Source organism: Anomaloglossus baeobatrachus, chromosome 7 (assembly GCF_048569485.1).
Source record: "Anomaloglossus baeobatrachus isolate aAnoBae1 chromosome 7, aAnoBae1.hap1, whole genome shotgun sequence".
In the NCBI taxonomy this organism is placed as follows: Eukaryota; Metazoa; Chordata; class Amphibia; order Anura; family Aromobatidae; genus Anomaloglossus; species Anomaloglossus baeobatrachus.
Window position 1 is genome coordinate 259,504,439 of NC_134359.1, and position 134,435 is coordinate 259,638,873.

The 134,435-nt window shown below is 45.3% G+C and overlaps 2 protein-coding genes across 2 annotated transcripts; both read left to right on the forward strand.

The window, feature by feature from the left end:
* The first annotated feature begins 54,590 nt into the window (after positions 1-54,590).
* On the forward strand, positions 54,591-75,072 carry LOC142246157 (cytochrome P450 2W1-like). The gene is made up of 9 exons (XM_075319184.1): positions 54,591-54,770; positions 60,740-60,902; positions 65,215-65,364; positions 65,707-65,864; positions 68,706-68,879; positions 71,447-71,594; positions 71,705-71,889; positions 72,944-73,085; positions 74,885-75,072. Exons 1-9 carry the CDS (start codon positions 54,591-54,593, stop codon positions 75,070-75,072), a joined length of 1,488 nt encoding a protein of 495 aa, XP_075175299.1.
* Positions 75,073-89,466: 14,394 nt separating this feature from the next.
* LOC142245402 (cytochrome P450 2W1-like) lies at positions 89,467-113,058 on the forward strand. Its single transcript, XM_075318074.1, has 9 exons — positions 89,467-89,653; positions 99,996-100,158; positions 100,234-100,383; positions 100,701-100,858; positions 104,880-105,053; positions 106,534-106,681; positions 106,784-106,968; positions 107,739-107,880; positions 108,054-113,058. The coding sequence occupies exons 1-9, from the start codon at positions 89,474-89,476 to the stop codon at positions 108,239-108,241; spliced, it is 1,488 nt and encodes a 495-aa protein (XP_075174189.1). The 5' UTR covers positions 89,467-89,473; the 3' UTR covers positions 108,242-113,058.
* The last annotated feature ends 21,377 nt before the right edge of the window (positions 113,059-134,435 follow it).

A 134,435-nucleotide genomic window follows, 5' to 3' on the forward strand; every position in this document is an offset into this window, starting at 1 on the left:
GTAAGCAAAAAGGAGCTGCTGCAAGTTTTTCTCCCAGTCCCCCCCCTCGGACTCCACATATCGGCTAATGAGCTGTTTGAGCGTTTTGTTGAAGTGCTCACACAATCCATTTGTTTCAGGATGGTAGGGGGTTGTGCGCATGGGGCGGACTCCATGTTTTTCCCACAGGGTGTGAATCAGTTCACTTTGGAACTGTGCCCCCTGGTCAGTCAATACTTCCTGTGGAAACCCTACCCGGCTAAAGATGTCCAGTAGAGCTTGAGCCACGTGCTCTGCATCTATGGAGGTTAAGGCAACGGCTTCTGGGTAACGGGTGGCAAAGTCTACCAGGGTGAGGATGAATCTTTTTCCACTGCGGCTGGGGATGGCTAAGGGGCCTACTATATCACTGGCAACTCTCTGGAACGGTTCTCCTATCAAGGGCATGGGTTGAAGTGGGGCACGGCATGGGGCTCCCAACATACGCTGACACACTGGGCAAGAGGTTCTGTATTTTTGCACTTCTTGAGTGACCCTTGGCCAGAAAAAACTATGCAGCAGGCGGGCCCGAGTCTTTTTGGTCCCCATGTGCCCAGCCGCAGGAACATCATGAGCTAAACGCAATAGTTGGGGTCGGTATTGCTGGGGTACCACAAGATGATGTACACGGGTCCAGGGTTTTTCTGGGCAGGATGCGGGCTTCTCCCGATATAAGAGGCCTTTTTCCCATCTATATACCTCCCCCTGATTTCCTCCCCCAGGTTGGGCGGCCGCACTACGGATAAGCTCTAGGGTGGGGTCTGACAGTTGAGCTTCCCTGAACTCCTTACAATCTATCTCCCCCCAATCAATGACCACAGTTGGGTCTGATGTACTCACATTTGTTGGCTCTGATGAAGAGGCTGAAGATTGAGGAGGAGGGTTCTCCTCTGATGGGCTGGAAGAAAGACCTGCACCAGGATGGTGTTTGGCTTGGCTGCGGGTGATGACGGTGACAAACTGGCTGGATAGTCCTTGTCCTAGGTCATTTCCCAAAATTACAGGGGTGGGGAGGCCGTCCATGAGCCCCACTTCAACCTCTCCTTGGTCAGTTCTCCAGTCCAACTGCACTCGTGCCAGAGGGATGTTCGAGCGCTGGCCCCCAGCAAGGGTGATGGTCACTTGGCGGCCAGGTAAATGATGTTCTGTGGGAACAATATCTGGGCTGACCAGGGTGATGGAAGATCCCGAGTCTCGAAGTCCCTGAGCCTGTATATCACCGACCTTGACCGTCTGGATGTGGGGATGGAGGTTGGCTGGTGTACGGTGTCCGGCCTGCCGTAGGGTGTGGACTGGATAAACCACTTCCTCAGCTATTGGTGTTTCTCGGGAGTAGCATTCCTCAGGTCTCGTTGGTTCATCTCGGCATATGTTGACTGGTAGACGGGCTCCAGGCATGGGGCCCCGGTTTTGTAGACACTCTTTGGCCATGTGTCCAAGGCGCCCACACGTATAACAGCGCCGTGGGTTAGACAAGTCACCCACCCTGTTGGTAAATCTTTGTCTTGTTGGGGCTTCTGTGGGGTAATGAGTTAGTCCAGCACATGAGTCTGGGGGTTGCTTGGATCCATGGTTGAGGGACCTCCTCAGATCGGTGGGCCTATTGGGCTTCCAGCTGGGTCGGTTGGCTGTAAATTCGTCAGCCAATCGCGCTGCTTCCTCTGAGGTGTCGGGCTTCCTGTCAGCTACCCATTCTCGGATTTCCGGGTCCATCTGCTCCAGCAGCTGTTCAAGCACTATCACATCCCGGAGGGCAGCAGCGGAGTGGGCAGCCCGACCATCGAACCAGCGATTACAGTGTCGTCGGAGTTGACTGCCAAATTCGACGTACGAGACACCCTGGCGAGACATAGTCCGGAACTTAGTGCGATGTCTCTTGGGTGTTATGGTAAAAAGGGCCAACAAAGTGTCCTTAATAATTCCGTAGTCCAAGCAGTCCTGAGGCCCAAGTGATCGGACAGCCTCCTGGGCCCGGACCGGCAAGCTTGTCCACAGGTATTTGGACCACTCATCTGTGGGCACCTGGTGCATACGCATTAGCATCTCAAAGTTTTGCAAGTGTTCATCTATCTCAGTGCTGGAATCATTAAACACTGGCACATCCCTGTAGCGAAGATGACTTCCTTGGTGGTGGACGTGGTCTATCCTGGAGGTAGGTGCTGATGGTGAGGAAATTGGAAATCCAAACACAAATTGCAGAACACCAGCCCTCTCTTCCCTTGAAGCTTCAGGCCCCAATGCAGTAAACAATTCCTTGACTCGGTCTGCTTGGGTTTGGTTTGTTTCCAGACTGTCACTGGATCTAGGATGAGATACAGGGTTTACCTCCTCTGATACCACAACGGCAGTGTCCTCATCATCCTCTGCATCATTCTGGGCATCCCAACAGACTAATTTCCGGATCAAGTCTGACCGAGTGTCAGTGATCCTGTAGTCAATCTTTCGCATCTGGCACAGATCCTGCAGCATCCATTTACTGCTGCGGTCGTAACTCCTCTCTGGTCCTTGTCCCATGGCTGAGCTGGTGGGGTTGGACATGGCAGCGTCCGAAACCTGAATGCCTCCCCTATGGCCTGCTGAGTATGCTTATGTGCCTCCCTGGTTGTTGAGCCCTGGACGGTGTCCGAAAACACCAGTCCGCTGCAGCTCCCCTGGGTAAACCAGGCTGAGTAGTACCCCACTGCTGCCACCAATTGTGGAGAAACGGGGCTCAGTGGGTGCTCTCGTCCACTAAAACCCGCCGCCTTTAGAAAGACAGCATGGCTCAGGGCTCATCCCAATTGAACGCCGACCTCCTTAACCGTGGGCGTAACACTACTCAGACAACACAGGGTGAGGGAACCACAATAATTAGACTTTATTGGATCCCCAAAATATTAACGGCACATAACACATAACCAGCAAAACACATAAATGTAACAGGCAACAGAGTCTCACCCTTCCGCTGGCTCACCAGGGATTTAGAATGTCCTTGCCTCAGAGCTTCCAAGGGCCGCTTACTCCAATCCAGCAGCACCCCGCTTTCGGCGGGCACCCACCGAGATGGAAATAGCGCCAGATTTAGGAAGCTGGCTGAGGTCTGCAAAGTCTGTACCAGGTGACCGATTTGTCCCAACCTGAGTGTCCTCCTTAGGTAGTCCTGGTATGATGTTACAATCCTGGCAGCCTGAGTCGAAATCCCTAGGCTGTGGATATGGTCTCCAACCGGAACCGGAGTCCCTAGATTGAAGCCATAAGATATCCTGATCCTCTAGTCAGCTCCAAAGAGCTTAGACTGGATCCATCAGCATCCATCAATAACCACTGGTGGCTTAAAGAAATCCCTTTTATAGCCACAGCCTTCCACTTGGATACACTGCGTCCTCATCGATTGGTTGGACAAGATCGCCTCTCCCATTGGATGAATCTCAAGCTGCATGGACAATGTTCATTTAAATGATGTGCATAGAAAGACTGAAGATATCTACATGAAGTCTGCAAGTCACAGACTCGACAATGGCTACTAAGGTAATCACATTAGCAATACACAACTACGTTACAATGGTTACTGAAAGAGTCTGGAGAAACAATGCGTCTGGCTTTCAGTGGCCAATACAATTACATGAGTCAACAAGAGTCTTGTAGAAACAATGAGGGACTTATCCCCCGTCTATAAACAATCTATCATCCTGTCTGGCTGAATTTTAAGAAACTTTAACCCATGAGACTCCATGTCGTCACAATCCTCCTTCCCCCTTACTTTGTGCTGGTGACACGTCTAATACCCTTAACAAGTCTTCAGTTCAAGCAGTCAGCTTGTATTCATAGTTACATAATTACTTAGGTTGAAAAAAGACCTAAGTCCATGTAGTTCAACCTCCCTCCACCAATTCTACATTTTGTCCCTAAGTCACTTATAACCAACAATGTTGTGTGTACTGAGGAAATCATCCAGCCCTTTTTTAAAAGCTGTTATACTGTCTGCCATTACTACCTCTTGTGGTAGGGCATTCCACAGTCTGACTGCTCTAACTGTAAAGAACCCTTTCCTATTTAGCTGCCGGAATCGCTTTTCTTCCACTCGCAGTGAGTGCTCCCTGGTCCTTAGTATTGTGTTTGGAAGAAATAAGTCATGTGCCAGTCCTTTTATATTGACCACACATGTATTTATACGTATAAATGAGATCTCCTCTGAAACGTCTTTTTTCTAAGCTAAGCATATCTAACTTTTTCAACCTGTCATCATACGGGCGGCCTCCATTCCTTGTAGTAGTCTAGTTAGCTGCCTTTGAACTGACTCTAACTTCTGAATGTCCTTTTTAAAATGTGGAGCCCAAAACTGGATCCCATATTCCAGATGTGGCCTTACAAGTGATTTATAGAGGGGTAACAATATGTTGGGATCACAGGATCTAATCTCTCTTTTTATACACCCTAAAATCTTGTTTGCTTTAGTAGCTGCTGCCTGACATTGAGTGCTGCTGCTCAGCTTATTTGTAATAAGAATCCCCAAGTCCTCCTCCTGTTCTGTAGTCCCGAGTTTACTTCCATTTAATGTATACACAGCTATAGGATTACTCCGTCCTAGGTGCATTACTTTACATTTATCAACATTTCCTTTGCCAAGTATCTGCCCATTGTATTCATCTGGAGAATCTTTGTTGTTGTTGCAGATCCTCTCCCTGAGTCATCTGGAGATAAGTTATTTGTATGCTTTAAGCGGGCTTTACACGCTACGATTTCGCTACAGCGATCTTGTTGGGGTTACGGATTTTGTGACGCACATCCGGCCGCTGTAGTGATGTCGTAGCGTGTGACTCCTAGGAGCGATTTTGGATCGTTGCAAAAACGGCCAAAATCGCTCCTTGTTGACATGGGGGTCCGCTCCCAATTATCGCTGCTGTCGCTGAGGTGAAGTTGATCTTCGTCCCTGCGGCAGCACACATCGCTACGTGTGATGCCGCAGGAACGAGGATCATCTCCTTATTTGCCTCCCGCCCGCAATGTGGAAGGAAGGAGGTGGGCGGGATGTTACGTCCCGCTCATCTCCGCCCCTCCGCTATCAATGGGCGGCCGCTTAGTGACGTTGCTGTGACGCCAAACGGACCGCCCCCTTAGAAAGGAGGCGGTACGCCGGTCACAGCGACGTCGAAGGTCATGTAAGTACGTGTGACGGGGGTGCGCGATTTTGTGCGCGACGGACAGCGTTATGCCCGTCGCGCACAAATGATGGGGGCGGGTGTCATGCTAGCGATATCGGGCCGGATATCGCAGTATGTAAAGCCACCCTTACTCTGTGTGTATTCCCTAGGTGTTAGTGCTCATCCCATCTGTTCCCTACCTAGGGCCTATTCCAGGGTCAGGTATCCGGTTTGGTGCATAGGTGTGGAGTCTATCTAGGGTGAAGAGGGAAGCCAGGGTCCAGTGGTAGGTTTGGTCAGGGGTCACCATCTCCCCTTCCCTAGTCACAGGGTTCACCTTCCCGTTCGCTTGGTACTTTCCTGTACATAGCCTGACATGCACTTAGTAGTCCAATTCATTAGGACTCCCATTTTGCACACCACTGTTAATGAGGCAACAACTGGAGTAAGCTGCACCTAATTCATTATGAGGTGCACACCAGGATTCTCAACATAATATGACGAACCCGCAGTTCTCTTCACGCACAGAGTATAATGTTCCCATAGTTTTCCCTCCACACATTATGAAGCCACCACAGTTCCCTGCTCAGACTTCTCCCTTACAGTATGATGTCCCACGTTTCCCCCAATTAGTATGATGCCCAACAGTTCTGTGGCGCCCTGGACAAGCCAGGTCATCACAGAACAACACCAACACACCCCACACCCCGGTTAGGCACATCAAAGTCAAACAAAAACCCTTGTTGCCTCCCTCCAGGGGCTGAGGTCCACACCAGGGGGTGGGCCAGGCGGTTGGTCCCGCCCACCGAGGAGTTCACAGTCCTGGAGGCGGGAAAAGAGAGCAGATTAGTTGTGGAGTTGAGTGAAGTGAGAAGTGAAGTAGTAGAGGAGGAACTGACTGACGGCGTCCGGGTGTGTGGCCCGGACGGTACAGCAAGGTTGGCAGACGGTGGTGACCGTCTGCAGGAGAGGCCGATTGGAGCAGACCGTAAGGACCGTGGACGGGTGGTGGCCCGGCGGTACCGGACCAGCGAGCAAAGAGAAGCCAGCACCATCCGCAGGGTTTACGGACCCCGACAAGGCTAGGAGTCGCCGTCCAATTTGTCAAATCCGTTAGTGAAGGGAACCTCCGGGGTTTCCCAGCAGTCAAGTCCCGATTGAAGGCGACCGCTCAATCCGTGAAGGGAAACAGTCACCGCCAAGGCTACAGTTCCCAGGGCCAGAGCCTGCGGGCAAAAGGGGCTCCCTCAGCATCCATCCAAGCTGGGGAGCGGGTTACCGGTGGGAAGCCATCGGAACCGTAACACAACACAGGTGCAGTGAAAGGCAGTCACCATCAACCTACCGGGAGAAGAAACCACCGCAGCCGCCAGTGGGCCCCGTCCATCCAGCCGTGTGTTTTACCAATGACTTTGTCTTCGTTATTGGCTGAGTGAGTACCACCGTGCCGTGCGGCACAGCGCTGCCCCTGCGACCCTGCACCTCGCCAGGCCCCGTAACCCGCCTGCCATCCCTAACCCTCACCGGGCCCCGGGACAACCAACCCCCTACCCACGGAGGGGAGAACCAACATCCAAGCTGCTCCCAGTCATCGCTCCCGGGATCCCCGTCCAGAGCAGCGGTGGTGTCACAACCTCACCACAACCGTGGGTGGCGTCACGGACAATATAAACCCCAAAACCAATTCCCCTTTTCACTCACGGGCGAGGAACGCCGCTCGAGGCCCCGGGATCCGGCCCACCGCTCGAGCCACCACCGAGCAGCAGTAGCAGCAGCTGCCGGACCCGAGCAGTTGGTGAGCGCAGCGCGTCCTCCTCCGCCCACGACAGTTCCCCTGACACATTGAGGCCACACTGTGTCCTCCATAGGTACTGATTAACAAAATAAAAAAAAAAACCTACTACCCTAGCCCCATTTTCCCAATATGCTGCTACTGTCTGTACCATGTGTGAACTAAGGCTCGATGCGGCAGGTACGATCTAGTGATGCCATTGCTCCTGCCTTGCTGAGACTCAGCCACAGGCCTAAGCCACACGGCGAGAAAATCGGTTCGAGTGGAGTGCGATAAAACATCGCATTCCACTCGGACCAATTCTAGCCTGTGTGTCAGCACACATGAGCGATTATTTTCTCAGCCCTAATCGGACCGAGAAAACAATCGCAGCATGCTGCGATTGTAATTCGAGACTCATTTCTCTCGCACCCATTCAAGTGAATGGGGTGAGAGAAAAATCGCACTGCACTCACGGTACTCCGGTGTACTGTGCGTGCAGAGCGAGAATCGCAATAGCCGGCTATGGAGGCAAGAGGGAGAGAAATCCCTCCCTCTCCTCTTCCGTGCCAGCCCGCCCCTCCGCAGCGCTGGCATACCCTTCCTGAGAGCCGGGCCGCCCCGCAGTTGAGGTCCGCTTGCACGGTCGGACCGCAGTCGCAGGGATACTAGCATGACACTCGGCTCCTGCTGTGCTGCCAGCGCGAGCCGAGTGTCATGCGAGCATCGCACTAGTGCCCCATGTGGCCCCAGCCACACAGGCTGAATGGTGGAGCAGAGAGCCAGTGACTCCCTGTTCCACCATTGTATTCCACTGTATCTGCATCCATAGGCATGCAGATACATTGAAATCCAGACGCCGGGGAGGCTACGACGATAGCAGTCAAGGCTCTCAACACACAAGCCACATAATGGGTTTATCTATCTACATTATTTGGAGAAATGTGTGACGCCCCAGAGTAGTCTGGTCGTCCCAGGTAGTCACACACACAACACCACACCCCCTCCTGGCTAAGTGACACCAGCCAACCTAAAAACCTTGTCACCACCCTCCAGGTTTGATGTCCACACCAGGGGGTAAAGCCAGGCGGTTGGCTCCGCCCACCGAGGAGTTCACAGGCCTGGAGGCGGGAAAACAGTGAGTCGAGTCAAGTTCAGTTACTGGGAGAGTCGAGTTCAAGTGCGAGGAGAGCGCAGTCAAGGTCACGGGCAGTCCTGTGTCCGTGCCCTGATAAGAGACTACCAGGTGGCTGGGTCGGAGCCCAGTCGCCATTGGCAAGGAGGCAGACGGTGGTGGCTGCCTGCAGGAGACCGGGAAGACGACCGGTGGAACCGTAAGGGACCGGGACAGAGTAGTGGCCCGCCGGAACCGAACCGGGGAGCCAACTGGATACCGGAGCACCAGGCAGGGTACTCAGACCCAGTACAAAGCCCTGAACCGACAGGGCCGAGTCGAATCAACTGATTGCGGACTGGGCTTAAGGACCTATCCCACACAAGTCCCTTTAGAAGACAACAGCCCAACCATACAGGGTAAAGCCACCGACAAGGCATAGAGACCCAAAGGGCCAGTGTCTGCGGGCAAACGGGCTCCTACGGCATATACAAGTCGGGGAGCGGACTACCAGTGTCTAGGCATAGGAGTCAAACATTTACACACAGAGGTGCAGGAGAAAGGCGAAAACCACCAACCTATTCTGGAAGAAGCTGCAGCCAACTGCGGGCCCCGTTCATCACTCCGTTTGGTTTACCAGAGCCTCCAGTGTCTTGTGTCAGAGTGAGTACACCAGTGCCATCAGGCACCGCACCGCGCTGCACCGCAACACTTCACCCTGCACCCCGGCCCTCACCTACTGGGCCCCGGGACCAACACCCCCTAGCCACGGAGGGGTTAACACCTAGCTGCGCCATTACACCGCTCCCGGGAGCCCCCCATACCTTCACTGCAGCGGTGGTGTCTACAATCACCACAACCCGTGGGTGGCGTCACGAACTAACATCCAAAACCAAACCACCACGGCCGGTACTCAACACCCAAATCCCCACGTGTAGCGCCAACTCCCTTGCAGAGCGACGTGACCTCCGGGTCCGTGAGGGCTCGAGCCACCACCCACAGTACGAGTACGGATCCGAGCGGCTCGGTGGTCGCAGCCGAGCCCGCGGGGTGGTACAAATTTATTGACACACCTACATATTACACCTACAGTAGCTTTTATGACATCCTATTAGAAATCTAAAAATTGATTACCCCTTTGCAGTTATACCAGCTTTTACTCTTTTGGGAAGGCTATTTACAAATTTTGGGAATATTTCTATGGGAATTTTTTCACATTCATCCAGAAGAACATTTGTGAGGTTAGACACTGATGTTGCTTCAGAAAGCTTGACTTGCAATATTTATTTTAGTTCATGCCCAAAGGTGTTGGATGAGACTGAAGTCAGAGCTCTGTGCATCCGGTCATGTTCTTCCACACCAACCTCTCTGTCATGTCTTAATGGACTTGGCTTTGTGGACTATGCACAGTGATGCTGGAACAGGCGTGGGTTCAAATCCCACTGCTGCCACCAATTGTGGAGACACGGGGCTCAGTGGGTGCTCTCGTCCACTAAAACCCGCCGCCTTTAGAAAGACAGCGTGGCTCAGGGCTCATCCCAACTGAATGCCGGCCTCCTTAACCGTGGGCGTAACACTACTCAGACAACACAGGGTGAGGGAACCACAATAATTAGACTTTATTGGATCCCCAAACAATTAACGGCACATAACACATAACCAGCAAAACACAAATGTAACAGGCAACAGAGTCTCACCCTTCCGCTGGCTCACCAGGGATTTAGAATGTCCATGCCTCAGAGCTTCCAGGACCACTTACTCCAATCCAGCAGCACCCCGCTTTTGGCGGGCACCCACCGAGAAAGGAATAGCGCCAGATTTAGGAAGCTGTGTGAGGTCTGCAAAGTCTGTACCAGGTGACTGAACTGTCCCTACCTGAGTGTCCTCCTTAGGTATTCCTGGTATGATGTTACAATCCTGGCAGCCGGAGTCGAAATCCCTAGGCTGTGGATATGGTCTCCAACCGGAACCGGAGTCCCTAGATTGAAGCCATAAGATATCCTGATCCTCTAGTCAGCTCCTGAGAGCTTAGACTGGATCCATCAGCATCCAACAACCACCTGGTGGCTTAAAGAAGTCCCTTTTATAGCCACAGCCTTCCACTTAGATACACTGCGTCCTCATCGATTGGTTGGACAAGAGCGCCTCTCCCATTGGATGAATCTCAAGCTGCATGGACAATGTTCATCCAAATGATGTCTACAGAAAGACTGAGGGTATACATGTAGTCTGGGAGTCACCGACTAGACAATGGCTACTAAGTTAATCACATTAGCAATACACTACTACAATACAATGATTACTGGAAAAGTCTGGATAAACAATACGGCTTCCAGTGGCCAACACAATTACATGAGTCCAAAAGAGTCTTGTAAAAACAATGAGGGACTTATCCCCCTTCTATAAACAATCTATCATCTTGTCTGGCTGAATGTTAAGAAACTTTAACCCATGAGAGTCCATGTCGTCACAGCCTTCACCAACCTGTTCCCATGAAATTGGAAGCTACAGTTGTGTAAAATGTCTTGTTACACTTTAAGTATTAAAATTTCCCATCAGTGAAACTAAGGGGCTGGGGCCGACCCATGAAAAAAATCCATATTATCCCTCCTCCACTAAAGTTTACAGCTGGCACTGTGGTGGAAGGCACAGGGCAGGCAGTGGTAGTCGTGCGAGCAGGGGTTAACAGGCCGCAGCGCAGACGCTTGTTAACCCTATACCTCCCCGTTGCCACGCCACACACAGGAGAACTCCATAACCGTTCAAGTGACACCATTTTCTCACTTTCAGAAAATAAAGTCCAGACAAGGTTCTTCTCTAAGGCCAGTGTCACACGCTATGATATATCGGGCGATATGTCGTCGGGGTCACAGATTCCGTGACGCACATCCGGCATCGTTAGAGGTATCGTAGCATGTGACAGCTACGAAAGACTGTGAGTGAGCAAAAGTACTCACCTTATCGTTGCTTGTTGACACATCATTCATTTTCATAAAGTCGTCCCTCCTGCGCGCCGGTAGTTCGTCGTTCCCGAGGCAGCACACATCGTTCCGTGTGACACCCCGGGAACGACGAACACAGCTTATCTGCGTCCTGCCGGCAATGAGGAAGGAAGGAGGTGGGCGGGATGTTCCGGCCGCTCATCTCCACCCCTTCGCTTCTATTGGGCGGCCGCCGTGTGACGTCGCTGTGACGCAGAACGTCCCTCCCCCATCAGGAAGAGGATGTTCGCCGCCCACATCGAGGTCGTTCGGGCGGTAAGTACGTATGATGGGGGTAAATGAGTTTGTGCACCACAAGCAACAAATTGCCCATGACGCACAAACGACGGGGGCGGGTGCGATCGCTCATGCGGTCGCACGATATATCGTCCCGTGTGACGTCGGCCTTAAACTTGCAAAGTTTATTTTTCCTCAACTTCTGCCTCACTTAGATCTGCACTTTGCTGGTACTGGTACACTTCCCATAGGGATTCCTACCACTTTTTCTTCTCACACACAATTTAGCAGCAGTCCGTATTACAGGCACCTGGGTTCTGTCTGACACCTCTAGGCCTTTCATTCCTTCACTATACTTCACACTGGCACCAACCGGTTCATTAAGTCCGTTGAGCTACTTCACCCCACGCACAGGGCTCGCTAACACGTATGAAGGACCGCAAGTGACAGGGCTCTCAAATCCACGCCCAGGCCATCCAGGCATACCCTTCTCTTAGAGGGCGCACTGACCTTCAGTTAGTGAGGATGTGGTTGAGTAACGCGAGCCAGGTAATACGGACACCAGACCCTCGACTGTTAGACTAAAACCCTCTTCTTAGGGACGCAGATCAACAATCTAGATGGATCCCACGTGTCACGGCCACAGGGGTGACCCTTAGGGTCAGCCCACAAGGCGAGTAATACAGAGCAAGTGGAATGCAATAAAAAATCGCACTCCACTCGGACCAATATTACTCTATGGGGCAGCTCCAATAAGCAATTGTTTTCTTAACCCTAATTGGAATGAGAAAACAGTCGCAGCATGCTGCGGGTGGAATGCAATCTTGTTCCACTCGCACCAATTCAAGTCTATGGGGCAAGAGAAACATCGCACTGCTCTCGCGTTATACGAGTGTAACAAGAGAGCAGTGTGATTCTCGCATCAGTCGGCAACAGAGGAGATAGGGAGATAAATTCCTCCCTCTCCTCCGCAGCGCTGGCCCTTCTCTCCACAACTGTGGTCTGATCGCATGATCGAACCACAGTCGCATGACACTCGCATGACACTTGGCTCCCACTGTGCTGCGAGCGAGAGGCGAGTGTCATGCGAGCACTTGCAGTAATCCCCATGTGGCCTCAGCCTTAGGGTCAGAATCTACAAATTTGGGTTCTTCTCAGTAAATCTCCTCAGGGACTCCTGTTTCCTTCCTTCTATCACGTCCTTTTATATAACTTATTCTCCTCCCATTCCTCTCTCCCTGCCCACCCAGGTGCCAGGACAGCCGTGCTACAACACTGCCACCTGGTTACTTTTTATACAATTCACATGCACATTATACATTACACTTACATGTTACACATTATACATAGACCATCAGTGTGTCGGCTACTTCTGCAGGGGTGGGCTTAAATCTACCCCCCCCACAGCACAATAAAGTAAGGCAGGTAACGTACTCCTGACATTCACCAAACCCAGAATCGTCCATCGGCTGCCAGATAGGGATGTGTGATCTGTCACTCCACACAACACATTTCCACTGCTCTAGAGTCTAGATGTGGCAGCTTTACTCCACTTCATTCAATGCTTGGCATTGTGCTTGGTGATCTCAGACTAGAATGCTCATCAGTGGAAATCAATGCAATGAAATTCCGAGTCAAGGACACAGTTTTTAGTTTGAAGTTAATACCAGAGGAGGTCTGGACTCTGCAGTTATGGGGTCAGCAGATCGTTGAGGACTTTCCGGCACTCGCCCCCCCCCCCCTCTCTGTAACGTTACGTGGTCTCCACTTCGTGGCTGAGTTAATGTGGTTCCATCACTTATCAATAATATCACTCACAGGTGATTGAGGAATAGTTAAGAGGGAAGAAATGTCATGAATGTATCGGTGAGCTCTTTACTAAAATGTGACAATAACTGGTAGTAAAGACAAATGGCATGGCGAGGGGTTGGATGTTATACATACGGGGAATTAATTAAATATATAAATTTAATGATTAAGACGTGTGTCCTAATACTTTTCCCTATGTAGTGTATCTACACAACTTTATATCTACTTACTGTATGTATGTAAACAAGCTAACTGCAGATATAGCTTCTGTGACTGTGCATACTTGCTCCATCTGTTTACTATTTAGTTTTATCCTCTTTATAAGTATATAAGTATTTTTCCATTTATTTAGGTATGAAATTGCATTTCATAATCATAGATATCATATCACTATAGTAACACTGAAAAAATTGACGGCTAAGTAAAGTTTGCATAACTTCTCTTTCCTGGTGGTTGTCCGATGAGTGATTATTTGGCTGAACTGTTAACAAATTGCAGCTGTATACAGTTAGGTCCAGAAATATTTGGACAGTGACACAAGTTTTGTTATTTTAGCTGTTTACAAAAACATGTTAGAAATACAATTATATATATAATATGGGCTGAAAGTGCACACTCCCAGCTGCAATATGAGAGTTTTCACATCCAAATCGGAGAAAGGGTTTAGGAATCATAGCTCTGTAATGCATAGCCTCCTCTTTTTCAAGGGACCAAAAGTAATTGGACACGGGACTCTAAGGGCTGCAATTAACTCTGAAGGCGTCTCCCTCGTTAACCTGTAATCAATGAAGTAGTTAAAAGGTCTGGGGTTGATTATAGGTGTGTGGTTTTGCATTTGGAAGCTGTTGCTGTGACCAGACAACATGCGGTCTAAGGAACTCTCAATTGAGGTGAAGCAGAACATCCTGAGGCTGAAAAAAAAGAAAAAATCCATCAGAGAGATAGCAGACATGCTTGGAGTAGCAAAATCAACAGTCGGGTACATTCTGAGAAAAAAGGAATTGACTGGTGAGCTTGGGAACTCAAAAAGGCCTGGGCGTCCACGGATGACAACAGTGGTGGATGATCGCCGCATACTTTCTTTGGTGAAGAAGAACCCGTTCACAACATCAACTGAAGTCCAGAACACTCTCAGTGAAGTAGGTGTATCTGTCTCTAAGTCAACAGTAAAGAGAAGACTTCATGAAAGTAAATACAAAGGGTTCACATCTAGATGCAAACCATTCATCAATTCCAAAAATAGACAGGCCAGAGTTAAATTTGCTGAAAAACACCTCATGAAGCCAGCTCAGTTCTGGAAAAGTATTCAATGGACAGATGAGACCAAGATCAACCTGTACCAGAATGATGGGAAGAAAAAAGTTTGGAGAAGAAAGGGAACGGCACATGATCCAAGGCACACCACATCCTCTGTAAAACATGGTGGAGGCAACGTAATGGCATGGGCATGCATGGCTTTCAATGGCACTGGGTCACTTGTGTTTATTGATGACATAACAGCAGACAAGAGTAGCCGGATGAATTCTGAAGTGTACCGGGATATACTTTCAACCCAGATTCAGCCAAATGCCGCAAAGTTGATCGGACGGCGCTTCATAGTACAGATGGACAATGACCCCAAGCATACAGCCAAAGCTACCCAGGAGTTCATGAGTGCAAAAAAGTGGAACATTCTGCAATGGCCAAGTCAATCACCAGATCTTAACCCAATTGAGCATGCATTTCACTTGCTCAAATCCAGACTTAAGACGGAAAGACTCACAAACAAGCAAGACCTGAAGGCTGCGGCTGTAAAGGCCTGGCAAAGCATTAAGAAGGAGGAAACCCAGCGTTTGGTGATGTCCATGGGTTCCAGACTTAAGGCAGTGATTGCCTCCAAAGGATTCGCAACAAAATATTGAAACTAAAAATTTTTTTTTGGGTTTGGTTTATTTGTCCAATTACTTTTGACCTCCTAAAATGTGGAGTGTTTGTAAAGAAATGTGTACAATTCCTACAATTTCTATCAGATATTTTTGTTCAAACCTTCAAATTAAACGTTACAATCTGCACTTGAATTCTATTGTAGAGGTTTCATTTCAAATCCAATGTGGTGGCATGCAGAGCCCAACTCGCGAAAATTGTGTCACTGTCCAAATATTTCTGGACCTAACTGTACTTGTGTGATGCCCTGGACTAGCCAGGTATTCACAGACAGGCCCTTGCAGAAACACCCATCCCCCTAATAAGGTAACAGCAGCCAACCTAAATACCTTGGTCACCCCTCTTGGGTCTTGACGTTCACACCAGGGAATGGAGCCAGGCAGTTTGCCATGCCCACCGAGGAGTTCGGATAGCCTGAGGCGGCAAAAACAGGAGATTAGTTTTGGATGTGAAAGAGAGAGCAGTTGAGAGGAGTAAACGTCTGACAGGGGTCTGGGTCGTAGCCTGGACACCCTTTGGCCAGGAGGCAGATGGTGGTCGCCGCCTGCAGGAGCCGGGAAGACGGCCTGGTGGAACCGTAAGGGACCGGGACAGGGTAGTGGCCCGCCGGTACCGAACCGGGGAACCGACTGGAAACCAGAGCACAGAGGGGGGTACTCAGACCATGAAACGAGGTCCCGAATCTACCGGACTAAGTTAATTCACTGATTGAGGTCTGGACTTTAGGTCCTTTCCAAACCAAGTCCCAACTGACGACAACAGCCCAACTTGGGGGATAGAAAGCCACCGCTCAGGCAGAGAGATCCCACGGGCCAACGTCTGAGGGCAAACGGGCTCTCCCGACACACACACACAGCCGGGGAGAGGACTCCCGTCGCTGAAGCACAGGCAGTCCACAGCTACAAAACAAGGTGCAGGATAAAGGCGGGGACCACCAAACCGGGTGGGGGACCAGACGCAGCCGGCTGCGGGCACCGACCACCATCTTTTTGCTTTACCAGAGACTCCGGTGTATCTGTCAGAGTAAGTACAACTGTGCCCTCGGGCCGTGCACCATCCCGCACCACACCAATCCGTCCGCACCCTCACAACCGGGCCTCGGGACCATCAACCCCCTACCCACGGAGGGGTAAACACCTGGCTGCGCAACACCGTCCCCGGGGGCCTAGTAAACAGCAGCGGTGGTGTCTACATTCACCACAACCCGTGGGTGGCGTCACGAACTTAACCCAAGCCACGGCCCCGGCCATAAACCTACCTACCAACCTCCTACGTAGCGCCAGCTTCCTTTCAGCCCGGATCCGAGCGGCTTGGCTGCAGCTGAGCGTGGGGCGGTACACTTGCCCATAAGTAATTAAACCCCTCAGTGAAAATCACTGATGTCAGTGGTGTAACTAGAGGCTGATGGGCCCCAGTGCAAAATTTGTGCAGGGCCCCAACTGCATGTTGGTCAGATGTATGGGCTCTTGTAGCATTGTAAATCTTATAAAGACATACTTGTTACCCCCCTACATTGTAATAATGACCCTAATGCCCCTTCCTGGTAAAATTCCTCAATCCTTGGTCCCTTCCAGTAATAATGTTCCGCTTCCTGTGCCTCTTGCAGTAATTATGTCCAACATCCTGTGCCCCTTCCAGAAATAATGCTCCCCATCCTGGGCTTTTCAAGTACTAATGTACAACATCCTGTACCCATCCAGTAATAATGTACTTCATCCTGTGCCCCTTCCAGTAATAATGTTCCCTATCCTGGGCCCTTCCATTAATAATGTACAACATTCATTGCCACTTCCAGTAATAATGTTCCCCATTCTGGGCAATCCCAGTAATAATGTACAACATTCTGTGTCCCTTCCAGTAATAATGGTCCCCATCCTGGGTCTTGCCAGTAATAATGTACAACATCCTATGCCCCTTTCAGTAATAATATTCAACAACCTGGGCCACGTTCTGATATAATGTTCTCCAACCTGGCTCCTTCCTGTAATAATGTCCCTATCCTGGCCCCTTCCTAGTATAATGTTCTTCATCCTGGACCCCTTCCACTAATAATATCTCTCATCCTGGTGTAATGTCTCCACCGTGATCCCTTCCAGTACAGTAGGTGAAACCGAACTGGATTTCAACATGTCCCATATTTAATAGCTTAGAACACAAGCTGTGTGAGAGGTCCCTGGAGGTAAATGGTATGCATACAAAATGACATAGAAGTAAGTCATTGTGATCACATGGGCATAGTAGCTCTACCATAACAATTATGGCAGGACCCTTGGCTTTAACTAACAGCTCCAGTGCAGGGATGAACAATATTTCCAATTCTCCCACTCTAAAGGCCGCTTTACACGCGATCTTGCTAGCGAGATCGCTAGCGAGCGTACCCGCCCCCATCGGTTAAGTGTCACGGGCCAATCGCTGCCCGTGGCGCACAACATCGCTCGGACCCGTCACACTTCTTACCTGCCTAGCGACGTCGCTGTGGCCGGCGGGGACGGTTCGTTCAGTGTCACAGCGACGTCAGTAAGCGGCCGCCCAATCGAAGCAGAGGGGCGGAGATGAGCGGGACGAACATCTCCTTCCTTCCTCATTGCGGGTGGCCGCAGGTAAGGTCAGGTTCCTCGTTCCTGCGGTGTCACACATAGCGGTGTGTGTTGCCGCAGGAACGACAAACAACATCGTACCTGCAGCAGCAACGATATTTGGGAATAGGGGAGCGTGTCAACAAGCAACGATAAGGTGAGTATTTTTGCTCGTACGTTTCACACGCAACGATATTGCTAACGAGGCTGGATGTGTGTCACGAATTCCATGACCCCAATGACATCACTTTAGCGATGTCGCTGCGTGTAAAGCGGCCTTAAGACTTTAGATGCCACAGTCAATAGCAACTGTGGCATCTAGGTGGTTAGACAGGAGAGGTGGCCTTCTTCTGTCAATCATTGCTCTTTCCCTCACGGTGAGATTATAGGCTTTTAAAGGGTTGCAATTGGAGATGATTGAATATTTTTAATTCAAATTTGCCAGATTCCACATAGAATTTGCTCGAAAATTTGATTTGCTGCAATTTGCAATATTGCAATGCATCTAATTGCCCCCAAGAGATGTGCCTAACACTCTAAGTTCTCTTAAAAACTGTTTCTAACCGTCATAAGCTTTTTAGCACAAACTACACAACCTAAGTAATGTCAGTGAGACCTCATCCTGGAAATGGATGGTAACCTGAAAGTAACCAACAGATCATTTAATAATACAGTGCACTTAGAGATTTTTTATCCACACCCACTGAACTCACCCCTAAACCATATAATTTAATTTTCTTCTGGCCATGTTGAGAAAAATGTTAGAAAGTGGCAACCTCTTTAAAGCTCTATTCACAATACTGCTAAACCTTTCTATTGTTATGTTCTATTCTAAAAACAGAGCAAAAAAGGTACCTGAGGACACATTCATCAATGTACGTGTAGTACCCCTGAAGTCATCAGGGAGTTACAAGGTTCTGTTGTAAGGGGTGGGCAGACCCCTTACAAGGAAGCACAGGTTTTCTCTGAAGTGGTTAATGCTGTCCCCATAGAAACTGTAGAGGAGGGAGGAGGAGCCGGCAGCTTAGGGGGAAAGGAAGTGTGTGCTGAAGGGAGTGAATTAGAGAACTCCCAGAAACTCACCATCTACCGGTCACTGCGGAGGGACTACACTCTGGCCCCATATCTGGAAAGGCTACGCCACCCCAAAGACAGGCAGACCCTGAGCCTGTACAGACTGAGTGCCCACAGCCTAGAGGTGGAAACAGGGCGGCACCGACAGACATACAAGCCGCGGGAGAACAGACTGTGCCACCACTGCCAGCAGGGGGCTCTGGAGGACGAGACGCATTTCCTACTGCACTGTGACAAATACTCAGCAGTGAGGGCCTCCCACTTCCAGAAATTTACCACCCATAGCCCGGGCTTTCCATCCATGGATGAGGACATGAAACTCCGCAACCTACTGGGGGAAGAGGAATCAATGGTGGAGATCGCCGCCCAATATGTCACCACATGTCATAAGCTGAGGGGAACCTAAGACCCCTAAATGGACTGTCAGAGCCCAAATTGTGCCTCCCAACTCCCCATAACCCTGATCCCCTCCCACCTTACTTACTGTATTACTCTTGCTTTGGCAACACTAACTGCATTTTGGTCCTGCCAATAAAGCATATTTGAATTTGAATTTGAGTTGTGTCCGGGACGGGAGAGAAGAAACAGCCAGGGGCAGAGTGTGGAGCTGAGTGGGCAGAAAGGAAGAAAGAAAGAAGGGAGCTGGAAGAACAGGGAAGCCGGAGAGAAAAGGAGCGGGCGGAACCTCGTAGGGTGAAGCAGTCCGGTGTGGGTCCGGGCTGTGGGTAGCCAGAAGTGGGAGCCGGGCGAAGAGGAGTAGTCAGGCAAGTCACCCACTTGAGGGGACGCTAGGGCAGGCTTTCCCTCAGCTAAAGGAAGCGCCACAGCACTGTGTTTTGTTACTGCCACGTGTGGAGACTTGCGAAGAATAAAACATGTTTGTTATTTGCATTGAACCATGCCTGAAGAGTATTTGTGCGCCGGACGACATCTGCACCACCACACTCTGCCCCACCAAGACATCTCCCATCCTGATAGTGACGGCGGAGCCAGGGGTAAGCCTGACAGAAGGGGCCACGACTACAAGCCCAGAGGCGCCCCTGGCACCCCGTTACACTGTATCCTCACCAGGATGCAGGGTCTACCCCCTAGGGCCCCGGAAGACCAGTATCGGTCACACACAAAAACTCCAGGTAATCCCAGTTCTTCCCCAACAATCCCCCATAAAATGGTGCAAAGCTAGGGTCGGACCAATGGATGGCCGCCTAGAGGTGGAGCCAGTCCAGTCCACTAGTTGACCAGGTGGGAGGGGCAGACAGTGGAAACGCAGACAGTCGGTCAGAGGAGTGTGGAGAGTGAAGGTAGACGTGACTTGGAGACGCACTGACAAGGAGTTGACAGGAACATGGTTCCCAGGAGGGTAGTTGCTGGTGGAGTATAGTGGAGTATTCCCGGAACTACGCACCAATAGGGTACAGAACCCTAGGTCAGGCATATTGCTCCAGGCAGGCCTGATAACACCTGCGCAGCAAGGGGACCATCAAGGACCTCGCTGACCCTAAAAATCCGAGACTCAGTAGCAAAGGGAGAACCGGGAACAGGACCAGAGACTCCAACCCCACAGGGTTCATGCTACCATCAGCAGTGGAAAACCACCGGACAGGGACCCCCAGTTGCTCTACACCACGGGGACCCACTAACCAGAAACGGATGCAGGGGATGCAGGGAAAGAAGGCAGCAGATTACTACACTGGCAGTGGGACAAAGGGGACCTGAAGGTGAAACCAGCCGGCCTTGGATAACCAGTTACCACCAGAAAGTGAGTAAAGAACCAGTTGCACTAAACCTCTTGTGTGGACTTTCTTCTTCAGACACCCGCCATTACACCTACCCTTTCGGGCCCGGCCCTGCTAGAGGAGGGTCTAACATCCAGGTTGCCATTAACACCAGCCCCAGTAGTGGACATTGTGCAGCGGCGGCTCCATCCACATAGCCGCAACTCCGCAAGTGGCGTCATGTGTGAATACCATTCTAATCCACTGTAAATATATCCCCTTTACAAAAAGGGCCCAGGGCATGGAACCGGGCAACGGCCACCAAAGTGACATTCCCCAGATATACACTGCCCGAGACCGAGTACCCCATTTCCCTGGGCAAAACATATGCACAACAGCTCGACTGATCCCTGTGGCTACAATGAGGTCTGTCAACCTTCTCGTCTGCTATCAACTATATTTGAAATCTAAATTCTTGTGCTTTTAACTCAATATTGAAGCTGCTGACTCCTCAAAATCTTCTCTGCTTTCAGGCCAAGGCACGTCGCCACTGTAAACATTGCAATGTGTACTGGGCCAAGGACAGAGAGGAGTATCTTCAATGAGGCTGTCCTCACAATTCAATCTTTTCTCCTTTCAATCCTTTAGACACCATTATTTTGAGTTTTTTTCCTCTCTGCATTTCAGTAGCGATAACATTTTCTTTCATTTTTTTAGCTAACATGGCTACATGGCTGATGTTTTGATTTATGTAAGAGACATTTCTTTTTTTATATAATTTACTTTGCAATTTGTATAATGTTTTTAAGGTGTTACAGATATAGAAGAGAAGCATTTTTTTCCTACTGTTTATGCTTCAAACCGAAATAACCAATAGAATAAATTCTTCAAGTTATGATCTTCTGGCTTTTAGGTCTTTTGCTATTTATATTTAACTAGATGTAGTACCCGTGCCCTGGATAGTAACTGTCTCTCTGTCTCTCTCCCAGTCTCTGTCTGTCTGTCTGTCTCTGTCTGTCTCTGTGTGTCTGTCTCTTTCTGTCTGTGTGTCTGTCTCTGTGTCTGTCTCTGTGTGTCTGTCTCTGTGTCTGTCTCTGTCTGTTTGTCTGTCTGTCTCTGTGTGTTTATCTCTGTCTGTCTCTTTCCCTGTCTGTCTCTATGTGTCTGTCTCTCTGTCTGTCCCTTTCTCTGTCTGTCTCTGTCTGTGTGTCTGTCTCTATCCATGTGTGTCTCTGTTTCTATCCATGTCTGTCTGTCTGTGTCTATCTCTCTGTCTGTCTGTGTATATCTCTATGTCTATCTCTATCTCTCTGTCTGTCTCTGTATCAGTCTCCCTATCTGACTCTGTATCAGTCTCTCTGTCTGTCTCTCTCTATTTGTCTCTCTGTCTGTCTCTCTCTATCTCTGTGTCTGTCTGTCTCTATCTCTGTCTTTCTGTGTCTATCTGTCTGTCAGTATCTTTTCCTGTCTGTCTATTTCCCCCTCTGTCTCTTTCCCCGTCTGTCTCTTTCCCCGTCTGTCTCTTTCCCCGTCTGTCTCTCTCCCCCTCTGTCTCTCTCCCCCTCTGTCTCTCTCCCCATCTGTTTTGTTCCATGTCTGTCTCTTTCCCCATCTGTCTCTTTCCCCGTCTGTCTCTTTCCCCGTCTGTCTTTTTTCCCATCTGTCTCTTTCCCCATATGTCTCTGTCTCTTTCCCCATCTGTCTCTTTACCCATCTGTCTCTTTTCCCGTTTGTCTCTTTCCCTGTCTGTCTCTTTCCCCATCTGTCTCTTTCCCTGTATGTCTCTGTCTCTTTCCCCATCTGTCTCTTTCCCTGTCGGTCTGTGTCTGTCTGTCTGTCTGCCTGCCTCTGTCTGTCTCTTTGACTGTCTGTCTCTCTCTGTCTATTTCCCTGTCTGTCTCTGTATGTCTGTCTCTTTCCCTGTCTTCCTCTAACTCTGTCTCTCTCTCTCTGTCTGTCTCTTTCCCTGTCTTCCTCTAACTCTGTCTGTCTCTCTCTGTCTGTTCCTTTCCCTGTCTCTGTCTGTCTCTTTCCCTGTCAGCATCTTTTTGACTCCCTCTATCCGTATTCCCCACCGACATATTACCTCACACATAAGCTTCTTATACTAACAATTTATTTTTTGTTCCTATAGCAACCAAACACAGCTCCTATGAATAACCTGTAGCTCAGAGCTCCATTCACTTTAATGGAGGCAGGTTTTTTTGGAGAGTAACTGTAAAGCGCGGGGTTACATTTTTCAGTCAAAACATAGTCTATGAAATTCCCTGAGTCACATGAAGCGTCTGTGCAAAATTTCTTGATTGTAAATGTGACGGTGCTGATTCCTTTAGTGGACATACACACACACACACACACACACATACATACACTCAGCTTTATATATTAGATATATGATAAGATGTATATCAAATACAAATAGAAATATATGAGCAATGTAATGGCTAAGTGGTTACCACTGTAGTCTTGCAGCACCAAATATCTGTGTCGGTTTTTTTAAGGAATGTAGATTGTGAGCCCCAGTGGGGATACTGTTGATGATGGCTGTTAAACACTGTGGAAATTAATGGTTCTATATAGGTGAGTAAAATGAAAATGCAAAAACTCAGCACAGTCCCTTGTGATTATCAAGCACACTGACTCTCTCTGACACATTTCAGTTTTTTTTCTTTGGCTTGCTGCTGCTTTCTAGTGAATTATGAATGAAGAAAAAAAAAGTGTGTGACTGTAGTTCATATGCAGCAGGACAAATGCCAACTACACCACTTCACTGATTGTTCACACTAAAGGGTGTTTTACACGCTGCGACATCGCTAACGATATATCGTTGGGGTCACGGTGTTTGTGACGCACATCCGGCGTCGTTGGCAACGTCGCAGCGTATGACAGGCTGGAGCGAACTAAAACGATCGCAAAAAACACCAAAATCATTTGTTTTGGAGAGATCGTTTAATTACAAATAATCGTTGTCAGGTAAGTAGCGATGTTGTTCCAGCGGCACCACACACTGCTATGTGTGACACCGCAGGAGCGACGAACATCTCCTTACCTGGCTCCACCAGCAATGCGGAAGGAAGGTGGTGGGCGGGATGTTCCGCCCGTTCATCTCCGCCCTTTCGCTTCTATTGGCCGGCTGCTTAGTGACGTAGCAGTGACGTCGCTATGACGCCGAACGCACCTCCCCCTTGAGGGAGGGATTGTTCGGCGGTCACAGCGACGTCGCTGACAAGGTATGTGCGTGTGACGCTGCCATAGCGATAATGTTTGCTACGACAGCGATCACCAAATATCACACGGATGACAGGGCCGGGTGCTATCGCGCTCGACATCGCTAGCAAACGCTAGCGATGTCGCAGCGTGTAAAGTGGCTTTTAATCTGGCACTGCTGCTAGCACTTCTCCTATCTCTCCCCCACTATCAATTGAATATCTGTATTATTCACATACTACCTGTCACATAGAATTTTGTGCAAACTTCGCCTACTGTCATGGCAGCATTGGGCTCTGTTCAGATTGCAGATTCTGACACTTTCTCTGGTGTCTAGTATCAACACAGACAGACTTGGGTTTCGACCTGCTGTGTGCTGATGAGTTAATCTCTTCTAGTCTGCTTGCTCCTTTAATCATATAGTGTTGGGAGACCTATCTGTAGCCCTCCTATTTATGCTGGTTGAATCCTTCTTCCCATGCTTGCTATAGTTTATTCTATGTTGGTCTGTGAGGTGTGGTGCCCCAGACTATTTGGTGATAGTTGTGCTTTAGTGGTGCCAATTGTGGAGTTTTCTCCTGTTTTTTTGTACTCCCTTCCTGCTGTTGTGTTTCCTCCTGAATCTCTTATTGTCTTTACCTTTTGTGTGTGCGTGCTGTGTGACAGAGTTTTGGATTTCCCTTGTCTGTCTTTATCTGTAGTTTTCATCACAAATGAGGACTGGCCAGGACCAGGGCCAGGAAGGAGACTCAGGCCTCTCCACCATCAGCTTGAGGGTCATCTTAGGAACGCCGATTCCCCGCTATCCCATAGTCCTCATGACCCTAATACACTCATCCTGTTTACTGCTGCTGACGCGCCCACTTGGTCTTGGGGGTTACTCGTCACCGAGCCGGTGTTGGTTTGGGATGTCAGAGTGGCCAGGCCCGGTTCCGTGACCCCGGCAGTGTCAATAATACGGGGGGAAGGGGTGTGGAGTTTGTATTCGTGATGCCACCTGTGGTGTGCGGCCAAGAATTAGCCGCCGCTGCGGGAGGTCTTCTCTGGGGCGGAAGATAACGCAGCTCAGATGGTACAGCTCTCCACAGGCAGAGCTTAGGTCCCAAGGAGCATGTGAAACGCCCACGCCGGGGCTTGCAGGGCTCACACGGTTACCGGGCCGGTGGTATTCGGGGTCAGGCTGTGAGTGGCCCGACCCGGCTTCCGTGACCCCCGGCGAGTTTCAATAAAAGGAAAGTCCGACCGTCAGTCCGGTGTTACAAGGGGGACGGAAGGAGGGTAACGGGGTCCCTGGGGGGGGGGGGCTTGCCATCGCTCTTCCCCAGGAAATGGTACGGGACGGGTGTTAAGCCGCCGCTGCGCGGTCTCTCTCCGGGGCAGGTGTTACGGGCAGCCGGATGGAATCGCTCCCCACGGGTGGAGCGGGGAAGCCCCGGGAGGTTAATGAGACCCAGGGCAACAGTCCTCAGGGACACCGGGGGCACAGTGCGGCGGCATTACTCACAGCAGTCACGGTGTGCGGTTCCAGTTGTTCTTTATTTAAAGTCCGTTTCACATCGCACCCGGGTGCTGGTCCTCGCCGCCTGTAGCCTTTGGTCAGTCCCGGGCAGGTAGGAGGAAGGGGTGTCCGGTGAGGTGTTCTGGGGGTCTCTCCCTTTCAGTGCGTTAGTGCCGTCCCCGTGGCATAGAGCATCTTGGGAACTCGCCGCCTCTCTGTCTCTCTCATCCCCGGTAGCGTACAACACCAACCGCCACCGGGTACAACTTTCTCCAGGGAAACCCAGTCCTCAGCTCCATTCCCCTCCTCTAGGTGTTATCAGCCCTGGTCTCGTGGCATCTCCTCAACAGGAGCGGTTCTCTGGACGTCTGCACTTTCTTGCAGCCTCAGACGTTCTGCCCAAAACTTCTGTGTGCTCTGCACTAAACTCACTCCTTCAGGCCCCCCTCCCCTTGGTTGTCATGGGGACCTGCCTGTGTCCAGCCACCTGCTCATTAAGGAGACAGGATGAGTCATGGACTCAGAACAAACTTCATGCTGCAAATGCTGTTAACTCCTTCCTGCCAGTGTGATGTTAGTGTGTGTTGTGGGGACTCTTCTTCCTCCTGCCCGGGAAAAATGGGGTAACATTTAATACCCTGTAACGACCCATTTACAGGGGCGTTACACATGTTGGGAGTAATATTCGCTTATGGCACAGGGGCGTGATGATGGGAGCGCCGACAGTGATGGGACGATACAGAGGGTGCAGTTAAAGTTCTTTACTCCCTGAGGTTACACCGCCTTTGGAGTGCTCTGCTCCGCTGCTATCGGCTCCAGCCGATCCCGGATAGCTCGGAGGTCAGTGCCGGTGTTTCCTTCTGTGTGTCCTTTCTAGTGGTTGTCTCTCCACCCTAGCTCCTGGGCAGTGGAATGGGTCATGGGTGCCTGCTGCACTCCCCGCGTATCCTGGGATCCACCTTCTTCCTAAGAACCCGGGTCGAGCCTCCAGCTCTGGACCATGGGCCCCTTTCTTTCCTGTGTCTTCTTACTAACGTCTGTTCCTGAGTCCGACCTGGCGTGGACTCCGCCTGGTGCTAGATGAGTTACTGTGTGAGATGGCTCCTAACTTCCCCTGAAGATGGCCCACCTCCCGGGTTGCTGAACTAGTGTTCAAGAGGTCCCATTCCTCATGATGGACACCCCCTGGCACCTACCCTAGCCCCGTCCCAGTGAAAGAGCTCCCATGTTATGTGTTGAATATGTGATGGTGGTTTACCGGTGATGACCTCCTCCGTATCCGAGATGAATACTGCACCCCAGGTGAGGTGCAGTACCCTGTGGTGCCTGAAGCCGCAGGGACGCCACACTGCAGATGTGCAACACAATGGAGTCTGCAGTATTTGTCCGATGTATTAGGGCTTTCTCTTCTTAACTCTAATGCTGAGCTATGAGCGCTGACATCCTCTCACTATCTTGAATCACAGTAAAATGACTGCATTTGTGGATGCATATCCTGCCTCGGCTTTTATACAGTCTATGATAGCCTGTCTTGATTGTTGCAAGGCATTCATGAGGAAGCCCGCCTAGTTGCACCTAAAGTCATGATAACCTTCTCTGTGTGATGCAATCTTCTGCATTGTGGAAAATAAAATAAGGCATTTTTTGGGGGGAATTTCACACAAATTAATTTGCAAATTGTTCTAATTTTCGGGGTTCAGCAAATTGAGGGCAGCAGTTATAACCTGGCCAGGCCAAGGAACTAATGCACTAGGAGGATGCAACAACACCCCCAAGGAAGTGGAGGCATCACAGGTGCAGGAAACAAATCACTCACACACTTCCAATTCATGGAGGAGGCGATTGCTGGAAGATAAAATTGCACACAGATGGCTTGTATAGGGCGCCATTCACACATGTAGGCGCATAGTATCTGGCTAGCAGCCTATTAGTTATGCCCACACTATTCGACTAGGCGGGCTGCCCAGTACTATCTAAGTGCACCATACAGGGACGGGGACTCCAATATACAAAGCCTACATAAGATGCCTGGCTGCATCCTGTCTAAAATGTTATGTGCAAAAAAAAAAAGATATCTATATATATAATTGCCTTATTCTGTCTGTCTGTCTGTCTGTCTGTCTGTCTGTCTGTCTGTCATGCTCCGAAATTGTGTCCTTACGGTGACACAAAGCTGATTGGCCGCTGGGCTCGCCATGGCCCCGCCCCCCCACACGGATTGGCCTCTCGCCCCGGCTCTCTGCAGGCCCCGCCCCCCTCACGCAATGCACGCTCGCTGTGGCCCAACTGACACGGGGCTCCGATTCCCAGGTGAGTACACACACACATCAGATCACACTCACTCTCACACACACCTCACACATCACATCCACACATCACAACATGCTGGGATATCGCTTGCTTCTACACCGGCTCCGTCACGATCCCAGCAGCGCCAGACATAACCTTGCGATGCTGGGATCTTCACGGAGGCCGTGAAAGCTGGTAACCATTATACACATCGGGTAACTAAGGTCCCTTAGTTACCCGATGTGTATCATAGTTACCAGTGTACACCGGCTCACACTCACTCTCACACACATCACATCGCATCCACACATCAAGGTCCTGCAGCTGCGGAACATACATAACATAACAGCACACACACACACACACACATAACAGCACACACACATAACAGCACACACACATCACATCGCATCCACACATCAAGGTCCTGCAGCTGCGGAACATACATAACATAACAGCACACACACATAACAGCACACACATAACAGCACACACACACACACAAATCAGATCACACTCACACACACACATCACATCGCATCCACATACTCACAACATCCTGGGATATCGCTTGCTTCTCGGCGGCGATATTGTGCTGTGAGCTTCCAGGACCTGACGGAGGATCACATGGCCAGAAGCATGTGATATCCCCGGATGTTGTGAGTATCAGCGCGTATGTGCAATATCGTCAGTGTCTGTGTGTGTGAGTGTATGCGATCGGTTGTGTGGGTGAGTGGATGCGATCGGTTGTGTGGGTGAGTGGATGCGATCGGTTGTGTGGGTGAGTGGATGCGATCGGGTGTGGGTGAGTGTCGGCAGAGGAGCACGGCGTGCTGGAGGAGGCTGGGAGCAGAGAGGCTGATCTTGGGGAAGGCTGGGAGGGGGAGGCTGATGCTGAGGGAGGCTGGAAGGAGAGAGGCTGAGCAAACGTGCTCCATCCGCCATACTGCGCACTCCCCATCGTGCTGCATCCCCCATGCTGCGCACTCCCAAACGTGGTCCATCCGCCATGCTGCGCACTCCCAAACATGGTCCATCCGCCATGCTGCGCACTCCCAAACGTGGTCCATCCGCCATGCTGCGCACTCCCAAACGTGCTCCATCCGCCATACTGCGCACTCCCAAACGTGCTCCATCCGCCATACTGCGCACTCCCCATCGTGCACCATCCGGCATGCTGCACACTCCCAAGCGGATGGAGCATGATGGGGGGTGCGCAGCATGGCGGATGGAGCACGTTTGGGAGTGCGCAGCATGGCGGATGGAGCACGTTTGGGAGTGCGCAGCATTACGGATGGAGCACGTTTGGGAGTGCGCAGCATGACGGATGGAGCACGTTTGGGAGTGCGCAGCATGCCGGATGGTGCACGATGGGGAGTGCGCAGTATGGCGGATGGAGCACGTTTGGGAGTGCGCAGTATGGCGGATGGAGCACGTTTGGGAGTGCGCAGCATGGCGGATGGAGCACGTTTGGGAGTGCGCAGCATGGCGGATGGAGCACGTTTGGGAGTGCGCAGCATGGCGGATGGAGCACGTTTGGGAGTGCGCAGCATGGCGGATGGAGCACGTTTGGGAGTGCGCAGCATGGCGGATGGAGCACGTTTGGGAGTGCGCAGCATGGCGGATGGAGCACGTTTGGGAGTGCGCAGCATGCCGGATGGTGCACGATGGGGAGTGCGCAGTATGGCGGATGGAGCACGTTTGGGAGTGCGCAGCATGGCGGATGGAGCACGTTTGGGAGTGCGCAGCATGGCGGATGGACCACGTTTGGGAGTGCGCAGCATGGCGGATGGAGCACGTTTGGGAGTGCGCAGCATGGCGGATGGAGCACGTTTGGGAGTGCGCAGCATGGCGGGTGGAGCACGTTTGGGAGTGCGCAGCATGGCGGATGGAGCATGATAGGGGGTGCGCAGCATGGCGGATGGAGCACGTTTGGGAGTGCGCAGCATGGCGGATGGAGCACGTTTGGGAGTGTGCAGCATGGCGGATAGAGCACGATGGGGAGTGCGCAGCATGGCGGATGGAGCACGTTTGGGAGTGCGCAGCATGGGGGATGCAGCACGATGGGGAGTGCGCAGTATGGCGGATGGAGCACGTTTGGGAGTGCGCAGCATGGCGGATGGAGCACGTTTGGGAGTGCGCAGCATGGGGGATGCAGCACGATGGGGGGTGCGCAGCATGGGGGATGGAGCACGATGGGAGGTGCACACCTCCCCCCAACACACACACACACGCGCACTGCACAACACACACACACTAGGAATCACAAACAACGCCCTACACAGACACCCACACACACAGACAACGCTGCACACACAAATATACGCACATACTGCACAACACACACATTGCTCAAAACATACCTCCCCCCAAAACACACCACACCCACACAAACCGCACAACACACACACACACACAACGCTACAGACACACAGCGCTCCACAAACAACGCAACACACGCAACACACATACAACACCGCTCTCACCCTCCGCGACACTCAGAACATGTACAGCGCCCTACACAAACACTTGGTAACTACACACAACAACATATATATATATATATATATATATATATATAAACAAAAATCATACATGAACTACACAATACATAAATTCTAGAAACCCGATGCGTAGAATCGGGCCACCTTCTAGTAAAATATATATGAGGTATTAGATGGTATTATGACCAGGTGCAAGAGAAGCAAATCACTCACACACTTCCAATCGATGTAGGCCTTGTATACTGGAGTCCCTGTCCCTCTATGGTGCACTTAGATATTACTGGGCAGCCCGCCTAGTCGAATAGTATGGGCGTGACTAATAGGCTACTAGCCAGATACTGTGCACCTACATGTGTGAAAGGCGCCCTATACACACACCTATATGTGTGCAATGTTATCATCCAGCAATTGCCCCCTCCATCGATTGGAAATGTGTGAGTGATTTGCTTCTCTTGCACCTGTGATGCCTCCACCTTATTGGAGGTCTTGCTGCATCCTGCTAGTGCATTAGTTCCTTGGCCTGGGGAGGGGGTTACCGTGGCTCGAGGGTCTCTGGACTTGGGGGCTCGTGGCCACTTCAAATGAAAAGGGGGAATTTACAGGGGATAAGACTTCGTGATGCCACCCATGGTTCACGGTAAGGGGAGTACCGCCGCTGCTGATGGGAGTACCCGGGGGAGATGGGGTGGGGCAGCTAGATGACGTTCCCTCCACGGGTAGGGAAGGCCCCGGAACTCGGGATAATGATGTGCAGGGGAGCGTGGTGCAGATTGGAAGCAGGGAAGGACAGCGTACTCACTCAGGCCGTGTGGGTATGGATGCGACCAGAAAGCAGACTCTGACACAGTAGTAAACCAAGTCACTGGGTGCCGCTGCCGCTTCAGGGGAGCCCGTCCGGGAGTCCGCTCCCATTGGTATCGCTGATGGTCTGTACCTTGCCTCCATGCACTGTATTTTAGATGTTCTGAGTGACCCCTCTGCTTGAAGCTGTTGGGGTCTCGCTCCCCACTGTTAAGTAGGGAAGCTGTGCTCTCGATGGCTGACACTTGGGATTTCAGTGGGCCGCATAAGCTGGAAAGCCCTATCCCCCTCTTTATGTTGATGCCTTCGATCTCTGAGTTCTTGGGGAAAGTTCATAAAGAGACTATCCTCCACAGGTTAATTATCAGGTTGCGTGAAGCTACTCCCTGACCTAGGGTCCAGTACCCTGCCATGTTCGCTCCCGGTTCGGTTACTAGGTATTCCGGTGCCGACCGTTCTCCTGAACTAAGCCGGGCACCCTTCTCCAATACCCTGCGACCGGGTCTCCGACTCCTTCGGTCCCAGACCACCACCTTCGACCTAGCCAAAAGTCCCCAGGGAGCTCCAACTCCCAGCTCCTCACTCTTTGGGAGCTACTACTTCACTGACTCAGCTCTGTTCTCCACTTCCTCTCTCTGACTTCCTCCCTGCCACCAGCCTGCCTGACCCCTACGCGAGTGGCCCTTTTCCAGCTTGACCACCCACTGGTGTGCCTGACAGGGTGTGGTGTGAGGAGTGACTAGGATTTGAATGCTGGTCGTGCAATACCAACGTTTGGGATCCGAGAAGCATGTGGGATTGAGTCCTGTGTGGCGCCCCTGACCTGGTCAGGCACCACTGAGTACTGCACCCATGCTAGGGGCAGTACAATACAGGTAATCCAGAAGGCTGACCGAGGTGTGGTTACACAGGCGCATAGTAATCGGGTCTCACACATGTACCTTTGGGAGGACTCCTGAGAGCTTCCAGGAGGAGGCGTGCCTCCATGTCCACTCAAGGGGTGTGGTAGAGAGCCTGGTTGCTAAGTGGCATAGGCAGGCACAGTGGGGAAAGAGGAAGAGAAGGAGGAACAAACAGTCTGAAGCAGAGGGTTGAGGAGTGAGAAGTCTGGAGCAGGGAGTTGAAGAGAGAGGAGTGTGGAAGTGGAGCTCAGACAGGGCAGACGTGCAGAACCCACAAGTGAGCCAGATTAGTGTGGAGCTCAGGGAGAGCAGACGGAGGGCCCTGGAGCTGCTGCAAGCTAACAGCGTCCGCGCAGTGACTACTGACAGGGGAGATCGGTCACCCAGTAGTGCCACCCGAAATCCACCCACGGCTAAAGAGAGAGCAAACGGGTGGCAGGTCCCAGGTAAGGAGACTGCTGGGGAGGTACCAGGCCCGCAAACGGGTGACAGGTCCCAGTGCAGAAATAGATTCACCTTTCTTCTGCCAAACCTGCCTGAGGGGGCACTTCAAACCCCCAAGACAACACCACAGAGTCCGCAGCCACGTAGCAAAGTGAGGGCCCATAGTTCACAGGAGGCAAGCAGCCGGAGTGACCTGGTCCAGGCTACAAGCAAACGGGCCGAAACGAGGGGAGCAGCAACTTCCCTGGGTGACCCCCGTAGGGACTGCAAGTCGGGGTCATCACAAACAACAGAAGGGCTAGAGAAGGCGAGTCAGTAGCCACCCTCACAAGTCAGCCTGAAGGACGCCTGGTTCCAGCCTGGTTCATCCCAGCTACGCCTGGGTTACTCACCCTGCCACCATCAGTGAGTAAAACCCCTGAAATACATTCTGCTTGTGCGTGTGAGTCATTCTGCGACTTGTGGTTCCACACTTCTACACATTGCTCTGGGGCTTGCCTCACTCTCAGGAGGCTATTACAACTGACTGCACCCACCATCAGCCCCAGGCATCCCTTAATCTGCAGTGGCGGTCCCCAATGACCGCAATACCGAGAGTGGCGTCACGACAATCCCAAGAAGGTTCCCTACTTGTGACCAGAACCGTCCCATCACGTGGAGTCCCTAAAGGTAATGCACCACTACACCACACCTGTGGGGCTTCACACCTGCACCAGAAGAAGAAAGAGGGTGCAGTACCCTGTGACACCTTAACTAGTTCAGGGGCGTCACAATTATAACTGCTGCCCTCTATTTGCTGTAATTGCTGAATTTTTGTAAGAGATTTTTATGCCTCTTTTTGTTGCCTTTTTTAATAATTTTCTGGGTTCGGTGAATTTCATAAAGTTCTAAACCAATTCAATTCATATTGAACTCAATGTCAGCCAGGGGCCTAGCAAAATATTAGGCCTGTCAGCCTTCTGCTGAATGTGAGCCTTTTCCCAGTTTTTCCTGTTCTACTCCCACTCCATATCTATTCTCCTTTCCCTCCCTTAATGCCTCAGTCCTCACCGCTCAAAGGACGTTGGGATATAAGATTTGGAGAAGGTCCTGTTGGGTGGAACCTGGGCCATTTGCTGACTCTATAAGTTCATGAGTTTGACGTATAAATTAAATGATACTATAAAGTGAGACATTAAATTGTGAAAATGCACAAAATTACTTGTCTTTGTGCCCAATATTCAAGACCATAATGCATTGCAAAGGATTACCATTTAATATGAACTACTGAGCTACACCGGTAGGAAAAAAAGAAGCAAAGTCAGAGCCATCTGCATCCGCTCAATCAATATTGTTTCCCTATTAGTATTACAAACATCACCCCATTTGGAGCTATCTTTGGATCCAATCACTTGCCATTGGGTTCTATTTCTTAACAAATAACTAGAGTTGAGCAAATTGATTTTCAGGATACTAGTCCTGCGATCACATCAGTAGTTCTTGACCGCCGGACAGGAGACCGCACCTCCTCCTACCTGCGTGAGTTCCCGACATCACTTCTTAGTTTTGGGCCCTGCGCATCATTATCGTTTTGCCGTGACACAGATATGATGTCGCTTGAGGCCTACTAATCAGAAAAGGTTCACGGGATGCCAGTAAGTAGGAGGACGTTTGCAGGATTCCATTCCAGCGGCCACTGACCCCTGACATTACCACTGTGATAACAGTATTGAAGAAAGAGGTATAAAATGTTACTTTTATTATTAAATATTCAAAATAGCCACAATCTATGTAAAAAGATGGATTTTAGTCCACAAATAATCAACACCTTAACCCCCAATGAGTATGATCAAACATCATCCACATGAATGTATCCACAAACATATCAATGTTAGGCTGTCATAAAAGACTGTAAGGCATAGAAACAGCTTTAATACTTAACACTGGTCATAGTGTGTCGCCCAGGGCTATAGGGTACTCGGTCCCGGGCGGTGTATTTGTGACGCCCTGGACTAGCCAGGTAGTCACAGACACAACACCACACACACCCCTTCCCCGGATAGGTGACAACAGTCACATTAAAAACCCTTGTTGCCACCCTCCAGGGTCTGATGTCCACACCAGGTGGGGCGGAGCCAGGCGGTTGACTCCGCCCACCGTGGAGTTCACAGGCCTGGAGGCGGGAAAAACAGTTCAGAAGTCAGTCAGACAGTGAGTGGTGAGGAGTTGACAGTGGAGGAGTGAGGAGAGAAGTCAAGGGCAGACCTGGGACCAGGCTTGCCACGGACTGTCTAGGTGTCTGGGTCGGAGCCCAGGCACCTCCAGCAAGGTCGGCAGACGGTGGTGGCCGTCTGCAGGAGTTGGCGAATGGTTGGTGGAACCGTAGTACCGGGGCCGGGCGGTGGCCCACCGGTACCGAACCGGGGAGCCGATTGGAGCCAAGCACCAGGCAGGGTACTCAGACCCCGACTAGGCTAGAAGCCGCCCTGATAGTCGAATTTACTGATTGCGGTCTGGACCTCAGGGGTTCATTCCCACCCAAGTTCCGATTGACGGCAACAGCCCAACCATCCCAGATAAGTGCCACTGCCAAAGGCAAGAGATCCAAAGGGCCAGCGCCTGCGGGCAAACGGGCTCCTATGACATTTACACGCTGGGGAGCGGACTACCAGTGTCCAGGCACAGGAGTCACTCACAACACAACACAGGTGCAGGGAAACGACAGCCATCACCAACCTGTCCAGGGAGAACACCGCAGCCGGCTGTGGGCCTCGTCCATTCTACTGCTTGGTTTACCAGAGACTCCGTTATCTTGTGACAGAGTGAGTACACTAGTGCCATCAGGCACCGCACCGCGCTGCACCGCGACCCTGCACCCTGCACTCCGGCCTTCATCCTCCCCGCGGGCCCCCGGGACCATCGCCCCTGCCCACGGAGGGGTTAACACCAAGCTGCATAACACCGTCACCGGGAGGCCTAGTCAACGGCAGCAGTGGTGTGCATCCTACGATCACCATAACCCGTGGGTGGCGTCACGAACTTTACCAAACAACCACCCCAAACCCCTGCGTGCACCGCCACTACATCCTTCCAGAGCGACGTGACCCCCGGGTCCGGAGGTGCTCGAGCCACCGACACACGAGCCCGGACCCGAGCGGCTCGGCGGCCGCAGCCAAGGCCGCGGGGCGGTACACATTGCTAGGGAGATCTCACTGTGTGGCCGTTGCCCGGTTCCGTGACCTTGGGGATGCTTTTTAAGAGGGGTGTGTTTACAGGGGAGATTAGGTAAATGTTTATATCGTGATGCCACTTGCGGGTTGCAACTATATAGTGGAGCCGCCCCTGCACAGTTCTCCCTTCTGGGGCTGGTGTTAGTGGCAGCCTGGATGTTGGGCCCTCCGCAAGTAGGGCCAGGCCCCAGAGGATAGATGATGTTGATGGGCGCAGAAAGAAGGTAGGCTACACAATGGACTGCAGTGTAACTGGTTCCTTTACTCACAGTAAGATGGAAACTGGTAACCCGAGGAGGGATGGTCTTGACTGCTGGTCCCCTTAGTCCCAGTGCCGGTTTAGTGACCTGGTGGTTTCTTTCCCCCGCACCTGTCTCTGGTTGGTGGGTCCCCGTGGCTTGGAGCGTTTGGGGGTCCCCTCCTGGTAGTCTCTCAACTTTAATCCATATGATGGTAGTGTGAACCCTGTGGAGTCGGTTTCTCTGGTCTGGTTCTCTGGTTCTCCCGTTGCTATGGTGTCCCGAACATCAAGGTCAGTAAGGTCCTGGATGGTCCTCTCACTGTGCAGATTTTATCAGGTCTGCCTGGAGCGTTTGCCTGACCTAGGATTCTGTACCCCGTTGGAGCTATGGTTCCAGGAGTACTCCACCGTACTCCACAGGCAACCACACGCCTGGGCCCTCTGGTCACCGTCACACTCCAGTCAGTGCTTCCACTCACTCTCCCTGTCACTTACCAACTCACTGTTTCCTCTCTACTCTCTGTTCCACTCCCACCTGGTCGTCTAGTGGACTGGATCGGCTCCACCCCTAGGTGGCCATCCACTGGGTCCAACCCTAGTCTGTCACCAGTCTTTGGGGAAATAGGGGAAAAACAGGGATTAACTGGAATGTTTTGTTGTTACCGGCACTAGTCTTCTGGGTCTCTGGGGGTAGGCCCTGCATCCTGGTGGGGATGCCGTACCTTGTAGCTCCCTGATGGCTTCAGGGGCACTACAATAGTATCACCTAATGCAATAAGCGGTCTATAAAAGAATCCCTTCAGTTGAATATCAAACTAGGTAAAGAAAAAATAGCATTATCTCACCCATTAATTAGATCCTCCTGGCAGGGTGTGTGGACACATGTGGTATCCAGGGAAGACAATGGTGGCAACATCTCATGCCGAAAGGTCCCTCACATTACAAGAAGTCTCACCTTAGTGTCTCGAAAATTCCCACCCTAACAAGGGTTGGCCACAGTTGACCCTATAGCCATGACCCTAAGTCAATGCTATATGCCTTCCTGATGTATTTCTTCCTCTTCAGGGTTCATCAGGGCATAGCATCATAAAAAAATATCCAGGCTAAGAGTCTGATCTCGTGTGACGAATCTGACCAACATCCCAGGGGTCAACTAAGGGATTTATCCATAGCATCAATGCCATTTAAATAAGGAAAAATGAAAGCACACCTGAGTATCATATGATGCATCAATCTAATCATTAAATACTTATACCATCAGAGGGTTAGTCTTAACCAATGTGAGGTCCCACCACCATTAATGAAAACAAACATGAGAGCATCCCACATGTAGCATACTGTGTATAATGACACAATCTTACCAGCTTCTGCCAGCATCTTCACAAGATCTTTTGCTTTTGTTCTTGGGTTGATATGCACGTGTCTGACCACAGCACGTTCATCTCTAGTACACAGAACCCATCTTCTTCCTGAGCGGTATAATGGCTGGACATTCCCATCTTGTTTGCACTTGCATATAATTGTTTGTACAGATGAATGAGGCACCTTCAGGTATTTGGCAATTGCATCTAAGGATGAAGCAGACTTGTGCAAGTCCACAATTCTCTTAATGAGATCTTGGCTGATTTCTTTTGACTTTCCCATGATGCTGCACAAAGAAGCAATGTGTTTCAGGTGTGCATTAAAATACATCCACAGGTGTGTTTCTAATTAACTCAGATGTTGCCAATAAACCAATTAGAAGCTTCCAAAGACATGACATCATCATATCGGCTATCCCTAATTGTTGAAAGGCATAGTACTCTTAGCGTAATGTAGAATTTATAGTGAAAGAGAAAATAATTGCTTGTGAGACAATATCTCGGAAGTCTGAGGATGAATTCATTATGTATATTAAGCTGACCTCTTGTACTGAGGAAGTATTTTATTGCTGACATTCCCTTGTCATTGGATATCGAGGAATACAGTGCTTCAACTTCAATGCTGGATAATAGGGATCCAGTATTAACCGGTGAGCCAATTTGAGCAAAAGATCAGATGTGTCTCTTGTATAAGATTTCATTAGATGGATTACTCTTTAATATTTCGTAAGTATTCTCATCCTGAAGTAACCCCTGGCACATCACCTGATGTGCCTGGGTTTTAGTTGCATCCAGGATCACAGTATTGCCACCTTTATCAGAAAGCTTAAAGGGGTTTTCCACTACTTTTATACCCTCTTGCCATATATCATAGCTCTTCAAAACAATACCTTTTGTAATATACTTGTATTGGATGTATAGCTTCTATGAGCGAATCTCAGTAAGGATAAAATAGTACTGGATTGTTATGCAGATTCTTCTTCCTTTTCTAATACTTCCTTTTCCAGCACAGAAATCTGCTAAAGGAAAAGTAGTGGTCATTGGACTCTTGATGGCGGGTGTAGACGTTTTGAGTGGATTGCAATTAATGTGCCTCACTGCCTCACAAGCTGAGCTGACAGTTTAATTCAGCAGTAACAGTAGGGGCCGACACCTTAGCTTTTGAAATGCAGATCACAGCACTTCAGTAGCAAAGGGTTTAGGTAATCCAATCACTGATGTGAACAGCTGGAAAGCACAGAGATTTACAAACACAGTGACATGGCTGTACTGGCCAGAGAAAAAAGTTTGCAATACCAATGGTAAAAAAAACCCTGCTTGTGTATAAAAATACAATTCAAGAAAAATAGGGACGCACATCCAATATCAAGGGATCCACTTGAAGTAAATGTACCATAAATCAAAGGATGACAGCGCTGTCATCCTTTAGGCCGCTTTACACGCAATGACATCACTAACGAGATGTCATTGGGGTCACGGAATTCCTGACGCACATCCGGAGTCATTGCATGTGAAACATATGAACGACCGCTAACGATCAAAATTACTTACCTTATCGTTGATCGTTGACACGTCGTTCTAATCCCAAATATCGTTGCTGGTGCTGGATGCAGGTTGTTTGTCGTTCCTGAGGCAGCACACATCGCTACGTGTGACACCTCAGGGACGACGAACAACACCTTACCTGCGTCCTCCGGCAACGAGGTGGGTGTCACTTTCTTTCGGCTGCTCTCCGCCTCTCCGCTTCTATTAGACGGCTGCCGTGTGACGTCGCTGTGATGCCGCACGAACCGCCCCCTTAGAAAGGAGGCGGTTCGCCGGCCACAGCGACGCCGCAGGGAAGGTAAGGCCGTGTAACGGGGCCTAGGAATATTGTGCGCCACAGGCAGCGATTTGCCCGCGACGCACAACTGATGGGGGCTGGTGCTTTCACCAGCGACATCGCTAGTGGCCTTTAGATTTATAGCTGTTCTGGGTATCTGTAAATTGGCAGATGGGCTGGTACCTACCCTGGACTGCTCTGACACTTGGTATCTCCCAATATCTTCCACAGCACAGGGTGTAGAAGTGAGGGTGCAAGATAAGTACTGGATCACAGGCTACTGCATTGGATTATGGAACTTGTGCTAACAGAGTAAGTAAGTCTGGGGAGAGGAAGGGATGCATATAGACATTAGAGTTGCTGCTGGCAGACATCAAGTGATGCAATCTGCATGATAAAAGGTTTATATTACTATAAGAGAATGGATGCATTTAGTGGCACATAATAACACGATTGTTGAATAAAAAATGAAAAGAGGATAACTTGTTTAATGACAACACTGTGATCTTCCTCAAGAGCCATCAGTGCCAAGTGCCATCCTCCCTACTACAATTGTGTTCACACCAATATTTTCTTTCAGTAGGGTCTTAAGATCTCTAGAACTAAACTAACGAAAACATGAGCCACAGAGAGTTCCCCCTGAATCAATGGCATATTTTTGCTTTGTTTCCTAAGTTTAACAACACCAATAACCCACAATCCCACAATCAATGAAAGTGGGAAGAGAGGCCACTTAGCATAAGACACCAACAACATATGCAATAGCATAAAACAATTACATTTTTATTGGAAAGGTAACAATGTAAAAATACAAAAAATACAAAAGGATGTCTTCAAAAAACAGATCCCCTCAAAGGGTAGATATTATATTGGGTATAAATTATGACTAAAGCCGGACCAGCCAATAATAACCGTGTAATCATATATACATAAAATGCATGAAACAACATATTTAGCAAAGTCACGAGGTAGAAACACAAGTGTGTTGATAGATGTCAAACAGAAGTCACATTATAAACACATAGCTGTACAAAAAAAGGTCCTATGGTAATCCGCAATATACCTATAAGAGAGACAGCAGGAGAAAGGTAATAGCGCCCCACACACCCAACGCATGTTTCGCATTAGCGATGCTTCTTCCAGGAGTGGTGTAAACCCAATTCAGGTCCCTCTTTAGAGTGCCATGATCCAATAAGAATTGTCTATATGGTTTTGCCTTCGGAACAAATCCACATCAGAATCCGCCCTCAGACGTGACGTAAAAAATGTCACATACGGTCATTCCATACAGCGATAAGTGTTGTTAAGGACTCGTTACCAGGAGAAAAGAGGTACGTCATATCCAGACATCCTAGCCTTTGCTAGTATAGTTGATTCACTATTGTAATCGTTGGCGTCACATCCGGAAATGCGCTTCCCGTAAGTGTCTCCATAGAAACATGTATAAACAACATGCTCCAGCACTAGATAGCCCGGAAATCCCTCCTATAAGCACTTGTATAACCAGGGAAACATATTGCCCTGTATCGTCACATCCAGGGAAACCCTGCACGTCAGTGTCTCCCTGGATACATAGATAAATAAAACACATTGATACTATGATACCCAGAGGAAATAATCAGCGCTGCTTACAGAATTATGCTAGTGGGCATGTTATAATGTGATAAAGATCATTATCATCATTACGATCATTAACTTCTTTATCTCATTATAAAGTATAGCTGAGAAACTTCAGCAGGCAATTAACAGGCGAACCACCAGGGGGCAATAGAGTAGTCAAACAGTCAGGGTCTAGCTAGGAAAGTCAAGTCACTGGAAAGGGAGGATCAATATCAAAGTCAGAAAACAGAACCGAGTCGGAAGCCGGGAGACCAGGTATGCAGAGGGAAACACAAACAACAGACAGGAGTGGGAAGTCAGGGACCGGGACAGGCAGACGAACGGGGGAGGGTCAAGGTCAGGACACAGTAGCAGGGAGGCAGGACAGATCGGGAACACTCACCAGAGCCAGTATACACGCTGCAAGCCAGAAATATCTCTGGCACTGAGCCATAGGTAGAGAGGCAATATATAGCGTCCTGGGATCCGGAACGAGGCAAGGGAAGTTAACCTCTGACATGACCAGGCCAGAGCTGGGTGTAACCATAGCAGGGAAAAGCCGGCCTGGATCATGACAGGAATTTTTTCCAAAATTTATGCGATCTTTGAGTGTTCTAGAAAATGGTTGCTCTGTGAATGAATCTGTCTATCACCAGGTCCAAGACCTCCACAGTTCCAACCTCTACCTTTTGCTGTCCCCATTGGGTTGTATTCTGACTTTCAATATCTGATATCCTTGTATCAGCACCAGAGTATTGTGAATTAATGCACACAACAATAAAAATATCCTATTAGATTTTATGAATGATTTTGCCAATGATAAGTATCTTGGCATCATGTCATATAGGGGAGAACCATGCTTTTCGATCCTTTTACTCTGAAATTAATTTATTTGCTCCCATAATGAAAGCAATTATTCATTCAATCCATGAAATATAATTAATTTGTTTGGACTATGGAACACACTTTTTAGGAAGAAATAATCTTGCTAAAAAGTGGCTGCGTTCAATAGTCCGAGGTCAGAGGAGAACTCACAAAAGGAATGAGCTATGCTCAGTTGTGGATGACATGAGACCCACAACTGAGCTTTCTGACTGGCCCTCTTAGGCTATGTGCGCACTGGGAAATGGAATTTTCTTGAGAAAATTCCGCATGCTCTCAAAGATTACCGCACCCGCGGTAAAAAAACGCGGGAAACCGCACCCGAAAACCGCATGCGGTTTGCCGCGGTTTGCTGCGGTTTTACCGCGGTATTATTCGCGGTATTGCCGCGGTTTTGCCGCGTGCGGGTTGGGATGTGCTTTATTGCATTCAATGCAATAAAGCACATTGAAAAAAAAAAAAAAAGTCATTTAATTCTGAGAGTAGATAGACAGAAGAATAGATAGAGGGATAGACAGAGAGATAGAGGATAGATAGATAGAGGACAGATCGCTGCATTTCCCACGGTCGGCAGCGAGTTCACATTACCGGCCGTGGGAAATGACCGGTAATTACCTCTGCTGTCTGCTGCTTTCATTCAGCGCTGTGTCTGTGACAGTCGCGGCTGGATGGAAGCAGCGCAGGACCTGTGGATTATGCCGGAGCGGTGGATTACGCAGGAGCTTTGTTGGGGGGGGTTAATAAAATGGTGAACGAGGCTTGTTTGTTTTATTTAAAATAAAGGATTTTTCTGTGTGTGTGTTTTTTTCACTTTACTTACGGGTTGATCATGTCAGCTGTCACATAGACGCTGCCATGATCAAGCCTGGAGTTAATGGCGTTGGTCCCCCACCATCATTAACCCCTTGTATTACCTTGCTACCACTGCTACACGGTGGCAAGAAGAGCCGGGGACACGCCGGTATTGCCGCATAATGCATGCGACAGTGCCGGGGCAGCTGCGGCTGATATTCTCGGCTGCGGGAGGGGGAGTGAGGCGGGGGACATTATCCCTGCCCCTCTCCCTCCCCAGCCTGAGAATACCGGGCTGCCGCTGTGTGCTTACCTCGGCTGGACGGTGAATATGCAGCGGAGCCCACGTTCTTTTTTTTCTATATTTCCGTTTTCTTTCTATGTGTGTTCTATGTGTCTATGTCTGTGTTCTGTGTCTGTGATGTCTGTGATGTGTCTGTGATGTGTGTGTTTACTCTCTGCACGGCTTCCTCTTCCTGTAATGACATCACTTCCCTGCAAAACCGCAGACAAGCGATGCACATTACCGGAGGTAAACCGCGAAATACCGCAGGGAATAACGCAGGAAAACGCAGTGAACCGCACAGAATTTGCTGCCTGCGTTATTCCCTGCGGGATTTCATGATTAACATTGGAGTCAATGGAGTGAAATCCCTCAGCGATGTGCGGAAAAGAAGTGACATGCACTTGTTTTTGCTGCGGGATTCCCGCAGCAAAACATGCAGCTGTCAAATTCCGCCCAGTGCGCACAGGATTTTTTTTCTCCATAGGTTTTGCTGGTGATTCACTGCAGAGATGTTATGAACATTTTCTGCAGCGAAACATGCAGCAAATCCGCGGAAAATCCGCGGCAAAATCCGGTAAGTGCGCACATAGCCTAATACTTAGTTTGCTGATGGGAAAACCTAAGAAAGTGCTGTCCTCCAGCGTTGTGCTATCCTTTCAGTACCCTTACAGCTGGATTTTCCTCCTTGCCTCTGCCTTCGATGCTTTCTGATAGTAGTCCTGCATTGAAAGCTGGGGAGGCTGGAGGATGAGTCCAGGTCTTGACAGTCAGGGATGTTCATGTGAATGTTCAGCAAAAGTTGAAAATGGGTAAATTTAATAAATGTAATATTTTTCTTTTTTTATATGTTTATTGTTTTTATTCATCAGTCTCAATTATATTGCAAGTGATCATCTTCTTACTTGCATTTTTCTTCCGTGGTATGTGATCAAGTCCCTACAGTGCTTATTCCTCACCTTATGTGATCCATGTGTATAAAGACTCAGTGCTACGCATGCAATAAATTAATACATATAGTATCGTACTGTTTGACCATTGGTAATTATAGATTATAGCAAACAAACAACAGGTATTTCTAAGGAACCAGGTAACAGTATGAAATTATATTATTATTATAGAACCATTTATTCCATGGCATTTTACAAGTGAAAAGGGAATACATAGAAAACAAGTGCAATAGTCATGAACAATACAAGGCACAGACTGGTACATGAGGAGAGAGGACCCTGCCCACGATGGCTCACAGTCTACAGGGCATGGCCGAGGGTATAGTAGAGGAGGACAGAGTTGGTTGCGCAGTGGTGTACTGAACTGAGGGTTATTGTAGGTTGTAGGCTTGTCGGAAGAGGAGGGTCTTCAGGTTCCTTTAGAAGCTTCTCATGGTAGGTGAGAGTCTGATGTGTTGGGGTAGAGAGTTCCAGAGTATGAGGGAGGCACAAGAGAAATCTTGTATGTGACTATGGGAAGAGGAGATAAGAGGGGAATAGAGAAGGAGGTCTCTCAAGGATCTGACGTCGCGTTCTGTTAAGTACCGGGAGACTAGGTCACAGATGTAAGGAGGAGACAGGTTGTGCATGGCTTTGTAAGTCATGGTTAGTGTTTTGAACTGGAATCTTTGGGCAATGGGAAGCCAGTGAAGGGATTGGCAGAGTGGTGAGGCTGGGGAATAGCGAGGGGAGGAGTGGGTTAATTGGAACGCAGAGTTTAGGATAGATTGGAGGGGTGCAAGATAGTTGGAACGGAGGACACAGAGGAGGAGGTTGCAGTAGTCAAGGTGGGAGATGATGAGGGCATGCACTACTGTTTTTGCTGATTCTTGGTTAAAGAATGCATGAATTCAGGAGATATTTTTGAGTTGTAGTCGGCAGGAGGTGAAAAGGGCTTGGATTTGTGGCTTGAAGGATTGATACATACAGTACAGACCAAAAGTTTGGACACACCTTCTCATCTCTAGAACAACTGTTAAGAGGAGACTTTGTGCAGCAGGACTTAATGGTAAAATAGCTGCTAGGAAACCACTGCTAAGGACAGGCAACAAGCAGAAGAGACTTGTTTGGGCTAAAGAACACAAGGAATGGACATTAGACCAGTGGAAATCTGTGCTTTGGTCTGATGAGTCAAAATTTGAGATCTTTGGATCCAACCACCGTGTCTTTGTAGAAAAGGTGAATGGATGGACTCTACATGCCTTTTATAACAAGAGAGAAAAGAAGTGTGCATGTAAGAGGGATACACCAAGTTATGTGAAAAAGTTACTTTATTACAAAAATAGAACACAGGATCACACACTTTTAAAAACATTTAAAAAGCATAAAGCCATATATCAAAAGATGTCCCGACCTCTGTTAAGGTTGGACTATCCTCTGCTACCCAAAGGGGAGCTATGGGGTATGATTTATACAGGTAGGGGAGTATATAGGGAATTTGCCAACAATCCAAAATAGTACAATATACAAGGTTATATCTAAGTACATGCAAATACAACACCACAATATGCAGTTACAATAGATTGTATCACTACAATTTTCAGGAGAAATTATCCCCCAGTAGAGGTAAAGTTCCCCAAGATGTAAACCTGCAGGTATAATATAAGCCCTAATTGCTGGCCAAAGTGAGGCACTAAAGAGTATAATTCATATAGATGGAGAATATACAGTGGAAATACCATATATAAAATAGTACTCAAATACATATAAATAGAGCCCAAGATTTAAACATGCGATAGACTATACCACTATAATGCCGCAGGGAGAAGATAGCCCCCAGCAGAAATAGAATTCCCCACAATATAGGACAATCTGCAGGTATGTTATATGCCCCAATTACCAGCCATAGCAAACCCAAAATCAGGTGACAGAGGGTACAAGTCCCCACGCGTATCGTCACCAACTAGGGTGACTTCATCAGGGGTGGGTTTCCCTGTGCCCTAAACAGCAGGTTTAAATACCTGTAGGTCCTAGATGTCAGCCATAATGGCGTTTCAAAAAGCGCGCTCCGGAGATACCCGGCATCCCGGAAGTACCTACTGCGCCTGCGCTGAATCATTTGAGGAGGAAGTAAAGAGGAACGGAGTACCGCGCATGCGCGGGACTCCGAAAACATGGCGGCCGCCATAAGGAGAGACATGTTTTCTTTTACGGTCCGTAGTTTTAGAGGTGTTCGGTATATGGGCTAGTATAGCAAAGAACCTTACAGTAGAGGGGAGGCAAGGGTCAGTAATAGGAGGGACATTTTGTTCATTATACATAGAACCATACAAGTTCCATATAGGAACAAATAAACATATAGTCCCCAACTGAAACCCATATATAATATGCATATGATTGGTATTGACAAATAAGTGACTATACCTATATTTTAGGAAGGCCCCCCATGAACTAGAAAAAGAGCACATTATTCATTATATGCCCCTATAAAGAGCCGTACAAAACCCTTCCACAGATAGAAATTTACAGGTATAAGGTGCATGGACTAATATAAAGAGGAGCCCTATAATAAAGAAAGGGTGGAATCCATAATAGGAAAAGTGAATTATCCATTATACAGATAGCCATGCACCGTAGAGAGATATATAGTATACGCACACGTAATCCCCTAAAAAGGACACGCTACACATTATATATAAAACCCTGCATAAATCAAGGAACTCCACATTGTACTTGTACCCTCTGTCACCCGATTTTGGGTTTGCTATGGCTGGTAATTGGGGCATATAACATACCTGCAGATTGTCCTATATTGTGGGGAATTCTATTTCTGCTGGGGGCTATCTTCTCCCTGCGGCATTATAGTGGTATAGTCTATCGCATGTTTAAATCTTGGGCTCTATTTATATGTATTTGAGTACTATTTTATATATGGTATTTCCACTGTATATTCTCCATCTATATGAATTATACTCTTTAGTGCCTCACTTTGGCCAGCAATTAGGGCTTATATTATACCTGCAGGTTTACATCTTGGGGAACTTTACCTCTACTGGGGGATAATTTCTCCTGAAAATTGTAGTGATACAATCTATTGTAACTGCATATTGTGGTGTTGTATTTGCATGTACTTAGATATAACCTTGTATATTGTACTATTTTGGATTGTTGGTAAATTCCCTATATACTCCCCTACCTGTATAAATCATACCCCATAGCTCCCCTTTGGGTAGCAGAGGATAGTCCAACCTTAACAGAGGTCGGGACATCTTTTGATATATGGCTTTATGCTTTTTAAATGTTTTTAAAAGTGTGTGATCCTGTGTTCTATTTTTGTAATAAAGTAACTTTTCACATAACTTGGTGTATCCCTCTTACATGCACACTTCTTTTCTCTCTTGTTATAAATTGCATATAAGTGTGCTGAGGTGAACCCATTGACTGTTATAGGGTAAAAATATTCCCTGTAGGTGGTGTCCTCCCCATCTTCTTTGCTATCCATTGTCTATAGTGTCCCCCTTATGGGATATTTTTCTGGAGCTGTGGCACACCTTCTTACATAATAGGCACTTAGCTTGTTGTCAGTGAATTGGTTTACTTTGATTACTTTATACATATGGTCCTTCTTTATTAATTAGGATGAATCTAGAGGAAAGGGAGAATGCCTGGTCTAACCAGGTGGCGGATGTTTTTGATCTTCCCATAACTGCTCAATTGGTTGAAACCACAGAGGAAAATACTGGTTTTGAAAAAATTGGTACAGACTTAATTAAATTGCATAAAAATTTGACTAAAGTTTGGTATAACATAAAAAGTTTAGAGCACTATAAAAAACTGGGCATTGTACCGAGGGGACTGAGGGTCCAAATCTTCCCTGCATGGGAGGCGGATCCAATCTTTAAGAAAACCTGGGAATCCGGTCTTTTGAAATGCTCATCCATTATTCTAGATATGTTGTTAATACATGATCAAGAATTACCGTATTTTTCGGACTATAAGACGCACCGGACTATAAGACGCACCCTAGTTTTAGAGGAGGAAAATGGGAAAATAAAACTTTAAGCAAAAAATGTGGTCATGACACACTGTTATGGGGCGAGGATCTGCTGCCTACACTGTTATGGGGGTAATGTCCCCAAATTCTCTACTAAGGTACCCCATCCTGGTAATGATCCTCCTGCCTTGTATATGATCCTGCTATAAACCCCCATCCAGCCTGTTCAAATACCCCCCCATCCAGCCTGTTCACATACCCCCCCCATCCAGCCTGTTCACATACCCCCCCATCCAGCCTGTTCACATACCCCCCCATCCAGCCTGTTCACATACCCCCCCATCCAGCCTGTTCACATACCCCCCCATCCAGCCTGTTCACATACCCCCCCATCCAGCCTGTTCACATACCCCCCCATCCAGCCTGTTCACATACCCCCCCATCCAGCCTGTTCACATACCCCCCCATCCAGCCTGTTCACATTCCCCCCATCCAGCCTGTTCACATACCCCCCCATCCAGCCTGTTCACATACCCCCCCCATCCAGCCTGTTCACATACCCCCCCATCCAGCCTGTTCACATACCCCCCCATCCAGCCTGTTCACATACCCCCCCATCCAGCCTGTTCACATACCCCCCCATCCAGCCTGTTCACATACCCCCCCATCCAGCCTGTTCCCATACCCCCCCATCCAGCCTGTTCACATACCCCCCCATCCAGCCTGTTCACATACCCCCCCCATCCAGCCTGTTCCCATACCCCCCCAACCAGCCTGTTCCCATACCCCCCCCCATCCAGCCTGTTCACATACCCCCCCATCCAGCCTGTTCACATACCCCCCATCCAGCCTGTTCCCATACCCCCCCCCATCCCTCCTGCTCATATACGGTACTCCCATCCTGCTATATGCCCCCATCGTGCTCATATACCATCCTGGTATATGGCCTGTATCCTATAGCACAGAGAAAAAAATAAACGTTTATACTCACCTTTTCCTCACTCCCTGCAGCACCGATCACATCTTCCTCTCTGGCACGCTGATCTGTGTGTGTGGAGCCGTTCCCCTGCAGCACGCGATGTCTTCCTGTCTGTGCCGATCAGCTGACCGGCTCAGCACAGATCAGCTGACCGACACAGACAGGAAGACGCGATGCTGCAGGGGGCGGCTCCACACACGGGGACGGGTGAGTGCACTGATTCACTGCACCCCGCGCTGGTAATGACGCGCGGGGGGCAGTGAATACAGCCGCACATGATCACTCCAGGCTGTAATTGCCAGGGGTGATCATGCGGCCGGCTCTTTACTATCCGCGCGTCCCCGCTCGTCCTCCCGCCCACCTGTCAGCGCCGGCTTCAGCGCTGAGAGATGGGCGGGAGGATGGGCGTGCATATGTAATGAGCGGGCACACGTGGTCACGAGCAGGCGCTGCTGCTGCCTGCTCGTGCCCCCGATGACCTGCAGCACCCTCATTCCCAGCCGCAGCCCTATAGTCAGACCATAAGACACACCCCCAACTTTCCCCCAACATTTGGGGGGAAAAAAGTGCGTCTTATGGTCCGAAAAATACGGTACTTACCACCATTAGAGATGAAATAAGGGACAGGGAATCCAAACTAAAGAATTTTGACCAAACCTCAGTGGTGGCGCCTTTTCAGATTAAACTGAAGGGAATTATCGACCTCTTTGAGAAGGAGGTGATTAAACGAAAACGTAACAAATTGATTAGAGATAAAAAAGACTTCCAGACTGGTGAAATTTTTAAATGGAACCATAAAGGCAATGTAAGACCAAAACAGAATTTGAAAAATAGACCCCAGGTGTCCTCACCAACTAAATTTAATAGGGAAAATCAGGCATCTACCAGTGATGATTTTTTATCATCGGATCCAAGCGATCAGGAAAGCGATGCAGGAGGGGTAGAAGGAAACGGCCGTTACCTGAGAAGTGGACTAAGGAAAACGGGATGGTCCCCCCACCACAAGGGAGGCAACCGCAGGAGGAAATAGTTGGAAGCCGTGAGGTTGGAGGTAATTTGAGTATCATTAATCTTGCTGACTATGAGCTTAATGAGGTGGAGAGGAGGGTCCTCTCCAGGGGTTTGTCATTTTCCCCTATGAACACACTGAATAAATTTACCTTTATTAAGGATGTTTGTTTTGTAGACAAATTACCTTCAAGCTTCTATACCATAAACCTCAATTGATTGATACCCTCCCCCAGGATGAAAGATTGGCCTTTCAAACTCTATTGGATTTGATGGATGAACAGACGGCCCCTCTTGGTAAGCAGAAATTTCCGGGCAGACTACCTTCACAGGCCACCCCCAATCTCTCTTTATTTCCAGTGGTTCAGGTATTTTTTGATGCTGTATGCAGGGATATCCAATCTTTAAAACTGGATAATAATAAACAGGATAATATCTCAACTGAGGAAAGGAGGGCATTACAGTATTTGAGGGAGAATGGCGATCTGGTAATTAAAGAAGCAGATAAGGGGGGGAATATTGTTCTATGGCCCGTAAAACTATATTTAGAGGAGGCACAACGTCAGTTATCCAACAGGAATGTTTACCAACCTCTCCCCTCCGATCCAACTAATGTTTTTAAAACTAAGGTGGATCGCTTACTGTTGGATGCGCATCAGAAGGGGATTATTTCCAAGAAAGAACTGGATTTCCTTTCGGTGCGAAGCCCTGTAGTACCTACATTCTATATGCTTCCGAAGGTACACAAGTCCCTCCTAAAACCACCTGGGAGACCGATTGTAGCTGGGATCGGGAGTATATTTGAACAGCTGTGTGCTTATATTGATTTTTATCTACAGCCCTTTGCTCTCCGCCTTGAATCATATGTCAGAGACTCGGCTGATCTAATTTCACAATTGGAAGAATTGAACATCCCCGAAGGTACCATTCTTGTCACTATGGACGTAGAATCGCTTTACACGAACATATCACATGATCTGGGTATGGGGGCGGTCTCTTACTATTTGTCCGGACGGAGTACGGGTACCAGGGAACACGATGAATTCCTTTTGAATATGCTGTCACTTATCCTCAACCTGAATTATTTCATATTTGATAGAATTTTTTATAAACAGGTTTCAGGAACTGCGATGGGGGCACGCTGTGCCCCATCGTATGCCAACATATATCTAGGATGGTGGGAGGAGACTGTAGTGAGGAATATGGCTACCTATGATAAACATGTCTTTCGTTGGTTTCGCTATCTGGACGATGTCCTAATGTTATGGACCGGGCCGTGGGAAGAGTGTGAGGAGTTAATCTCCGAATTAAATAATAATATGTTCAACATCTATTTAACGTCACACATGTCTCTTACTCCGGTAGACTTCCTGGATCTAAAACTTTCCCTGGAGAAATCGAGGATCGTCACGGATCTATTCAGAAAACCAACCTCAACAAACAGTTTCCTGCACTACAGCAGTTTCCACCCGGAGCACCTTCGAAATGGGATCCCGAAAGGCCAATTTCTGCGCCTTCGCAGGAATTGTAGTCATGATGTGGATTTTCGGACACAATCAAGAGAATTGACGAGACGTTTTCAAGCAAGAGGATACCCTAAGAAGGTAATTTCACGGGCCTTCCAATCCTCAATGACGAAGGGGAGAAGGGAGATCCTGGCCAAAAAAAGAGATGAGAGAACCCCATATGGTGACATTGGGGTTGTTACTACCTTCAATAATCAATGGTCTGACCTACGAGGGATCTTGAAGAAAAACTGGGGGATCCTGCGAAGTGAAGTGGCTCTTTTGCCACACATTGCAGAAACCCCACGGATAATTGCTAGACGGGACAGAAATCTTAGAGATGTGCTTTCCTCTAGTCATTTTTGTAGACCATCTAGAAAGATGGGGGGGGCCTCCCCTCTGGAGGGATCCTTTCCTTGCGGTAACTGCAATGTTTGCCCTTTGATGTTGGCAAGGGACCCTATTTTTGACAACATGTTTTCTTCTCGACAGAAACCCAAAGGATATTTCAATTGCCGGACAAGGAACTTAATATATGGCCTTATTTGCAGTTGTCCCAAGATATATGTAGGACAGTCCGGGCAGGAATTGAGAAGACGAACCCAACAGCACATCTCTACCATCAATACGGCCAAAACGGATCTTGAAAAAGGCAGGACCCTCTCCTCAGTGGCAGCACATTTCTTACAGCAGCATAATGGAAGAACATCTGGCATAAGGATTCTTGGACTGGAGAGCATTAAAACTAATATTAGAGGGGGGAACCTTACATTGGATCTACTTAGACGAGAATCTACTTGGATTTACAACTTGAATAGTTTGGCACCAGGGGGGTTGAACGAGGAATTGTTGTTCACAGGTTTCTATAAACAGAGGTAGGGTTGGTGTATATATGGTTAGGCCTTTGCCTGGCCATATATACTTGGGCCCTCCTCAATACCATATAGCTTCTTTCACTTTATGGTATACGTAGGGAGGAATTGTATATCAGCTCTAATCAACAGCTAATAGAGCATATCTTTACTCATATACTCATATAGGTTTATATGGACTCGTCTTTTATGTGGAGTTCCTTGATTTATGCAGGGTTTTATATATAATGTGTAGCGTGTCCTTTTTAGGGGATTACGTGTGCGTATACTATATATCTCTCTACGGTGCATGGCTATCTGTATAATGGATAATTCACTTTTCCTATTATGGATTCCACCCTTTCTTTATTATAGGGCTCCTCTTTATATTAGTCCATGCACCTTATACCTGTAAATTTCTATCTGTTAAAAATTTCTATCTGTGGAAGGGTTTTGTACGGCTCTTTATAGGGGCATATAATGAATAATGTGCTCTTTTTCTAGTTCATGGGGGGCCTTCCTAAAATATAGGTATAGTCACTTATTTGTCAATACCAATCATATGCATATTATATATGGGTTTCAGTTGGGGACTATATGTTTATGTGTTCCTATATGGAACTTGTATGGTTCTATGTATAATGAACAACATGTCCCTCCTATTACTGACCCTTGCCTCCCCTCTACTGTAAGGTTCTTTGCTATACTAGCCCATATACCGAACACCTCTAAAACTACGGACCGTAAAAGAAAACATGTCTCTCCTTATGGCGGCCGCCATGTTTTCGGAGTCCCGCGCATGCGCGGTACTCCGTTACTCTTTACTTCCTCCTCAAATGATTCAGCGCAGGCGCAGTAGGTACTTCCGGGACGCCGGGTATCTCCGGAGCGCGCTTTTTGAAACGCCATTATGGCTGACATCTAGGACCTACAGGTATTTAAACCTGCTGTTTAGGGCACAGGGAAACCCACCCCTGATGAAGTCACCCTAGTTGGTGACGATACGCGTGGGGACTTGTACCCTCTGTCACCCGATTTTGGGTTTGCTATGGCTGGTAATTGGGGCATATAACATACCTGCAGATTGTCCTATATTGTGGGGAATTCTATTTCTGCTGGGGGCTATCTTCTCCCTGCGGCATTATAGTGGTATAGTCTATCGCATGTTTAAATCTTGGGCTCTATTTATATGTATTTGAGTACTATTTTATATATGGTATTTCCACTGTATATTCTCCATCTATATGAATTATACTCTTTAGTGCCTCACTTTGGCCAGCAATTAGGGCTTATATTATACCTGCAGGTTTACATCTTGGGGAACTTTACCTCTACTGGGGGATAATTTCTCCTGAAAATTGTAGTGATACAATCTATTGTAACTGCATATTGTGGTGTTGTATTTGCATGAACTTAGATATAACCTTGTATATTGTACTATTTTGGATTGTTGGTAAATTCCCTATATACTCCCCTACCTGTATAAATCATACCCCATAGCTCCCCTTTGGGTAGCAGAGGATAGTCCAACCTTAACAGAGGTCGGGACATCTTTTGATATATGGCTTTATGCTTTTTAAATGTTTTTAAAAGTGTGTGATCCTGTGTTCTATTTTTGTAATAAAGTAACTTTTTCACATAACTTGGTGTATCCCTCTTACATGCACACTTCTTTTCTCTCTTGTTATAAATTGCATATAAGTGTGCTGAGGTGAACCCATTGACTGTTATAAGGTAAAAATATTCCCTGTAGGTGGTGCCCTCCCCATCTTCTTTGACTCTACATGCCTTGTTCCCACCGTGAAGCATGGAGGAGGAAGTGTGATGGTGTGGGGGTGCTTTGCTGGTGACACTCTTGGGGATTTATTCAAAATTGAAGGCATATAGAAACAGCATGGCTACCACAGCATCTTGCAGCGGCGTGCTATTCCATCCGGTTTGTGTTTAGTTGGACCATCATTTATTTTTCAATGGGACAATAACCCCAAACACACTTCCAGGAGGCGTAAGGGCTATTTGACTAAGAAGGAGAGTGATGGGGTGCTACGCAGGATGACCTGGTCTCCAGTCACCAGACCTGAACCCAATCGAGATGGTTTGGGGTGAGCTGGACCGCAAAAGGGCTAACAAGTGCTAAGCATCTCTGGGAACTTCTTCAAGACTGTTTCCGGTGACTACCTCTTGAAGCCCATCAAGAGAATGCCAAGAGTGTGCAAAGCAGTAATCAAAGAAAAAGGTGGCTACTGTGAAGAACCTAGAACATAAGACATATTTTCAGTTGTTTCACACTTTTTTAAGTATTTCATTCCACATGTTTTAATTCATAGTATTGATGCCTTCAATGTGAATCTACAATTTTCAGAGTCCTGAAAATAAAGAAAACTCTTTGAATGAGAAGGTGTGTCCAAACTTTTGGTCTCTACTGTATATATGGCAAAAACAGGATAAGTAAGCAAATATCTTATTATAACATATTCACTCACTTACAGTGAGTGTAGCTACTGTGTATGCATAGCTAAAAGAAACCAAAGGACCGCACTCCTAAACTGACTCATGATACAGTCACAGTTTGAACCCAATGTAAAGATCTTCATATACAATAAATACATGTAGAGCAAAATGTGCCAACAAATTACATTACATACAAAGTATACCTGACCAGCCGTAAATAAAACTCTCAATAAAAGGTATAAGGCATATGATAAGGCATAAAATCGAGTGAAAAAAGCTGATGGTATAGAAAATTCTATTGGGGGAAATAATAGGTTAAAGGCATGGGCTCCAAAAGCCCCACAAGTTACGCCAGTAATGTGGCTTCCTCGGGGGTATGAGGAAGGTACCCAGTGCCTTAGATATACCTGCTGTTTTTTTGCTAATAATCTGCTCTTTTGGTATATGGCACGGGTTCATCAGGTTGTACTGGCTGTCCTTGGCAATTATAGGCCAGGTTTTCATGTTGAGAAATATTGTTTATTTACTAAGTTTGTGAAACTTTGCCAACCAACTGAGTCTTTTTTAACGTTTTATCTATTAAAATAATATATCAAATCCAGAAATGCTGTTTGCACAGGGCAGAGTTCAGCTCTGGAGGTACACTATATAAGTCTGGGGTACTTTCCTAAAGACCTTATTCTAGAACCAGAAGGTCCACCATGGCTTCAGGAGCAGTGACGCTTTTTCTTCTCTTCACCATCGTCATGATGGTTGTGAAGATCCTGATGAGCTTTTCTAAAAGAAAGATTTATAAATTCCCACCGGGACCAACCCCGCTCCCCTTTATTGGTAACATGCACATACTGGATGTCAGAAGACAAGACCTCACCTTTATCGAGGTAAGACGATCATTTTAGATTTGATCACTAATCCCAAAATCTCTCCTAATTCTGTCCCAATGCATGAAACCTTTATGGAGAATGGAAGCAAAATTCGAGGACCAGAGAGGGTCCTCCAGTCAGTCATGGCTATGAGATCCAGCCAAAACAATATCCACGTGTGGTGCGATTTTATTGGGGGCATTTATTTATATGTAGCTACCAGGGTAATGGGCAATGCAGCTGATATGGGGTCGCCCTCTACTTAGAAATAACATACTCATGTCTACTGTTGCTGCTTAAAGTGTACCTGTAATTTCAGGAGAACTTGCAGCAGAATGTCTGTGTTGGCCTCTAGTTCCTCCATTCTCCAAAGAATCTTATAAGCACCAACTGTCGTTTCCTATCTCTGGAATGGGAAAATCTGTCTTCACTGAATTCAGATTTCACTCTTAAAGGGGTGTTCCTATCTACAAGAACTATCCCAATATGTAGTAGGTATTATTATAATAATAATAATAATAGCTAAGTAGTATAGTTCTCCTGATATAGCCATGTCTCTTACCTCATGTGCAGGGCATTGCAGCTTAGGTATCTATGGTTATGTCCACTCATATAATGACAGTTAACTTTCAGATGAATCATGGTAAGTTCAAATATTAAAGGGATATTCCCATCTCCCAATATGTACTAGGTGTAATTATACTAATATTAGCAAATACCTCCAATTAGAAATATAAATCCTTTAAGTTGGTAATTTATAAATTGGGGCCGCATTCAACTTTTGATGTAGGACCCACCGGACAGCTGCTGAGACAATTTGGGTTTTGACCAGGCAAAGATATAAAGATCGGTTCTTATTGGCTAAATTATAATAAATTACAATTATGAAACTTACTAAAAGGAAAACTTTTATTTTGTATTCTGTTTTCTTAAAAATTGAATTCTGTGCAGTGATTGGTCAATATGGACAACAATGACAGTTCTCTTTTTAGACACATTTTATTTAAGATCATTTTTATAAATCTTTTTATAAATCTGATATGTGCTCATTTTCTGTCTTCAGGAGCGCAGTGCCCCCCAGCCTCCTGATTATCGGGAAACAGTGTACTCCTGAAAATGGACAGTTTTTACAATTCCTTCCTTTATTTAAAGGGAACCTGTCAGCAGAAATTTCGCCCAAAACCTAAAAGCTTCCCTCTCTGCAGCTCCTGGGCTGCATTCTAGAAAGGTCCCTGTTATTATTGTGCCCCATGTGAGACCAAAATAAAGCCTTTATAAAGTGGTACCTTTTTGTATTCAGATACTGTAAATGTGACACAGGGGTGGGCTTTCTGGCGTCCGTTATTCTGCCTCCTGGTCCTGTATGCCGCCCCCCATTGCTCCTTTCCATAGCTGATGCACCGCCCACTGCTCCAGCCATCCCCACACATGCCCAGTGCCAGTCTCACGGGACTGAGCAGTGTGACCGCTGGTGACGTGTGCGCAGGCAAGTGATTATGGGTGGGGCTGTGATTGTTATCAGCAAGTACCCGCCCATAATCTCGTGAGCGCGCAAACCTCACCAGCGGTCACACTGTGCTCAGGGTAGATGCTAGACTGTATGGGCTGCTTCCAGGGATGACGTCCCTTTTGTCACGTGATAGTGGCGTGTTCAAAATACTATCACGTGACAAAAGGGACGTCATCCCTGGAAGCAGCCCATACAGTCTAGCATCTACCCTGAGCACAGTGTGACCGCTGGTGAGGTTTGCGCGCTCACGAGATTATGGGCGGGTACTTGCTGATAACAATCACAGCCCCGCCCATAATTACTTGCCTGCGCACACGTCACCAGCGGTCACACTGCTCAGTCCCGTGAGACTGGCACTGGGCATGCGTGGGGATGGCTGGAGCAGTGGGCGGTGCATCAGCTATGGAAAGGAGCGATGGGGGCGGCATACAGGACCAGGAGGCAGAATAACGGACGCCAGAAAGCCCGCCCCTGTGTCACATTTACACTATCTGAATACAAAAAGGTACCACTTTATAAAGTCTTTATTTTGGTCTCACATGGGGCACAATAATAACAGGGACCTTTCTAGAATGCAGCCCAGGAGCTGCAGAGGGGGAAGCTTTTAGGTTTTGGGCGAAATTTCTGCTGACAGGTTCCCTTTAATGAAACCCAATTAAAACTAAAAATACCAATAGAAGAAAAGTGAAAATAAAATAAAAATAAAATAAAAATAGAAATAAGATTATTATTAATATTATTTATTATTATAGCACCATTAATTCCATGGCGCTTTACAAGTGAAAAGGGTATACATAAAAACTTGTACAACAATCATTAACAGTACAAAACAGACTGGTACAGGAGGAGAAAGGACCCTGCCAATGAGGGCTCACAGTCTACAGGGAATGGGTGGTGGTACAATAGGTGAGGTATAATATAGAAGAAACTCCAGCTTACCATATAGCTCTGTGCAGCAGGACAAAGGACTGCTTTTAAATTTCACCATCCAAAACACGTAAGTTGTTTCATGCACCCTGTTCCATTCCTTCGCTAAGATATACGTGTTTTGTATATTTTTATACTTATTTTTCAATAAAGTGGAATTTTTTAATCATGGAATTTGATGCTGGATCCAACCCTTTCTCTAATCATGACAATAGGAGAGGACAGAGTTGGTTGCGCAGTGGTGTACTGGACTGAGGATTATTGTAGGTTGTAGGCTTATCGGAAGAGGTGGGTCTTCAGGTTCCTCTTGAAGCTTTTCACGGTAGGAGAGAGTCTTATATGCTGGGGTAGAGCGTTCCAGAATATGGGGGAGGCACGGGAGAAATCTTGTATGCGATTGTGGGAAGAGGGGATAAGAGAGGAGTAGAGAAGGAGATCTTGTGAGGATCTAAGGTTGCATGCAGGTTGGTACCGGGAGACTAGGTCACAGATGTAAGGAGGAGACAGGCTGTGGATGGCTTTGTAGGTCATGGTTAATGTTTTGAACTGGAGTCTTTGGGCAATGGGAAGCCAGTGAAGGGACTGGCAGAGTGGCGAGGCTGGGGAATAGCGAGGTGAGAGGTGGATTAATCGGTTCGCAGAGTTCAGGATAGATTGGAGGGGTGCAGGAGTGTTGGAAGGGAGGCCACAGAGCAGGAGGTTGCAGTAGTTGAGGCGGGAGATGATGAGGGCATGTACTAATGTTTTTGCAGATTCTTGGTTAAGGAAAGCACGGATCTTGGAGATATTTTTGAGTTGTAGTCGGCATGAGGTGAAGAAGGCTTAGATATGCGACTTGAAGGATAGAGCAGAGTCGAGGGTTACTCCAAGGCAACAAGATAAGAAAGATAAAATAATAAAAGAATTGAAGAGATTTTTTTTTTATTATCATGGAAAAGGGGAAGAGCAATAGAGAAGATGGCCAGACAATGGAAAAGGGGGAGAAATAAGGAATGTACACATCAGATGAGAAGGGACATAGGAAGAGAGAGCGCTATAGATCATAATAGACAGTATAAAGGTAAGATAAATGGGAGGCTCTATGTGAGTTGGATAATGTTGTTCCTATGGGAGAGTGCTATGGCTCATATGCTGTGTGGAGGGATTCCTGATGAAACAGCCTATTATTTGTATTTCTGATTTATTATACAGTGTGGTCCATAAGTCGGTGGACAGTATGTGTAATAGGGTTATCAAACATGGTGTAAAGTGAAACTGACTCAGTTGCCCTTAGCAACCAATCAGATTCCACCTTTCATTTTCCAAAGAGTCTGTGAAGAATAAAAAGTGGAATCTGATTGGCTGCTAAGGGCAACTGAGACAGTTTCACTTTAGACCATGCTTGATAACCCTATTACACATACTATCTATCTACTTTTGGACCACCCTGTATATTATTTATTTTGTGTTTTATTGACAGTTATGTTCTGATGAAGGCTATGTTGCAATAGCCGAAACATCAACTATTTGTGATTGCAAAAAATAAAATCATTTTTCTAAATCTGCAAATTGAGTGCCGAGTTCACTTCATAAATTACACTGGGGAACAATTTGAAAAAAAAATTCTGTTGAGTTAGGTTTTTGAACTGATTTATACTAAAATTGGCATGCTGATTCCAAAAATCTAGTCAGTTTTTTTTCTATCACGTCAGGTTTTTCCTCCTCAACTTACCTGCCATAGAAGCACAATTGCACTGATTTCTGTAATAGGACTTGTTATCTGAGTACAATTCGACTCATATAGAGCTACGTGGCAACTTGTAAGAGTAGTCACAACTGAGACAGTGTGGTTTCTTATATATTTCATTTTTTGTTCATATTTGTACTATTTTAAAAAAAAACAAAAAAAAACACCTGTTAGGTACAGTAGTTTACATATTTTTGAGAAGACAAAAATCCTATAGTTCAAAAACTTGACATGATAGAGAAAAACTGAGATCATTTCTGGATTCAGCATCCAAAAATTAATTAAGAACAGTTGTCTGACCTAACTCCTAAAAAATTGCGTTCCCCAGTGTTATCTGTGGACCGGACCCCTAATCGAGCACCTCCTGCAGTTTAATAGCAGAGTGATGTGTATATTTCCACAATTATTTTAAAGGGAACCTGTCAGGTCCAATATGCACTCAGAACCACGAGCAGTTCTGGGTGTATATTGCTAATCCCTGCCTAACTGTCCCAGGATCTAGTAGCATAGATAAAGAGTTCCTTAGAAAAAGTATTTCTATAGATATTTCATGATATGCTAATGAGGCCAGGGACTAGTCATAAGGGCAGTAGGTCCTGCGTTCATTCCGCCTTCTTAGCATGTTAGTACACCCCACAGAGATTGTTCTAACATGCTATTCAATGGCCACTGCCCAGAGTCATCATCGGCAGTGACACGCGTACCTGACCGTTGCAATAGCCTCAGACACCAGGCAGTGAGCATGATTAGAAGTCCCCGGCACATCCGGTGATGCGCACTAGACTTCTCTGAAGCCGGGACATGTACACCCAACTTCATAGTGCGCAGTGCCCAGTGCCCAGCAGCTAAGGCTGTAGCAAAAGACAGATACGCGCGTCACCACTGGTGATGATGCTGGCAGTGGGTATTGAATTGCATTTTAGCACGCCCATGTGGGTGTGCTAACATGATAAGATGGCGGGATGAGTGCAGGAACTAACGCCCTTGTGTCTAGTCCCTGCGCTCATTAGCATATCATAAAGGATCTTTACAAATACTTTTTCTAAAGATCTCTTTATCTATGCTTGTGTATACAGGGACAGTTAGGCAGGGATTAGCAATATATACCCAGAACTGCTCATGGTTCTGGGTACATTTTGCACCTGACTAAGCATGGGCTTGTTTGTTCGGTGGGGATCTCACTTTTAGGGACATTTTTTTGTAAGACATTTTTCATTCACATATATTGAATGTATTTCAGATTTCCATGTAAAATATATTTTTTTTCCATCATGGAATGTCTTCAAAGAACAAAACAACCCTTCATTATTAGGGCTTTATATAAATATTAGTGGGAGTCAATAAGGTAGCCACATGGGGTGCCTTATAGTACCCTGAAGCAGATGGTGACATCTGGGGGCAAAAGGTGGTAAGTTTTTGAAATAACAGTGGGTGCCAGGTTTATATAGTTCCAATGACAGATGCATTAGCTTTTTTTTAATATGTATATAGATATTTTTATTAATTGGTTAAAAATATATATATCTCTTAAGGTCTTTTGTATTTTGCCTGCTGACACTTTTATCCAGCCACGAATCATGAGTATTCTTTAAGGGAAATTTTAACCTTTTTGGCCCAGCAAAGGTTAACAGGGGAATATGATAGTCGTAGGGTTCAGGGGCATCCACACCGGAAGATATACACCAAGTAGTATGGACTTTTGAGTAAAATGTGCTCATCTGCAGCTTTATGAACGGAACAAAAAATTTTCTTTGGGTATATTTAGATGCGTTTCAATGACTCATGTAATAACTGAGATTAAAAAAAAACATTCTTGTTTTCCAGCTGTCAAAGAAATATGGTCCATTCTTCACCTTCCATTTCGGCAGTGCAAAATCTGTGGTTCTGGTTGGGTACGAAGCCAATAAAGAAGCTCTGGTCAAAGCCAACTACGATTTTGGAAATCGTGGTCCAATGCCTATTGCTGACAACTTTCAGATGAATCATGGTAAGTCAAAACAATAAAGGGGTATTTCCATCTCCAAGATCCTATCCTAATATGTAGTAGGTGTAATAATAATAATATCAGCAAATGCCTCCAATTAGAAATGAGTATAGGTCTCCTGATTAACAAGGTCTCCTACCTCATGTGCAGGGCATTGCAGCCTCGTTATCCATAGTTGCAACCACAAGCAATTAACTAACTGTCACTATATAAGTGAAATTAACCATAGATACCTAAGGCTAAGTTCACACTTCAGTTGTTTTCAATCCGTCAGGTCCGTCAGCAACGGATCAGTTGTTTTTTAGATGTCAACTGATGCAACTGATGTGTTTTTCACAGGATTCCTTTCACAGGAATCCTGTGAAAAAACTGATCAGTTGCGTCCATTACATCCGCTGTGCGTCCGTTTTTTGACGGATCAGTCATGATCCGTCTGTGTTTGGGACAGCCCAGTGGGCGTGCCAAACATGCTGGGCATGCTCAGTAGAGCATGATGGAATCCTGCGCTGGATTCCGTTGTAAGACGGATTACAACGGAATCCAGCACCATAGACATACATTACAAGCTTGACGGATGGCGACGGATTCCTGTGCGGCGCGTTAATTTTGACGGCCCGAAAAACGTTACATTCTGCGTTGCTCCCCGCTCGGCGGTCAGTCAAAAACGACGGACCGCGACGCAGCGGATGCAACGCAGGGTCATCAGTCGCAATCCGTCACTAATAGAAGTCTATGGGGAAATACTGGATTCCTGCAAAATATTTTGCAGGATTCCGTAATTCCTCAAGGCTACGGATTGTGACTGATGCAAAACAACTGAAGTGTGAACTTAGCCTAAGCTGCAATGCCCTGCACATGAGGTAAGAGAAATTACTCTATAAGGAGAACTGTACTACATTTCTAATTGGAGCTATTTGCTAATATTATTATTACAACACCTAATACCTTATAAATCAAAATAATGTATATATATATATATTATATAAAGCTGAATGTGTGTATGTATGTGTGATGTGTGTATGTCCGGGATTGGCATCTGCACCGTCGCAGCTGCAGCCACAAAATTTTGGACACTCACACGTCTGGACCCCGAGAGCGTCATAGGCTATGTTTTGAGGGGAAGTTTTACAGTTATTCGCCAAAAAACCTGCCTCCATTAAAGTGAATGGAGCTGGGAGCCACAGTGCAGCCAGAACTTCAGAAGAATGCGCAGCCACGCCCTTATATGGAATGTTGGCATGTCACAATGCAGCCAGGGAAAGAGACAGACACAGACAGGGAAAGAGGCAGACAGACAAGGTAAGAAACAGACACAAAGAGACAGACACAGACAAAGAGACAGACTGACAGGGAAAGAGAGACAGGGAAAGAGAGGGAAAGAGACAGACAGGGAAAGAGACAGACAGGGAAAGTGACAAAGATAGATAGACAGACAGGGAAAGAGATAGATAGACAGACAGGGAAGGAGATTGAGACAGACGGAGAAAAAGACAGAGAGAGTCAGAGACAGACAGGGAAAGAGACAGACAGACAAAGAGATAGAGAAAGAGACAGAGAGATATATACAGAGGGGGAGACAGACGTTATAATTACATTTATATCTATTTGTTTTGTGTTTTTTGTGTGCAGAATACATTTTTAATGCATTCTATTTTGTTAACAGCAGTTATTAACCCGGGCGAAGCCGGGTAGTACAGCTAGTATATATTATAAAACTGGAACATGGACTCCCCCGGACACAAAGCTAAATAAATATTTTTTTTTATTAACAACTTATTTTTTTAAAAACATTAAAATAAAAAGAATATCTCCAGTGTGGGATAGGTTGCACAGTATAAAAATATATGGAAAAATACTTTTGTGCCAGAATAACGAATCTTAATAGATACAACACCTAATAAATAAGGATAAAATATGTGGAAAAAAAATAATAAAAATTGATATGTTCAATAGATAATAAATATAATAAATATAATTTAATGCATAGTACAAAAAAGTGATGTGTGTTAGCAAAATTAATATACAGCACAAACGTAATGTCCTCCTTATTAGACCTCAACATACTAAAGATGGTTCTATAACCCAAATCTGCTGAATGCTAAAACCAACCAATGGTGAAGATATATAATCCTATTAGGTCCTAATAGTGGTATACAGGTCCTATAAAAAATGTATTATATCCCCACCTCTGTTTCACACTGCTGATAGTCCTGCACAAATTTCCTAGTGATACATTCACAGAGGTGAAAAAGAATTAACCATATTGTCCATACCTGCTACCTGGATCACTGGCTACTGTATAGCCCTCCTGCCACCGACGCGCATTTCGTCTCCTTCATCAAGAGGCGTCTAATACCTGTTGGGATAGGATCTTGGGGGTGGGAAAAACCCTTTAAGTCATTTTAGCCAAGAATTACTTATTTCTGAGATTCGAGTTAATGCGTGTAATCTCCAGCATTAGCAAACATATCTGTGGAGGCTTTGTGCTATGATTGTGCTCCTTGAAGTCTGGTCCTGTGCTTAATAAAATGTGATTTGTTGTGAATGTCAGTTATGCTTTTGTTGCTGTGAGGCTCCCTCTTGTGGCCAGGAATGGTTTGGTCAGAGACCAGGTGTGTTGAGCAATGGGCGTTTCCATTGCTAACTCTCTGCCTATTTAAACCCTGGTCTGATAGCAGGCTATGCCGGATGTCAGTTGTTCTTTGTTCACCAGCCTGCTTCATCCTGCTCCAGACCACATCTACCCCAGATAAGTGCTTGGTTCTTGCTTATGTTGTTTTGTTCTTTTTGCTCTTATCTGAGTTTGTCATTTACTGTGGTTGTTTTCAGTTTATTTGCATGCAGGGATCTTCCCTCTCAGTTGCTTAGTTGGGAAGCTCCCTGCAGCTATATATGGAGCATTTCTCCTATAAGTCCATGTGTTTGTTGCTTCTTTAATAATATAACAATGGTCTGCACTCAGTCTAAAGCAGATGATGGTGCACGTGAAAAAAGGGCGATGCCCTAGAGTCATAATAATAAATTCACTGCCCTCAATTTGTAAATTTGCAAAGAGTGAGAAATAATTTATCTAAGCAAAGTGGTCAAGCAACATCCAACGACGTTTCGACCCGCCTGGGTCTTAGTCAAGTCGCTGTATAGTAGGTGACTGAAGGGTGAAGGATGAAGTGCACTGAAGCACTGAGGTATATGGAAAAGGTGCCTTGAGGATATATGTGGTTTGCAAGCGCAGCAGCGCTGTTGCTATTTGATTCTTGTGTCCTCTCTTGCCACCATCAGTCCCTTTCCTGTCCTATTTAGTCAGTAGGGCCTCACGTTTTGCTAATCCTATCATCTATCTGTGTATTGTGTTTTCCTATATCACCGCAGTCTTTGAATGTGGGGGGCTTGCTATTCTTTATCTATTTTCTGAGGCAGAGAGTTATTCATCTTTCCTTCCTTTAGGATAGCTAGTTCTCCGGCTTGGTTCGCGTTGCACAGGATGTTAGTTCACCCCTCGGCTACTTCTAGTGTTGATGGTTAGTAAGGGGATGGCGGCCAGATTAGTTGCCAATGCTCTTGTCACCTTTTACCAATGATTTATGGTGGTCTTCCATGGTTCCGGATCATAACAGTGATTGGTCCCACATCTATCACCTACGATAGAGACAACCCATATTGCTGCTAAGAAAATGGGGAGAATGAGAATCTAGTGGGCACGTGACCATAAGTATGAAAAGCGCACACTGGTGGTCATATCTAATACAGGGGAATCTTGACAGTGTGCACATTGCTCTACCCCAACATAACAGACTCTCTCCTACTGTGTAAACTTTCAAAAGGAACCGCCTACAACCTGCAATAACCTTCAGTCCACCATGTTCACCATAGTATTTCACGACCCACTCCACCCTCACCTAGTGTATCCTCAACCCCTTCCCTGTAGACTGTGGGTCCTCGTGAGCAGCGTCTTCTCTCCTCCTATAACAGTCTGTGCCTTGAAATGTTCACGAATATTGTGCTTGTCTATGAATGCCCCTTTTTCACATATACTGTAAAGCTCCATGGAATAAATGGAGCTATAATAATAAATAATAATAACATTGCACACTGTCAAAATTAGGCAAGTAAACTGACTGTAGAGATTTCTGTTGAGCTGGAAAACTCCTTTAATTAAAATAATCCAGCTATGAAGGAAGCAAAGGTAACAAATTAGTTGTGAGGACCGACTTTTATGCCAGACCAGCCAAGAAATGTAAGAGGAAATTAGTTATCTGGCAAAAGATATGACTCAGCCGTGCCATAACTGCATATTCTATACTTTCTTCTCTTCTAGGAGTGGTCTTCTCCAATGGAGAGATATGGAAAATAACTCGAAGATTTATGCTTTCCATACTAAGAGATCTTGGGATGGGGAAAAAAACCGTTGAAGGCAGAATTATCGAGGAGCTACAATTTCTCAGTACAGCGATTCAGTCTTATAATGGTGAGTGGCGCCAATTTTACACAGAACATTGGTGTCGAAGACACTTTTACTGTATACACACCTAACGTGTAGGTGCCATGTTCTCAGTGGTGATCTACAAATCCTTGAGTTTTGTTGGGATATATCAACGATCCATGTCTATAAGTGTTGACTGTAGATAGCACTGCAGTTATAATGGCCTCCTGGCCCATAGTCTGGAATCTGTTGGACAATCATAATGGTCCAAACAGAATAACGGGCAGTGCTTATGCTGATCCCTAATTTTGGGGGGTTTTACTGTGAATTTTGGGACTGTAGTTGATATTTTTGTATGTTAATGTTATTTCACATGGTATATTCTAGGTAAACCTTTGGATAAGAAAATACTTTATCTTGCCGCCCCTAACATAACTTTTAGGATCTTATTTGGGAGACGTTTTGACTATGACCACCCAACATTTCAGAAGTTTATAAGCATCATGGATGAGCTTGTTATCAATACTGGTACTCCACCAGCAAAGGTAAAATACATCAGTATCAATGAAAGGTGATTAGTAAATAAATTCTACACCAGATGAAGGCAAAGATAGAACTGAGGTCAGCACATGGGGTGAAATCATAGAAATAGGCAAGAGATATAGATATATAAATATGTAGTATACAGTGAGAGAGAGAGAGAGAGAGAGAGAGAGAAAACCAGAATCCGGATCGTGCAGCCGGAATTCCGGGTCCGGGTTTGACCCGGATCGGACTCTGAAACCGTGCGGATCCTGATTTTTAAAGTTTGGGTCCGCTCAACACTAGTCTCGTATATCTAGATCAATCTTCATGCCACTGAATTAAAGCACTGATTGGGATTGAGGGGTGAAAGTAGCGCAGGTAGATTTTGGAGGAATTTGGTGCTTATATTAAACTTGAAGTATACATTTTCTGGGGTGGTGATTTTTGTGGGCTGGTTGAGTTGCACAAGCCAATGACTTACAGCACCACTCCTGCGGGGAGGGGGGGTCTTCTAGAGATGGAGTGGTGCTTTAAATCTAATCCCTCTTCCCCCAGTCATATACTCACCTTCCGGAATTTTCACCTCTTACCGACACCGCTCTGGTGCCATCTTGTGCCCATAACTTCTGACTGTCCGGAATTAAGAAGTAGCATCACAAGAGCTCAATCTAACTCTATGAGAGCAAGAAAAAGGTTCATATAGACTTGTTGTAACGCTAGTCACTACTTACTGGTAGTATGGACAGAAGAGTAGTCAGGAAAGCCGGGGTCTGATAACGGGACGACACGTATGAGCACAAAAAGTAAGCAAAGGTGTACTCAGGTCAGTATTTGAGGGTTAAAAATCCAGGAGAGCATGTAATGGGCTCAGGGAGAAAACAGAGACGTGGTTTGGTAACTCTCCGAGGTCAGAAGGCAGGAGGTCACAACAGGAATAGGGAGCGGGCAGAGAGAAGTCAAATAACCGTCCGAGGTCAGAAAACCTAGATCAGAACATTAACAGAGACACAAGCCAACAGTACAACTGCAGAACCAGAGAATAGTACTGGCAAGATTCTCGGCGAGCATGCCAAGTAAAGAAGCCTGAGCAATTACCAGGAAGGTGGAACACCTGAGAGCTCACCACCAACATGGAATCCTGCGCTGTCAATCAAGTTACTAGCTCAGTAACTCAGGAAAGTGCAGGAGCATCTCCAAAGGCAAAATACTCTACACAGAGTAATCGTGAAACTAGTATTGATTTGTGACCTCCGGTGCGCTCCATGAAACACTGGTGCTGTCGGCAGGTTACTAATCCTCTGAGACAAATGACAGCGATGCTGGAAATAGGTGAAGTCGTTGGAAGGTGAATATCAAAAAAATACTGGAGTGGTGCTTTACAAAGATTGTCCCACGAACAAAGTACATTTTAATTAATAGGACTTAGAATAAAACATAAGTTCCACAATTGGATGTCTTAAAAAAACATGTTTGTGTGCTGAGATAATGTTATAATTGTTTCCCTGTTATCCATGTTATGTAATGTGTAAAGACCATGGTCTGAACATACAGGGGAGAAAGAATAAAGGCTTATATAAACGACATAACAGGGGATTGCAACTGCTGCTTTCTGTAAGTTCAAATATTTCCCTGCCTGTTTTATCATAGGAATAAGTGGTTCTTCTGCGTCTTCAGTTCTCTAACTTCATACTTAAAGAAGTCCATGACATGAGCTCCGTGGCAGCTGGGTCCTATCTCACTGATTTCACCTATGATAGGGCTCTTGTCCACTTGCGATTTTCCTGTGCGAGTGTGATCTGATAAAATATCGGATCGCACTCACACCAGTGTTAAGCTATGAGCCATTGTCCACTAGCTTAATTTTATACGACACGTCTCGTGCTCTCGGTGAAATGCACCAAGTCTCAGCTCTCGCACCCCCATGCAAGCCTATGGGAGCGAGAAAAAAAATCAGAATACGGGTGGCATTCACATGTCATACAGATGGCATACGCATGTCACACGGATCCTTGACACTTGCATACAGTGTCGGACTGGCTACCGGAGGAATCTCCAGTAATTACATGCACTGAACTCCGGAGCTCACGCCTGAGTTCCGGAGTGCAGCCTGGACTGAACAGCGTGCGCCGAGTGATTGATTCCCCGGCAATTGCGGTTCAGTTCAGCACAGCTGCAAACAGACCGGGCTGAACTCTGAAGCTCAGGTGACAGCTCTGGAGTTCAGTGCAGGTAACCGCAGCCAGTCCTGGTATTACTGGAGATTCCTCCAGTAGCCAGTCCTGCGCTGCTTGCATAAACACTCACATGACGCTCGCATGTCATATGGATGCTATGTGAGAAAAAAAAAATACCAAACGCTGACCATACGCAGGACACTCGACTCACATTTGTAGCTGAGTATCGCAGTGATTTTTTTTAATGCAAGTGGACAAGAGCCCATACTCCGAGAGAGCTTGAGACACAGCAGAAACACTCACTCCTGTGATAAAACAGGCAGGGAAATGTTTTATCTCAAGGAAAGCAGCAGCTGCAAACCACTGTTGTCATCTGTACTTATTGTTCCTCCTCTGGCCAGGAATTGTAATATGTTTCGACCATGATGCTACATTGTTAGACAATCTATTACACAGTACATGGCAGGGGCACCTTTATATGATTATCTCTGTACAGCAATATTTTTTTAGCACATTGACTTGTGGATCTCATTATTATTCCAATATTGTTGTGGGACGACCCCTTCAAGTCTCTCTATCCTTTTAATCTAGATCTGTATCTGTAATGTAGCCATGCACACTGCAATATTAGTAGCTTCATGATATTTAGTCATATAGCTGACGTCAATGGATGTTTTCCTTTTCCAGATATACAATTTCTTCCCAAAGCTGAGATATTTCTTCAAAGAACCAGAACTTGTTTTGAACAGGATTGATCAACTTAATGTAATTTTGAAGGATCTCTTTAAAGAAGCGAAAGAAGTGAAATCTGAAGATTCTTTCAGGACGTTCGCCGAAGCCTTCTTGCAGAAAGATGAAAGGGTAAGCATTTTAAAGAGAACCTGTCACCATAAAATTCCAATCCAATCTAACGGCATCATGGCATAGAGCGGGATGAGCTCAGATGATTAATATATAGCTTTGTGGACAAATAGGGAACATATAATAACTTGTATTTTTTTCATTTAACTCTGTGCTCTTTTTGAGTTTAGGAGTTAGTTGGAGGCGGGCACATAATGATTTAAGCCTCTCCTGTATGAGAGATCGCTGATAGTCAATAATAAGGATCACTCACTTCACTATAAGTCAAGAATAAGCAAATGATAAAAATTAGAACATATATTTTAACGGGGTTGTCTGATAACATCATATTGTGACTAGTGATTGGTGGACCCGGGCCTGGATTCCGGGTGTTGATCCGGATCCGGCACTGGGGAAATTAAAAAAGGAAAAATAAAGATAATAAGGATAAAGCAAGCGCTTCATACTTACTGAGGCTCGGGCGTGGCTGTACACTACTCCCGTGGCCTCTCCTTAACTTTCTGGCCCGCTCATTATTGCTCATCCATATGCACTGCTTTTCCCTCCCACTGGCTGTACTGGCATCTGTGATTTGTTGCAGTTAGACACTCCCCCAGCCTGTGTGACCTCGTCTGACTGCAAAAAGTCACAGCACTGTCTGCAGGTCACTATTGTGGTATAGAAATAAATAAATACTTTGTGTACAGTCCCCCCACATTATGACACCCAGCAAAGATAAAGCATACGGCTACATGATGCAGCCCCAGCTATAAGCTTATCTTGGCTGCGTATCTAAATAAGAGGAACTGCTTGCAGCTTTTTTTTAAATTATTGAAATAAATAATTTAAAAAAAGGTGTGTGGTTCCCCTCAATTATGATAGCTAGCCATGATAAAGCCCGACAGCTGGGGGCTGTGATTCTCAAGCTGGGGAGGCCCATGCTTATTGGACCACCCCCAGCCTAAAAATAGCAGTCTGCAGCCGCCCAGAATTGCCCTGGTGCGGTGGCAGTCGGGGTGGTGAGGGATTAATATCCGCCCACAGCTGCCACTAACACCTAGATTAGTGATGGGGAGAGTCTATGAGACGCCCCTTTACTAATCTGCAAGTGAAAGTAAATAAACACAAACATCAGAAAATTCTTTATTTGAAATAAAATACTAAAGAACCCCTCTTTCATCAATTTATTAACCCCCAAAACACCCCTGCATGTCCAACATAATCCACACAATGTCCCATGATGATTCCAGTTTTGCTACATATCTGAAGTCACAGCGTGCGATCATGGTACATGACCCAACTGTCTTGCTAAATTCTCCTAAAAAGGGGCTGAAAGGGGCCCGTACTTACTAAGCGCTCACTGATATCCTAATCAGGCACGAATACTAAGATTCTTTATAGCAAGATATTATTTATTTTAATAGCACATGAATAATCAATGGTACATAGGCATTAGCACTACTTTATAGTCATGAAATCTTATACAATAACAGAAATATGCATCAACATTACCGTATGTTGTAGCACTTCCTTTCTCATCGGAGGGACTCGATTAGTGAGAAGGAAGACAACCCGGCCTCTGCATCACAGGTGCAGTGCGTCCACTTTGAGCTTCCTGGAAAGGTCCCTGTCTCACTGAGCGAGCACTGTATTTTTATACCAAACTTTGTACATTGTCGTGTCGTGTGCACTGAGTATTGCAATTGGTCACCAGCATGTGATTGCTGAGTCATGGTCATGTAACCTGACCACAGGCTGCTGTGGGCACCAGTAGCTTCTTGCACATGTTGCTGGCTTAACCACTGGTTTCCTGCACATGTTGCAATGAGCTGTGAATTTTACATCGCTAGTTTCCTACACATGTTTCTAACTAACCACTTGTTTCCTGCATATGTTGAACTGTAAGCGTTCCTTCCTCATAATAGTGGTTTGTTCAAGACCTACTTAACACGTACTCTTCATCATGGTGAAATCGGGTCAACCAGAGGATACCTCTCTGATACTGAGTATGGATGGATCAAATAAGACCTGTGATCACTATCTTTTGATTAGGATTCCTATCTAATCACACTCATTCTTCAGTCATATCACATTGGTATCACAAACGCTGTGAAGTTTGGGCAGAGAATAAATGAGCTACGCAATCAGTGATGGCGTCACTCAAGTTATTTGTGGCCACAGTGGGAAGTTCCCATGGTCATCCACCTGTGAGCGGAGGTAACCTGAACTCAGGGGACCTCAGGTGACCGCAGTAAATTCAGGTTCACAGACCTGCATCTCCCATCAGAATACCGTGGTTTTTTTTTGTCAAGACATGTAAATTTGGTGATTAAATTTTTACACCATATTCATGCACCCAATCTGCACCTCCTGGAAAAAAAACAAACATCAAAACCGCATGAGGTTCCTCTTATTCAAATTTTTGCCAGAACTCCCCACCGATTAGCAAGTTATCATCAATCCTATAGATGGGTTGCCTTTTCTAAAGATAGAAATAACTCTATAACAGAACCACTGTCCATTACCCCCGACCCTGTAGATTTATGTTATGGTGTAGTATCACTGTTTCATGTTTTTGTATCTTTTAGGAAATTGTAGAAGATGATAAAGAGAAACTCTTCACAGAAAAGAACCTGTTGGCTTCTGCATTTGATCTTATGCTTGGTGGGACAGAGACCACGTCCACTACGATACAGTGGGCTATTCTGCTCATGATGAAATATCCTCATCTACAGAGTAAGTTGTAATAGATATTTGGCCACTAAAGACTTGGTCACGTCATGGCTTAGCATCGAGCTCAGTATAAGTCATTGGATGAAAAGAATGTAACATCTTATGTTTTCCAGAAAAAGCTCAAGAAGAAATTGACAATGCGATTGGGATGGATCGTCCTCCTAGATGGGATGACCAGAAAGTCCTTCCATACTGCTTGGCCTTAGTCCATGAAGTTCAGCGATATGCTAACATTTTCCAGTATTTAGTACATTCCACGCCTACTGATGTTCATTTCCGAGATTATTTTATACCAAAGGTACGGTAATTCTTTTCCCGGCAGGAAATATTGTATCACAAAACCTCATGTAAGCGTTATCTAACTTGTTCCACTGTTCAAGTAACCGATTATAGCCATTGTTGATCTATAAACCTCTATCAGTGGTTGCACCATTATATCCAGGGCTGTCCTGTACAACTCACATATGTTACACAGCCAATGTCAGCATGGATCACTATGTCTGCTATGAGGGGCAGTGTATGTCTGTAACTGTTATAAGGGGCACTGTATGTCTGCCAAAATTATAAGGGACACTGTATGTCTGCCATTGTTATGAGGATCACTGTATGTCTGCCACCATTATGAGGGGCACTGTATGTCTGCCACCATTATGAGGGGCACTGTATATGTCTGCCACTGTATTAGGGGCATTGTATGTCTGTCACTATTATAGGGAATCACTTCCAGCACTTCTGCAGAAGAAGCAAGATGGAGGAAAGGAGGGTGTGCTGGAGACTGGGCGTAGCATCACTTGTGACATTACAACTAGACTTCAGACAGGAAAAGACTAGTTGGGATATGACCAGCTCCTCTAGAATCAGAAAGAAGGATGGTCACATACCAACATTTAAAAAATTGTTTAAAAGAACTGAAGTCCTCAGTGGTTGATACCTTTTAATGGCTAACTGACAAGATGGTGATAATAGCAAGCTTTCGAGACTACTCAGGTCTCTTCATCAGGCATGGTATCAGGCAATACCATGCCTGATGAAGAGACCTGAGTAGTCTCGAAAGCTTGCTATTATTACCATCTTGTCAGTTAGCCATTAAAAGGTATCAACCACTGAGGACTTCAGTTCTTTTAAACAATTTTTTATCTCTACTGGCTAACACGGTACAAAGATATATTTTACCTATACCAACATTTGGCATCTAGGCAATGGTGCAAAATGCTGACATTGAGTATATTACAAAGCATTCTAAAGCCTAGGTCCAAACACAGAGTGGGAATAGCTGGAATCCCACTAGCGATTATTATATTTGGGAGAAGTGTAAAGCACATGTAACACATCTGTCTTTCTATATCTTATAGGGAACCACAGTGTATCCAATCTTCTCCTCTGTTCACTATGATGAAACCCAATATGAGACTCCCAAACAGTTTAACCCCAATCATTTCTTGGATGCTGATGGAAAGTTTATAAAGAAAGATGCATTTTATCCTTTCTCCAAAGGTGAGTAGATTGTACTAACCTACTATTGTTACCACTAAAGTTATGCTAAATAATTTCCAAATATCTAATATATGAAGCTGAGGGTATGTTTGTGTGTATGTATGTGTGTGTGTGTGAATGTCCGCTAAAGGAATCCGTAGCGTTGCATTGACAATCACAAAATTTTGCACAGGCACCCCATGTGACTCAGGGAACGTCATAGACTATGTTTTGAGGGGAAAATGGAACCCCACGCTTTACAATTATTTGCCAAAAAACCTGCTTACATTAAAGTCAATGGAGCTGGGAGCTACAGGTCATTAAAAGGAGCTTTGATTGACTGCTATAGGCATTGAAGGACATTCTTAGTATAAGACAACTTATGTGTGAGGTAATATAATTTCAGTAGAGACAGACACACAGAGACACGCAGAGACACAAAGACAGACACACACAGAGACACACAGATACACTCAGACACAGAGGCACACACAGAGACAGAGACACACAGAGACAGACACACACACACACAGAGACAGACACACACAGAGGCACACCGAGACAGACACACAGAGACACACAGAGACAAAAGCACACAGAGACAGACGGACACAGAGACAGACAGAGAGACACACAGAGACAGAGAGACACAAACACACAGACACAGATATACAGAAACAGACACAAATACAGAGACACAGAGACACATAGAGACAGAGACACAGAGACACATAGGCACACAGAGACAGAGACACATAGAGAGAAACACAGAGAGACAGACACAGAGACACACAGAGACAGACACAGAGACAGAGACACACACAAAGAGACACAGAGACACAAACACACAGAGACAGACACAAACACAGAGAAAGAGACACACAGACACACAGAGACAGAGAAACATGGAGACGGAGACATACACTGAGATACACACAGAGAGACACTCACACATATACACAGAGACACAGGCACACAAAGACACAGGTACACTGAGACAGAAACACACTGAGACAGACACACAGAGACAGATACACATAGAGACAGAGACACACAGAGACACAGACACACAGAGACAGAAACACAGAGACAGACACAGAGACACACACAGACACCGATATACAGAGACAGGAACACTGAGACACAAAGAGACAGAGAAACACAGAGAAAGAGACACACAGAAACAGAGACACACGGAAACAGAGACACACACTGAGACACACACAGAGACACACTTGCACAGAGACAAAGACACACAGAGACAGAGACACACAGAGACACAGACACAGAGAGACAGAGACATGCAGACACAGAAACACATTGAGACAGACACACAGACAGACACAGAGACACACATAGACACAGAGACATACACACTGAGACAGACACAGAGAGAGACACACAGAGACACAGAGACAAGCACACAGAGACACACAGTGACAGGAACACAGATACAGAGACACAAAGAGACAGAGATACACAAAGACACAGACATACACACGGAGACAGACACAGAGACATACAGAGACACAGAAAGAGAGAGGCAAACAGAGAGGGAGACAGATAGACAAAGAGGGAGACGGATAGACAGAGGGAGACAGACAGAGAGGGAGAGAAGGAGAGTGAGAGCGTGGGAAAGGGGGAGAGTGAGAGAAACAGAGAGACACTTAGTTACTATCCCGGGCAACAACGGGTACTACAGCTAGTATCTTTATAAGAGTTGGAAAACTTTTTTTTTATAATCAAAGCTCCAAATTCCTTGAAGATGAAGTTGTGACTTACACACACTCTGTATACTGACTATTTTTCTGTATACACAGGGCGCAGAGTGTGTGCTGGAGAGAGCCTTGCCAGGATGGAGCTATTTCTTTTCATCACTGGATTGCTGCAGAAGTTCACATTCACACCTCCTCCGGGAATTAGTACCGATGACTTGGACATTGTTCCAGAAGTGGTCTTCACCATGAGGACCAAGAGTTACAAACTTTGTGCAACTCCCAGGCAATAGACATTTCTAAAATTTGCACTTGGTAGTTGGGTAGTTGGGATGCCTGTTCGATCTGGTAGTAGGCATGAAGGTCCGTTGGGCACTTTTCTAATAATTGCTTTTAACAAAATAAGCTCCATCTTTGTGATTCTGCTGAAGCAAATTATACAAATGTAAGTCTTGTCAACTGGGAGAACCAACTCTTATAATATGGGTATGCAAAAAGTTAGTGCACCTGTGTTATTTACAATGTGCAAAATGTATTATATATTTTAACACATTTGTTTATGAATTTCATAAGGCTCTTTAACTTCATTATGCTATTAGGCATGCATATATGTATATACTTAGTGTGTTATATCTACATAAGATAGCTCCAAAAATTAAAATGTCTTCTTGTAAAATGACAAGTCTATGGAAAGATAATAGCAGGTAGGGATGATGATGTTGACCTTGAAGGACAAAGTGACCAGTCATTTAATTATGGGATTTATTACCCAAAAATATAAGTTGGTAAATCTAAAGATACATAATGATCGAGAAGAAAGTAAAGACTTGCAAATAATCCTTTACAAGAAGAAAAACCATTCAGATAAAAGGGAATTTGTATCACAATTCACACATTGTACAATAAGTCATAATGTTCGTCTAATTTAATATTATAATATGAATAGTATACAAGAAACAAAAGAAGTCGGTCTGGTTGAGCGCTGATAAAGAAAAGGGACCAAAGGATTTTTTTTTTAAATTATCCAAACCTTTTATTAGTGGTCCCTTATATGCCACAACGCGTTTCGACAACCAGTATGTTGTCTTCCTCAGGTGTATGAGAATCTTAAGACGGAATGTTTTGAAAAAGGTAGGATCAGCGATATTATGAAGAACGGAGAAGAATCTCTAGATAATCATTGCTAATTACTAACCCCCCAAGGGGCTAAGTAAATGTTTACAAGAGCAGGAGATGTGTTTTTGAGATTGCTTTTGCAGGAGGCAGTGACTTTTCCTCTTATAGGTTTACAATATTGAGGGCATACTGTCACGGGTGACAGACAGTCATGTGGTTTCTGGCCATAGAAAGTCACAGCGTTTAAATCAGGGGGCATCTATTGGGTTTATCGTTCCAAATTGATCTAGGCATCCGCATTATTTTACTTTTCATGTTGGTCTAATTTAAGATACGGTATAGTATATTGATGTGGTATATAAATAGCCATAATAATAGCCATAAATAAACAAAATGGATATGCTCACAATCCCGTCTCTTCAGTTGGAGGCTCTGTCAAGAGTAATATTTTTTTTGCCATCAAAGTTATGTGAATCTTGACAAAACATGACAATAACGTCTGTTCATCACCGTCTCAGACACTTAAGGGGGCTTTACACGGTAGCGATATCGCTAGCAATTTCTAGCGATAGCGAGCATGTAAGTACCCGCCCCCGTCGCGCATGTGATTGTTTGTGATCGCTGCCGTAGCGAACATTATCGCTACGGCAGCGTCACACGTACTTACCTGGACGGCGTCGTCGCTGTGACTGGCGAACAATCCCTCCTTCAAGGGGGAGGGACGTTCGGCATCACAGCGATGTCACCGCAACGTCACACAGCGGCCGGCCAATCAAAGCGGAGGGGCGGAGCTGAGCATTATGTAAACATCCCGCCCACCTCTTCCTTCCGCATTCGGGCAGGCGGCAGGTAAGGAGAAGTTCCTCGCTCCTGCGGTGTCACACATAGCGATGTGTGCTGCCGCATGAGCGATGAATCACAACGCTAAACAACCCTTACCGATTTTTGAGTTTGAGACGACCTCTCCATGGTGAACGATTTTCACCATTTTTGAGGTCGCCTAAGGTCGCTGGTAAGTATCACACGCTGCGATATTGTTAATGACGCCGGATATGCGTCACTAATAATGTGACCCCGACGATCAAACATTAACGATATCGTAGCGTGTAAAGCCCCCTTTAGAGAGGACCTAGTGGATAGTTTATACATGTTCTTATGTTATTCATGCTTCTCCCGTTTGTATTCTATTATTTTTCTTTTTGAAATCCATCATCTGGATATGAGACTTCTTTATGTAGCGCTAATTTTTATGTTCTTTACCAAGGAGGCGTGGCTCACTGGGGAATAATACATAGAAGACTAATGACACGCCCCTGAGGATCCTGTAAGCCTCGCCTCCTTGTTTAGACTATAATGATTAGCATAAAATTAAAAGGCCCCTATCTCTGCAACCATAAAAATACTCAAGAGAAAAGCAGGAATAAAAGAGCAAAAACTGAACACTTTTGACCTGGTGACAGATTCCTTTTACGTTTGCTATCGGCAGTTGTTTAGTGTGTTGTGTTATACAGGCCGGGCAGAATTCTTTGCGCATAGAATGATAATTGATTGTTATGTGCACATAGAATGCTATCATTATCGGTAACGTATGCCCTGTTTACACAGGATGATGGGCAGCCGTGAAGAATGACTTTTAATTCTAGCATGAATGATCCGTCTGCTTTTTCATCGGGTGATTGGCGGCATTTTTATATGGGCTGATATTTAATGAATGAGCGTTCTAACGAACATTTCTTCATATTTCAGTGTTAGTCTTTGTTGTTTTTTACAATGATAACAATCTGAGAAGAAAACAGTTGTAGGTCAGTGCAAAACAATTTTAGCCCCTACATCCCTCGAGGAACCTCAATTCCAAGAATGTGCGCACACAATTTTTTCTAAAACACAGAATGTAAATTTTTTGGTTTATTTCTTATAATAATTGTAAATTATGTATATAGATGACTGTTTATAACTGTGTATAGACTATATAGATAAGATACATTACAGATTATGAATGTGACAGACATTGTTATCGTTACTTCTAAGTTCAATAAAAACATCAAGCTGAAGTCACGAGTCTGTGTGTTTCTTATTTCTTTATATATTTTTTTATTTAAAGAGAACCAACTAGTAGGATTTTTCTATATGAAGTAAAGGCAGTGCATACTGGCAGTATGATGCTGATTGCAGGCATACCAGTTGTAGAAAGGTCCGATGCTTGGTTGATTAAATATCTTTAGTAAAAGTGGCAGAAATGCCCTGCACTTTGATTGATGATTTGATTGATGTGCAACAGCAGAGCGTTCTCACATTTAGTCCTCCTCCTCCGTTGTCCTTTTGGCTGCCCCTTTCTTTATTTGAATATGCGCCGCCATTGCTGTTGGAGGTGCGTGCACATTGTCACAAATTCAAGTTTTCATTAAAACAGCGCCAGAGTCCGCGCATGCGCGTGCCGCAATCTCAGTTGCAATTTTATTGAACACATTGCGGTGAAGACTGAGAAGTGTCGACAAGTGCGCAGATGTTAAAAAAAAAAATCTTCTCAAGGTCTCCATCGCAGTGTGTTAAAAAAAATGGCGCCGGAGATCACGGTACGCACGTGGACGGACTACGGCACCATTTTAATGAAGACCCTGAGTACTGTGGCAATATGCACGTGCCGCCAACAACACTAACGTGATATTCAAATAAGGAAAAGGGGGCACGTCATTGAGGACGTCGGAGGAGAAATAAATGCGAGGACGCGACCCACAAAGACCAGCTCATGTTGCACACATCAATCAAAGTGCAGTGCATTTCTGCAACATTGATTAAAGATAATTCATCAATCAAACATCCGATCTTTCTATAACAGGGTTCATCATCTTAGTGCCCGTATGGCACTGCCTTTACCTCATATGGAAAAATCCTGCTGATTGGTCCTCTTTAAAGGATACCTTTCAGTAGGATCAACCCTCCTATGCCGTCTATATAAACATGTAGGTCATAGGAAGCTGAAAAAAATGATACCTTAATATCTGCCATCCGATGTCTTATTCCAGAGATATCCATTTTTTTTTCTTATATGTAAATGAGCTGTTAAGATCTATGGGCAGGACACTGATCTGCATGATATCCCGCCTCCAGAGTTTATTATAAATGAAAGGAGGAGTCACCAGTATGAGACGTAACTAACACAGAACAGTAAAACTGAACTTTATCTTCATACAAACACATTTGCTGCAGGTCTCACAACTCTGCTGTAATGCAATAATATAGCAATATCGGCTGCCTGTGAGATGGAGGCTGAAGCTGAGAGGATCCTGCAAATATGTCAGTTATAATCACACACAGCTCTGCAGTGTGATCAGGAGAGCAGGGATTGGCCATCACACATCACACTGGCAACACCTTCTATTATCAAAAATAACCTGTTGAATGTATATATAATAAACCAATTAGTTCAAGTTTCTAGAAATATCCAAATAAATCTCATATAACCAAGGACTTGAATATAAACCAATAAAATGAAATAAAAACATTTGGCGAGGTCACCAAAGAACATGTATCCCAACTTTACAGACCTTACAAATTCATTTTCTTACTATTGAAGATTTCCGTTTTATTGCCACCATGAAGTATTTTGAAAATAATAGTGCCGCCCCAAACCCAGTATGTCCCACAGTGAATTCCTCCACAGTACTCTCCATATTCACAGTATGATGACCCTATCATAGCCCGCTGGCAAAGTACGGTGACCCCAAAATAGTATTATGCCCCAACAGTGACCTCCACAGAGCACTCCATACAGTACAATGGCTACCATCGTAGCCCTGAAAACAGTATAATAGCCTCACATAGCCCTCCATAAAGTATAAAGGCTCCCAATAGCCCTCCACATTATAATGGGCCTCACATAGTCCTCTACACAGAATAATGCCCCACCTAGTCCTCCATACAGTATAATGGCCCCACATAGTCCTCCATACAGAATAATGGGCCACACAAAAAAAAAGAATAATGGGCCCCAGATAGTCCTCCATAAAGAATAATGGCCCCACATAGTCCTCCATGCAGAATAATGGGCCACATAAAAAAAAAGAATAATGGTTCCCCACATAGCCCTCCATAAAGAATAATGGCCCCACATAGTCCTCCATACAGAATAATGTGCCCCACATACCCCTCCATACAGAATAATGGGCCCACATAGCCCTCCATATAGTATAATGGGTCCCACATAGCCCTCCATAAAGACTAATGGCCCCACATAGTTCTCCATGCAGAATAATGGCCCCACATAACTCTCCATACAGAATAATGTGCCCCACATAGACCTCCATACAGAATAATGGGGCCCACATAGACCTCTATATAGTTTAATAAGCCCCACATAGTCCCCCATACAGAATAATGGGCCCACATAGTCCTCCATACAAGTAATGGGCCCCACATAGCCCTACATTCAGAATAATGCCCCCACATAGCCCTACATACAGAATAATGACCCCCCCATAGCCATCCATGCAGAATAATGGCTCCACAAGTCCTCCATACAGTATCATAAGCCCCACTTAGTCCTCCATACAGAATAATGGCCCCACATAGCCCTCTATAAAGTATAAACTCTCCGATATAGCCCTCCATACAGAATAATGGGCCCCACATAGTCCTTCATACAGAATAATGGGGCCCACATAGCCCTCCATATAGTATACTAAGCCCCACATAGCCCTCCATACAGAATAATGGCCCCACATAGCCCTCCATACAGAATAATGGGCCCACATAGTCCTCCATACAGAATAATGGGCCCCACATAGCCCTCCATACACAATAATGGCCCCACATAGACCTCCATACACAATAATGGCCACACATAGCCCTCCATACAAAATAATGGACCCCACATAGTCCTCCATACAGAATGGGCCCCACATAGTCCTCCATACAGAATAATGGGCCCCACATAGCCCTCCATACAGAATAATGGGGCCCACAAAGCCCTCCATATAGTATAATAAGCCCCACATAGCCCTCCATACAGAATAATGGCCACACATAGCCCTCCATACAGAATACTAGACCCCACATAGCCCTTCATACAGAATAATGGGCCCACATAGTCCTCCATACAGAATAATGGGCCCCACATAGCCCTCCATACAGAATAATGGCCCCACATAGACCTCCATACACAATAATGGCCACACATAGCCATCCATACAGAATAATGGGTCCCACATTATCCTCCATACAGAATAATGTGCCCCACATATTCCTCCATACAGAATAATGGGCCCCACGTAGTCCTCCATACAGAATAATGGGCCCCACATAGCCCTCCATATAGTATAATAAGCCCCACATAGCCCTCCATACAGAATAATGGCCACACACAGCCCTCCATACAGAATAATGGGCCCACATAGTCCTCCATACAGAATAATGGGCCCCACATAGCCGTCCATACACAATAATGGCCCCACATAGACCTCCATACACAATAATGGCCACACATAGCCATCCATACAGAATAATGGGTCCCACATAGTCCTCCATACAGAATAATGTGCCCCACATATTCCTCCATACAGAATAATGGGCCCCACATAGTCCTCCATACAGAATAATGGGCCCCAGATAGTCCTCCATACAGAATAATGGGCCCCACATAGCCCTCCATACAGAATAATGGGCCCCACATAGCCCTCCATACAGAATAATGGGCCCCACATAGCCCTCCATACAGAATAATGGGCCCCATATAGCCCTCCATACAGAATAATGGGCCCCACATAGTCCTCCATACAGAATAATGTGCCCCATATAGCCCTCCATACAGAATAATGGGCCCCACATAGTCCTCCATACAGAATAATGGGCCCCACATAGCCCTCCATACAGAATAATGTGCCCCACATAGCCCTCCATACAGAATAATGGGCCCCACATAGTCCTCCATACAGGATAATGTGCCCCACATATTCCTCCATACAGAATAATGGGCCCCACATAGTCCTCCATACAGAATAATGGGCCCCAGATAGTCCTCCATACAGAATAATGGGCCCCACATAGCCCTCCATACAGAATAATGGGCCCCACATAGCCCTCCATACAGAATAATGGGCCCCACATAGTCCTCCATACAGAATAATGTGCCCCATATAGCCCTCCATACAGAATAATGGGCCCCACATAGCCCTCCATACAGAATAATGGGCCCCACATAGCCCTCCATACAGAATAATGGGCCCCACATAGTCCTCCATACAGGATAATGTGCCCCATATAGCCCTCCATACAGAATAATGGGCCCCACATAGCCCTCCATACAGAATAATGGGCCCCACATAGCCCTCCATACAGAATAATGGGCCCCACATAGTCCTCTCTCTGCCACATAATTTTCTGATGGTTAATTCACTAATAAAATTTATAAGAGACCTAGGTGCCTTTCTTGAACAATATAATATTACTGGTTATGTGCACTAGATTCTATGATGGGGCGTTGATCCAGGGAACTAGTCTGAGTTCTGTATGTAGAGTCGTGAAGGAATTTCTTCCCCTAAATTGGCTCCTTCTGTCTGCCCCATGGGGTTTTTGCTTTCCTCTGGATCAACATGTTAGGTTAGGTCGTGGGTTGAACTTGAGGACTTAAGTCTAGCTTCAACCTTAAACCCTATGAAACTGATTGATCGCACTGAGTCTGGCACCTCTCCTATCTCTCAAGGGTGCTTTACATGAGACGATCTATCGTGCGATGCATCGTCGGGGTCACGGTTTTTGTGACGCACATCCGGCATCGTTCACGACGTCGTCTCGTGTGACACCTCCGAGCGACGCAGTATCACTCACAAATCGTGAGTCGTGTACTCGTCGCTCTGTTTCAAAAAATTGTTTGATTAAAATGGCGCCGGTTGTTTATCGTACCCGGGGCAGCACACATCGCTCCGTGTGACACCACGGGAACAATGAACACACCTTACCTGCGTCCCACGGCTCACGGCGGCTATGCGGAAGGAAGGAGGTGGGCGGGATGTTTATGTCCCGCTCATCTCCGCCCCTCTGCTTCTATTGGCCGGTGGCTGTTTGACGTCGCTGTGACGCCGAATGTCCCTCCCCCTTTAGGAAAATGATGTTCACCGCCCACAGCGAGGTCGCACAGCAGGTAAGTACGTGTGACGGGGGTTTCACGACTTTTGCGACATGGGCAGCGATTTGCCTGTGATGCACAAACGACGGGGGCAGGTACGATCGATCGTGAAATCGCACAATCGGTGGACTCGTGTAAAGCAGGCATCACCCCAACGATCAATTGAATATCTGTATTATTCACAGACTACTACACTCATCTTCTTCACTGCTGCAGCTATACAACACAATACAGTCTGACACATTTGTACAATGTATTAGGGCTTTCTCTCCTTAACTCTAATGCTGAGCTATGAGCGCTGATATTCTCTCACTATCTTAAATCACAGTAAAATAGTTGCATTTCTGAATGTGTGACGCCCTGGCGTCGCCAGGTGGTCACAGAAAAACAGTACACCTCACACAACACCATCTCACATCAGGTATCATCTGCCACAAAACCCTAGCCACCCCCCCCAGGGTAAGAACACACCAGTGGGCAGGACCAGGTGGATTGGGAGTGCCCACCTAGGGGTCTTGAGGATCCGGGGGTGGGAACACAGAGATCAAAGTCAGATTTTGAAGTAGAAGAGAGGAGAGAGGAGTTGGAGGTAAAAGGCTGAGCCTAGTGACAGGTAGCCAGGGTAGTAGCCCTGGTCTACTGGCTAGATGGCAAGCAGTGAACCGTGTCCAAATGCGACAGGAGTCCGGTCGCGGGAAATCCAAAGTGGACCGGGACAGGGTTGGAGCACGCCGGTACCGACAGCGGAGATCCGGTCCGGAAACCGTGCACAGGTGGAGTACCTGGACCCTAGTTAGAAGACAGTTGCAAGCCCCTTCTCTAATTAACCAGGCCGGGAGCAAGGTTCCAGACGTTGTTCAAGTGTGTTAGCCCAGATAGAGCGAAACGGCAGCCCACCGCGGGGGATAAGGTATCCGCAAACACCCACTGAGATCCCAAGGGTCAGTTTTCGCGGGCACATCTCCCAACCGAAAGCAGAACCGGGAGAGGACTTCCCCGTTCCACACGAGGTTGTCCAAAATAGAAGAAAACTACATAGTGCCGGAGGAAGGGACATTGGTAAACCAGCCGGGTGTGGGAACCGAATACACCCAGAAGCGGCAGCCGGCCACTGACACCTTGGCTTACCAGCAGACTTGTGTGCAATCATTCAATCGTGATTACACCAACACCCACCGGTCCGGCCCGGCGCGCCACCTCCGGCAATCATCGCCTCCTATGTTCTGGACACTGAGCCCTGGGGCATCCACCCCTACCCACGGAGGGGTTAACACCCAGCTGCAGCTCCATCGCCCCCGGGTGCTCCCCAACAGCAGCGGTGGTAATCCACCTTACCACACACCGTGGGTGGCATCACAAACTGTTTACAACAATCCCGTGTACACACTACATCCCCCCTTTTATTTGAGTGTCCGCGCGACCCCCGGGTCCGGAGACCCCTCGAGCCACTGCAGATCCGGATCCGAGCAGCTCGGCTGCTGAAGTGGGGGCAGCACAAATGCATTTCCTTTCTCGGCTTTTATACAGGCTATGATAGTCTCTAGTGATTGCTGCAAGGCATTATGGGGAAGCCCGCCTAGTTGCACCTGAGGTCATGGTAACTTTATGTGGGTGATGCAATTTTCTGCAATGTGGAAAATGAAATAAGGCTTTTTTTGGTCATTTTTAGGAAATTGATTTGTAAATTGTTCTAATTTGCTGGGAAATGAGAATTTCATAAAGTTCAAAACAAATTAAATTCTTATAGAATGGATTCACTCATCTCTAGTTGCTATGGCAGCCAGGTGCCTACCAAAATAAGAGGCCTGTAATGCAAGTCACTATTTACGGATAGTACAGATGGAAAAGTAGTCAGCCAAGCTGGGGTCTGGTAACAGGAGGACACGTATGGATACCTGGAGTACACATAGGCGAAGTCAGGTCACATTGCAAGGGTCATAATTCCAGAAGGGCATGTAATAGATTCATTGAGAAAACTGAGATGTGGTCTGACGTCAAGACACAAAGATAAGAACAATACAGAAACACAGGACAACAGCACAACTACAGAACCAGAATGTACGACTGGCAAGGTTCTTGGGGAGCAAGCTCAATAAAGAAGTAGAGCAATTACCAGGAAGATGGAACACCTGAGCACACACCATCCAGAACCAGCATAGAATCCTGTGCTGTCAACCAACCTGCCAGCTCAGTAGCTCAGGAAAACACAGCACAGCTTCTTCTAATGTGCAAGATGCTCTGCACAGAGGAATTGTGTCACTATCAGCTCAGTAGTCCAGGAAAGCGCAGCAGAGCATCTACTAGTGTGCAAGATGCTCTGCACAGAGGAATTGTGTCACTACCAACTCAGTAGTCCAGGAAAGCGCAGCAGAGCATCTCCTAGTGTGTAAGATGCTCTGCACAGAGGAATCATGACAGGCCTCTTAGCCTTCTGCTAAATGTGAGCCTTTTCCCAGTTTTGCCTGTTCTCCTCCCACTCCATATCTATTCTCCTTTCCCTCTCTCAATGCCTCAGTCCCCACCTGTTAAGGGATGTATATACAATTTAGTGGTGTTGTTGGGTGAAACCTGGGCCATTTGCTGACTCCATAGGTTCATGAGTTTGACATATGACTTAAATGACACTACAAAATGAGACAATATAGGCTGCTTTACACACTGCGATCTCGCTAGCGTGCGTACCCGCCCCCATCGTTTGTGCGTCACGGGCAAAATCGCTGCCCGCGGTGCACAAAATTGCGCGCACCCGTCACACTACTTACCTGCCTAGCGACGTTGCGGTGACCGGCGAACCGCCTCCTTTCTAAGGGGGCGGTTCGTTCGGCGTCACAGCGACGTCACACAGCGGCCAACCAATAGAAGCGGAGATGAGCGGGACATAACATCCCGCCCACCTCCTTCCTTCCGCATTGCCGGCGGCCGCAGGTAAAGTCAGGTTCCTCGTTCCTGCGGTGTCACACATAGTGATGTGTGCTGCCACAGGAACGACGAACAACGTCGTACCTGCAGCAGCAACGATAATTGGGAATAGGGGGGGATGTCACTGATTAGCGTTTTTGCGATGATTCAAAATCGCTCATAGGTGTCACACGCAACAACATCGCTAAAGCGGCCGGATGTGCGTCACAAATTATGTGACCCCAACGACATCGCTTTAGCGATGTCGTAGCGTGTAAAGCGGCCTTAAATTGTGAAAATGCACAAAATTGCTTGTCTTTGTGCTATTCAAGACCATGATACATTGCAAAGGATTACCATTTAATATGATCTACTGATTTTCCTGTAGGAAAAAAGAATCAAAGTCAGAGTCATCCACAAGAGTACCAGAGAGCCCAGGTTAAATCAATATTATTTCCCTATTAGTATTACAAGGACAACCCCATTTGGAGCTATCTTTGGAATCAATCACTTGCCATTGGGGTCTATTATTTAAAAAATAACTACAGTTTAGCAAATTGATTTGCAGGATCATAGTCCAGCGATCACATCAGTGGTCCTTGACCGCCGGACAGGAGACCTCCTCCTACCTGCTGGAGACCCCAACATCATTTCTCATTTTTGGGCTCCGTGCATCATTATCGTTGTGCTGTGAGATACATGTGACATCGCTTCAGGCCTACTAATCAGAAAAGGTGCAGGGAATGGCAGTAAGTAGGAAGAAGTTTGCAGGATTCCCACCCAGCGGCCTCTGACCTCTGACATTACCACTGGCCTTCCCTTTGATGATCGGATATATTCCCTTTTGAATCTCAGGGAGGCAATAGAAAGTAGACACCAATCTATCAGGGAGGAGAAGGAATTAAATTTCTACCTTATTAATAACTTTTATTTTCAATCCTTCTTCCAGGATAGATTTCAATTAAATGTGTATTCATTAGATGGATTAATATATTCTTATCCTGGAGTAACCCCTGGCACATCTCCTGATATTTAACTGCATCCAGGATCACAGTGTTGCCACCTTTATCAGAAGGTTTAATTACAACACTAAGATCCTGCCCAAGAACCTTCAGTGCCAGTATTTCCTCCGTACAACAATTGTGTTCACACCATATCTTTTTGTCCAATAGGGCTTTAAGATCTCTAGTAACTAAATCATCCGTCACAGAGATCCCCCTGAATCGGTGGCATCTTTTTACTCTTCTTCCTCAGTTGAGTAAAAGGAGCCATGGTAACTATATTCGAATCAGTCTCACTTAGACCATGCAAAAGTCTGACATCTAATAACATATCATCAGGGATACCAAGTGAATTACAAAGTTGGTTAGCTGTCATAGTAAAGTGCTTCTGCCACCTGATTGTGACAAACTACCACTAGGTGTCAACAGATGCAGCTAGTGACGAGGAAGTCAAACAAACCAGAGGTCAGGAGCCAGGAGGTCATGTATAGAACACAGGGATGAAGCAAAGCCAAGGTCAGAGCACAAGCCGGAGGTCAGAAGTCAAGAAGTCACATGAGGTACACTGGAGAAAAACGGAGCCGTGGACAGGGTACAAGCTGAAGGTCAGGAGCCGGGGAACAATGTCAGAGTCAGAGACACGGGAGGAGAGGGGTAACAACAGGTCCAAATAGGAGCATAAGATCAAAGCACATATGGAAGCCAGAGCACTTACTGCATGTAGGAAACACGACTGGCGACATTCCGGGTGAGGTTGCTCCCTGATGAAGCAGAGTGATCACCCGCAACAAGGCGCCTGGAGAGAGGCTCCTCCCATCACCAGCGCAGGAACCGAGGATGGGAACAACCTGTCCAACGGTGCAAAATACAAAACAGAGCATTGGCTCTGCTGGAGAGGAGAGCACAATGGATAACAACCATGACATTGATCTTACGTATAAATAAATTCAAATCCTTAATTGCCCTGAATAAATCAAAATCCGAACTAGGTAAGACTGGAATCTTTTTTTGCAATAACGATAATCCAGTGCAATTTAAGCTGTTTGTGATAGTTTAATGACCTGGGTGTCTGAAACCAATTGCCATTTTTTCCAAAATTTGGGCGACAAACCGTGTTCTAAAAAATGGTTGCTCTGTGAATGGATCTGTCTAAAACCTCCATGGATTCTACCTCTACCTTTTCCTCTCCCCCGTTGGGTTGTATTCTGAGTCTGACTTTCAATATCTGATATCTCTGTATTTGATCCAGAGTCTTGCAAATCAATTCACTCAACACTAAAAATATCCTATTAGATTTTATGAATGTTTTTCCAATGATAATTATCTTGCTTTATTATGTTGCATCATTCTTTTCAATCCTTTTCTTATAGAAGGAATTTGTTTGCTGTCATAATCTAACAATGAAATATAATTATTTTTCCAGGCAATAGGAGACAGATTTTAGCAAAAAATAACCTTGCTAAAAAGTGCCTGTGTCCAATAATTCGAACTCAGAGGAGCTGCAGAGGAGCGCTCAAAAAGTGGTTTGCTGATCAATGATGACATGAGACCCACAACTGAGCTTTCTGACTTGCCCTCTTGTACCTAGTTTGCTGATGGCACAGCCAAATTAATTGCTGTCCTCCAGCGTTATGCTACCCTTTCAGCTGGTATTCTCAGGCTGGGGAGACCCATGCTTATTGGGCCCCCCCAGCCTAAAAATAGCAGCCTGCAGCCACCCAGGATTGTCGCATCCATTAGATGTGACAAGCCCAAAACGTTATGCAGCTCATCCCAATTGTCCTGGTGTAATCCTCGCCTCTGCCTTTGATGCTGTCTGATTGTTGTCTCCAGCATTGTGCTGCCCTTCCAGCACCCTTACAGCTGGATTACCTCCTCGCTCCTGCCTTTGATGCTGTCTGATTGGGAAGCTGGAGGATGTGTCCAGAACACAGGTCACGACAGTCAGGAATGTTCATATGGTGCCTTAAAAACCTTATAAGCATACCAGTCATGTTTTTATAAGGCTGCAATATTATGGACACAATGGTAGCTTGCTCCCCCAAGGAAGTATACTTCTTTAATTTATGTGCTACCATTAAGCAAACGTTTAAAATGGTTAAATTTAATAAATGTAATATTTTTTCTTTTTATATGTTCATTGTTATTTTATTCAGCAATCTCAATTATACTGTTATCATGTTTTTGACATGTTTTTACTTGCATTTTTCTTCCGTGGTATTTGAACAAGTCCCTACAGTGCTTATTCCTCACCTCATTTGATCGCTATCTATAAAGATTCAGTGCTACGCATGCAATAAATGAATAAATCTGGTATCGTACTGTTTGACCCTTGGCAAATATAGGCCGGGTTTTCGTGTTGAGAAATATTGTTTATTTTCTAAGTGTCTGCAAGTTTGCCAACCAATGCAGTCTCCTTGTTTCAACTCTTTATCTATTAAAATAATATTTCCAATCCAGAAATGCTGTTTGCACAGGGTGGAGTTCAGCTCTGGAGGTACACTATATAAGTCTGGGTTACTTTCCTATAGACCTTATTCTAGAACCAGAAGGTCCACCATGGCTTCAGGAGCAGTGACGCTTTTTCTTCTCTTCACCATCGTCATGATGGTTGTGAAGATCCTGATGAGCTTTTCTAAAAGAAAGAGTTATAAATTCCCACCGGGACCAACCCCGCTCCCCATAATTGGCAACTTGCACATACTGGATATAAGAAGACAAGATCTCACCTTTATCGAGGTAAGAGTCAGTTTAGATTTGATCACTAATCTCAAAATCTCTCCTAATTCTGTCCCAATGTATGAAAACTTTATGGAGAATGGAAGCAAAATTAAACTGGCCCAGTAGAGGAACAGAGGGTCCTCCAGTCAGTCATGGCGGGGGATCCAGCCAAAACAATATCCATGTTTGGTTCAATTTTATTGGGGGCATTTATTTAGTGGTATCTACCAGGGTAATGGGCAATGCAGCTGCTATGGGGTCACCCTCCACTTATAAATAACATACTCATGTCTACTGTTGCTGCTTAAAGTGTATCTGTAATTTCAGGAGAACTTGCAGCAGAATGTCTGTGTCGGCCTCAAGTTCCTCCATTCTCCACGGAATATTATAAGCACCAAATGTCATTTCCTATCTCTGAAATGGGAAAATCTGTCTTCATTGAAGACAGATTTTACCCTTAAAGGGATGTTTCAATCTACAAGATCCTATCCCAATATGTAGTAGGTGTAAGAATAATAATAATATTAGCAAATATCTCCAATTATAAATGTAGTTAGGTATGTCTTATACCTCATGTGCAGGGCATTTGCGGCTTAGGTATCTATGGGTATGTCCACTCATATAATGACAGTTAACTTTCAGATGAATCATGGAAAGTTCAAATATTAAAGGGGTGTCTCCATCTCCAAGATCCTATCCCAATACATAGTAGTTGTAATAATAATATCAAATACCTCCAATTAGAAATGTAGTATAGTACTCCTGATTAGCGATGTCTCTTACCTCATGTGCAGGGCATTGCAGGATCTTAGGTTTCCATGGTAATGACCACTAGCAACTAACTATGACCTCTTTCACACGTCAGTATTTTCCATCAGCAACTAACTAACTATCACTATATGAGTGGTAACCATCGATACCTAAGCTGCAATGCCCTGCACATGAGGTAAGAGACATGGCTATATAATGAGAACTATACTACATTTCTAATTGAAGGTATTTACTAATATTATTATTATTACACCTACTACATATTGGGATAGGATCTTGGAGATGGGAATACCCCTTTAAATTGAGAGATGAAAGATCTTGGAGGAATTTCTCTGATAAGATATATTACATAGTTGTTTTTTTTCACATATACTATGGTTTTATTTAATAAAAATTAAAACGACGTTCATCCTTTAAGGTGGTTATATCTAAATTGGTTCCGCATTCAACTTTTCATCTAGGACCCACCGGACAGCAGATGAGGCAATTTGGGTTTTGACGAGGCAAAGCAAATAAAGATCGGTTCTTATTGGCTAAATTATAACAAGACACGATGGAGATTTATGAAACTTACTAAAAGGAAAACTTCTTTTTTGTATTCTGTTCTTTAAAAAAATAAAAGTTGTGCAGTGATTGGTCAATATGGACAACAATGATAGTTCTCTTTTTAGACATTTTCTTGTAGATCGTTTTTATAAAATCTGGTGTGTGCTCATTTTCTGTCTTCAGGAGCACAGCGCTCCCCAGCCTCCTGATTATCCGGAAACAGTGTACTCCTGAAAATTAACAGTTTTTAACAATTCCTTTCTTATGGTTTTTGTGAAGCAGTAAAGCATTTTGTGGCACATGGGAGCTATATCCCTCCAAGCATGTGTCTTTTGCACTTGTGAGCAGCAGAGAAAAGGTTAATCCTGGCCTGGGTCTTCTCTGCTAGTTTAAGTTTTGAGGCAACAACTGATGGGCTGAGGGGCTAGTGTGTCACCTAGGGCTATGGGGTACTTGGTCACGGGCCGTATATGTACGAAGATGCTGTGTCACCAGGGGCGTAACTACCGCGGTCGCAGCGGTCGCCATCGCGACCGGGCCCGGGCGGTTTGGGGCCCGCGGGGACCCGGCAGATCAGCAGCCAGCTCCTCTCAGTGAGAGAGAAGCTGCGCTGATCTGTCACAGTGCACGCGCCCACTATATGACCCGCTGCCGCCCCTGACACCGGGCCCTCCTGCCCGATGTCAGCGGCGGCACCGGGGCCCCCCTCCCCCGTCACCGCGCACAGTAATAATGAAGCATAGAGCGGCCGGCGCCGCTCTGCATCATCATTCTCCCCCTGTGCCTGTGCGGTGACGTCACTCCTGTGCGACTGCTGTGCTGAGTGCACAGAGCGCAGGGAGGGAGGACGCCGACCGCAGCACCGGGAGAATGAGGAGAGGGGAGGACGAGCAGCAGTGGAAGGAGGAGAGCAGGGAGTACAGCAGCAGTGGAACAAGGAGACGTCAGGACAGAGCAGCAGTGGAAGGAGGAGAGCGGTGAGTACTTGTTTTTTTTTTTATATATATAAGTGAGTACACGGTGGTCAGAGGCCTGGAGTGGGGAGGCTGCATGATACTGTACATGGAGGCCTGGAGTGGGGAGGCTGCATGATACTGTACATGGAGGGGTGGGGAGGCTGCATGATACTGTACATGGAGGCCTGGGGTGGGGAGGCTGCATGATACTGTACATGGAGGCCTGGGGTGGGGAGGCTGCATGATACTGTACATGGAGGCCTGGGGTGGGGAGGCTGCATGATACTGTACATGGAGGCCTGGGGTGGGGAGGCTGCATGATACTGTACATGGAGGCCTGGGGTGGGGAGGCTCATGATACTGTACATGGAGGCCTGGGGTGGGGAGGCTGCATGATACTGTACATGGAGGCCTGGGAGGCTGCATGATACTGTACATGGAGGCCTGGGAGGCTGCATGATACTGTACATGGAGGCCTGGGGAGGCTGCATTATACTGTGGAGGCCTGGGGAGACTGCATTATATTGTACATGGAGGCCTGGGGAGGCTGGCAGCATTATTATAGATGGAGGCCTGGGGAGGCTGGCAGCATTATTATACATGAGGCCTGGGGAGGCTGGCTGCATTATTATACATGAGGCTTGAGGAGGCTGGCTGCATTATTATACGTGAGGCCTGGGGAGGCTGGCTGCATTATTATACATGGAGGCCTGGGGAGGCTGGCTGCATTATTATACATGGAGGCCTGGGGAGGCTGGCTGCATTATTATACATGGAGGTCTGGGGAGGCTGGCTGCATTATTATACATGGAGGCCTGGGGAGGCTGGCTGCATTATTATACATGGAGACCTGGGGAGGCTGGCTGCATTATTATACATGGAGGTCTGGGGAGGCTGCTTGCATTATTATACATGGAGGTCTGGGGAGGCTGGCTGCTATATTATACATGGAGGCCTGGGGAGGCTGGTTGCTATATTATACATGGAAGCCTGGGAGGCTGGCTGCTATATTATACATGGAGGCCTTGAGAGGTTGGCTGCATTATTATATATGGAGGTCTGGGGAGGCTGCATAATAAACATGAAGGACACCTTATACATTGAATATAGAGGTGTAATATACATAGAGGTCTATGAGGCTGCATTAAACTGGAGGTCTATAGGGCTGCATTAAAATGGAGGTCGGGGGGGGGCTGTATAATACAAAATGAAGGGACACCTTATACATGGAATATAGGGGTAAATTATACATGGAGGAGTATGGGGCTGCATAATACCATCTGAAGTTTTATGGGGTTGCGTTATAATACATCTAGGACTATGGGGGCTGCATTATAATATATGGAGGACTATGGAGGCTACCTTATACATGGACTATGGAAGTGCATTATAAAACATGGAGGACTATGGAAGTGCATTATAATATATGGAGGACTATGTGGTGCAGTATAATATATGGAGGACTATGTGGTGCAGTATAATATATGGAGAACTATGGGGTGAATTTTAATACATGGAAAACTATGGGAAATGCATTATAATTGAAGGGCTACTTTATACATGGAGGATTATGGGGGTGCATTATAATATATGGAGGGCTATGTATCTGCATTCTAATATATGAAGGGTTATGTGGGACCCTTTATACAATTATTTGGAAGGCTATGTGGGGGCTGGTATAGTATTTTGAGAACTTTATACAAGGGGGACAAAGATACAAGTATGGGATGGAAATGTTTTGTGCTGAGGGAAAAAGGCTCTTTCCCTCAGCAGCCAACTTTCCCATGCTCTGCTATACATCTCTCAGCACCCAGCTTTCCCATGTTGTTCTGATATACATCTCTCAGCACCCAGCTTTCTCATGCTCTGACATGGGAAAGCTGGGTGCTGAGGACAGGATAAATATCAGAACATAGGAAAGCTGGGTGCTGATAGAGGGATTTCAGGGTGCTGTGGGTGAGAGCCAAGTGTCAGGTACCCCGAGTGTCTGTGTATGTGGAGGGGGGGGCCCAGGTCTAAACTTTGCACCGGGGCCCATCCAACTCTAGTTACGCCACTGTGTGTCACGGTTGTGTAATGGCCGATGCCCGGTTCTGTGACCCTGGAGACGCTTTTTAAAAGGGGTTATATACAGGGGAATTGAAAGAGTTTGTATCATGACGCCACTTGCTGGTTGCGGTTATGGTGATTGAACCGCCGCTGCACAGTCTGTTACCACTGGGGCTGATGGTGATGGCAGCCTGGATGGTAGGCGCTCCACAAGTAGGGCCAGGCCCCAGAGAGTGAATGGTGGGATCCGGCGCAGAAAGAATAGAGACCACACGATGGGGATACAGTGCAACTTCTGTTTTACTCACGGTGGTGTTGAGCTGTAGCACTGAGGACGGCTGGTTCAGACCCCTGGTTCCTTTTGTCCCAGTGCCAGTGTGGTGACCTGGTAGTTTCTTCCCCGCCACTTCTCACTGGTTGGTGGGACCCTGTAGCTTGGAGCGTTTGTGCGTCCCTTACTGTCTGTCGGCAATCTCTCATCCATACGGCAGGCAGTGCGAACCCTGTAGGGTAGGTGTTCTGTTCCGGTATCTTTACTGCTGGTGCCCCTGGATTCTTGGGTCAGTGAGGTCCGTGAATGTCCCCTCACTGTGCAGGTGTTTGTCAGGTTGCCTGAAGTTGTCGCCTGAACTAGGGCCCTGTGCCCCGTTGGTGCTCTGGTTCCAGAGGTACCTGGCTGTACCCTCCCTTGCAACCACTCTCCTTTGCCACCTAGGTCACTGTTACACGACCCCCTCTGGAGACACGTCCGTCCCCTTCAACTGTCACTACCGGACTCTCTGTCTGTCTCCCTATCTGTGTCTCTGTCTGTCCCCTCCCTCCGAGTTGTCTAGTGGACTGGACTGGCTCCACCTCTGAGTGGCCATCCATTGGGTCCCGGACTAGTAAGTCACCCTTAATTGGGAGTGGGAACTGGGGATGTTATGTGTTTTGGTGGTACCGGCACTGGTCTTCCAGGTCCCTGGGGGTAGGCCCTGCATCTTTGTCAGGATGCAGTACCTAGTAGTGCACTGATGGGTTCAGGGGCGCTACATTAGCACAACATAAAAATCCAGCCAGAACTTCTCAGTGAGAGGGTGGTTTGGCTGGAGAACTGAAGCAGTCTGCCTGTGATGAGGGATAGAGATGAGAGAACCTGAGGTTTGGTTTTCGAACTGAACACCAACAAAAAAAACAGTGCTTGGGGTTCGGAGTTCTAATGCTTTACGTGCGAACAAAACTCGCACGAGTATCGCTATGCTCAGGTACACTCGGTGATCAGCCCAGTGTGAGCCGCATGCAGTGTTTGAACGGCACACACTGGAGGTAACAACAGTGTGATCACATGAAATGTGCAACACCCCTCAGAAAAATTGAAAATGGCCGCCCACCCTCCTCCGGAAGTGACCTGCTAATGGCTGTCTAGATGTGGACAGAAACTTAAACTGCCAATCAGTGTTTCTGAATCTTCTTGGGCAAGGTCCATACACATGGAGGCTCGATTCTTTTGCTTCCAGCGAACCGAACCTCCAATGGTTGACTCATCTCTACTGAAGGAGACTTTGTGGGGAAACCACATCTGAATGGATTGTCAAGTCTGGAACTGTAAATTTGTGTTTTTGTTGTCAAGTGTGAATAAAACACTGACCTTTTTGGACTGAGAACTCATGTATGCCTCTTTACTGCGTCCCTACCGTCGCCTACCAGAGCTCATTCCCTACATTATTTAATAAAAATATAAATGACTATGAAGAATATTTGTTATATAACACTATATTCCATAGTGGCCACTATCAAAAAAAATATTGTTGGGTTATTTCTTTTTTTATTTTAAAGAAGGACTCTAGAACATTGATGGCTTAAGGGTGCTTTACAAGCTGATATATGGTTAGTGAATTATCGTCGGGGTCACAGTGTTTGTGACGCACATCCGGCGTCATTAACGATATCGCAGTGTGTGACATGTTCGAGCGACCTTAAACGATCGCAAAAGCGGACAAAATCGTTTGCCGCGGAGAGGTCGTCCTGAAACCAAAAATCGTTCTCTGCTTATTAGCGATGTTGTTCCTCGTTCCTGCGGCATCACACATCGCTGTGTGTGACACCGCAGGAGCGACGAACATCTCCTTACCTGCTTCCACCGGCAATGCGGAAGGAAGGAGGTAGGCGGGATGTTACGTCCCACTCATCTCCGCCCCTCCGCTTCTATTGGACGCCTGCCGTGTGACATCGCTGTGACGCCGCATGAACCGTCCCCTTAGAAAGGAGGCGGATCGCCGGCCAGAGCGACGTCGCTGGGTAGGTAAGTCCGTGTGACGGGGTTAAGCGAGGTTGTGCGCCACGTGCAGCGATTTGCCCGTGTCACACAACCGACGGGGGCGGGTACGCTCGCTTGCGATCTCGCTAGCGAGATCACAGCGTGTAAAGTACCCTTTAGTCTACGAAGCGAACTCGGCACTCATTCTGCAGATTTAGAAAAAGGATTTCATTTTTTGCAATCACAAATATGCGACGTGTCGGCTATTGCAGCATAATCTTCATCAGAACATTACTGTCAAAGAAGCACAAATAAAAATAAATAATATATAATAAATCAGTACACATAATAGGCTGCATATGGAAATGTAGAGAGGCAAAATATAGGCAAAAATGCAGAATAGCCCAAAAAAATTGTACACATTTACATATAGTCCAAAGGCTAAAAAGAACAACACTATTTAGGAGATTCAACAGGGTAGCATAGTAAATGAACATGCAGTTTGGATACAATACAGTAAGTTGAGATATAGTTCAGTAAATTCTTGTATAATGCAAGGAAAGCATAGGGTACTGAGTGAGATCCTGATTAAATAATGTTAGGAATATGAGGGCTCAGCATATGAGGGCACAGGAATATGGGGGCACAGTATACGGTGGGGCACAGTATACAGTAGAGCACAGTATACAGTAGAGCACTATGCCAGTGGTCCTTGGTGAAACTTTAGACATTAGGATCACTTTGCGGTCACCAACAAAATGGCTCCGCACTGTGACCCTAAACTTCATCCTCCCTTATCCTTTTAAAAACACCCAGATTGGGAGGGGGTATGATATCACACACAGGAGAGCAGAGTACACCCACTTTTACTTTAGTTTTAATGTGAGCTAGCTCTACAGTAGGATTTCAGCAGTTGCTCCCCCTAGTGTTTAAGAGTGGAAAATATCAAACTTTTAAAATTTTTTTTTATATTTTGCTTAATTAAAAATAAATAATAAAGTTTTAATGTCTTGTTTAAATATTAATACCTTACATTTTTTCCAGTTATTGATTTTTTTTTGTGGAAAACACCTTCAATTTAAGGTCTTTTGTATTTTGGCTGCTGACACTTTTATCCAGCTGTGAATCTTGAGTATTCTTTAAGGGAAACAGGGGAGAACGGGGGTAACCTTTTGGCCCAACAGGGGAATATGATAGTTGTAGGGTTCTGGGGCATTCACACCGGAACATTAATAGTATGGAGTTGTAATGTGAGCTAGGTCTACAGTAGCATTTCAGCAGCTGCTCCCCCTAGTGTTTAAGAGTGGAAAATATCAAACTTTTAAAATATTTTTTTTTATATTTTGCTCAATTAAAAATAAATAATAATATTTCAACAAGACATTAAAACATTAATAAAGAAAAACAAAAAGCCAGCACTAAATGTGCACTTCAGCACTAAAATTCCAAACTGTACTTATTATAAAAATTTTGAGATTTTTGGCAAAAAATTGCAATTTCTTGAGCTGCCTTGCCACGTCACGGCAAATCTCATTTGAGGCAGTCCTACACTAAAATATTTTTATAAAATGTGCCATACGGCCTCACATATGAATAGTAGAACTGCTCTTAGCAGCACTCACCTGGTCTATTTCAATCCCGTACCCATGACTGAGTCATGGCTGTGGGCGGGACAGGTCCAAGCAAATGCTGCATGAAGTAAATAGCCTGTGGACAAGGCCTGATGACTTAATGTGAACAGTCACCAACCGCCAAAATCTAGACAGATGGAATACATCCCAAATTGGGGTGCATAGCAAGATGGAGGTCAACCACCGACCAATTCAATGAAGATTTTGCCAAAAATCACAAAAATTTTTATAATAAGTACAGTTTGGAATGTTTAGTGCTGAAGTGCACATCTAGTGCTGGCTTTTTGTTTTTCTTCATTGAATTGGTCGGTGGCTGACCCCCACCATGCTATGCACCCCAATTTGGGATGTATTCCATCTGTCTAGATTTTGGCGGTTGGTGACTGTTCACATTGTCATCAGGCCTTGTCCACAGGCTATTTACTTCTTGCAGCATTTGCTTGGACCTGTCTTGCCCACAGCCATGACTCAGTCATGGGTACGGGATTGAAATAGACCAGGTGAGTGCTGCTAAGAGCAGTTCTACTATTCATATGTGAGGCCGTATGGCACATTTTATAAAAATATTTTAGTGTAGGACTGACTGCCTCAAATGAGATTTGCCGTGACATGGCGAAGCAGCTCAAGAAATTGCAATTTTTTGCCAAAAATCTCAAAAATTTTTATAATAAGTACAGTTTGGAATGTTTAGTGCTGAAGTACACATCTAGTGCTGGCTTTTTGTTTTTCTTCATTAAAACATTAATACATTACATTTTTTCAGTTATTGATTTTTTTTTTTTTGGACGACACCTTCCCTTTAGGCCCCTTTCACACGTCAGTGATTCTGGTACGTTTGTGCTTTTTTTTAAACGTACCAGAATCACTCACATACGCAGACCCATTATAATGAATGGGTCTGCTCACACGTCAGTGATTTGTCACTGCACGTGTCTCCGTGCAGCGTACCCGCGTGTGCGTGTTTGCTGCACGGAGACATGTCCATTTTTTTCTGGCATCACTGATGTTCCACGGACCACGCAGTGGTGTGGTCCGTGAAACACGTGCCAGAAAAAAACGTGCTTTTAAAATAAAAAACATTTCAACTCACCCGGCGTCCAGCGATGTCCTCTGCAGCCCGTCCTCCCTGTTCCTTCTGTGCTGGCTGATTACTGTCGCGCATATTCATTATGCGCGACACAGCCGACCCGGAAGCAGCTCCTGCAGGGGTCACCGCCGGCCGGATGTTGCGTCGCGGGAGCGATCAGCACCATGGACAGCGGGAGCGGGCGCAGGTGAGTGAATCTCTAAGTGCAATCACGGGCCACGGAGAATGGAGCCCGGATTGCACTTAGACAACCCACGTGTGTCGTGATTTTCGACACACGCAGGGACATGTGCGTGTTTTACACGCCAGTGAAAAACGTCTGTGTTTTTCACTGACGTGTGAAACGGGCCTAAAGGGCTTTTGTATTTTGGCTGCTGACACTTTTACCCAGCTGTGAATCTTGAGTACGCTTTAAGGGAAACAGGGGAGAACGTGGGTAACCTTTGGCCCAACAGGGAATATGATAGTTGTAGGGTTCAGGGTCATCCACACCGGAACATTAATAATAAAAATAATAATTTTATTCAATTATATAGCGCTATTAATTCCACAGCGCTTTACATACATTGGCAACACTGTCCCCATTGGGGCTCACAATATAGAGTATTAATAGTATGGAGTTGTAATGTGAGCTAGTTCTACAGTAGCAGTTCAGCAGCTGCTCCCCCTAGTGTTTAAGAGTGGAAAATATCAAACTTTTAAAATATTTTTTTTTTATATATTTTGTTCGATTAAAAATAAATAATAATATTTAAACAAAACATTAATACCTTACATTTTTTCAGTTATTGATTTTTTTTTGTTTACGACATCTTCCTTTTAACGGTTTTTGTATTTTGGCTGCTGACACTTTTATATAGCTGTGAATCTTGAGTGTACTCTTTAAGGGATACAGGGGAGAACGGGGGTAACCTTTTGGCCCAACAGAGGAATATGATAGATGTAGGGTTCAGGGGCATCCACACCGGAACATTTGTAGTATGGAGTAAAATGTGCTCATTTGCAGCTTTTCTTTGGGTGTAATTAGTTGCCTTTCAATGACTCCTGTAATAATATAGATTAAAAAATCATTCTTGTTTTCCAGCTGGCGAAGAAATACGGTCCATTCTTCACCTTCCATATAGGCAGTTCAAAAGCCGTGGTTCTGGTTGGGTACGAAGCCAATAAAGAAGCTCTGGTCAAAGCCAACTACGATTTTGGAAATCGTGCTGTAATTCCTATTGCTGATAACTTTCAGATGAATCACGGTAAGTCAAAATATTAAAGTGGTATTCCCATCTCCGAGATCCCGACTGTATATGCTATACTTTCTTCTCTTCTAGGAGTCCTCTTCTCCAATGGAGATATATGGAAAATAACTCGAAGATTTATGCTTTCCATACTAAGAGATCTTGGGATGGGGAAGAAAACCGTTGAAGGCAGAATTATCGATGAGTTACAATTTCTCAGTACAGAAATTCAGTCTTATAATGGTGAGTGGTGTCAGGACACTATGGTGTCGAAGCCTTGAGGCCATGTTCTCAGTGGTGATCAACAAATCCTTGAGTTTTGTTGGCATATGCCAACGATCCTTGACTATAAGTGTTGTCTGTAGATAGCACTGCAGTTATAATGGTCTCCTGGCCCATAGTCAGGAATTTGTTGGACAACGACAATGGTCTAAACAGAATAACGGGCAGTGCTTATAACGATCCATAAATTTTGTGGGGTAGGGGGGGTTTTACTCTGAATTTTGGGACTGTAGTTGATATTTTTGTATGGTAATGTTATTTCACACGGTATATTCTAGGTAAACCTTTGGATAAGAAAATACTTTATCTTGCCGCCCCTAACATAACTTTTGGGATCTTATTTGGGAGACGTTTTGACTATGACCACCCAACATTTCAGACGTTTATAAGCATCATGGATGAGCTGGTTATCAATACTGGTACTCCGCCTGCAAAGGTAAAATATATCAGTATCATTGAAAAGTGATTAGTAAATAAATTCTACACCAGATAAAGGCAAATATAGAACTCAGGTCTGATATGGGGAAAGATCATAGAAATTGGAAAGACATATGGATATATAAATTCAAATATGTAGTATACAGTCAGAGGATGGACTTATTCTGAAAGCTAAGCACATAGGCTTCTCATATAATTACATCACTCTTCATGCCACTGAATTAAACCACTGAGTGGGATGGGGGGTGAAAGTAGCGCTGGTGGATTTGGGAGGAATTGGGTGCTTATATTAAACTTGAGGTATACATTTTTGGGGGTGGTGATTTTTTTCTGGGTTGGTTAAGTTGCACAAGCCAATGACTTACAGCACCACTCCAGGGTTTTTTTATTCTAGTGCTGGAGTGGCGAATTAAATTTCAGCCCCCTGCCCCTGGTCATATACTCACCTGCCGGCGTCTTCACCTCTTACCAACACCGCACCGGCGCCATCTTGTGCCCATAACTCCTGACTGGCCGGAAGTCAAAAATTACGTCACAAGAAAGAGCTCAAAGTAACTCTATGAGAGCCAGAACGATGCTCTCATAGACTTGTATTGATTTGTGGCCTCCGGTGCGCTCAAAGACTGGAGCTGCCGGCATGTTACACATTTTCTGAGACCGACCAGAGTGACGCTGGAAATAGGTGAAGTCGCTGGAAGGTGACTTACATTTAAAGCACTAATCCAGCGGTACAATAAAAAAAATGCTGGAGTGGTACTTTAAAAGGGTTGTCCCATGAACAAAGTATATTTTAATTATTAGAACTTAGAATAAAAGATAAGTTCCACAATTGGATGTCTTAAAAAAATGTTTGTGTGCTGAGCTAATGTTATAAATGTGCACCTGCTATCCATGCTATGCACTGCGTAATGGCTGTGTCTGACCATGCAGAACCATGGTCTGGACACATACCATATCTCCTTTGCAGGAGAGAAAGAGCAAGTGGTTATATAGATGACATAACAGTGGCTGCAGTTGCTGCTTTTTGAGAGTTAAAACATTTCTCTGCCTGTTTTATCACAGGAGTATACTGTGTAATAGATTGACAATGTAGCATCATGGTCGGCACATACTCAAATTCATTGCCAGAGGAGGAACAAAAAGTGATTAATCGGATGACATAGCAGTGGTTTGCAGCTGCTCCTTTCCGTGAGATAAAACATTTCCCTGCCTGTTTTATCACAGGAGTGAGTGTTTCTGTGGTGTCTCAAGCTCTCTCAGAGTATCATAAATCAAATTAGTGAGATAGGAGACCTGGCTGCCACTAAGCACATTTCATTGACTTTTTTTATGATGAAGTCAGAGAACTGAAGACGCAGAAGAAACACTCACACCTGTAATAAAACAGGCAGGCAAATGTTTTATCTCACGGAAAGCAGCAGCTGCCAACCTCTGCTATGTCATCTGTATAATAACTTATCGTATTTGTAACTACTTTACAGAAAATATCAAATAATGAACATTAAGCTGTTCAAAAAATAGCAGTGTCTGCATTTGTCATTATATACTCAAAATCTGTCCTCTTTTTATTTAGGATTTAGCATTGCTGTGAATCACTAACTGTCACGCTGCACTAAGACGTGGCCCGGAGTATTACAGCAGAGTCACCACAAGGTGGCAGCAGAGTAGTCAGAGAGCTGAGTCAGCAACAGGAAGTCAAAACAATGCACGAGGGTTGAAATAACTCAGAGTCAGAAGCAAGCAAAGGGGTCAGGAGTCAAACAGTAATAGAAAAAACCAAAGGGAGAGACAGAGCCAAGTCAGGCACTGGAGCGTAATTCAAGTACTGGGAAGTCCAAACTATATGCAAAGGTATGAAAAATGTGACAGAGCCGGGGGGGAGAGAAAGACAGAGGTTAGACGGGAGAAAGTGCATGGCTGGACAGGTCGGGTACCTCAACAGAGCCAGCTACATACACTATGAGATATAGACTATCACTGGCGCTGAATCAGAGGTGCAGCACCCAGATATAGCATCCCTGAAACCAGAACAAGGCAGGGAAAAATTAACCCCTGACATGGCCAGGCTGGAGCTGGGAAATACCAACCTGGATCATGACACTAACCTAATATTTAATGTATAACCACAGTTTTCTAGAAATGCTTCACATTTATGTTGCATAGAGTTAACCAACTTCTGGCACCTGTCAACTCTTATTCCAGCCCAAGATGCTATGACTTCGTCCCAATTTTTGGCTTTGCCTCAGAAATGGCATGTTTGATGTCACCCCACAAGTGTTCTATCGGATTAAGGTCCGGGAATTGGGATAGCCACTCCATAACCTCAATTTTGTTGGACTGGAATCAAGATTTTGATTGTTTACTGGTGTTTTAAGGGTCATTATCTTGTTGAAACACCCATGTCAAGGGCATGTCCTCTTCAGCGTAAAGCAACATGACCTCTTCAAGTATTTTGATATATGCAAATTGGTCCATGATCCCTTGTATGGGGTAAATAGGCCCAGCACCATAGTAAGAGAAACATGCCTATAACATGATGCTTCCACCACCATACTTCACGGTCTTTCAAGAGTGTATTGTGACTTGAATTCAGAGTTTGGGGGTCATCTGACGAACTGTCTGCAGCCCTTGGACCAAAGAAGAACAATTTTGCTTTCATCAGTCCACAAAATGTTTCTCCATTTCTCTTTTGGCCATTTGATATGTTTTTTGGCAAATTGTATCCCCTTCAGTACATGTCTTTTTTCTAACAGTAGGACTTCGCGGGAACTTCTTGCTAATAGATTAGCTTCACACAAGTGTCTTCTAACTGCCACGGTCCTTACAGGTGACTTGAGACGTCTTTGATCATCCTGGAGCTGATCATTGGCTGAGCCTTTGCCATTCTGGCTATTCTTCGATCCATTCAAATGGTTGTCTTCCGGTTTCTTCCACATCTTTCCATTTTAAAGCATTGGAGATCATTTTAGCTGAACAGCTGATCATTGTCTGGACTGCTTTATAAGTTTTAGCCTGTCCAATCAACTTTTTAATCAAAGTACGTTGTTCTTCTGAACAAAGTTTCGAATGAGCCATATTTCTCAGGCTTTCAAGGAGAAATGCATGTACAACATGTGCTGGCTTCACCCTTACATAAGGGCCACCTGATTCACAACTGTTTCCTCACAGAATGATTGACCACACTCATTTAACCACACTGCGATTATTTTGAACACTACTGTAAAGCCTGCTTTACAAATAACAATTTCTCGTGCGATCGCACCCGCCCCCATCGTTTGTGTGGCACGGGCTATTTGTTGCCCGTGTCGCACAAAGACGGAATCCCCCGTCACACGTACTTACCTTTTAAGCGACCTCGCTGTGGGCGGCGAACATCCACTTCCTGGAGGGGGAGGGAAGTTCGGCGTCACAGCAACGTCACACAGCGGCCGCCCAATAGAAGCAGAGGGGCGGAGATGAGCGGGATGTAACATCCCACCCACCTCCTTCCTTTCGCATTGCCGGCGGGACGCAGGTAAGGAGATGTTCGTCGTCCCCGGGGTGTCACACGGAGCGATGTGTGGTGCCTCAGTGTGTATGGCGCCCACGACGAACAACCTGCATCCAGGAATTGAACAAGATTTAGAAAATGAACGACGTGTCAACGATGAACGAGAAGGTGAGTATTTCTGCTCGTTCACCGTCGCACATAGCTGTCACACGATACGATATATCAAACGATGCCGGATGTGCGTCACTTACAACGTGACCCCGACCACATATCGTTAAATATATCGTAGCGTGTAACGTGCCCTTTAGATTATCTCAGTACCACAATATTTTTCACATATCCAACTGTGGATCTTATTATTATTCCAAGATGTGTTGATTAAAATGTACTTTGTGAGACGACCCATTCAAGTCCCTACAGCCTTTTATTACATATCTGTATCTGTAATGTAGCCACGTACACTGTAATATTAGTAGCTTCATGATATGTAGCCATATAGCTGACGTCAATGGATGTTTTCTTATTCCAGATATACAACGTCTTCCCAAAGCTGAGATATTTCTTCAAAGAGCCTCAACTTGTTTTGAACAGGATTGATCAACTAAATGTAATTCTGAAGGATCTCTTTAAGGAAGCAAAAGAAGTGAAATCTGAAGATTCTTTCAGGACCTTCGCCGAAGCCTTCGTGCAGAAAGATGAAAGGGTAAAAGAGCTTTAAAGGGAACCCGTCAGCATAAAATTGCAGTCCAATCTAACGACATCATGGCATAGAGCGGGATGAGCTAGATGATTAATATATAGTGTTTTGGACGAAGAGTAAACATATGATAAATTGTACAACAAAGAAAAACAAGAAAGCCAGCTAATTTCAAAATGGCATGTATTATAAGATGTGCACTGCACTAAAAATTCCAAACTGTACTATTATAAATTTGAGATTTTTGGCAAAAAAAAATGGGTACGGGATTGAAAAGCACCAGGTAAGTGCTGTTATAAACAGTTCTACTTTTTCATATGCGAGGCCATATGACACATTTCAAATAAAAATATTTTAGAGTAGGACTGCCCCAAAGAGATTTGCCGTGATGTGGCGGGGCGGCTCAAGAAATTGCAATTTTTTGCCAAAAATCTCAAATTTATAATAGTACAGTTTGGAATTTTTAGAGCTGTGCACATCTTAGGCCTAGGACACACGGCATGAAAATCGGAGCGAGTGGAATACGATAAAATATTGCATTCCACTCGGACCAATATTAGCCAATGCGACAGCACCCATGAGCGATTATTTCCTCAGCCCTAATCGGACCAAGAAAACAGTCGCAGCAGGCTGTGAGTGTAATGTGATCCTTGTTTCTCTCGCACCCATTCAAGTCTATGGGGCGAGAGAAAAATCGCACTGCACTCACAGTACACCGGTGTATTGCGAGTGCAGGACGAGAATGGCAATAGCCGGCTACGGAGGAGAGAGGGAGACAAATCTCTCCCCTCCGCAACGCTGGTCCTCCCCTCCTCAGAGCCGGCCCGCACCTCCTCAGTGCCGGCCCGCTCCCCGCAGCTGTGGTCCGATCACATGATCGGACCTCAGTCGCAGTGACACTCGAATGACACTCGGCTCCCACTGTGCTGCCAGCGTGAGCCGAGTGTCATGCGAGGATTGCAGTAGTCCCTCGTGTGGCCCCGGTCTTATAATATTGCAAAAAGTTGTAACTTTTTTTGAGCAACTAAAAGTTGTTTAAAAATGTTGTGATATTTCAAGTTTTACCCTAGAATTCTGGTAAAAACAATTTGATGAATCGAGATACTTGTTTTTTGTTGAATTATCTGCAATTTTTACAAATACATTTTTCGGAAAATATTTGTGCTTGGTAAAGATATAATACCTGCAATAGACAACTTCTAAATGTGGAATCATCACCATGGTGTCTGCCATTATGTAGTACCATAACCAATGAATCGAGCGGTGATGTGCATTCTCAGCCATCATCTCATTCATGTGGGTCTCTTGGGATCAGTGAGGGCCTCAGCAATTGGACCCCCCACCGATTACCAAGTTATCACCTATCCTATAGATGGGTTGCATTATCTAAAGATAGGAATAATTCTATAACAGAACCACTGTCCATTATCCCCTGTAGATTTATGTTATGGTGTAGTATCACTGTTCATGTTTTTGTATCTTTTAGGAAATTGTAGAAGATGAAAAAGAGAAACTCTTCACGGAAAAGAACCTGTTGGCTTCTGCATTTGATCTTATGCTTGGTGGCACAGAGACCACGTCCACTACGATACAGTGGGCTATTCTGCTCATGATGAAATATCCTCATCTACAAAGTAAGTTGTAATAGATATTGTGCTACTAAGGAACGTCATGGCTTAGCATCAAGCTCAGTACAGTCAGTGGATGAAAAGAATGTAACATCTTATGTTTTCTAGAAAAAGCTCAAGAAGAAATTGACAATGTGATTGGGATGGATCGTCCTCCTAGATGGGATGACCAGACAGTCCTTCCATACTGCTTGGCCTTAGTCCATGAAATTCAACGATTTGTTAACATTTTCCAGTACTTTCCACATACCACGGCTACTGATGTTCATTTCCGAAATTATTTTATACCAAAGGTAATTCTTTTCCCAATCAGAGTTGGACTAGCTACCGAGGAAACCAACAGTAATACCAGTCCTGGCTGCGGTTACCTGCATTGAACTCTGGAGCTCTTACCTGAGCTCCGGAGTGCAGCCTGGACTGAACAACGGGTTTGCAGGACTGAACTGCGAGCGACGACTGATTCCCCAACAATTGCAGTTCAGTTCATGACAGCTGCGGACAGGCCGGGCTGAACTCTGGAGCTCAGGTGAGAGCTTCGGAGTTCAATGCAGGTAACCGAGGCCAGGACTGGTATTACTGTCAGTTTTCCCGATAGCCAGTCCAACTCTGATTGTATGTCTGCAATTGTTATGAGGGGCAATGTATGTCCACCACCTTTATAGGGGCACTGTATGTCTGCCACTGTTATAAGGAATCGCTTCCAGCATTTGCACAGAAGAAGCAATATGGAGGGAGGAGGGTCTGCTGGAGACTATGACATTACAACTAGACTCCAGACAGGAAAAGACTAGTCGGGATGTGACCAGCTCCTCCAGAATCAGAATGAAGGACGGTCACATACCAAAGTTTGGCATCTAGGCAATAGTGCAGAATGTTGAAAATTAGTATATTACAAACTGTCAGCATTCTAAAGCCTAGGTCTAAACACAAAATATAAAGAAATCCCTGACAACCCCTTTTAAATACAATTAGCAAAGTGAGAATAGCCGAAAACCCACTAGCGATTATTATATTTGGGAGAAGTGTAAAGCACATGTAACATATCTGTCTGTCTATATATTAGGGAACCACAGTGATTCCACTCTTCACATCTGTTCACTATGATGAAACCCAATATGAGACTCCCAAACAGTTTAACCCCAATCATTTCTTGGATGCTGATGGAAAGTTTTCAAAGAAAGATGCATTTTATCCTTTCTCCAAAGGTGAGTAGATTGTAGTAACCTACTATCGTTACCACTAAAGTTGTGCTTAAGTAATTTCCAAATATATCTTTATGAGTCAGAAAACGTTTTTTTATAATCAAAGCTCCAAATTCCTTGAAGATGAAGTAGTGACTTACACACTCTGTATACTGACTATTTTTCTGTATACACAGGGCGCAGAGCGTGCGCTGGAGAAAGCCTTGCCAGAATGGAGCTATTTCTTTTCATCACTGGATTGCTGCAGAAGTTCACATTCACACCTCCTCCGGGAATTATAGCGGATGACTTGGACATTGCTCCAGAAGTGGTCTTCACCATGAGGCCCAAGAGTTACAAACTTTGTGCAACTCCCAGGCAGTAGACAGTTTCTAACATTTCCAAAATTTGCTCTTGGTATTTGGGCCTTTGGGATGCCTGCTCGATTTGGTTGAAGGCATGAAGGTTACAATGCACTTCTATGCTCCTCCGCTGGGCACTTTTCCAATAATTGCGTTTAACAAAATAAGCTCCATCTTTCTGATTCTGCTAAAGCAAGTTATGAAAATATAGGTCTTGTCAAGTGAGAGAACATCTCTTATAATACGAGTATGCAAAAAGTTAGTGCACCTGTGTTATTTACAAAGTGCAAAATGTAATATATATTTTAACCCATTTGTTTATGAATTTCAAAATGCTCTTTAACTGCATTACAATATTAGGAATATATATTTGTATATACTTTGTGCTATATTTCCATAAGATAGCTCCAAAGTTTAAATTGTCTTCTTGTCAAATGTCAAGTCTATGGAAACATAATGTTGGGGGAGACCTCCAGGTCTCTCAGGGTCTCGGAGGAGGATTTCAAATCATAACTTCGCAGATGTATATGAATCAGAAAATTGACCACTCATAGAGGTATCTCTATTTGGGAGAAGCACAGTTGTGTTCTTCTGCCAGTGTATTCAAGAGCATAACATTTTATACAGCTTTTTTGACAGTCTTTCCTGTACAGCAACATTCCATAGTAAGTTATTCAGGTGTGTCTGGGAATGGACGAGAGTCTACTCAAGAATGTTACTTAATCACAAGTTTAACTGGTTTTCAAACTATCTGTTCTATTTAGCCCTAAAACATAGTTTGTTTTGGTTTATACATTCCGTTAATATTTCAATGAAGTACATGTGGAGAGGCAATACATAAGCATTCAGAGGACAGATTATCTTATTATATTATAATATTATTATACTGGACAAACGATTCATAGCCTAGGCCTTCACAATAATAACAGGTAGGGATGATGATGTTGACGTCGCATGAGAAAGTGACCACTCATTTAATTATGGAAGTTATTACCCAACAACATAAGTTGGTAAGTGTAAAGATACATAATGATCAAGAAGGGAGTTAAGACTTGCAAATAAGCCTATACAAGAAGTAAAAGTAGGCAGACAGAAAAAAAAATCTGATCACAATTCACACATTTTACAATAAGTCATAATGTAGACATGCTTCTAACATCCATGTAGACACTTATAAAAAGCTAAAAGACAGTCATGGTTTCAGAAAATAAATAATGACAGGTTTAATATCACAATCCTGACCCGCAATTTGCAGAATGTTTTGAAAAAGGTAGGATTAGTGAAGAATGTAGCAAAATCTTTAGATATAATCATTGCTAATTATTAACCCCCCCAAGGGGCTAAGTAAATGTTTACAAGAGCAGGAGATGTGTTTTTGAGATTGATTTTGCATAAGGCAGTGACTTTGCCTCTTATAGGTTTGTAATATTGAGGGCAGAGCCATGGCAGTTAACAGAATTGTCTGGAGGAGAACTGAAAGTTGCAATGTTTGGCATCAAAATGTAGAAAATACAGAGTCATTAACTGTGGATGGGATTGACAGTAAAGTGTCAGTCTTTGCTAATGACACCAAACTATGTAGGATATTAAAAACGGACTTTTATAGTACAATATTACAAAACTATCTGGATAAGATATCTTACTTGGCAAATTAGATTTAATGTTGATAAATGTAAAGTAATGCACTTAGGATGGAGTAATCCTAGAGCTGCATATACTTTAAATGGAACAGGAGAAGGACTTGGGTATTCTTATTACAAATAAGCTGAGCAGCAGCACTCAATGTCAGGCAGCAGCTGCTAAAGCAAACAAGATTTTAGGGTGTATAAAAAGAGAGATTAGATCCCGTGATCCCAACGTATTGTTACCCCTCTATAAATCACTTGTAAGGCCACATCTGGAATATGGGATCCAGTTTTGGGCTCAGCATTTTAAAAAAGACATACAGAAGTTAGAGTTAGTTCAAGGGAAGGTAACTAGATTACTTCAGGGAATGGAAGCCTCCCATATGATGAGAGGTTGGAAAAGCTAGATTTGTTTAGCTTAGAAAAAAGATGTCTCAGAGGAGATCACATTTATATGTATAAATACGTGTGGTCAATATAAAGGACTGGCACATGACTTATTCCTTCCAAAGACAATACTAAGGTCCAGGGGGCACTCACTGCGAGTGGAAGAAAAGCGATTCCGGCAGCTAAATAGGAAAAGGTTCTTTACAGTTAGAGCAGTCAGACTGTGGAATGCCCTACCACAAGAAATAGTAATGGCAGATACTATAACAGCTTTTATATCAGGGCTGGATGATTTCCTCAGTACACACAACATTGTTGGTTATAGATGATTTAGTGAAATAATGTATAATGATTGGAGGAAGGTTGAACAATCAGGGGTCTCAAATTTGGCTGAGTATAAGGGCTGCATATAGAAAAAAAAATATTTGAGGGGCCGCATGCTTTGCTGAACCCAGTGACATTTTTAGTGATCACATCATTTTTTCTATACACTTTTGGATCACATTTTCTTAATATTTTTTGCCTGTTTATTATAATAAATGTGTACTTTTTATTTCAGTTTATATATTAAAAATACTTTTTTATGGAAAAAAAAATCTTTATTTTGATTTTTTTTATTACGCCTTCTTGTAAGCAACATAATTTTACAATTACCACCAGATAGTAATTTTGGCCAACATTTCGTACATATATTTCCATCCTGGTGCTCATCTTTTAGTAATGTCCTCATCCTGTAGTAATGTGCCCATATTGTCCCCTTGTAGTTATGTGCCCATATTGTCCCCTGTAGTAATGTACCCATACTGTCCCCTTGTAGTGATGTGCCCATATTGTCCCGTGTAGTAATGTGCCCATATTGTCCCGTGTAGTAATGTGCCCATATTGTCCCCTGTAGTAATGTGCCCATATTGTCCCCTGTAGTAATGTGCCCATATTGTCCTGTGTAGTAATGTGCCCATATTGTCCCCTGTAGTAATGTGCCCATACTGTCCCCTTGTAGTAATGTGCCCATATTGTTCCCTTGTAGTAATGTGCCTATATTGTCCCCTGTAGTAATGTGCCCATACTGTCCCCTTGTAGTGATTTGCCCATATTGTCCCCTGTAGTAATGTGCCCATACTGTCCCCTTGTAGTAATATGCTCATATTGTCCCCTTGTAGTAATGTGAAGCAGCAAAATCCAGCGGATCACAGGCAAAAGTAGATTAAAATATCCTATTTATTTTCATATTAAAAAATGGATAGACGGCATCCACAGAGATACAAATTCATCCAACGCGTTTTTCGACATAACGCAGTGTCGTAGATTCTTATTTATGGATATCTTACAAATGACACAATACCTCTATATAACATACAAACACTCCCCTCTCGCATAAGGTCTCGATCACAATCAATTAATTACTCTGCACCTGTCATGTGCACCTGCGTTCAGGGAATGAAAAAACACCATCTAACCAAGATGAATAAAACTATGAAAAAAAATTATTAAAAACATAATGGCATGAATATATATCTATTATTAATTGTATTGGATAATCATATCCTGGCGTATGTTAAGCCCTTGTAGAATTCTGGTGTTTATTTTAAACATCCAAAAGCATTCACGTTTAAAAACTTTCTGCTGGAAATCTCCACCTCTATCCATTTTATTCACTTTTTCTATAGAACTGAAACTAAATCTCTTTAGATTACTTCCATAGCATGTCACAAAATGTTTTGTTACCGCTGAAGAACCGCACAAATTTGCCTTAAGGGGGCTTTACACGCAGTGACATCGAAAGCACCCGCCCCGTCGGTTGTGCGTCACGGGCAAATCGCTGCCCATGGCGCACAACATAGTTAGTCCCCGTCACACGGACTTACCTGTCTAGCGACGTTGCTGTGGCAGGCGAACAGCCTCTTTTCTAAGGGGGAGGTTCATGCGGCGTCACAGCGATGTCCCACGGCAGCTGAACAATAGAAATGGAGGGGCGGAGAGCAGCCGCATGAAAGACACTCCTACCTCGTTGTCGGAGGACGCAGATAAGGTGTTGTTCGTCGCTCCTGGGGTGTCACACGTAGCGATGTGTGCTGCCTCAGGAACGACGAACAACCTGCGTCCTGCACCAGCAACGATATTTGGGATTAGAACGACGTGTCAACGGTCAACGATAAGGTGAGTATTTTTGATCACTAGCGGTCGTTCATAAGTTTCACACGCAACGACGTCGCTGACGAGGTTGGATGTGCGTCACAAAATCTGTGACCCCAACGACATCTCGTTAGCGATGTTGTTGGGTGTAACGGGGCCTTTAATCCCTTTAGATTACTTCCATGACATGTCACAAAATGTTTGGTTACCGCTGAAGAACCGCACAAATTTGCCTTACTCATATCAGACATATGGCGTCTTATGCGGCTCTTGAGTGGTCCCACTGTGCAACCAACATATTGTTTATGACATATCTTGCAATTGATCAGGTATATCACCCCTTCACTATTGCAATTCATATATTTATTAATGTGATAGAGCGGGTGCCAGTGGAAAAAGAAACAACGGAGTCACCTTTCTCAACATATTGACACACTTTGCATGGATGGTGACCACACTTAAAATAATGTTTTTTTGAAAGCCAGGTATTATCTGAGTTAGCATTATCCCTGTAGTGACTGGGGCAAAAAATATTTTCCCATTGTTGTGGCCCGTTTAGGAACAAATTTTATAATATTATTTTTCAGTGTTTTGGCTAATATAGCATCTTGATTTAAGCAGTGGAATATATTTTTTTATTATTTGTACTATATCCTTGTATTGCGGACTGAATTTAGTAGTAAAGATAACTGGAGAAAATGTATGTGCATTCCATTTTTTTATATCTTTACTTTTACTATTAATTAATAAATCTTTTTCTATCTATTTTATCTACATATTTCTCTGCTTTATCCAATGTCCCCTTCGGGTATCCCCGATTATGGAGTCTATTGAAAACTATAGTTTTTTCATTAATGAAATTTATATTATCACTACAATTTCTACGAATTCTAGTTAATTCACCTGTGGGGACATTATGTATGACATGCGATGGATGACAAGAACTAGCGTGTAGAATGGAATTGTTGTCAGTGGGCTTTCTATATGGGCTTATTTCAATGGAACCGCTATTTATATGACCTGTAGCAATATGTATATGCTGTATGGCCTCTAGGGGCCTCTAGGGGTCTCTCTTCTTGTATGTGTTCACCACAAGCAAGTGGGAACTCGCTGGTACTGCAGACAGAGTGCAGGCAGCAGGGAGAGATGTAATGGCTGACAATACCACCTAATAAATAGCCTGAAGATCTCCACAGAGTGTGATTACGGAGAGGCACAGCAACAGAACATGGTGGCAGCTGGGCACAGAACCTTCATGTGACACCTGCAAATCCTGAGAGTTTGTGTGTGACGAGGACTGTACAGAACATCATTGCAACTGTGAGGACAGATTTCCTGTCATTATACAAGATGGAGACTGGTCTGAAGCCCCCTCAGAAACTGGATGTCTCATCATGTAATCTATCCCAGACATGGAGACACTGGAAAGAGGAGTTTACTCTATATGTGGATCTGACAGTGGCCCCCAGTGATGACAAACGTAAAGTAAAAGCTGTTTTATTACTTAATTGGGGAAAAAGGCAGAAAACTAGCCCAGACCTTACTGCCAGACACAGACCGCCTCGTCCTAGCAGAGATTGTGGAGGCATTTGATAAGCACTGTGACCCCAAGAGAAATGAGACTGTGGAGAGATACAAGGACAGCAGAAGGATGAGGAACATGTAGACAGATATGTGACAGAGCTGAGGACATTGGCTGCAACATGTGGCTTTGGGGAAATCAGGGATAGCCTCATAAGAGACAGAATTGTATGTGGCATCATGGACACTCGCCTCAGAGAAAGGTTACTCAGAGAGGAAGAGCTGACCTTAGAGAGATGCATGCAAATCTGCAGGGCTGCAGAGCTGACAAAGCACAGCCTGAAGATGATGGCAGGCACCAGTGAGAATGATGATGATGATGAGGTACATGCAGTATCTATGAGAGGAAAGACAAGACCAAGCTCCCCTATAAGCATGATCCACTGCAAATATTGTGGTAAGAGACATGAGAGAGACAAGACCAAGTGTGCAGCATATGGCGAAACCTGCAGGTTATGCGGCAAGAAGAATCATTTCTCAGCTGTCTGCAGGCTGGGAACAAGCAAACATCATAGACAGGTCCACACTGTGACACGAGACACTGACAGTGCAGAGGACATTACATGGCTACAGCTGCAACCTGCAACAGAGAATGTCAATGTAATCAGGCAGCCAGTAGTCAAGGATGCCAAGCAGCTCTATGCAACCTTCCTGTTAGATGAGAAGCCCATTAGATTTCAGCTGGATTGTGGAGCAAGCTGCAATGTGATTCCAAGTGCTCTGCTGAACAAACAGGTATCCTTTGAGTCAACGGACAAGGTACTGGTGATGTACAACAAAAGTGTTCTGAAACCTATGGGGACATGTAAGCTCAAAATACGGAACTCATGTAACAGGAAAAGTTACAGAGCTGAATTTACCGTGCTGCATGGTGGGAACCATGTACCAATCCTGAGAGGAAAAGCAGTGCAGGCAATGGACTTAATAAAAGTACAGTCTCAGAACATTATGTCTGTTGAGGTTTCACAGGATATACCAAATCCCAAACTAAATGCAGAGCGCAATTTGGACTTTCAAAAAATAAAAATGGAGTATGCTGATTTATTTGAAGGTGATGGGTGTTTTGAAGGTAAATACAGGCTAGAAATTGATAAAACTGTGCAGCCTACCAGATTACCTACAAGAAGAGTGCCTGTAGCTTTAATGCAACCACTGAAAGTAGAGCTACAAGACTTACAGAAAAGAGGCATGATAGCACCAGTCCAGAAGAGCACAGATTGGATCAGCAGTTTGGTCATAGTGCAGAAACCATCAGGCAAGTTAAGAATATGCATTGATCCGAAGCCACTCAACAAGGCGCTGAAAATAAATCATTACCCGATGCCAACATTGGATGATATTCTCCCAGATCTATCAAAGGCTAAAATATTTTCTGTATGTGATGTCAAAAATGGATTCTGGCATGTGGAACTGACTGAAGAATCAAGTTTATTGACAACATTTTCTTCACCATTTGGACGCTATAAATGGCTGGGACTGCCCATGGGACTAAAACCTGCTCCGGAGATGTTCCAGCAGAAATTGATGCAGGCTTTGGAAGGACTTCCTGGAGTAAAAACAATAGCAGATAATATCCTTATAGTGGGAGAAGGCGAAGATATGGAATCTGCAATCAAGGATCATGATCAGAAGATGATACAATTTTTGGACCGGTGTAGAGCAAAACAAATAAAGCTGAACTTGGACAAATTCAAACTGAAAATGACAGAAGTTGCATATATTGGACATCTTCTGACCTCAAATGGTGTAAAAGTGGATCCAGAAAAGGTGAGAGCAATTCAAGATTTGCCAACCCCAACTGATGTGTGTGGAGTACAACGATTTCTGGGCATGGTAAATTATCTCTTCAAATTTTGCAAGCATCTGTCAGATATGTGTGAGCCACTGAGACAGCTAACCCACAAAGATGTGCTCTGGGAATGGACAGAAAACCAGGAAACTGCTTTCCGGTCAGTAAAGAAGGCTATTGCAGATGCAGCAACCCTGAAGTATTTCGACCCAGATCGAGAAGTGGTGGTACAATGTGATGCTTCAGAAAAAGGCCTTGGAGCTACACTAATGCAGAACAAACAGCCAATCACGTTTGCAAGCAGAGCCCTAACAACAACAGAGCAGGGATATGCTCAGATTGAGAAGGAGCTACTGCCTGTGGTATTTGGGATGGAGAAGTTTCACCAGTACACCTATGGTCGAGGACTAACAGTGCAGTCTGATCACAAGCCATTGGAGAGCATTACAAAGAAACCACTACTAAATGCCCCAAAGAGACTACAGCGCATGCTGTTACGACTTCAGAAATACGATTTTGACATCTGTTACTGTCCAGGAAGAGACTTACTGATTGCAGATACTGTAAGCAGAGCATACCTACCTGTCACAAATGATGAGGAGAATGAAATTGAAACCATCAATATGTGTGACTATCTGGCAGTGTCAAAAGACAAGTTGAAGCAAATACAGACTTATACAGACAAGGATAAAATTCTCCAGATCTTAAAGACTGTCATCTTGCAGGGCTGGCCAAAATACAAGCAGCATGTGCCAAGGGACGTTTCTCCATTCTTCCACATAAGAGATGAACTGTCAGTGCAGCAAGGAATCATCTTTAAAAGGAGACAGAGCTGTTATACCAGAAGCACTCAGAAGAGAGATACTGGAAACACTGCACTCTTCTCGCTTAGGCAGGGAAGGATGTCTACGGCGAGCAAGAGAATCTATTTATTGGCCAGGAATGAATGACCACATTAAAAACTATATAGCACAATGTGAAATGTGCATCCTGTATTGATAAGCAACAAAAGGAGACATTGCAACCTCATGAAATTCCACAGAGGCCTTGGTCAAAAATTGGAACAGATGTGTTCACATGGAATGACAAAGAATACCTGATTACAGTGGACTATTTATCTAACTTTTGAAAGATTGATTTGTTACAGGACACAAGAGCGAGAACAGTGATTAAAAAACTCAAGGCCCATTTTGCCAGGTATGGGATTTCAGATATTGTGTTCTCTGACAATGCTGCTCAGTTTACTTCAGAAGAGTTTAAAACTTTCAGCAAGAGATGGGAATTTGAACACCAGACGTTTTCTCTAAGATATCCACAGAGTAATGGCAACGCAGAGTCGGCAGTAAAAACGGCCAAAAGACTCCTAAAAAATGCAAAATAGGCAGGTACTGATGTATATCTGTCTATACTGGATCATAGAAACACACCCACCCAAGGCAAAGACAGCAGTCCGGCACAGAGGCTCATGAGTAGACGTACAAAGACACTCATACCAACCGCTAGTCATCTGTTAAAACCAAAGTTGGTGGGAAACATGAAAGCTCAACTAAAGAAAAATCAAGATAGGCAAGCTTTCTATTACAATAAATCTGCAAAGGATCTGCCAGATCTCCAGAGGAATGACAACATACGGCTGCAGCCAAGCAGCAAATACGACAAACACTGGCAAAAGGCAAAGGTTGTCCAGAAACTAGGAACTCGGACCTACGAAATTGTAACAGAAGACGGAAGAAGCCTAAGGAGAAATAGGAGATATTTGAGGAAAACACAAGAACAAGATGATTCATGGCCTTTTGAACAGTATCCTGATACCCAAGATAACGAGGCAGCAAGTCCAAGCCAAGTACCAACAGTGACTGCTGACCATCAGGGTGAGACTGTTACCCAGAGACAGGCAATATCAGAAGGCACATTACCAGAATCAGAACAACTACCAGAGGTGGACATTGACTCTTCTTATGTTACTAGGGCCGGCAGAATGACCAGAAAGCCTGCGCACCTCAAGTATTATATCTAACTGTATATATTGTAATTATCTTTTACTTGGTCAGATTAACTGTTGTGTTTATTAAGTTTGATTGTTCTTCTTGTTTAAAGAGAAAGAATGTAGCAATATGTATATGTTGTATGGCCTCTAGGGGTCTCACTTCTTGTATGTATTCACCACAAGCAAGTGGGAACTCGCTGGTACTGCAGACAGAGTGCAGGCAGCACAGAGAGATGTAATGGCTGACAACACCGCCTAATAAAGAGCCTGAAGATCTCCACTGAGTGTGATTACTGAGAGACACAGCAAACAGAACAGGCCTGGAGTCTGTCTGGAGTACAGATGCTCCGTGAGGCTGCAGTATTGGACAGGGACGGAACCAGACCCGCAGGATGCCTGGACAGGTGAGGGAACCAGTGAGTGGGGAGGAGAGCAGGAGAGCGCGAGGATGCCATTATGGGTATTACATCCAATTCCAGTGGGGAGGATAAACAAAAAAAAAAAAAAAAAAAAATCACAAAACAAAGTCCTGGCCTTTCCAGCCACAAGGGGCTTCACTCATCCCTCACTGTCAGATAACGTTTTCACACAGGCCTTTTACGGTCAACTGGGCAGCACTCTAGGGCCCAAGCAAGGCTCTTCCGCCTCCAACTTTCAGTAACATGTGGGAAACTCCGGAGCCAATCCCTTATTCCCGGTCTTGAACCAACAAACTGCACAGCAAACTGGACATTTCAGGCCTTCTTCTTTTTGGCAGCCAACTTCTTTCTCCAGGCCTCAAATTCATCACACTTCAGGCCCTCCAACCACTCCCGGGCCAGCACATCAGCCTATTGTCGCTCCTGTACTTCAGTCATTTTTGAAATCTTGGAGGGTCTGAGATGAATCCCGGCTGCTTGGAGGTGGAGGGTCACAGTCATCTGCCTCCACCAGGGCTCAATAACAGATGACTTTGTAGGGGGCATCAGTGGGCTATCTCAATGAACCGGGTGCATGGGGTCCAGTGGTATTCCCCTCCCTCAGGAGTACTGAGGTAATGGTCATGCTGGTGGTGAGATGCCTGACCGAGGCCAGGGTGCAGTCAGACCTACCTCCTCTGGGTCCAAATCTTCCTCCTCCAACACCGCGTTGCGACCTTCAGAGTGGGCATATCCTGGAAATCCACCATGGCCTTCTTCTCCTCATCAGGTACTCAGCCAGGCATGGGGACAGCCCCCACTCACTCCACCTCTCACAAAATGGCACCAGCCGGCTCGATGACGTGTACTTCCTGTATCCTAGGGCCCGCCTCTTTCAGCACCAGTGCCCTGCCACGTCACTCGTCCATCTCGACCACAGTCATGCCTCTCAATCATTCTGGAGCTCACTCACCAGCAGGGGTCTCTTCAGCTGCCGCGCCCCTCGCTCATGGGCACCTCCTCCCCTGGATGGGATCTTCCTATTCCACTGGACTCTTCTTTAGTAGTATCCACCTCACTCAGGCTGGACCTTCTCTTCAACACCTTCCCTTTTCATTGCCGCCACTTTTCAAGACTGGGCATATTTTTGCACCCTTGGGCGCCGTCTCCACTCACGAAAAGGCAGGCTTATCTCTCCTCAGGTCACCCGCCGCCATCTTGGGATCTACGCTACAGTCCGCCATCTTGAACCTCATTAACATTTTTGAACACGGCGCCACATCTTCTGCACTGGGGGTCAGATTGTCCCCAACTTCTTGCATTATAAGTTCATCCTGCCGACTATGCTAAATGTTGTGGGGATGGCAGAGGGGCGTAGTTGTGGGCAGAGGCAAGCCCCTGTTTCCAGGCAGTGACTCTCTTCTGTGCTGTACTCCTACAACCTCCACAGTGCAACCAGGGACGCCGCAGCTTCTACTCTTTAGGACAAATTCAGACACGAAATCCAGGATAACGTTTAACACTTCTTTACTGAATAACTCACACAGTTGCTGTGGAACACATCCTCTGCTGACACATAGCTTAAATGTTACAGGCATGTTATGGTTTGGTTTCTTTACATGTTGTCCTGCACATCTCTCCAGCTTCTATAGGACTTTCTATTTTTCCTGGCAAAACCACAGTGCGAGCTAGTAAATTCTTGAAGTCCCACATGGATCTAAAGTCGTCCCCTCCCACAGGGATTTGATACACCTCCAGACGGAATTCCTTCACCACTATCTCTGTGCCGACCCGTTCACCCAGGTCTAGGTTAACTCACGCCTAGACCAGTCCTATTGGAGTCAGTTGCTTCCCGGAAATTCCATTAGAATCAAGTCCCACAACTTCAGGGTTGGTCCGTGCCTATTTTTGCACCCGGCTACTGAAGCGTTTCCTGAGGTGACCCTGAGGGTCTCGCTAAATTACTCTGAGCTTCTATAACTATACCTTCCTCAGATACAGCTTCTTCTCTCTACTCATTGATGTCCCTATCTGACTAATCCCAGCTGTCAACTCACTGTTTCTGGGCAGATTTAACCTTTAACTGTTCAGCCCTGTTTTTCATCCCAACACTAAGCTAAGGGACCAGGAAGCAGTGACACGTAGTGGTGAATCCGAAAAACACACATATATCAACATTTCCCATACATAAATACACAAAATTACCATGATGTCTTCAGGAGGGTTGCAGGCACTAGTCACCCTACTACATTCCTCCCCTCTTTAAACATGGTTGTCCCCAACCATGCAAACACCTGTAAAACATAAAAGCACGTCATTCATTCAATGCAACCTTAAATTACTATAACAATCCTTTGCTTCTCTGGCATCCCAATGTCTTCTTTCATCCATACTGGAGGTACACAACAGTTCTAATTACCATAAAACAATGGCTTGAGAGCCAATCGTAGTAACCCTAAAATTCCGAGGGCACAGTCTCTATACCACAGAGTGGTATTGTCCATATCTCCCACTGGCTGCACCAATGGGGGTAAAAACCTTGAAACAAAGAAAAACTTCCAATCACTCCTGGAGGCACATTACTTTTAACACAACGTCCCGCTTCCCCTTCCAACCTCCCTTTTCCTAGTGGTGCCTGAAAACAGTACATCTGAGAGCACACACATATCAATAACATTTCCCATACATAAATATACAAAATAACCATGATGTCTTCAGGGGGGTTGCAGGGCACCGGTCACCTTCCTACATACCTACTGTCTATATGTTTTATTAGGGAAGGTGGACATCATGGACGGGAATCGGCTCGTGACCTAATTGTTTTAGCCATATTAACTGTATAAATTGGAATTGAAGATCACTGAATCATGATAAATCCTGGATGGTATTTACAATTTATTGTAGTTTTTTATATTGAACTTTTTTATGGAATTTTAGTCACAAATTTACCAATATAACAATCCTGGAGCAAAATCAACCACTGCAATGTTTTCTGAGCTTCCACAATATTGTGTAACTAAGTCAATAAATATCATGGCACAACATGTAAGAGAATCTGCGGGTTTATCGTAGTCATCTGATACGGCCGAATTAGTTTTTCATAAAGTTGGTATTGAAGTCACCTAATACGTTGAGAAACAACAAATAATTCGACCAGAGATTACACGTAATGATTATCTAATACTTTCTACTGTTATCTATTTAGGTCAGTTACATTTTAAAGTAGGTCACTTGTGATTTGTGATAAACAATCTAGTCCAGTAGACTTAAGCTGGTGTCACACTAAACGACAGCGACAACGACGTCGCTGTTACGTCACCATTTTCGGTGACGTAACAGCGACCTTGTAAGTCGCTGTTATGATCGCTGCTTAGCTGTCAAACACAGCAGAAGCAGCGATCATAAGGTCGCTGTGCTACATGTTCAGAGAGCAGGGAGCTGCGCTTAGCGCTGGCTCCTTGCTCTCCTGCAGCACACATCGGGTTAATTAACCCGATGTGTGCTGCAGCTACATGTCACAGTTCAGAGAGCAGGGAGCCGCGCTTAGCGCTGGCTCCTTGCTCTCCTGCAGCACACATCGGGTTAATTAACCCGATGTGTGCTGCAGCTACATGTCACAGTGCAGAGAGCAGGGAGCCGCGCACTGCTTAGCGCTGGCTCCTTGCTCTCCTTGCTACAGTATACATCGGGTTAATTACCCGATGCATACTGCAGCCACATGTCACAGTGCAGGAGCCGGCGCTGGCAGCAAGAGCGGAGGCTGGTAACCAGCGTAAACATCGGGTAACCAGGGAAAGGTCTTCCCTTGGTTACCCGATGTTTACGCTGGTTACAGCTTACCGCAGTTGCCAGTGCCGGCTCCTGATCGCTTCATTTCGTCGCTCTCTCGCTGTCACACACAGCGATGTGTGTGTCACAGCGGGAGAGTGACGACCAAAAAATGAAGCTGGACATTCAGCAACGACCGGCGACCTCACAGCAGGGGCCAGGTCGTTGCTGGATGTCACACACAGCGACAGCGACGGGACGTCGCTGCAACGTCACAGAAAATGGTGACGTAGCAGCGACGTTGTTGTCGTCGTCGTTATGTGTGACACCAGCTTAAGGGTACCTTCACACTTTAGCGATGCAGCAGCGATCCGACCAGCGATCTGACCTGGTCAGGATCGCTGCTGCATCGCTACATGGTCGCTGGTGAGCTGTCAAACAGGCAGATCTCACCAGCGACCAGTGACCAGCCCCCAGCCAGCAGCGACGTGCAAGCGACGCTGCACTTGCACGGAGCCGGCGTCTGGAAGCTGCGGACACTGGTAACTAAGGTAAACATCGGGTATGGTTACCCGATGTTTACCTTAGTTACCAGCGCACACCGCTTAGCTTAGCGCTGGCTCCTTGCTCGTCTAGCTACAGTACACATCGGGTTAATTAACCCGATGTGTACAGCAGCTACATGTGCAGAGAGCCGGAGCCGGCAGCACAGGCAGCGTGAGAGCTGCGGAGGCTGGTAACTAAGGTAAATATCGGGTAACCACCTTGGTTACCCGATGTTTATCTTGGTTACAGCTTACCGCAGCTGCCAGATGCCGGCTCCTGCTCCCTGCTCGCTTCATTCGTCGCTCTCTCGCTGTCACACACAGCGATCTGTGTGTCACAGCGGGAGAGCGCCTTTGAAGAAAACGAACCAGGGCTGTGTGTAACGAGCAGCGATCTCACAGCAGGGGCCAGATCGCTGCTCAGTGTCACACACAGCGAGATCGCTAATGAGGTCACTGCTGCGTCACAAAAAGCGTGACTCAGCAGCGATCTCGGCAGTGAGCTCGCTGTGTGTGAAGCACCCCTAAAGGCCACTTTACACACAGAGAGAAATATTTGGCAGATCTGTGGTTTCAGTGAAATCATGGACATATTGTTCCATTTGTACACAGCTACAAACCTGGCACTGATAGTCCACAATTTCACTGCAACCACAGATCTGCCGCAGATTTATCCCTGTGTGTAAAGTGGCCTTAAGGGTCCTATAAAATGTGCATTGAGTGCCAATGGACATTATACCGTGACAATCGACCGTCGTTTCATTAAATATTTACATTAATCCAACAGTATGGGAATTAATGATCATGAGTATAGACAGAAAAGTAATCAGAAAGATCTAAACAATAAAAACATTATACATTTTGGATTAAATTGATGGAAAAAATTTTAAATAATAAAAAAACACTTGGTACCTAAGGTACAAAATAGGATTGTCTTCAAGAGGTTAACTAATTGGCAGAATTGTACATATTTTTTGCAAAAGAACAGCTCACTTGTCAGCAGATTTGGAACACCTAAACTTGGACAGCGCTCTCAATTAGGATGTATGTCAAGTAGGGGTAGACTATAAGTCCGATCAAAAGAAGACCATTATTTTTAATCTTCACCGACTCCATAATAACAGGACCTGTACCGCATGAGTGGCGCATAGCACATGTGGTGCCATATACAAGGATGTGTCCAGCTTTGTATTAGGAGACCATCATTTCACCATGTAGGGATCCATTTAGAGTCAGCCCGCTCCCTTAGTATCCAAGATTCAAAGAAGTCGATCCAGCACGGTGCATTTAATTAAAAAGAAAAGTCCTTTATTGAATAACCATTAAAAAGTCCATTATGCCATGCTAGGCGGAAGCGTTTCGGACGGGTTGTCCTTAGTCTCAGCACATCTCACAATGAGTCCAGACTAAAAACATAGGGCACAGGACAGGATGTCAGCAATCAGTACAAAATTTACATATGCAGGGAAAAAAAAAAAAATCCAGTTCATTCATTATTATATGTGCAACCAAACAAGGAAACATACAAATAAATTCTCAATAGAAATACATTAGGTCATTTCTTATATTTAGTCCCATAGGAACCCTCATTTCCATTTCAAAAATCCATTTTATCTCTTTATATTGTAACATTTTTTTTATATCACCTCCTCTCCTAGGTAGCAAAACTTTTTCAATGCCACTCACCTGCAAACTACCTAGATCACCACCGTGGACACTGAGAAAATGCTGGGAGGCTCCTGAGGGACTCCTGGTTGATTTATTTAAGACATCGTACACATGTTCCGATATTCTTTTTCTCAGTGTCCTAGTGGTGTGACCTATGTATTGCAGTCGACATTTGGTGCAAGAAATTACATACACAACATTTGTAGAACTACAATTTATCATTGTTCTGATGTCAAACTGTTTACCATTGGTATATGATGAGACATTCTTTGTATTGATAGCATATTTACACAAACCGCAGGTTTTTCCACCACATTTATATGAGCCGTTTACTGAAAGCCAGTTCGACTTATTCGTTTTTTTTGTTTTATTATTATGATCACTGGGGGACAACATTGCACCCAGTGTAACATTTTTCTTTGAAACAAATTTAACACCTCCCTCCAATTTGTACAGCAAAAATGTCGGATTTAGAGCAGGAATATAAGGAAATAGACAGGAGATTTGTTGCTAGGGGTTACTCCCAAAAAAACCTTGAAAAATCCAAAATAAAAGTGTACTCCAAAACTAGAGAGCAATACTTAACCCCTTCACGACCTTGGACGGATATATCCGTCCAGGATCGTGTCCCGTTAAGCCCCGCCCCCTGCCGCGGGCAGGCGGCATGGATCGGCACACATATCAGCTGTTTTCAACAGCTGACATGTGTGCCTGCTAGCCGCGGGTGGAATCGCTTCCACCCGCGGCCATTAACCCCTTAAATCTTGCTGCCAAAGTCTGGCAGCAAGATTTAAATGCGCGCCCCCACCGGAAGTCACGTGTGTTATCACGTGACTATCGGTGGTTGCCATCGTAGCACAGGGTCATGTGATGACGCCTGCTGCTACGATGTTTCACTTTCGTTTTCCCTCGGCCGAGAGCAGAGGGAAAACCAAAGTGACTGAATCTGCTGATTACAGCGGTATAGCTGTGATCAGCAGATAGCGTTCAGCAATCGGATTGCTGATCGCTATAGCCCCCTAGGGGGACTAGTAAAATAAAAAAAAAAAAGTAAAAAAAAAAGTTTTAAAAAAATAAAAAAAAACAAAAAACCTAAAAGTTCAAATCACCACCCTTTCCCCCCATTGAAAATTAAAGAGTTAAAAAATAAATAAATATACACATATTTGGTATCGCCGCGTTCAGAAATGCCCGATCTAACAAAATATAAAATCAATTAATCTGATTGGTAAACGGCATAGTGGCAAAAAAATTCCAAACGCCAAAATTACGTTTTTTGGTCGCCGCAAGTTTTACGCAAAATGCAATAACAGGCGATCAAAACGTAGCATCTGCGCAAAAATGGTACCATTATAAACGTCAGCTCGAGACGCAAAAAATAAGCCATCACTGAGCCATAGATCCTTAAAAATAAGAACGCTACGTGTTTCGGAAAATGGCGCAAAACGTGCGCCACTTTTATTGGACAAACTTGTGAATTTTTTTAACCCCTTAGATACAAGTAAACCTATACATGTTTGTTGTCTACAAACTCGCACCGACCTGAGGCATCACATAGATACATCAGTTTGATCATATAGTGAACACGGTGAATAAAACATCCCAAGAACTATTGTGCGATGACACTTTTTTTGCAGTTTTTCCACACTTGGAATTTTTTTGCTGTTTTCCAGTACAATATATGGTAAAACCTATGGTTTCATTTAAAAGTACAACTCGTCCCGCAAAAAACAAGCCCTCATATGGCAAGATTGACAGAATAATAAAAAAGTTACGGCTCTCAGAAGAAAAGGAGCAAAAAACAAAAACGCAAAAACGGAAAGTGCCCGGGGGCTGAAGGGGTTAAAGCAGAGTAGGAGAGAAAATTCTCACAATGTGCAACCAGTTTTCTCTACTAAATTTAGTAAGAATTATTAGGGTATGTGCGCACGTTGCTTTTTACCTGCTTTTTACCTGCTTTTTTGCTGCTTTTTCTTCTGCGCTGTTTAATGCCAAAATGGATGTGTTCTTCTATTCAAGCAAAATCTATGGGAATTTGGGTTTCTTGTTCACACTATGTTGTTCAACATTCTGCCTTTTTGTGGCAGAACTTTGGTCAAAAACTCAGCTTTTCAAAGAAGCAACATGTCAATTGTTTTTGCCATTTGGGTTTTGCACTGCGAAGCTGAGTTTTTGACCAAAGTTCTGCCACAAAAAGGCAGCATTTTGAACAACATAGTGTGAACAAGAAACCCAAATTCCCATAGACTTTGCTTGAATAGAAGAACACATCCATTTTGGCATTAAACAGCGCAGAAGAAAAAGCAGCAAAAAAGCAGGTAAAAAGCAGGTAAAAAGCAACGTGCGCACATACCCTCATGACATAATACACATTGTGAGAAAATTCTTACCGGTTCTGACAGCGGATGAAACTCTGAACCACATATTGGAGGGAGGTGTTAAATTTGTTTCAAAGAAAAATGTTACACTGGGTGCAATGTTGTCCCCCAGTGATCATAATAATAAAACCAAAAAAACGGATAAGTCGAACTGGCTTTCAGTAAACGGCTCATATAAATGTGGTGGAAAAACCTGCGGTTTGTGTAAATATGCTATCAATACAAAGAATGTCTCATCATATACCAATGGTAAACAGTTTGACATCAGAACAATGATAAATTGTAGTTCTACAAATGTTGTGTATGTAATTTCTTGCACCAAATGTCGACTGCAATACATAGGTCACACCACTAGGACACTGAGAAAAAGAATATCGGAACATGTGTACGATGTCTTAAATAAATCAACCAGGAGTCCCTCAGGAGCCTCCCAGCATTTTCTCAGTGTCCACGGTGGTGATCTAGGTAGTTTGCAGGTGAGTGGCATTGAAAAAGTTTTGCTACCTAGGAGAGGAGGTGATATAAAAAAAATGTTACAATATAAAGAGATAAAATGGATTTTTGAAATGGAAACGAGGGTTCCTATGGGACTAAATATAAGAAATGACCTAATGTATTTCTATTGAGAATTTATTTGTATGTTTCCTTGTTTGGTTGCACATATAATAATGAATGAACTGGATTTTTTTTTTTCCCTGCATATGTAAATTTTGTACTGATTGCTGACATCATGTCCTGTGCCATATGTTTTTAGTCTGGACTCATTGTGCGATGTGCTGAGACTGAGTAAGGACAACCCGTCCGAAACACGTCCTCCTAGCATGGCATAATGGACTTTTTAATGGTTATTCAATAAAGGACTTTTATTTTTAATTAAATGCACCATGCTGGATCGACTTCTTTGAATCTTGCACATGTGGTGCCAGTATTCAAAAAATGGACAAAATTTGAGCCTGGTAATTATAAGCCGGTAAGTTTAACCTCTACTGTGGGTAAAATCTTTGAGGGTTTCCAAATAGATACCATCTTGGAGTATCTCAAGATGATTAACCTCATGACCCAGTATCAACATGGGTGTATGAGGGATCGGTCCTGTCAAACTAATTTGATCAGCTTCTATGAGGAGGTAAGTTCCAGACTGGACCAGAGAAATGCAGGGGATGTTGTCTATATGGATTTTTCAAAGGTATTTGATACACTGCCACACAAAGGTTGTAATATGAAATAAGATTAATGGGAATAGGGGAAAATATGTGTAATTGGGTTAAGAATTGTCTCAGTGATAGAAAACAAAGGGTAGCTATTAATGGAAAACACTCAAACTGCGTCACAGTTAACAGTGGGTTCCCACAGGGATCAGTATTGGGCCCTCTTCTTTTTTAACAATTTTTTTAATGACCTTGTAGGGGGCATTGAGAGTAGAATTTCAATATTTGCACATGATGCTAAACTATGCAATGTTATTAATACAGAGGAGGACAAAAAGACTGATGGCACTCACCAAACTGCATGTTCAGTTATGCACCTGTTCACATTGCAGTTTGGTGAGTGTCTAGCACCCAGGGGGCAGGGGTTGTCAGGCACGGGGTGTCTCGTACCTGAGTTACTCGTCCCCGTGCCACTGTGATGAACAGGATTGCTGCGGTGGCCTGCCCGGCTTCGTGCTCTGAGGTGTACACCAATAAGGAGGGAAGATGGTGTGGATAGTAGTGGAATGAATGTCACGATGCCATCTCTTGTATGTGGCCAGGGATTCAGCCACCGCTGCAGTCGCTGTCCTCCGGGGCGGATGGTGGTAGCAGCCAGAGATGGTATCAATCCCCACAGGTGGAGCAGGCCCCGGGGAGAATGATGAGGGGGTAGTGATGGCGTTTGAGCGCTGAAGCGCGGGGCGGCAGTGCCGGTAATCAAGAGTCAAAGTCAATTGCTGCAGTTCCAGGTGTCTTTACTCACTCTTTGTGCTTTGCCACTCACCCGGATAGTACTGATCACCCGCTGTGATGGGCTCCGTCGACCTTGAATAAGTTAGAAATAGTCACCAGTGTTGGAAAGAAGAAGAAAGTTCTTTTTCAGAGTTGCCCGTCCCGCGGTGAGGCACCTGGGCTGAGCATTCTGCTCCCAGCGCCAGGCCCCGTGTAGAGAAGAGAAGAAAGAGGTGATGGTGTCGTGTCCCAGAACTGGTGTCCTGGGAAGACTGCCTGAAGATTGTATCAGTGTGCTCCTACTTCTTCACCAAGTGGAAACCGCCAACCAGGTGGCTGGCTTCAGTTACCGGGGGAAGTCCAATGACTCATGATGGCCACATGCCCTGCCTACCCTGCGCCATTCCCCCTGGAAGAAGGCTCCTAAGTTTTGTGTAGGTCTGAAATGTGGAACACCGGTGTTATTTACTCTCTCCTTACCCGAGGCGAATATTGCACCTAACATAAGGTGCAATACTCTGTGGCGACTGAAGCCTCAGGGGCGCCACAACTGCCGTCAGTCTTTTTGTCTATATTCAAGAGGGTCACATCTTCTGACCGTGCACCCCTCCCCCACTTGCCACAGGTGATTTTATCCTATATAGCAGGTTCCTACTTGCTCATACACAGGAGGTTTTTTTAACCCAGAGAGAGGCTTCAGCATAGTGTAGGTACCCAGTTACGAGATATGCCGTGACGTGGCAACTAGGTAGATATACAATTGTCCATTTCTATATGGTGAATATCTCATTTTTCTTAGATTTCCCTTAGCAGTAATGTAGGTCTATATTCACACATTCATAGTTTTCATACTTTAGCATTTCAGAGTGCAAACTGTCTTTTTTTGTATTTTACTGTATGTCAAGTTCAGTTACACACTTAGGCGGGCTTTGCACGTTGCGATATCGGTAACAATGTGTTACCGATACTGCAGCGATAGTCCCCGCCCCCGTCGCAGGTGCGATATCTTGTGATTGCTGCCGTAGCGAACTTTATCGCTACGCCAGCTTCACATGCACTCACCTGCCCTGCGACGTCGCTCTGGCCGGCAAACCGCCTCATTACTAAGGGGGCGGGTCGTGCGGCGTCATAGCGACGTCACACGGCAGGCAGCCAATAGAAGCGGAGGGGCGGAGATGAGCGGGACATAAACATCATGCCCACCTCCTTCCTTCCGCATAGCCACGGTGACGCAGGTAGGAGAAGTTCCTCGCTCCAGCGGCTTCACACACAGCGATGTTTCCTGCCTGCTGGAACGAGGAACAACATCGTACCGTCGCAGCAGCGGCATTATGGAAATGTCAGACCCTACACCGATCATACGATAACGACACTTTTGCGCTCGTTTATCATATGTAAAAGGCATTACACACTACGATGTTGACAGCGACGCCGGATGTGCGTCACTTTCGATTTGACCCCACCGACACCCCACCTGTGATGTCGTAGTGTGCAAAGCCCACCTTAGATTAATGTGTACAATTTTTGTCTCCGGTATATAAGAAGGACATAGCTGAACTAGAGCGGGTGAAGAGAAGAGCAACCAAGATTATTAGAGGAATGGGGGAATGCAATACCAAAACAGGTTATTAAACTTGGGGTTATTCAGTTTGGAAATACGAAGGCTTAAGGATGATCTTATTACAATGTACTAATATATGAGGGGACATTATAGAAATCTCTAATTACCTGTTTACACCTAGGCCTGCGACTGGAACACGGGGGCATCCGCTACGTCTTGAGGAAAGAAGGTTTAATCATAATCACAGACAGATTCTTTACTGTAAGAGCAGTGAGACTATGGAACTTTCTGCCACATCATGTTGCACTGGTTGATTCACTGCTAAAATTTAAGAGAGGCATGGATGACTTTCTTGAAAAATATAATATCACCGGTTATGTGCACTAGATTCTGTGATGTGGCGCTGATCCAGGGAACTAGTCTAATTGCTATATGTGGAGTCGGGAAAAACATTTTTTTTCATGTCTGCCCTGTGGGGTTTTTTGCCTTCCTCTGGATCAACATGTTAGGTTGGGTCGTGGGTTAAACTCGAAGACTTAAGTCTACCATCAACCTTAAACACTATGAAACTGATTGATCGCACTGAGTCTGGCAACTCTCCTATCTGTCTCCCCAACTATCAATTGAATATCTGTATAAGGGTACGCTCACACGAGCGTGAAAATCGGACGAGTGCAATGCGAGAAAATCTCGCATTGCACTCTGACCAATGTTAGCCAATAAGGTTGAGCTGTTGGTCAGCTTTTCTCGCATCCAGATTCTGGATGCGAGAAAAGCGGCAGCATGCTGCGATTGTCTGCGAGAGCCGTATCCCTCGCACCCATTCAAGTGAATGAATGCGAGAGATACATCGGACTGCACTCGGATGTTATCCCAGTGCAGTGCGATCTACGCACAGGCTGACAGTGGAGGAGATGGGAGGATTAACCCCTCCCTCTCCTCCGCAGCGCCTGCACTCAGCTTCACAGCTGGGACCCGATCGCAAGATCGGGTTACAGTCGCATGACACTCGGCTCACGCTCGCAGCAGAGCCTGAGCCGGGGGACATTAGCATATCGCATCCGATGCTCTCGCATCGGATGCCATACGCTCGTGTGAGTCCAGCCTTATTTACAGACTATTACACTCATCTTCTTCAAAGCTGCAGATGTACAACACAATACAGTCTGACACATTTGTACACTATATTAGGGTTTTCTTTACTTATCTCTAATGCTGAATCATATTAAAATGGCTATATTTGTGGATGCATTTCCTGCCTCGGCTTTTATACAGGCTATGATAGTCTCTAGTGATTGATGCAAGGCATTATGGGGAAGTCCGCCTAGTTACACCTGAGGTCATAGTATCCTTCTGTGTGTTATGCAATCTTCTGCAATGTGGAAAATGAAATAATGCATTTTGTTTGTCATTTTGAGGAAATTGATTTGTAAATTGTTCTAATTTGCTGGGAAATATGAATTTCATAAAATTAAAAACAAACTTAATTCATAATGAATGTATTCACTCTTCTCTAGTTGCTATGGCAGCCAGGGGCCTACCAAAATAAGAGGTCTGTCAGCCTTGTGCTGAATGTGATCCTTTCTCCAGTTTTTCCTGTTCTCCTCCCATTCCATATCTATTCTCCTTTCCCTCCCTTAATGCCTCAGTCCTCACCTCTCAAGATATGTTGGGATATAAGATTTGGAGAAGGTTGTGTTGGGTGGAACGGGGCTATTTGCTGACTCTGTAAGTTCATGAGTTTGACGTATGACTTAATTGATGCTATAAAAGGAGACATTAAATTGTGAAAATGCACAAAATTACTTGACTTTGTCCCCAATATTTCCCTGGTGCAGTATCAGTCGGGGTGATATGGGGTTAATGGCTGCTCACAGCTGCCACTAAGCCCTAGATTAGTAATGGGAGGCATCTGAGAGGCCCACCATTACTAATCTGTAAGTTAAAGTAAATAAATACAAATATCCAAAAAATCCTTGATTTGAACTAAAATATAAAATAACACCCTCTTTCACCAATTTATTAACCCCCAAAACACCCAGGCCTGATATAATCCACATGAGGTCCCAAAACGTTTCCAGCTCTGCTACATCTAGAGGCACAGTACTCGGTCATAGAACAATGACCGCTCGCTGTGAGCTTCAGGCAAAGACTGAGCCACAGCCATGAATGGTGATGTCACTCAGGTCATTTGCGGTCACAGCTGGAGGTTCCCACAGTCCTTCACCTGTGATTGCAGGTAACTTGACCTCAGATGACTTCATTAAGCTCATCCTCTGAGCAATTCCTCTGTATCCTTAGATACTGTGCATTTGGGATCCCTCTTTTCAATATTTTAGGGTGGTTGCTCCACCAACCAAGCAAGGGTAAATGTAAACCTAGATGATCGATGTTGAGACTTTCCACAAACGTTGTAAATTCCTCTATGGACCGCTTCCAAATGACAAAAATGTCATCAATATAGCAAACCCACATTTTGATCTTATTTGTGGGTCTTCTATGGTCATCACCTCCAAATACCTGAGTATTCTACCACCAGCCCAGAAACATATTTATGCTGGTGCTAGAATTTATGGTCAAAGAGAAAAAAATTCCTTGTCAGATAGTATCTCAAAAGTCTGAAAATAAATTGATTATGCATGTTAAACTGGCATCTTCTTGTACTGAGAAAGTATTTTATCACTGACAATCCCTTATCATGGGGTATCGAGGAACACAGCACCTCAACATCAATGCTGGCTAGTAGAGCTCCATTATTAACCTAACCGGTAAGCCATCCACCTTGAGCAAAAGATGAGAAGTGTCTCTTGTACAAGATTGTAGGGCTACAACAAAGCTCTTCAAAACCTCATCAAAATAAATACCCAGATTATGACCCAAACTATTTACCACTGATGCTATTATCCTTCTCTCCAGTGAATCTATTCCCTTGTGAATCTTGGGGAGGTAATAGAAAGTAGAAACCAATCTACAGTATAAAGGGGAGAAGGAATTAAAATTCTGCCTTATTAATAACGTTTCTCAATCCTTCTTCCAAGATAGATTTCAATTCAATGTGTATTCATTAGATGGATTACTCTTTAAAATTTCGTAAGTATTCTCGTCCTGGAGTAACCCCTGGCACATATCCTGATATTTAACTGCATCCAGGATCACAGTGTTGCCAACTTTATCAGAAGGCTTAAAGGGGTTTTCCACTACTTTTTTACCGCCTTGCCATAAATCACAGCTCTTCAAAACAATACTTTTTATAATATACTTTTATTGGATGTATAGCTTCTATGAGCGCATCTTAGCAGGGATCACATAATACTGGATTGTTATGCAGATTCTTCTTCCTCCTCTGATATTTCCTTTTCCAGCACAAAAATAAGCACAACAATCAGACCAAATGAATGGACGTTGTCACTGGTCTCCTGATGTTGGCTGTAGACATTTTGGAGTGAATCACTATTAGTCTGCCTCACTGCCTCAGAAGCTGAGCTGACAGTTTCATTCAGCAATAATAGCAGTGGCAGATACCTTTGCTTTTGAAATACAGATTGCAGCGCTTCATTAGCAAAGGGTTTAGGTAATCCAATCACTGATGTCGTCAGCTGAAAGCACCAAAATTGGCATAACAAACACAGTGACTGGGCCATACAGGCTATCTGGTAATTGCCAGATGGGCTGGTATCTACCCTGGGTTGCTCTGACATTTGGTATCTCCCAATATCGTAAGCAGCACAGGGTAGAGAAGGGAGGGGGTGAGCTAAGTGCTGGATCATAGTCTACTGTATTGCATTATGGAACTTGTAGTAAAAGAGCACAGTTGTGCCCACACCGTATATTTTTGTGCTGTAACGCCTTAAGATCTCTAGTAACTAAGCTCACAAAAACATCAGTCACAGAGAGTTCCCCCTGAATAGGTGGCATCTTTTTCATCGTTTTTCTCAGTTGACTAAAAGGACCCATACCGATGTATTGGGATCTGACTCACTCAGACCATCCAAAAGTCTGACGTCCGATAACATATCATCAGGGATACAAAGTTCATCACAAGGTTGGTTATCTGTCATAGTAAAGTGCTTCTGCCACTTGATCTTACAAACAAATTCAAATCCTTAATTGCCCTGAATAAATCAAAATTCAACCTAGGTAAGAATAAAAGTCCTTTTCGCAATAACGATAATTCAGTGCTAGTTTAATGACCTGGGTATCTAAAATCAAAATTTGAATGATCCCTGAGAGCGTAACCATGTTCTAAAAAATGGCTGCTCTGTGAATGGATCTGTCTATCACCAGGTCTAAAACCTCCACAGTTTCTACCTCTACCTTTTGCTCTCCACCGTTGGGTTCTGTTCTGACTTTCAGTATCGGATATCTCCATATCTGATCCAGAGTCCTGCAAATTAATTCACTCAACACTAAAAATATCCTATTAGATTTTATGAATGATTTTCCCAATGATAATTATCTTGACATCATTTCATATA

Coding starts and splice junctions, on each gene's coding strand:
- LOC142245402 (XM_075318074.1), top strand. CDS start 89,474: ATGGCTTCAGGAGCAGTGACGCTTTTTCTTCTCTTCACCATCGTCATG. Junction 106,969..107,738: donor GAAATTATTTTATACCAAAG/GTAATTCTTTTC, acceptor TCTATATATTAG/GGAACCACAGTGATTCCACT. Junction 107,881..108,053: donor ATTTTATCCTTTCTCCAAAG/GTGAGTAGATTG, acceptor CTGTATACACAG/GGCGCAGAGCGTGCGCTGGA.
- LOC142246157 (XM_075319184.1), top strand. CDS start 54,591: ATGGCTTCAGGAGCAGTGACGCTTTTTCTTCTCTTCACCATCGTCATG. Junction 65,865..68,705: donor CTGGTACTCCACCAGCAAAG/GTAAAATACATC, acceptor TTCCTTTTCCAG/ATATACAATTTCTTCCCAAA. Junction 68,880..71,446: donor TCTTGCAGAAAGATGAAAGG/GTAAGCATTTTA, acceptor TGTATCTTTTAG/GAAATTGTAGAAGATGATAA.